The 144,179-nt window shown below is 36.1% G+C and overlaps 4 protein-coding genes, 4 long non-coding RNA genes and 1 pseudogene across 11 annotated transcripts; 7 read left to right on the plus strand and 2 right to left on the minus strand.

Annotated features, from left to right (window-relative positions):
• Nucleotides 1-40: 40 nt before the first annotated feature.
• On the minus strand, nucleotides 41-1,821 carry LOC114305484 (cyclin-dependent kinase inhibitor 5). The gene is made up of 4 exons (XM_028250578.2): nucleotides 1,162-1,821; nucleotides 967-1,019; nucleotides 611-778; nucleotides 41-489 (listed from the first exon to the last, which is right to left on the minus strand). The coding sequence occupies exons 1-4, from the start codon at nucleotides 1,534-1,536 to the stop codon at nucleotides 420-422; spliced, it is 666 nt and encodes a 221-aa protein (XP_028106379.2). The 5' UTR covers nucleotides 1,537-1,821; the 3' UTR covers nucleotides 41-419.
• A 28,935-nt stretch (nucleotides 1,822-30,756) lies between these two features.
• Nucleotides 30,757-33,602, plus strand: LOC145790611 (uncharacterized). Its single transcript, XR_014329471.1, has 3 exons — nucleotides 30,757-30,892; nucleotides 31,552-31,644; nucleotides 33,530-33,602. It is a non-coding gene; the product is annotated as an uncharacterized LOC145790611 (long non-coding RNA).
• A 43,358-nt stretch (nucleotides 33,603-76,960) lies between these two features.
• On the plus strand, nucleotides 76,961-97,436 carry MAP1D (methionine aminopeptidase 1D). Its single transcript, XM_028250579.2, has 10 exons — nucleotides 76,961-77,250; nucleotides 79,693-79,762; nucleotides 80,903-81,131; nucleotides 81,668-81,829; nucleotides 81,928-81,969; nucleotides 82,400-82,471; nucleotides 95,632-95,711; nucleotides 96,135-96,232; nucleotides 96,330-96,377; nucleotides 97,085-97,436. Exons 1-10 carry the CDS (start codon nucleotides 77,130-77,132, stop codon nucleotides 97,228-97,230), a joined length of 1,068 nt encoding a protein of 355 aa, XP_028106380.1. The 5' UTR covers nucleotides 76,961-77,129; the 3' UTR covers nucleotides 97,231-97,436.
• A 447-nt stretch (nucleotides 97,437-97,883) lies between these two features.
• Nucleotides 97,884-117,830, plus strand: LOC114305486 (Ran-binding protein in the microtubule-organising centre protein). 4 transcript variants are annotated; one of them, XM_082895832.1, is made up of 13 exons: nucleotides 97,884-99,783; nucleotides 99,992-100,093; nucleotides 102,093-102,173; nucleotides 112,364-112,473; nucleotides 112,608-112,743; nucleotides 112,867-112,965; nucleotides 113,418-113,523; nucleotides 113,617-114,068; nucleotides 114,160-114,339; nucleotides 114,742-114,939; nucleotides 115,161-115,481; nucleotides 115,636-115,728; nucleotides 117,475-117,830. In XM_082895832.1, the coding sequence occupies exons 1-12, from the start codon at nucleotides 99,502-99,504 to the stop codon at nucleotides 115,726-115,728; spliced, it is 2,160 nt and encodes a 719-aa protein (XP_082751958.1). In that variant the 5' UTR covers nucleotides 97,884-99,501; the 3' UTR covers nucleotides 117,475-117,830. The 4 variants fall into 4 exon arrangements, with proteins under 4 accessions (XP_082751958.1, XP_082751961.1, XP_082751957.1 ...); XM_082895835.1 differs by lacking the exon at nucleotides 117,475-117,830 and adding an exon at nucleotides 115,802-115,878; XM_082895831.1 differs by lacking the exon at nucleotides 117,475-117,830 and having other exon boundaries at nucleotides 115,636-115,878.
• On the plus strand, nucleotides 105,777-106,217 carry LOC145802944 (uncharacterized). The gene is made up of 2 exons (XR_014344784.1): nucleotides 105,777-105,872; nucleotides 105,908-106,217. It is a non-coding gene; the product is annotated as an uncharacterized LOC145802944 (long non-coding RNA).
• On the plus strand, nucleotides 108,133-110,236 carry LOC114305487 (uncharacterized). Its single transcript, XM_082869773.1, has 3 exons — nucleotides 108,133-108,541; nucleotides 109,430-109,937; nucleotides 110,060-110,236. The coding sequence occupies exons 1-3, from the start codon at nucleotides 108,133-108,135 to the stop codon at nucleotides 110,091-110,093; spliced, it is 951 nt and encodes a 316-aa protein (XP_082725899.1). The 3' UTR covers nucleotides 110,094-110,236.
• Nucleotides 117,831-123,428: 5,598 nt separating the features above from the next.
• On the minus strand, nucleotides 123,429-134,021 carry LOC114305492 (patatin-like protein 3; annotated as a pseudogene).
• A 2,340-nt stretch (nucleotides 134,022-136,361) lies between these two features.
• On the plus strand, nucleotides 136,362-136,714 carry LOC145802946 (uncharacterized). The gene is made up of 2 exons (XR_014344786.1): nucleotides 136,362-136,487; nucleotides 136,577-136,714. It is a non-coding gene; the product is annotated as an uncharacterized LOC145802946 (long non-coding RNA).
• Nucleotides 136,715-138,282: 1,568 nt separating this feature from the next.
• On the plus strand, nucleotides 138,283-140,637 carry LOC114305477 (uncharacterized). Its single transcript, XR_014344788.1, has 6 exons — nucleotides 138,283-138,399; nucleotides 138,529-138,610; nucleotides 138,792-138,851; nucleotides 138,931-138,983; nucleotides 140,157-140,249; nucleotides 140,343-140,637. It is a non-coding gene; the product is annotated as an uncharacterized LOC114305477 (long non-coding RNA).
• The last annotated feature ends 3,542 nt before the right edge of the window (nucleotides 140,638-144,179 follow it).

Raw genomic sequence — 144,179 nt, forward strand, 5'->3', positions numbered from 1 at the left:
CAAAAAAACGCTTTTCGCTGATAAAAATTGTCATAAAAACTTGAAGAATAGAGAAGAATTAATTGCGGAAGAAAAAGCTAAAATAGCTGATGACTCTGATATTTACATCGTATTCGTACCAGGAAAGAGCAGAGAAGAAGCAGCTGACATGAATTTTAGGGCTAAAAACTAACTACGAGCTTTTATTCAGGAGGAGATGGATTTTGCAGAAGCTTCTCCGTATATATATATATATATCTTACTCCAGTACCATAACAAACAGAGAGCTTCTTCATTCAAGAGAGAGAGCTGTACATCAACCACAGAACAAAAGACCGAGGAACACATCTGGGAAATTAAATTAGTGGAAAAATTTAATATAATTTTTTAAAAGAAGGCCTTTGTGGTCTTCTTTCTTTCTTGGCCTTGCGTTCTCTACCTCATGGCTTTAGCCGAACCCAATCATAACGACCTTCCAATGGCACATCCTTCACAATGTCATAGTTATACCTGCAAAAACGAATTTCGACTCAGAGCTGTACATATTTTTACAGTAGGAGCTGAATTAGGGTTAGAAGAAGCAGTAAGCAGCTCTAGAGGAGCAACGGACAAGATGCGATGCGAGACTCACTTCTCTGTAAATCGTTTATGAATGTCCTTTTCTGCAGCAGCAAAGAATTCTTCGAGTTCGGTTTCAGATGGCATCTTCTCTGCCGACGATCTGCGGCGAGAATTAGCCTCCGATGGCCTCGCTGTTGACTCCAGGTCTCCTGATTCAGCTTGCAGCTCGCTCGAAGGCCTAAAAAAATTATGGAAAAAAGATATGTGAATTGGGATATATATAGTGGCGAGGAATAGCGAATGAGAACTGAAGGGAAGGAATTTAATGGCGGACCGTTTTTGGTCACTGCTTTTAAATTTCGAAATTGAAGAGCCGAGAAGAAAGGAAGCACATTAATATGAAATTAAATAGAGTGTGTGAAATACCTTTCTCTACAGTCGAAATCACACGTCGATGTTTCAATTTGAACACTGTCATTCTGCAAAAAAAAAAAAAAAAAAAATCGAATTTTAAAATTCAAAAAACAAATTACGACACGAGAACCGAAACTTCATTCAAGAGTGAAAAAGAGAAACCAAAATCCATGAGAGATAGGGAGAATTATGTAACTTCCCGCATACCTCCAGATCTACAATTTCGAAGCTCTCTTCACCGTGATCGCTCGATGCGTTACTCGAGCAACAAGACGACGGAAGTGTATCAGAGCTAGGGCTCGAGCACCGATCGTTCAAAGCCGACCGTCGTTCGGAATTCTCCGACGTCGCCGGAGAAACTGAATTCTCCGGCGTCACCAACACACGTCGGCGACTTCTGAGATGAACTAGAGACGACGAGAACCTCAATTCTCCACCGCTGACCTTCCTCTTCTTCGCCGTTCCGGAGCTAGCCGCAGCCGCCATAGACAGAGCTCGGGCTCTCGTCCTCACACCGACATGAGCCACCTCCATAACTGCAATCTCTACAATTCCTTTACAGTTCCTCATATACTTCCCCATCTCTCTACACCATCTCGAATTCTTCAATCGAAGCTCCGAGAGATTTTCTTCTGTCTTCTTCTTCTTCTGCCCTCTCTCTCTTTGTCTTCAAGTACGTGCACTTAGAATATCTTCTTATCCTGCGTTATTTACTGTTCTTATTAGTTTGAGAGAGAGAGAGAGAGAGAGAGAGAGAGAAATGGAGAAGATGGTTATGATGACGACGCGGATGGCAGGGATGCCGTTGAACGGTTCGGATTGGGTTCTTATTGGCTCAGTAGTTACTGCGCCTGTGGTCCCCAACACGCAAGTCCTTCGCCAGTGACGGGTCTTATTGTGGCCGTAACGGGAAATTTGACGGCGCCGTTACGCAGATCTCGTCTGCAGATGGTTGTACGCTGAGCGACTGCGGAATAGAATTACGCCACGTGTTCCTTTCAAGTTTTTACTTTGATCTCATAATTTTTTTATTAAGACTAAGTTTGGAATAACCTAAATAATACAAAAAGTCAAAAAGTCACTATCCTATTTAAGTCACATCATCTTATTTAAAACACATCACCTCTCTAACACATCACATCAAACCCAACCCAAACCCAACCCATATAAGCCAATAAGTCAAAAAGTGTACTTTTTTAGAACATCCCAAACCAACCCTAAATATGAAAAATAACAGTTATTAAAGAGATTTTTTTTTATTCTTTAATTGTTTAACAAAAGTTTATTAATATTTTCATTAATAGGATTTTTTGGTAAATAATTGATTTAAATTATCACGTGAAAAATAGAAAATGTTATGAGATTATTAATGAATAATTGTTCATTTAACGGAGTTGATAAAAATTAGATTATTAGAGTATTTTTAATGGTCTGGTAAAATTTTTACCAAATTTGAATAAAAAAATATTGATATTCTTGATTTGATACGCGTAGCTTCAATGGTTATAGTTACTGTAGTGTATATCAAAAAAGGAAAGGGACATCTGGTCGACTGGTTCAAATTTTTTTGAACCGTTTGAACCAGTAATTTGAAACGTTTGAATCAGTTCGCAGGCCAATTTTTTCATGAGTCGGTCGACCGGTTGGTCAACCGGGTGGTCGACCTCGTAGTGTAAAATTTTCACAAATTTCTGCTTTAACGGCTATGCACAGTGAATTGGTGAAATGAGCAAATCGTCATCAGTTTGGTGAAACGTTTGATATTTTCTCAATTTGATACTGTTTTGGTGCAACCGTTGGAGCACAAAAAATTACTTTTTTTTTTATCAAATTTGAATTTAATGTTGAATTTGGTGAACGGGTGGAGATGGCCTTACAGTTAAATTGAATTTAATGTTTGATGGAAAGCTGGTTTTAAGCATGATAATTGTGTATATAGTGAAATTACAAGTTGGTCAAGCATATTTAAGTTTCTTGCCACTGCAACATTTGTTAGCTAAATTTTAATTATGAAATTTTGTACCTTGTTTCCATTCCAGGCTTACATTTTGTTGCAAAAAGAGAGTTGCTCCTACCAGACATATCAAATGATGAGGATAACACTATCTGAAGAGTTGCTGGGATAGTCTGCCCATAATCAATAATAATTGGATAATGATATTTTATTTATCATTTTATTGTGAATATTGTATTAATTTAAAAGGTCTCATCATTCATATTTTTTAATAGTATTATATTTATAAATAAAATATGATAAAAATATATATAATTATTATAATATTATTAGAACCTAATAAATACAAAATTGCGATTGGTGTAAAATTAGTTACATGGAGATGTAAGAGTGCTGAATAACTTTCTAGGAAGAAGAGTTTAATCACCTTATGCACTACTCCACAAGGTGGGAAATTAACGGGTTGTTTGGAGTGTCTTAAATAAGTGTATTTTTACTTTTTTAAATTAAAAAATTGAGAAAAAAAAGATGAATGTTTTGATTAATTTTATCTTTTTATGAAAAAATATATAATAAAAAATTATATAAATAAAATGTATTGGGGAAGAAAGTGGAGTGGTTGCACGGCTGCCGTGCTGCCCTCGCATGTCTTGCCAAGAAAATAATTGCCTCTTTTGAGGCAAAGTGTTTGGACAATGATGGTCAGTTCGTGGGGCTTACCATGGGTTCCATTTTAATAATCTAAACCGTTTAATATATACAACTCATCGAGTATTATATGTATGTAAAAAATCACGTTGATCGGATATCGATAGCTATATGATCGGATTATTTTTTTAACAGTTAACTATCACACCATCCGTTTTGTTTATACAAAATTGATTTGATCATATAATTAACGATATTCGATCAATGTGATTTTTTACAAGCATATATTACTCGATGAGTTTTACATATTGAACGGTTTGGATTATCAAAACGGAACCCTTAGTGGGCCCCCAGAGGCCCAACATTACCATCAAACTTTGTGGCTTTACATATGTAAAAAAAAAAAAAATTGGCCCAAAAAGTGTATAATGGCCTTCCTGCTTCACAAGTACGGCTGACAATATTCATCAAACTTTGGTATTATAAAAATATATATAATATTTTTTAAATATTTTTTATTTGTGAATAGTAATAATTATTTTACTTTTTGTGTAACTTTTTAACTTTTTAAATTATTTTGAACTTGTCAAACCAGCCTTAAAGGTCAATTTGGTGACTCTAAAACTATTGGCCTTCTATTTCTATAGTATTTTTGGAGGAATGAATGGCATGATTCTCAACTATTTCACTTACACATATTACATAATTATACAATGAATAAATAAATTTAAAAGATACTTTAATAAATTATACACTAAAATCCAAATTATATAACTCATTTTTTTTTATGAAATTATTAAACTAAGTATTTAGAGATAATTAATATAGATTTATTTATGGGGGATTTTTTTAAGGTCCCTGATATTAAGAATTTATAGCATAAAGGACACTCAATATTTTCATAATGTCTAAGGTCCTTCAACATCAATCCAGAGAAAATTCGGTCCAGAGAAAATTAATATAGATTTATTCGATCCAGACATCCAGAGAAATTCTCTTTATCCAGAGAAAATTCAGATAGTCCAGAAAAAATTTAGACATCCAGAGAAAATTCAGATAGTTCAGAGAAAATTCACAAAATCCAAGAAACTCTGCGTCATCATGCATTTTATATGTTCTCTTACAAATATCTTTTCATGACGAGTTGCTATCAAAATTCTGTTTGCTAATCCTAGTGCTCTTTGTAGATCAAGTCCAACAAGATGAGGTGGTTGACAGTAAAATCTTGCAATACCCTAGCATAGACAAGAAAGAAAAGAAGTCATTCCCTAGACTTCCAGAGAAAATTCAACTTCAAAGAGAAAATTAGTCCAGAGAAATTCTGGGAAGAATTTCTCTGGACTTTCCAATTTCTCTAACATTCCCTAGATTCCCACTATAAATTTCTCTGGCCTTCCATTCTCTCTAGAGAAATTTCCATTCTCTCCAGAGAAATTGTAATGTGCTTCATCTTGTTTGAATATGCTATATTGTTGATATTGATTCAGAAATTCTACAATTGTTTGGGAAATTCCTATCATTTTCTTTGAATGAATTTAATAAATTTTTGTTGTACTTATCTACAAATTTTCCAGGGTATATCTATCCTTACCTAATTCCAAATTTCTCTGGACTTCTTTTCAAATTTATCTGGACTTCCCACTGTCCAGAGAAATTCTTGCCAAATTTCTCTGGATTTCCCACTGTAATTTCTTTGGACAAAGTAAGTTCAAGTCTCATCTTACCCTAAACTCTCTCTCACTCTCTAATATTTTTTCTTTGGATATATGGTTGTAGAAGAAGCTTCTGATTCTCCAAATTTCTCATAGCCATTATTGGTCATTCAAAATCAAAGAATTTCTCTAGTTACCTACCAGGAAATATTTCTTGGTTATCTAAACTTCTTTATTATTGGTCATTCAAAATCAAACCAAACCAGAGAAATTTGGGCTACCTAGAAACAAAAAAAAAAAATCATAATTTTCTCTGTGTTTTGAACAAATTAGAGAAAATTGTAATTGTTTTTCTCTATGATTATTTTTCTAAGAAACATTTTATCAAACAAGTTAGCTTCAAAGCTCATAGCTATATGTTTTACAGTTCTAAAAAGAGTTTTGTCAAACCAAATCTCAATCGAAAGAGTCCATAGCTTGTTTCTCTGCAAATCAGCTCCATGGCATCAAGAGAGGAGGATACACGAACATGATTACAGAGAGCTGTACACGGGCTCTCTCTCTCGGCTTAGAGAGAGAAAGGAGAGAGTACACAGCAAGGAGAGACCCACACACCTAGACCATGCATGAGGGACGGGATGGAGAGGGCAACACAAAGAACGACCAGCTTCTCTCTCTGTAATGGAGACATGCATACGGCAGACCAGCTTGTTGCTCGGACTCAGGACAACGTGGATGGAGAGGGGATGGGGTGAGGGACCTTAGACTACAAAAGAACAGATTGTGGACTTAATCCATTACTAAAAGTTTGATAGGGACCTTAGACCGATTTTCCCTTTATTTATTTATTTCATATTGCTTGTGTAAGAAATTTAGCATTTGTCAAAAGCTAACTTCTGTTTTTGGCCACATTTTATCCTTGATGGGAAGAACTTAAGTATTTTTGGAATGCACTCTATGCATGAGGATGGATGGGAGTGTCTACAGGGTGTAAGCAGTTTGGTTTGATTAAAGCAGAGGGAAAAAAAAAATTAACCGAATTGAGATTTTTGATTCTGTTAATTGAGAAATTAAAATTAAATCAATTTTTTAAAATTTTTTCCGTCTAGTGTAGAGAAGGAATTCACATAAGGTTTTTAAGGCTATTAGATCTCACATGAGAAATAAATAAAGAAAACGGGTAAAAGTTGTTCTATAAATATTTACTTTTTAACTTTAATTATAAATATGTATTATTAGTCACTTATCCTTCAATGCTTAAACAGTTAGGCCATGTTTGTTTGGGCGGACTGGATTAGCATTCCCATGATTAATAGTCCTAGGATTACGAATCCGTTGGATTATGTATCCTATCTTAACTAATAGCCAAGTTTAAAATAATTAGACCGTACTTCAATTGTTTAACCAAACATCGGATTAATAATTTTATTGAACTATTAGTCCAATCCCAAGCTCATGTCCACCCAAACAAACATGGCCTTATTTTAGTAAGTTCAATTTGAATAGATAAAAAAATTATAAAATCAAATTAAGTTGTACGTTATTAAAAAATATATATATACATATATATATATATATACAATGAAAACCGACATTTTACAAGATCTTAAGTGATCGACTGATTTCTATTAAATTTTTGTACACCCCTAAAAGATGGAGGACAAAATGGTATATGAATGGGGTAATGCTATAGAGGGGAAGAGGGTGGACATGGCACACATGGTGTCATTTAATTTAGCACCATATCAGCACAAACCGTTAGGTAAGTAGTAACTAGTAATGGGTTCAATGCATCCAAACAAAAATGCTATAGTTTTTTTTTTTTTAATTTTTATTTTAATTTAAGCCTGGTTTGACATGTTGCAAATAATTTAAAAAGTCAAAAAATTACTGAAAAATTTTAAAATTACCACTATTCACTAAAAAAAATAATAATAATTTTATACAAAAATTATTGCAACACAGTCTGTCGTCCACAGATTTTTGAAATGAACCTTATGGAAAAATTGCATAGGATCAGTTCACAAATAGCAAGGTCCTGTTCGGCCCGTGGGGCCTCATCATGGGTCCCGTTTTGATAATCTGAACTGTTCAATGTGTAGAACTTGTCGAGTACTATATATCTATAAAAAATTAAGTAGATCGGATTTCGCTAACTACATGATCAAATCAGTTTTGTATAAAAAAAAAATGAATGGTGTTATAGTTAACGGTTGAAAAAAAACTAATCCGATCTGATAGCTATCAATATCTAATCAATGTGATTTTTTACAAGCATATAGTACTGGATGAGTTCTACACATTAAGCGATTCAGATTATCAAAATGGGACCCGTGATGGCCCCCACGGGCCGAATAGTACCGTCTAATGCAATGCCCGAAAAGTAGACAACCATTTCTTATGTCAAACTTCTCTGCCAGATAGGTCAGCCGTACTGCTACTCTCCTAAACTTCTCCTATACACTTTCTTATACAATTTTTTGATATACATTTTTTCGTAAAAAGTCAAAAAGTTAACTCAAACATCTATATTTTTTTCCTCAACTTTTTAATCCAAAAAGACAAAAAGTGCACTTATTTAGGGCAGTCCAAACAACCCCTTAAGCGTGTAATAACAAAACATTAAAGTTTGAAATTGACCCATTGAAATACAAGATTCAGATTGATTATTAATGTTTTTTTTTTTTTGAAAAAAATACTATCAAAATTGACTTGAACAGTAAAATTTTACTCTGTTTCACAATAAAATATTATTCTGATTCACAGTAAAATTTTACTGTCATACCAAAGGCGAAATCGCGACGTCATTCAAAATAAAATTTACTGTCGCTAAGCAGATCACCAATCAAAGTTTATTATCGTTAACCATAATAATTTTTTAATGTTATAAAAAATAGAGTACATACTAAATGATAAACTAGAGTCGAATTTTACTTTGAGATATATGAACAAATAAACAAAAAATTCTTAATTTTTTTATTATTATATCTCGATCCCTCATTCTTTTCACAAATCTGAGTTCATTGATCTCAAATATGAGTTCGTAATCTAAGTTGGTGGTGATTGACGGTAAAAATAGTGGTCACTGGCCGACGGTAAGGATGAACGACGCTAGCTACGATGGAGATGGTAGAGGCGATGAACAATTGTAGACACTCTATTTTGACCACCCTAAGACTTGAGTGCTTCATGTTGAACACTCGATGATGAATTATTAAGCTATGCAAATCGTGCAATTTCTTTAGCAAAAGGCTTCGGTTTTCAAGTTTCATAGCCTAAATCTTGCACCCCCTTTGGACCAAAACTTTTTTTTTTTTTCTATCCTGACTATTTAGAGACCTGCTGGCCAACAAGTGGCCGACAAACCATTTTTGGTTGGTCGGCCGTCCCTCTCCATGGCCAGTCGGCCATGTTTAGCAATAACAGATATTTTGAGACAGCCAGCTGTCCCCATGACCATGCCTTGCACCAATGTAACAACCCTCATACTGTTTACCGATTAATGACTGCTTGATTACCGATAACCATCGATTACCGTTAAACTGAATTGATTACGACTGATAATTGGACTGGTTAAAGTACTGAACTGACTGACTGAAAACTGGAACTGAATTGACTGAGTATGTACGTTTGAATTGCATTCTATCTGTTGATTGTTTATTTGATCTGTTCGTATTTTAGTGTTTAAACTGCTAATTGAAGGCCTTATCGGCGGCCGAATCCGGAATTGATTAATGTTTTATGATTGTCATAATTAATGTGATTTTATGGTATAATTATCTGAAAACTGATTAGGTGTGAGTAAATTAGATTAAATATTGATCAATTGCTTAAGTTGGCCTTATTTACCAAACTACCCCTAGTGGCCACTATCTCAATATAACATGTGAGCCTTGTATACACTTGAAACAAACATTTCCTCAGCCCTTTTTCCTTGCTCTAGCCGACCAAGAGAGGGAGAGAGTGAGAGAACTTGAAGTCCATCTTGAATTTTGCTTGTTAATTGAAGAACTTGAAGGTTGATTGTATATTTGAGCTCCTAGTCTTCTAATTCAAAGAACCTAGGTATGAATTTCATCTTTTGATTTTGTCTTTAAGTTGATTCATGCATGGTTCATGCCTAATTGTAGAGCTAAGTCATGTTTTAGTTCATACATGTTGATATAGAGCTCATTTCATGCTTGCATGTTTGAATTGTTAAGTTGTGAGTTGATTTCATGGTAAAATGGTGCATGCATGTCCATAACCTTGTAATGGTCCATGTTTTCAACTTGTTTTTGGATCAATGGGCTCACTAGAGCATGTTTTGAAGCTTTGAATCGATTTGAATTCATGCATGTTTGCATGTTCATATTGTTCATGAAATTGGGTTTGAATTAAACACCCTTGGGCTTTGATTTCTCAAATTGAGCTTTGAACCATGTTATTCTATGTGTTTATAAATGTTTTCCAGAAAATGGGCCCAAGAGGATTGGTTTTGATGCATTTAAACTTGGTTTTGGCTTGGAGGTGCAATCTGGGTTTTCCAGATTTTGCACTTCCGCTCGAGCGGGGAAAGTGACGCTCGAGCGTGAAATCCGAGCATCCAGCATCTCTCTGCACTGTTTTACAGTCCGCTCGAGCGGAGGATTGGGCGCTCGAGCGGAGTCATGTCTCAAGCTCGAGCGGGCATCGAGCGGAGATCTCACCCATCCAGTACTTTTACAGTACGCTCGAGCGGGAAAGTTTACGCTCGAGCGTGTACCTTTGTTGCATGTCTGCTCGAGCGGGGAAACATGCGCTCGAGCGGGACTCTGTTTTTCTGAAAATCTTGAAACAGTCTTCTGATCACATCTTTGCATCCTCATTCCATTCTAGGCATTCTTAGGCCTAGTTTAAGACATCTTGTTGAGGATAGATGTAGAGCACACCGAGGCATTAGGGGTTAAAGTATGTTATCTCCCAACTGTGTAGCTTAGTGTGTGTTCAACCTGTGAACTGTGTAGGGTTGGCGACTGGGGAGACACACTCTAGCATACTGTAGCCCAAACTCTGTGAGTAACAATTGTGTAAAGATTTGTTCAAATGATTATCTTCTAAATACTGAACTGAACTGTTTACTGAACTGATATTGTTTACTGAATGAATGTATGTCCTATCTTCTGAACTGTATTGTGGCATCCTTAGCACCTACTGTTTACTGTTACTGTTACAGAGATCTCTGTCGGTTCCCTCGTGGGACCACTACTGTTTACTGATTGATGGCCATCATTACTGTTCGGTCTTTGAGACCTACTGTTTACTGCTATGCTAATAGATGTACCACATATAACTGAATAACTGTTCTGACTGAAAGACTGAAGTATTGTTTAATGAACTGATTTCAATACTGTAAGGACATTTCATTCTTAACCCCTTTACGCATTATGTTATTCACTGGGCTTTAGCTCACTGTTTATATATATATATATATATGTAGGTGCTCAGCCACCAGATCGGAGCTAGGAGCGTGGGTTAGACTCCAGTTTTGTTAAGCCAGCCTTTGTGCCTCACTGCGAGGTTCCGAGTTTCCATGCTATGGCTTTGGGGTGTCTTGTTTTTTCCCCGTCTGTCTCCATACTGTTTGGATCACTGTATAGACTGTTAACTGCTAACCGTACTGTTATCAAGGGATTAGGTCCCTGTACTGTGTGACTGTAAATTTTGTATAGACTGTACTGTTTGTATATGTGAATGCATGAAAAATCTTTTTGGCATACAGACTGACACAGCTCAATGGACATTATTTATTTACTGTTTTGGCTTCCGCCAGGCCCTGTACTCTGTTTTACTACTCTACTGTTCTGCGGGCCTTCGGTAATCTCGGATTACTGGCCGGTTACGGTGCTAAACCCATAGGGCCGGGTTTGGGTCGTGACAACCAACTATCTCATTATAGATATTTCCAATGTGAGAAGGCTTTTTTCTATAAATACATGACCTCCTTTCATAGTTTGGGGTTAGAAAATTTCTCCAAGAACCAAAACTTGTCCAACACACTACCTTTCTCTCTTGTAATATGCATACACTTCCTAAGCCTAAAATTGAGGCCTCTTGCTGAGATTCTTGAACACAAATTTCAGCTCTTGAGAGTGTTCAACTTGTGGTTTATGAACTAGAAGATTATTATTTCTTTAAAGAGGTATACTTTGAGCTATTATACCATCTTTTCTATCTCTTTTTTTTTTACTTTTTCATACTATTTTTCAGAGTTTATTTTAGCTCAAAAATGTGATTTTAAGTCACAAAAAAAAAAAAGGAGGGGCTAGCCACTTTTACTTAGGCTTGTTAATTGTTTGAAACCTCTTTGTTTTAGCCTATTTTTCCTCACTTTTTCCACCTCAAAAACCTGATTTTCAGCACTGTTTTAGTGTTGTTTTGTGTGTTAATTATGCTTTACATATTGTAGATGTGTTGTTGTAAGACCCCATAGATATAGTTTTCAATCCATTTGAGTTGATAGTCTTTTCTTTAACTTTTTTAATAACTTTTATACATGCTCATACTATTGTAATCACCTCTGCAATCTCCCTATTTTCTTTGTTTGTTTTGATAAAGAGTTGAATCAAACAAAAGATTGATGTTCAAGGCATAAGAAAGTGACTTTCCATACTTAATGGTTTAGTGTCTTTGAAGGTTCATTACTAAGGCATTACACCTCTCTCATGCTAAGCACAATCTCTTATTTGACATTCCTCTTTATCGCCGGTGCATTTACTTCTAAGCGACTAACTTTCTAGTTAGACCTTTGGAAATCATCAAGGAAAGTGTCATTATAGCTTATTATCAAGATTGGATTTAGAGTCATTATCGCTCATTTTGGGTTTGATTAGTCATTATAGCTCTTTTTGAGTTTGACTAATCATTATCGCTCATTTTGAATTTGACTTAGAATTCATTAGCGCTTGTAAATGAGTTTGACTCTTCCTTTGTAATTTTTCCTGTAGAAAAAGGCTCGTAAAGCTCATTTCTCGGGTTTAGTCAATGCTTGCCATTCTTTATTACTTTTGGATTTAGTGGACGCAATTATCACTTTTGGACAAAAATGAATAAAAGATAAGAAATAGAAAAGTAATGAAAAAGGGCTAATAAAATTGGAGTAAAAAAAGGTAATAAAATTGAGTTGAGTTCAATCAGACGTTATATTGAACCTATTGCGTCTTGACTCATTGCATACTCTTTAGTAATGTTTAATGATTCAATAAGCAATGTCTATCCCTTTTCATGAGGTAACTACATGATAAACAGGAGATGTTGTTAGTCTTTCATTTTCTTTTATTGAGTTTTTATCCTATCAGTTCTAAGATTATAACGCAATTGCGACAATTGATGATTTGTGAATCGAATCTACTCCTCCCTTGATCATCTTCATGATAGGGAAAGGCAGCGAGGATAAACATCTTTTAGAAACACTCTATTTTTGCTCTGTTTCAAATCTATGGCAGCAGGACATTTCTCAAAAAACAATAGCCAGCCGGCCACCATTCTATACGGCCGACCACTTTCCATGGCCGGCTGGCCACCTATTTTGTACAAGCAGTGGCATTTTTGTGACAGAACAGAGCAGAACCTGAGGCCAAAACAAAATAATTTTCTGACTACAAACAGAGCAGATTTTGGCAGCAAAACAGAGAGGTTTCCAGGAAGGATGTTCTCAGTTGTGCACATGTGGCTTATCACTTCCCATTCCATTAAATTAGTGGTTTAATATTAGTATGTTGTAATCAATTAATTGGCTTCATTTGAATTTGTAATAGCTAGTTAATCTAGTTAATTCGATTTTGTTATAATAATTAGTTTAATTAGGGTATTCATTCGGACCCTCTTGTGCGAGGGCAAATTTGTAATACTTGTAATATTTTGTATGTCTTCTAATCCTCATTTCATTCTCTCTTTTATTTATATGCTTATCATGATAACATCGTATTTTTGGTTTTATATCATTACCATGTGTTGTATCCATTTTTGCATGCATTGGGTTCCGCTTATCACTCTACCATTGTTGTCATTTCCTACTTACTTGAATACGTGTGCTACCGCATGCTTTGAGTTGATTCATATAACACGTTAAAAACAGAACCTAGTAGTTGCATTTGGTATGTGCTACATTAGTCACTTCTATTAGGAACATGCATTTTTCTAATTATTTTCATTCTCTTTGGCTTGCATCGGTTGAGTACTAGGTGAGCGTGAGCATTTTCACTTTAGCATATTGCATGTGTATTCGTATTGCCATATCAAGCTTGTTATCATAATGCTAAGTGCCTATTTGGAATAACTATTTGAATTCTGGTAGATGAAGATTATTTTACTTGTATTGGGGATGATTTTGATCAAATATATATACGAGCTCATTACTTTCCTTTTGAGCTGTGTACACTTAAAAACCTTTCAAAAAATCATATAAAATCAAGTCATTTTCAAAACAAGAGAAATAGTCTATACTTATATGCCTCACATAGTAAGTTAGCATAATAATCGAAACAAGAGCATATAATATACATAAAAATCACATCATGATAAGTAGAGGCTGATCTTTGATCGGGTGAGGGAGGGGGGTGCTCAATTCATGACATTCCGCTCTCATACCTAAGTTTCCGAGCCAAGACACTTTGGTTATGACAGACAAGTGGCCTTTAACATGAGTCACGGGTTTCCCAAATTTTTTAAAAATATTTAGATGACGACTCTGAAATCTGACAATACAGTCCATTTCTAGCATCTCCAATGATAAATAAATTTTCTAAGATTTGCCGGATTTGGACTCTAATTTATGTTTTTCTATTTCATATTGCACTTGTGAAACCAAATTTAGAACTACGAGAGTCTAAACTGTAGGGCTATCGTGTCCAAGGAGACTAAACCCCTCTAAGGAGCACAAAAAGCAAGCTATAACAACCATCAGTGGTGGAGTTGGTAGAGAGAGAGAGAAAGAGAGCGCTGTAAAAGAAAAAGATAAAGAGAGGATATAATGGTCAGATAAAATATTTATATAACAAATTTTATCCTTTATACAAGGATTTTATAATTATGAGCGAGTTTTAAAAGTACTATAGACACCCCATTTTGACCAGCTCTAAGACTTGGCGCTTTCTTTTGATTACCCAATGATGAAAATAAAAATGTGTTTCTCACAAAATTCTCAGTAAAAAAATATGGAATTTGAGCTTTACTATCTACCCTAAGCCTATTTTGGCCAAGTGTTTAAGACTCGTTGGGCACCGTAGCGAAGCTGGATTGAACCGGAGCAAAATGACCAACTTGTTCTCTGGCCGGCTGATCACCCGAGGACAATGCAGCCCAGATTTTTTGTTCAATTCGTGTGGGCATTCCATTAACCCATTTTCTGATATATTCATGCACCAAGTGCATATATATTCATCCTTCATTGCCTAGTGCTTGCTTCATTGAAGAAAATGCTCCATTTTAGTGCTCCATTAACTCCATTATCTTCATTAATGCACCATTAATCTTCCACTCTGTCTTCCACCATTTCTTTACTTGCATTGCCTATATGAACATATCAGATTGTTGGGGACTAGGGGATGGACTAAAGACTAGGGAGAGAAGATGAATTTGAAAGAAGAAGTGTAGAGAGAATGTTGAGTTTGAGAAAGAAAAGTAAGCTTTGAACAAAAAAGAGTGTTGTCTTGCCAAAATAGTGAAATTGTCCTTAGCCTCCGTATATCTCATCTTCCCTTGCATAACACCATTCAAGAAATTCATTGAAACCAAGTCCTAAAGTTTTGATCAAAGAAAGATAGCATTTTTGCCAAGTTGAAAAAAAGATTAAAGAACAGTCATACACTTGTTCAAAACTATCATTCTAGCTCAAATTTCAATTTTTTGAATTGAGGCTTAAGAACATAATTCACAACCTTGAGGGTGATTAAAAGCAAGTTTGGAAATCAAGAAGTTCATTCTTTCTTTGGAAAGTGACTTTTCAATTCTTTCATTTTTTTTACATTTTCTATCTCAAACTCATTTTCTTACTTTTGTTTCATATTATTTTGTTGTAATCTAACCAGAAGCGCACTTTCTATCTTATAGTCGTTTTCTTACTTTAGTTTCATATTAGATTTGTTATAATCTAACCGTAAGTGGTTAGTTGAGTCACCAACATATTCCTTGTTTTTTTTTTTTTTTTCTCGGTGTTGCAACAAGATAGGTTTGGCTAGACCTAGTTGGCTGGTTGGCTTACTTGGCTGTCCGGTTAACTTCTTTTCGATGGAATGAAGTAGTCTTCTGGAGTTAAGCATAGCAATTTCTGGTGGTCTCTAAGGCGTAAGAAGCTTTTATTTTCCTTTCATTTGAGAGTTTTATGAGTTTTTATTTTTTTATTTTGTTGTAATATTTTCCTCCTCCATCTCCCATTTGGTTTGTTATTATTTATTCAAAGTGTTGTAATAATTCTTCGCCTCGCTTCTTTCTATCCAATTCTTTTACTTGTTTTCCTAAATTATAGCATCATATTTACTTTTCATCATATCCATACTCTACATCTATGTTTTATCATCTTGATTCGGTTAAGTTTGCATTTATGGATTTATTCAATTCCTATGTGTGATTATGTGCGCTACTTCATATTCTTGATATGATTCACGTGTCATATATTAGAAGCTGAATTTTTAATTGCATCTCATGAGTGAATTATATTTGGATTCTGTATATAAGATCATGCATATTTTGTAAACGTTGTTTTGTAGCAATTCGCAAGATGTCGATAAATATGTAAGGTTTTATATTTTAGCAACCCACTTATGTGTATTTTTCTTACTATGTTTAAGCATCCTACCGTGTAGCTACTTACTTATTTGATATAGCTGTATGAATGCCGGTAGATGAAGGTTGTATCGCTTAATTTGAAATAATATTGATTTTCATGTTTGTAAACTCAATTTCTTTGAGTTATACATCTTCAAAACTCTTTCGAAATATATGAAATCAAAATTGTTACAAAATGAATGGCATAGTCTATACTTATATGCTTCACATAGTAATTTTTAGAATTTATTAAATAATTGGAATATAAACATATAAAGTAAATAAAACTCATATCATGGTTTAGTAGAGGCCGATCTTTGATCAGGTGAGCGGGAGTCCTCAATTAAAGACTTTTTTCTCTATACCTAAGGTTCCGAGCTAAGCATCTTTAGTTACGACGAACAGTGGCTTTGGCACGAGTCATAGGTTTCTTAATTTTTTCAAAATATTAGATGGCGACTCTAAGATCTGGTAATGCAGTCCATTTTTGGTAAGGGCTTTGCAATAAAAGGATTTTTTTTATTTATAAAAGTTGGCAAATCTAAATTCTCATCTATGTTTCACATTATACTCGTAAGACTATATCAAAGAGATCAAGGGTCTGAATTGTTTAACACGCACGGGTATCCCCAGGTGATGTTACAAGTACTTCTTCTTTTTTTTCTTTTTTTGTTCTTTTAACAAGAAAAGAAAGTTGTGAGGGGTTTACAGCAAAATTTTTCTGTTTTTACGTTGTGTTTGGTTAGAAGATTTATGAAAGAATTTAAAAAGATAAAGACAAAATATAAGTGTAATATGAATAAAATATATCTATACTTCACTTAATTTCACATATATATATTTTTTACTTTTTCAAATCTTTTCCAAAATTCCCTAATTAAATACAGTGTACAAAAAAAAATTATTCACATTTTTCTTATATATATATATTTTTAAATATTTCCTAAATCTTTCGATCAAAACACAGTGTTAATGATGCGCGCGGGCGAAGGACTTACGGGATAGGCTGCAATCCGTGGGCCACCAGCCATCAAAGTCTCGAAATTGTTGCATTGGATCAAAACCGTTAGTCATGGATCTCGTGCAAACAGTACCGTTCGTCATGGATCTCGTGCAAACAGTACATTGATTCTCGGCCGTTGAATCGAACTGTGTAGAGCCATTTCGTCCTTACTTAAAAATTTTATTTTAATGTAACACTAATTTCACGTTATCGTATCTCTAAAGTGTTATTATTATTAATTATTTTAATTTTTTAATTTTTTTAGTTTTTATTTATAAATTATAAAATTTTTAATTTTTTTTTTCTCTCTCTAAATAATATCAAAATTATCTTTGTAAAATATTCTATTGATTCAAATACACACTCCTACACTCCAAAAAATCTCTCTCAAAATCTTAACAAAACTCACGACGATGAAACCTCCTAAAATTAGTGAAAAAAATTTGTGTGACTAAGAAATTTTTTCTCTACTTCATTACATGGTTTGTCAATCTATTTGATTTTTTATTTTTTATTACCTCTTTTCACGCACACAACACAATTCACTTTTATACTTCTCTAATTGATTTTCTGTCATTTATCCATGGCCTCACTGTACTTCTATACTCTCTGTGTGAAAAAAACTAAGTAAGATTTCACCCCCTGGTTGACCGATTAGTCGACCACCTAAGGGTGGTCCAACCTCTTTTATTTGTCTATTTTTATTGCTACTTCAGTTATCTGTTTCCAAACAAATAAGAAACATTCGATTACCTTTCCCTAAATAAATAAATAATGTTCGAGCCTGTGTTTCCTAATTTTGGTCATATGTTCAGGAGGTTAATCCCGAAAAAATGACGAACTGTTTTTATTATTTTTTGTCATTTTTCTCAAGAAACTTATTTTTACAAAGCTAATCTCCTCTGAGTTAAAACATAAATGATACAGACTCCTTTTTTTTTTTTAACCCTTACAACCCTCACAGACACATGTCAGCCAGAGATTGGAAAAAAAAAAATTAAAAATAAAAAGTTGGCCAATCACAATACATTGGAGGTGGTGGGGATCTCCAAAAAGGGGTCCTAACATTTTTCCGAGCTAAAAATACCATCAAAACTATGAACCTCTTTTAAACTTTTATTGTTATATTCCTCTTATCTTATAAAGTTGTAGTTATCGGAAAAACTCTTACTAATTGTCATCATCAGAGAAGTGTATGTAATCAAATGGCTGCCACCATTGCTGCCAAAAGGTTTTCAAGGTTTTGAGGATGGGTAGATTTTGAAAGTGGGAATTGAGGAAGATTGATGGGCGGTGATGAGGTGGATGCTCTCATAAACCCTACCTCATAATGTAGCGGGTATGTAGTCTTAATTGTGTGATGAGATGTTCCAAAATTATTAATGTCATTTTTAGTAATTTTACTTGAGGTATTATTGTAATAAAAAAATGCTAAAAAAATAAGGGGTCTAAAATACTTGATGGGATATTAATAGCACCACTCTGGTCTGATTTGGCAACTTTCAATTTCAGTTAAAAAGTCATTATAAATTGTCACACTACTCTCTCTATTTTTCTACACATCTTTTCATAAAAAATTAAAAAGTTAGTAAAATAACTTATTCCAAAACGAAACCTATCTCTATTCATTTTTTTAAAAAAAAACCATTTAACCATTAGTTGTGGACATGCATAATATTTAAGAAAAATTGCACTTCAGTATAAATTTTCAAAAAAAAATTACAAATAAGTATCAATTTTAATAATTGAAATTATATATTTTTTTAATAAATTTATAAATATTTTATACAAATATCATATATTTTCAATATTTGCATCTCACAAAGTAATTGATCATTGCTTTTATAATTCACAGTTTCGGAGGTAATAATTGATCATTGCCTTTTTGCCGAATCATAGTATTAGTTTGAATAATTTTCCCACTTTGTTTGGGTAGATGCCATTACATACAATTCCATGCACTGCTTTATCATGTTTCTTCTTGTTAATTGCGAAAGGAAACTACAAGAATCCTATCTCATGATTCTGGTAATGATTTTATTGTGATTTTTATCTCAAAAAATTAAGTCAATAAATATATAATTTAACAGTTCGATTTAAAGTTAAAGTAAAATGATATTTTGGGGGGACAAATGTTGGGTACTTGTTAATATTGAAAATATGAAGAAGCAAAAAGTGTTTCAAAAATACGAAAAAAAATTAAAAATTATTTTGAAATTTATAAAAAGTGTATTGAACTTAGTAAAAAATGTCTTGAGATTTACATTTATATTATTATTATTATTATTTTATGTCCTAAAAGCACTTGTTATAAATTGTACATCTTAAAATGATATCATTTTGTATCAAATTTAAATATTGACAATTAAATTCCATGACAGAGAGTCCTAATCACAATAACAATGTTAACTAGAAAATGTGTACAAATAAATCAAGTCCTAGTGGCCATTCATGACTCTCCACCTTTTGGATACTACGATAATCTTAGTTTTCAAAGGTCCATAGATTATTTTTATGTGAATGGTATCATCCTCCCCCAGTACAATGATATCTATAGTTTATTTTGATGATTTTCAGGCACAGTAATCATTGTAGATCTGAAAACTTAGAAGAAAAAAAAAATCACTGATGTGGACAAGCACTGAGATTTATTTCTCAGAAAGCTTATCTTGAGAGCTCGTGAGATTGCTACATTTCATTTCTTCACCTAACTATATGAAACAAATAAGAGTAACGTAATAAATTATAATACCTCTAGGTGAAATATATCAGAGTTCATGTCATGTATAGTTTACACCTGAAAATCTTGGTTATGTTTGGTGCAGCACTCAAATCATAATTTTATTCTTTCTTTTGAAATTTTTGTTTGAATGAATTGTTCAAAAATTAATTCCACCACACATTTTAAAACACACTTCTGTTTCATGTTTGGTAGAACTCTTTTCAAACAAAACTCTCACTTTTTCATACATACTTTCTATTTTGTACATGTTTGGTAAAGCACAATTTTTGAATTTTTAGTCTACCTGATTGTCTGAACGGACATCGATGTCCGACCACTTGACCAGAATAGTAACTTTTTTTTTTTTTACAATTGTCAATCGCCACCTGTTATTTGAGAAAAAAAAAATTATATTTGTTTTTTATATTTTTTAAATATAAAAATTATTTTTTTAGATCAAAATGACAAATTATTTTTTTGAATTGAATTTTAAAAAGAGTTAGGTTATGAGTTTTGAATAAAATTTTCAATAAAATTTTGAGCTATGTGTTTAGTTATGAATTATAAGTTTTTCAATTAAATATTAAATTTTTTTTTCAAAACGCATAACTAAACAAATTTTCTCTTTTCATGTGTCACATCAAAAATTCAAAATTCAATTCAAAACTCTTCCTAAAACTTATAACCAAATAAATTTTCTATTTTCAAATCATAATTCTAAAACTCACAAACTCAAAATATAACTCTATTATCAAATCATAATTTTAAAACTTTACCAAACAAAACATATAATTTTTTCATGTTTATATGTGTATATATATATATATTTGCTCATATATGTGCATATATGTGGGGTGGGGGTTGGATTTCTTTTCGCAGAAAAAGAAGACTCATGCATGCATGTCACGGATGTCAAAATTAAAGCACTCACTCACTTTTAGGTTCACGACTTTGATTCTGTTGGTCAGCTTGTTTTTTTTTTTTTTGAAAATAGTCATCTCATATAATACAATGATTTTACCTCCAAAAACAACAATAATATAGTTCTCATATAATACAATGATTTTACCTCCAAAAACAATAATAATATAGTTAAATTACACTAAAGGTCTGCATTATTTTCAGTTTTTTTAATTTTATTAAAAGAGAAGTTGATATAATTATGTCATTAGATTTAATTTAATCTATTTTTTAAAATATCAAAGGAGGTCAGTGTAATTTACCTTAATAATACTATGTACCCTATAATTAATTTGGATGTAATATTCACCGCACCCAAAATAAAATTGAGCCATATATTGAATTTTTTTTTTTTTTTTGGGAGCACAATACTAATTTCATTTTTTCTTTCACATGGTATTACTCCCCATAAAAAGTAACACTTATCCTAAAATGAGAGATAGAAAAAAGAAATTCAAACTATCAATCCAACAACGAGTTTTTTTTAGATAAAAAATATATATATTTATTACAAAATCGATAAAAGATTGGATCAAGTTAGTGTAGCGGTATCACAAAATCTCAAAAAGAAATAAAACCTTCACAGAAGGAAGGATCTAACAACCAGCTTGGAATCAAATTATGAACATTTTATTGAGTCCTATGTGCAATCACATAGCTATCCTTGTAAAATTCATTATCATACATATATTACATGAAATAATTTAAAATTTAGTTTAAAATTTGCTTCCTATGTTAATCACAAATAATGTAGATTGTTAAACAACTCAATGGAAATAAATAAAAACGAAATTGTGAATTGTTGCGAGACGGAAAGACTAAGGCTCTGTTTGGTAAGAGTTTCGAATTATAGTTCTACCCATTGATTTGAGTGTTTTGTTTGTTTTGAGCTTCCAAATCATAATTGTACACCCATTTCTCAAAACTCAATTCAAAACATAATCATTACTTTTCAAAACTCATAACCAAACATATAATTCAAAACTATTTTCAAAACTCAATTCAATCAATATTTTAATTTTGTAAATATTTTAAATATTTAAATATTTTTAAAATATTTTAATTTTGTTAAGATTTTAAATATTTAAATATTTAAATATGTTACAATTTTTTTAATTTTTTAATTTTTTGAATATTTTTAAATATTTTAATTTCAAAATATTACGATTTTAATTTTTTAAAATTTAAAATATTTTATAAAAATAAATTCAAATTCTATTTTATAAAAATATTTTTAAATATTTTAATTTTGTTGTTATGCATTTGGTTACAATTTGAATATAGAGTTGTGAAAGTAGTATGGAGTTTCGAGTTATGTGTTTGGTTATGAGTTTTAAAAATAATTTCTTAATTAAATTTTGTTTTATGTGTTTAGTTACGATTTGAGTGTAGATTTGTTTTTAAATTTAAAATATTAACATTTTAAATTATTTAAATTTTTTGAATATTTATTTTAATTTTTTACTTATTAAATTTTTTAGATTATTTAAATTATTTAAATATTTATGATTTAAATTTTTTGAATATTTATTTTGAAAAAAAATTATTTCCTTTGTACTATTTTCAATTAAAAAATTGATTAATGTTATTTTCTGTTAATAATAATTTTTTTTAATTAAATTTTAAAAAGAGTTTGGTTATGAGTGTTGATCAGAATTTTCAATAGTGTGAAAATAGTGTGTTTTGTTATGAGTTATAACAATTTGAATTAAGTTTCGAAAACTTTTTCCAAAACTCATAACTAAACAAATTTTCTTACTTCACATGTCAAATCAAACTTTCAAAATTTAATTCTATTCTTAATTCAAAACTCAATTTAAAAATCATAACCAAACAAATTTTCTATACTGAAATCATAATTTCACAACTCATAAACTCAAAATACAACTCATACTCTCAAATCAAATTTATAAAATTCTACTAAATGCAAACTAAATCCTTTAAATTAGTAAAGGGTCATGCTCCGGAGCTCTAATTAGAGCTGCAAAAGGACAGCTCTAATGAGCTGTCAACCAATAAAAAAAAAAAAAAAAATAGTGAAGTAAAAGACAAAAAAGAGGGAAGAAAAAGACAAATTAATACTCTATTAGAGCTCTTCTTTTAGAATTCGGATCCTTGGCCGCCCTACCCGGCAGCCCCCCAAAACGACGTCGTTTTGGGGGGGTTTTTTTTTTTTTTCCTTTTCTTCTTCTTCGTTTTTTCCGACGAGCTGCCATAACCAGAGGGGAGGGGAGAGGGAGAAGAGGGAGAAAGGAGAAGGGAGGAGGCTGCGACCTCACCATCGCAGCTCGTCGCCTCGTCGCCTCGCCGCCGGCCGTCGCAGCCGTCCGATCAACGCCCGATCCAGATCGTCGCCTCCAGTACTGCACCGCCGTCGCCTCCGCCTCCGGCCCCACCTCCTCCTCCTCCCCCACTGGTTATGGCCCCCTCCAGTTTGGCCCTTCCCTTCCTCCTCCTCCTCCTCCCTCCTCCTTCCTCCCTCTCTCTTCCTCTCCTTCCTCCCTCTCTTCCTCTGCGTTTTTTTTTTTTTGAAAATTTACCCCCAAAACGACGTCGTTTTGGGGGCTGCCGGGTAGGGCTGCCGAGTAGGACGGCCGAGAATCCAGACTCCTTCTTTTAGAGGTCTAAATCATTTTTGAATTAGTAAACGTAAAACTCTGACCAATCTCATGAGAAAAAGTGGGGGAAAGAGAGAGAGAAAAGAAAAAAAGCGGAGTAGCAACAATAAACTATAAATGTATATTATGCTTTCGAGTACCCAAAAAGTATAGATTTTGTTTTCCTTTATTTTTGTGGAAGAGAGAGGGAAAGAGGGCACCATTTGATTTCAAAAACTAATGATGAGCTCCTAGAAGATATATAAAAGCACCATTTTTGATATTCTAAAACAAAAATCATATTAGAAAGCTGGACCTAACACAATCATTTTATGCTCAACAAATTCTTTTAACTCAATGGAACATGATATGATGAAATGTAGTCAATTGGAAGAAATTTAAAAACAAAACAAAACAAAATTACCTCAATTTACAAGAATTAGTAACAAGAATAGTTTAGTGAAGCTTAACATATAAGATGATTACGAAAACTACATGACACATAGTAATTATAACAATGATAATAAAAGAATGTGCCTTTGTGATAGAATTACCCCTTGGAGCACAACGGTGGTCATAAAGAGTCTATTTGACATAATTTTTTAAAATTAAAAATTGATAATAAAAAAATTAAAAAAATACTTCTCGATTTTTAAAGAGTTAATTACTAAAAAGTCATATTTACATATTTGGTGGTAGCTTAGGTCCTGTCAAAAAGTTTTTGAACTAATAAGTTCCATTTATAGATAAAAAGACGTTTTGCCTTTTAATCCCAAAACTGAGAATGTTCTCAATTTCAAAACTGAGAATATTCTTAATTTTCAAACAGAGAATGATTTCGGTATATAATTATCAAAATTAAAAAAATTTTGTTTGGCTTCTGAGAAAAGTATGGGATTGAAAAGAAAGATAATTCTGCGAATATTCTAAGAAATTTATAATTATCAATTTTGAGAAATTTCTCAATTTTTTCATGATTAAAATTGTGAATATTATAAACTGAGAAGTTCTCAATTTTAAAAAACTCTCTCTCTCTCTCTCTATGCAATCTTTACTTGCAGGGCAGTTTCAAAAACAAAACATGCTTCATGTTCACCATTATCCCATGAAGTCTTGCCCAACACAGCTGCCTTTCTCATTTTTGCACCTTTTCTCCTAGCTGATATCAGTGGTTCCTCAATTTAAAATTGACTTAGAGAGTTGCAACATTTTTAGAGCATTTTTGAGTCACATATCAATTCATGTTGTCTTCCGTCCCCCTTTACAAGTAGAGACCTGAAACAGAGAATGAAATATCTCCACTTCCCCTCAGCAAAGTCTAACTTCCATACTACGTCCTCGGGAACAACCTAGTCCTTCTATGCCAGATAAAACTCATGAGACCACAAATTGGGTATAAAATAGATCAAAATTGATTGCTTTTTCGATTAGTTTTGGGGGGTTTTAGGGATTTTGATGATCTGGGCATTGAAGAAGAGAGGCGAGACGGAGGAGATCGATGTTCTTGGGGAGAGCGACGGGGCCTTGGGGATGAGGGTACTTGACAAGCTGGGTACAAGCAGGGTAGCAAATGGTGTGAGGGAAGGGTTGGGAGAGGAGTTTGAGGCAGGTCTGGCAAGCGGAGTGGCCGCAGGCGAGGACGAGAGGGGTTGTGGAATTGCCGTCGTCGGGTTACAGACACACCGGGCACTCTGGCGACTCCGGCAGCTCCATGTTCGGCGTCTACTTTTGTTTGGTGTTGACTTTTTGCATTGGAGAAGAGTGTCTGGTGAGGAGGTCTTGGAAGGATAAATTGGCCTATTAAAAATTAATAAGACTTGGATGAGCAAATAATTTTATTTAGGACTTAATGGAGTATAAGTTCACAAAATGGGACTTGTATGTAAATGCCCCATTTTAAAATAATTAATTCTTTTTAATTCAATTAATTTATTTTTATTTCATAAAATATAAGTGAAAATTACACTAAGGGGTTGTTTGGGATGACCTAAATAAGTGCACTTTTTGTCTTTTTATGAAAAGATGTATAAAAAAATAGAAATATGATGTGATAATAAAAAGATAAAAAGATAAATTATTTGTAACTTTCCAAACTTGGCCTAAACAAAAGTTAGGAATGATAAGAAAAGGATAGGTACCAAATACAAAGGATAAACACGTTAGGGGAAGGTTTGGAATTTGCTTTCAAATTAAAGGGTGCCGTATCAATCAATGATAGATAGGAAAAATATGTTTACCAAAAAAAAAGATAGATAGGAAAAATATAGTAAAGATTCCTCCGAGCTATGACATACTGACTTTTCTCCGATTGGAAAATCAATTGAAGGTATTGTTTGGCCTTTGTGAGTCTGTTTTAGAGTTTACATTAATAATTTAAATTGTTTAATGTGTATGATTTATTGAATATTTATTTTTAAAAAAAATTAAATTAATCAGATATTAATATTTAATTAATCAAATCATATTTATATTTAAAACTATAATTATTATTAACTTAAATATAATCTAATTAAATAATTATTAATATCTAATTAAAATAATTTTTTATAAAAGTTAAATATTAAATAAATTTTATATATTAAGGTTAAGTTTTGCATCTCTTAAAAAAGTCAAAAAGTTAAAAAGTCACTATCCTATTTATATTATATCATCTTATTTAAATCGCATCACATCTCTACCATATCATTTCAAATTCAACTTATATTTTATAAAAAATCAAAAAATATACTTATTCATAACATTCCAAACAACCATTAAATAACTTAAATTACCAATATATATTCTATAATAAATTCATGAATCCAACAACACCATCGACACCGTCCAATGTGACGTGAAAAACCTCTCCTTGAGAAACCGCTCACCCTTTACATGCATTCATAATTAAAAGGGGACAAGGACAGGAGCACATGGACCTTTGTGAGGTGGTGGGCACGGAAAACTACATCTAATTTTTTTTTTTCCATTAAAAATTGGTGCGGCAGAAGGAGTCTCTCTCCTCTCCTGATATGGTTAAATAAAAAAAAAAAAAAAGAGGGGTTATCCTTAACTTTAAAATTGAACCTATGACTATCTATAAAGGTGAATAAATTATTAGTCCGCTAAGTAATCCTTACTTCATGTTATTAGTCTCTCCCATTCTTAATCCTTAAATAAATTTTAATTTATGTCAAGCATATAATTAAATTATTAAAATATTTTTAAATATAAAAATTATTATCTATTTTGATATTATATTAAATTATTAATTACTAATCGATTTAAAAGATTAAACTATTAAAAAGATAAATAATTATTATTTGTATTATATTCTTACCACGCATCAATTCATAAATAAATTGTTATATCAAAATTGAAATTCTATTATAAAATTAAATAAAATAAAAAAGAAAGAGTCACAATGGAAGAGGGAATAAATGATCACAAATATAATACATAATTTTTTTATATCTATATTACCATGCAAACCACCTATTTATAAGTGATAAAACCTTCACTATTCACCACTATTCATTACACTATGTAGTTTATCACATGGCATACCACACTTCCCACATGGTAAAACTTTTTCTTATTTTCACTTTGGCCTAAAACTTATTAGAATTTCAATTGCATCTTTTTTTATGGTTATCCAAATATTTCAACTTCTCTTTGGATAACCATATACTAAGAACCTTGTCAAAACCTTACCAAGGAAAATCCAGTGAGAAAAAACCTTTGGTGAAGGAAAATAGTACAATATTTTTATATGTGATTTGTTTAGATTGCCTCATTAAAACCTAACTAAGGAAAACCCAGTAAAAAAAACCCTTAAACGAAGGAAAAAGAGTACAATCTACAAATCTATTAAAATTGATGATTCCCTTTCAATGCTGCATAATAGGTCATTATGTCGATGCATCTTAATATTATGCATCAGCTTCTTGAATATTGCAGTCGGTAATGCTTTAGTAAATAGATCTAACAGATTATTACTTGAGCATATCTGTTGAACATCAATATTACCATACTTCTGGAGCTCATGTGTATAGATGAATTTTGGTGAAATTTATTTAGTCTTGTCATCTTTGATATATCCTCCTTTGATCTGTGTGATACACGCAACATTATTTTCATATAATATGGTTGGACTATCTTTTGTTGAAGACAATCCACATCTTTCTTGAATATGATGGATCATGGATATGAGCTAAACACATTCTCAACTTGTTTCATGAATTGCAAATATCTCTGAGTGATTTGGAGAAGTAGCAGTTAATGTTTGTTTTACTAATCGTCAAAATATAGCACTATGCCCATAGATAAAAACACATCCTGTTTGTGATTTGGTTTTATGTAGATCAGAAAGATATCTAGCATCTACATATCCGATTAACCACGACTTAGATTTATTTGAATAAAATAAACCCATATCAGTTGTTCCACGAAGATAAAGTAAATATTTTCTTTACTCCATTCTAATGCCTTTGAGTTGGTGCGAAACTATATTTTGCTAATAAATTGACAACGAATGTACTATCAGGCCTGGTACAATTTACAAGATACATGAGAGCACCAATTGCATTAAGATATAGTACTTCAGGACCAAGGAGTTTTTTATTATCTTCTCAAGGTCGAAAAAGATCATTTTTCGCATCAAGAGATCGAACAACCGTAGGAGTATTCAAATGATGAACTTTATCCATATAAAAGTTCTTCAAAGACTTTTTCTGTATATGTTGATTGATGTACAAGAATCTCATTTGGAAAATGTTCAATCTGCAGACTGAGACAAAATTTTGTTTTGCTAAGATCTTTCATTTCAAATTCATTCTTTAAATATTTTGTAGTTTTTGTAATCTTTTCTAGAGTTTCCACAAGATTCAAATCATCAACATATACTGCAACAGTTGCAAATTCGGATTCTGATTTCTTAATAAAAATGCATGGACAAATTGAATCATTCATATATCCTTCTTTCAACCCGTATAGAGATCTTTGTAGCTTGATTGAATGAACACTTATGGATTTTGAATTAGATGCTTTTGGCATTTTAAATCCGTCAAGGAGTTTCATATATATATATATATATATATATATCACGATCTAGTGATTCATATAAATATGCTGTAACTACATCCATTAGACGCATATCTAAATTTTCTATGATTACCAAGCTAATCAAAAATTTGAATGTAATTGCATCAATTACGGGTGAATATGTTTTCTCATAATCAATACCAGGTGTCTGCGAGAAACCTTACGCAACTAGTCGTGCTTTATATCTTACAATTTCATTTTGTTCATTGCGTTTTTGAACAAACACCCATTTCTGTCCCACAGGCTGTATCCCTTCAAGGGCTTCGACTATAGGTCCAAATATTTCACATTTTATAAGCGAGTTTAACTCTGTTTGTATTATTTCTTTTCACATTGGCCAATCATTTCTTTGTCGACTTTCATCGACAGTTTATGGTTCATTGTCATCATCACTTTTGATAATGTTTTACTTTGAACCAATGTTTTGAAACCCGGACCGGTGAGTGAACCGGAAAAGTGACCGGGTGGACAGGTCACTGGTTCAATCGTCGGATCAAACCGGTCGAACCGTGACGTCATAATTATGTCATAAATATATTAAATATATATATATATATATTAAAATATAAATGAAAAATAACATAAAAAATTTAAATTCAACAAAATAATAGGATTTTAAAATATCACTCAAATCTCAAGAGTTGTGTAATTTACCCTTTTATATTTGTATAATACTGTTACTACATAGTATATACTTCTAGATGATGATGAAAAGGTTCGAGACAGAAATACTGGTCCTTTGATTGCCAAACATTATAAAAGTCAAAAGCTAAAGTGACCATATGCATGCACCTAAAGTCCTTGTCTCTGCTTGAATCAAAAAAGAAGACTTGAATAAAATAAAATAAAAAAGTCCTTATCTCTGCACTCTCTATCTCTCTAGCTACCACGGTGAAGGTAGAGGAAGAGAAATTAGGTCCTGTGGAATGGACAGAGGATTATGCAAAGACAGAGGAAGAGAAAGATGCTGTGAATGGAAGAGAGGATTACACACAAGATGGGACTGTGGATCTCAAGGGTAGACCAGTCCTCAGATCAAAAACTGGGAGATGGACTGCCTGTTCCTTCATTGTTGGTAAAGTACCCCTGTTTATGCACACCACTTGCCAACCCACCCTTTGTGCTCACCTCACTGCCGGATTTGTTTCCTCCATAACTTCCGTTCACCACCAGAATTCTGTGGAGAGAAAGTGAGATTTCAGGCCAACAAACCTGCCCGGTTCCTCGTTAACCCGTCCGGGTCATCGGGTTTGCCGGTTGAACCAGTGGGCCATCCGGTTCTCTCATTTAAGAACGGTTTTGAGCCTCCTCCGGGTTTACAGTAGGGCTGTTCAAAAATCCGTTTAAACCGGTAATCCGGACCAAACCAGATCGAATCGTATGGGTTGGTTCGGTTCTATTAAGAACCGGTTCGATTTCGATTCTAAAAATATTGAAAACCGTAAAAACGGTTCGGTTAACAGATTTTATGAAAAAACCACGGTTCGAACCGAACTGAATTGAATTTTAAAATATATATAAATATATATATGATATTTAATAAACATCAGTTCATAAATTCAACTCGCTCACGCCATTCTTCAGAGAGAACTCGAAGGGTCTCGACCGTTTCTTGGCCTTCAGTTCAGATTCGTCTCCTCGATTCCATCTTCGTCTCCTCGATTCCATCTTCATCTTTTCGTTTCTCTTACTAGGGGTGCAACTTGGGCGGGCTCAACTCGAGCAACCCGAGCCCAACCCGAATTTTTTTAGGGCTTGGATAAAATATTTTTAAATTCGGTACGAGCTCGGGCAAAAATTTAGAAGCCCGAATTAAATTTGGGCAGGCTTGGGCAAAGACGTCGAACAACCCGAGCAACCCGAAGCCCAAATTATACATATATAGATATATAAAAATATTAAATATACATATAAATTATTAGCCATTACATGATATTAAAGTAATTTACATTATTAAATCATATTGAATATATATTATATATACAAATAACATAAAATCTTACTTTTTTTCTTTTTATTTTCACTCATAAATTGTAAGCATTACTATTGTGGCATCTCTCTTACATTATATAAATTATTTGTTCTGATGGTATTAATGATTTTCTATTAAAAAAATTCTAAATAGAGTCAAATTTGAATAATTTAATAATGTAGCTGCAAAAAAAAAAATTAAATTCATTTACAATTCAGGCAATTCGGGTTTAACTCGGGTCGGGCTTAGGCAGACAACCTCGGGTTACAATTCGGGCTTGGGCAGGTCTCAGCACAACTTGGATTGGGCTTGGACAACCTCCCAACCCGACCGAACCCGCCCGAGTTGCACCCCTATCTCTTACACTCTCCTTTTATTTGAATACTACATACCAGTCATGCAATCAACCATCTCTTTCTCTCTCAATCTCATCACAACACTACCTTCCACCATTGTTACTGTTAGGACCTCCAAATTTGGCAACTATCTCCTTTAGTATATGATCTTGCCACCAACAGCTTTCCAATACCATCGGCTATTCACTCTTGCATAATCGCAGTACGAAATCAGTGAGTAATTTTTTTATTTTTGTGTGAGGTTTTTTTTTTTAAATATATAAATATATTTTGCTTTCCTGTTCTGATTCAAAAAATAATCCACACCCTTTTTCTGATATCTATTTATACAATATCTTCTCTTCTAACTACTATTCTTGCCCATATTGGTAACTAACATCCAAAACAGAGTAATTAATATTCAAAACATAACTTGACTGCTAGCTAATCTAACCAACTTAGCTTGCTAACTTAACTGCTAGAAATTAATTTTCAAAACATAACTTGCTAATTGGCAGCTTCTCTTCTATTATTAGAGACTCTTCTATTGCTAATTTTCAAAACATAACTTGACTACTAGATGATTCATATGATACAATATATATATATATATATATCAATGATTGCATCAATGGGAAACAATAAAGCGAATAAAGACATTTTCAAAAAATTTGTGACAAACATGATTATTGTCATGATTTAGGTATTTTTTTATGCACTTTATGTTTATGATTTTATCAATGGATTTTTTATTTTAGAGATTTTTCAAGCTAAGGAATTTCTGATTTTTTATAGATTTTTTAAGTTTAGGGATTTTGCTGAGTTAGGAATTTTTTGGGGATTATAATACATTCTGTCATTTGATATATTTGTGTATTTGTGTTTCTTATTAGATGTCAAGTGTTGAAGAGATTGCAAATCCTGGTAACAATAGCACCCCTGTGGAGCATAAACTTGATGCTTCTATGTCTTCCTCTAAGACAAAGGTACGTCATCCTAAAGAAAAGAGTAGGAAAGGTTCAGAGGTTTGGCTTCATTTCACAAAAATTTATAAGGAAGGGTGCAAGAAACCTGTTGGGGCTAAATGTAATTACTGTCATAACAGATGCATGGTTAAGTGAGAATGGGACTAGTACTTTGAGAAAACATGTTGCTAATTGCTCGAAGTGTCCTTATAATCATGAGATAAAGAAACAAAAAACTTTGTCATTTCAGTAAGTTAAAGAAGAAGGTTTTGAAAATAGTCTTGGACTGTGGAAATTTGAACAAGATGCATGTAGAGATGCACTTGCTCAAATGATAGTCAAAGATGAGTTACCTTTTAGGTTTGTTGAACGTGAAGGTTTTCGTCACTTTTGTAGTGTGATGCAACCTAATTTCAGAAAACTTTCACGCATTACAGTGGCAAGGAATTGTGTGACATTGTTTAGTAATGAGACAAAGAAATTGAGGAATTTGTTCATGAAATCAAATCAAAGAATTTGTCTCACTACTGATTCATGGACTTCCCTACAAAATGTTTCTTACATGTGCCTCACAGCACATTTCATCGATAAGGATTGGAAATTACACAAAAAAATTTTAAGCTTTTGTGTAATATCTAGCCACAAAGGTGAGGCAATTGGGAGGGCAGTAGAGGCATGCTTGATTGATTGGGGTATAGAGAAATTGTGCACACTAACTGTTGATAATGCAAGTGCTAATGATGTTGCACTTGCATATTTGAAGAGAAAGTTCTCTAAAAAAAGTGATGCCTTTATTTTAAAAGGTGAGCTTTTTCACATGAGGTGTTGTGCCCATATCATTAATTTAATTATGAAAGATGGCTTGAATGAAATCAAAGGATCGGTAACTCGAATTCATGATGCTGTGAAGTATGTTAGAAGTTTTCCTCAAAAAGAGCAACGTTTCAAGTCATGTGTAGAGAATGAGAGGATTAATCATAAGAGTTCTTTGTGTTTAGATGTTCAAACATGATGAAACTCTACTTTTCTCATGTTAAATACTGCACTCAAGTTTCAAAAAGCTTTTGAAAGATTAGAAGATGAAGATCCACATTTTTGCTTAGAACGTAATGATATTCCTCCTACCACCAAAGATTGGGATGATGCTAGGCATTTTACTTCATTTTTGGAAAAATTCTATGATGCCACTGTTCATTTGTCTGGTTCTTTGTACGTTACTTCTACTATGTATTTTACTGAAGTTTGTGCAATTGAAGGTTTCTTGTCTGAATATGCAAAGAGTTTGAATCCTTCTTTAAGTGTAATGGCTATGAAAATGAAGAGCAAGTTTGATAAGTACTGGAGAAAAATTGAAAAAGTGAACATGTTATTGTTGATTTCTGTTGTGTTGGATCTCCGTTGTAAGTTGAGATATGTCAATTTTTGTTACTCTGAACTTCATGAAGCTACCACTGTGATTGAGCTTACAAAAAAGGTAAGAGAGACATTGAATCAAATTTATGATGAGTATCAAAAGCTTGAATTTGGAATGTGTTCTTCTTCTAACCAAACTTGTGTTGAAGTTGATCAACCAATTAGTGGAGCAAGTAAACAGTTAATGTCTCTTAAATCAAAGTTTCAAAAACATTTGGCACAAGAAGAATGTGATGGTGGAAAGTCAGAAGTGGATAAATATTTGGAAGATGCTTGTGAAAAGGAAGGCCCAAACTCACATTTTGAAATTTTGAATTGGTGGAATGTGAATTCCTCTAGATATAAAATTCTTTCTCAAGTTGCCCCGGATATTTTGGCCATTCCCATATCCACTGTTGCCTCAGAGGCTGCCTTTAGTACAGGAGGTCGTGTCATTGACCAATTTCGTAGTTCTCTCACTCCCAATCTTATAGAATGCTTGATTTGTTTATAGGATTGGTTGCGTGCTTCACCATTCCCACTTGAAGTAGAAGAAAATATTGCGGACTTTGAAGAACTCGAACAAGGTAATATTGATTTGGTATTTTGTTATGAAATTTATTTTGATATATTGTGCACTTCATTTTAAATTAATGTTATCATTTTTTGCAATTTCAGCTCTAAATGTTGTGTCTCTGAATGTGATTTCTGACTAATGGAAGATGATTTGGCTCTTGGAAATTTGGAAAAGAGCACTGTTGCTGTGTTGCTGGGCTGCTAATGTTGCTGGTTGCTATTAATGTTTCCATTTTGTTGCTGCTGGAAACTTGGAATGCTCTCTTTTGTTGCTGTTAAGAGTCTTTTGGCTGTTGTATTTGCATCCATATTGTTTAACTTGTCTTATGTTTTTGTTGTTTTTTATTTGAAAAAGTTTCTATTGACTGTTTAGAATGTTTTTCAATGCTTTTGGATGATTAGATGATTTCAAATTTCAATGGTATGTAATGGTTATTATCATATCAAGTTTTATTTTTATTAATTGGTTTTTTATAATTTTAATGATATTAGGATTTTATCATGGGTTAAATGTAATCAGTTTGAGTAATTATTTTGCTAATATTAACAATTTATTTTTATACATAGAAAATTTTGGAACCATGAACCAAACCACAACCGAACCGTTATTTCGGTATGGTTCTGGTCCAGTTTTACAAGTGTAACGATTTGGTCTGGTTCTCAAAATTCCAAAACCGTTAGAATCGGTTTGGTTCTTGGATTTTCTCAGAATCGAACCAATCCGGACTGTGTACACCCCTAGTTTACAGGGTTGGCCGGATCGGAACCAGGCCCGGTTCCCGATTCGACCGGCCGGTCTGGTCCGGGTTTGAAAACCTTGCTTTAAACAAAAATATGTTATCAACTACAATTTTATTTCTATCCCAAACTTCTTCTGTACTAATATAATGTATTGAGATCTTATTATTTTTAAGTATCTTTTCCACTTCAAGGAATATCTCATCAGGAGGATCTTCTTTTGAAGGTTCATAAATAGGAGATTTAGATAGACTTAGTATAGCATGTTTTATGGTTCTAACCTTCGCTTTCATTTATGGGTATGATCTCTCCAAGAGATTCATTTATGATTTCTTCTAGAGTACAAATTGTTTGTTCTCGAGCTTTACTTTTTCGAGGAATTTTGTCTTTTGCACCGATGGGTCTCCCACGCTTTTGGCATGCCTTAGACTCATTTGATACTATATCCATTGATTATCCGGCAGGAATATCAATTCTTGCTAGGGTATTAGTTGCCTATATGTAAGATTTTGTCACTTTTTTTTTTTGTGTCAGTGAATGTATCCAGTAACTGATTTGCAATACTTTGCAAATGAATGATCTTTTGAACTTTTAGTTCACATTGATTAGTACGAGAATCAAGATGAGATAACGTCGAAGTATTCCAAGTGATTTCCTATCAAGCTTCAGGCTGAAACTTGTTTCTCCTTAATGATGGAAAAATTGCTTTATCAAAATGACAATCATCAATCGTGCCTGAAACACATCACCAGTCAAAGGTTCTAGGTATCTAATGATTGATGGAGAATCAAAACCAATATAATTCCAAGCCTATGTTGTGGACCCATCTTAGTGCGTTGTGAAGGTGCAATAGGAACACAAACCGCGTAACCAAACACGATAAGGTGACTAACATTTGGTGGTTGACCAAATACACGTTATAATGACGAGTGATCATTATATGTAATTGATCTGACACGAATCAAAGATACTGCATGCAATATAACATGATCCCATGTTGAAACAGGTAATTTGTTTTTCATAAGCAAAGGCTGAGCAATCAACTAAAATCTCTTAATGAAAGATTCAATTAAACCATTTTGGGTATAAGTGTGTGCAACAGGGTGTTTAATATCAATGCCAATGGACATGCAATAATTATCAAATGCTCGGGATGTAAATTCACTGTCATTATCAAGATGAATTGTCTTAATATGATGGTATGAAATATGTGCTCACAATCTAATTATTTGATTAAGGAGTCTGGCAAATGCAAAATTACATGTAGAAAGTAAACAAACATGTGACCATCTGGTCGATGCATTTATTAAAACCATAAAATAATGAAATGGTCCACAAGAAGGGTGTATGGATCCACATATATCCCCTTGAATTCTTTGCAAAAAGGATAGAGATTCAACAAGTACTTTTGTGGGTGATGGTCTAGTAATTAGTTTCCCTTATAAACAGAAAGAACATGGATAATTACTTGGTAAAAGAATCTTTTGGTTCTTTAATGGATGTCCATGTGAATTTTTAATTATTCGACGCATCATTATATATCTTGGATGCCCGAGTCAGTCATGCCATAGCATAAATGTTTTTGGGTTAGAGCACTTGTGGTGCATAACAATATGTGAATTAATCATTTTTATTATTGTATAATATAATCCAAATGAAAATACAGGAAGTTTTTCTAATACTAGCTTTTGGCTAGAATTAGCTGAAGTGATCAATAAATACTTCTCCTGATCTTTATTTATAGTTTCAATTTGATTACCATTACGACATATATCTTTGAAACTTAACAGATTTGTTCTAGATTTGGTAGAATACAAAGTTTCATTAATACAAATTTTTGTTCCATTTGATAACATAATATTGGCTCTTTCGGAGCCCTCATGAGGTTTGCAGAACTTAAAATTGTATTGACATTAGTTTTTCCCATGACCAATTGTATAAAATATTTTACATCACATAAGATTGTGTGTGTGGTTGCACTGTCCACTAAACAGATATCATCACCAATCATTTTGGAGTTAGTCAATGCATCAATGAAAGCCATGCCTATAAAAAATTGAAATTCATTATTCTCAAAACTTAAAGCAAGAAAATACAAACCATTAAACCCAAAAATATAAACTTCAAAATCATGATATCTAGAAAATCTAATTAATTAGTGTGAACATTTTCATCACCAATTAAATGATCAATTTTTCCTTTAGAATCTTCAAAGAAATCAGAAACATCAAGATGATTAATATCAATGGGTTCATAATGATCTGTAAAATGCATCTTAATTCCTTTTCTTTCTTCTTTTATCGAGGCTTGATAAAGATCCACTAAATGTTTAAGTGTACGACAGGTACGCGACCAATGCCCTGTCATGTCACATCTGTAACAAGCATTTTTATGACTCTAGGGAGGTTTATTCTGTAAACTTTTTCCTTTTCTTGTGATGTTCCAGAATTATTCCACTTTCTGGTGGAATGGCATGGTATTTTTCTTAACATATCCCCCGTGAATTCGATAATTCTTTCTTCGTCGACCACGTCCAAAACCATGACCTCTCACTCGTTCACAGCCATGAAATGCAACCTTGTTCACTTCAGGGAATGGAGCAGAATCGGTTAGACGAGATAGATGATTTCTCAATAACAATTGATTAGTTTGTTTAGTCACAAGAATGCATGAAATTAGTTCAGAGTACTTTGAAAAACGACGCTCTTTATATTGCTGCTGCAAGAGCACATTATCAGCGTAAAATATGGAGTATATTTTTTCAAGCATACCTTCTTCAATAATTTTTTCGCCACATAATTTTAATCGAGAGATTATTTTAAATAAAGCAAAGTTGTACTCACTAACTGATTTATAATCTTGCAACCTCAGGTGTAACCAATCATAATGGGCTCTTGGGAAGATTACGGTCTTCTGATTACGGTCTTCTGGTACTCGTATCTCTCTTTCAAATTATTCAACAGAATTAGCGGATCTTTTACCGTAAAGTACTCATTTTTTAATTCTTCTTGGAGATGATGGCGAATGAATATCATTATCTTTGCGCAATCTTGCAAGGATGCTTCATTTTCATGTTTAATGATATCTCCAAGATTTATTGCTTCAAGGTGAGTCTCAACATCAAGAATCTAAGATATATAATTTTTTCCAGAAATGTCAATAGTTGAGAATTTCAATTTTGAAATATTTGACATGTTTACTAAATTTAACAAAAACAATATATTTAATATCACATAAATATGTTAAGGAAATATAAAATTAGCTTTAGAATTTATTGTACTTTTTTTTTTATCGGCAAATGTTAGTTGTTAGTTGTTAGATTAGCACTTATGGGAGAAGATCTCCCTACCCTTGGCAAAGCACCTAAAGTGCTTGTACTCCTTTAATTCAACTCCCCTAAGGAGAATTGAACCCATGACCTCCTTAAAACTAAACCCTAAGGAAAGCATGGTGGCCAACTAGGCTAGGCCTAGTTGGTTTAGAATTTATTATACTTACTACAACCACCCAGTAGTTATGTTTTCTTAACTAGCTAGAATCTCATACTGATAACGTATTATAAAACTAAAGAAAATAAAGAATGAATAGCGAGAGTCACAATGGAAGAGAAAATAAAATATCACACATGTAATACACAATTTTTCTAGATCTTTATTACCATGCAAACTCACTTATTTATAAGTGATAAAACATTCACTATTCACCACTATTCATCACAGCATGTGTTTTACCACATGGCATACCACACTTCCCACATAGTAAAACTTTTTTTTATTTTCACTTTGACCCAAAACTCATTAGAATTCTAATTGCATTTATTTTGATGAATCCAAATATTTCATAACAAATTCATATTATTATATACATTATTAATATTATAATGTTTTACATTATTAATACCTATAAATATAATGCAATTTATATTATTATTTATGTAAATCAAGCCAAGTTTATTTTAGTTGTAGTTTAATTTCTTCATTAATAAAACTCAAATTTAAGATTGAGTTTAGCCCATATAAGATTACAAACACGATCGAACAAGTTGTAAATAAGTGCATTTTGATTTGTGTCTAAGCAATTTAATTCGTTTGTAGTCATTTCTAAGATTAAATCCATGAGCAATTGGAAAGATGGGTGAATTGTTAAGGTAGCCAGCTCCTACTTTGTGTTAAATACTCTCATATTGTATTTGGTTAATGGATTCAAAAAATTAAAAAGAAAAATAAAAAATATGTATAAAATATAATTATATTTCACCCATATTTTACTTAACTTTTTACTTTTTTTTTTTAAAATCTTTTTTCAAATTCATAAATTAAACACAACCTCACTCACTATCTTTTTATTTTTGATTAGTTCTATCTCACTCTGCATTAGTTGTATTTTAAAATTGTATTAGTTTGTGTTTAAAGATAGTGGGTAATGACGTGGTAAATTGTAGTTACATGTTGAAGATGTTACCCATGTCAGGGAATATTCCCAACCAACAGCATATTTGTTTAATCATCTCCGGCATATATATGTTTAGTGCCCTAATGATGTTGTTATTTGTTTAATCACCCTCCAACCATGTACCTTGCTTTACCAACCGTACTCCTTGGTTAAATCCCCCTTGTTTTTATTATATCAGGCTTAATTAATTATAGGGCCGGCCATTAGCAATGTTAATTACTAGCAGATTTGGAACAAGTTGTTCCAGCCATGGGAGGGTTTTAAACTTATCTTTGTAAGCAAAAATTGGCCTATTGTATGATGTGCGTCTTTACTATTGAGATTTTAAATTCGAATATTACTTGTTACATCATATAATTTTTCGTTCAACTCTTACAAATTGTTAATAAATAAAGACTGACTCATATATATATATATATATATAAATTATTACATAATTCAAAAATATCATGTAACATTATTTATATAATGCTCTTGATAATTACTTGCAATTTAATTAAATGGCCGACCTAATTAGCAATTTTAATTACTTGCAGTTTTGGAACAAGTCCTGCCATGGAAGGGTTTTATTACATGCCTTTTTCTTTCTCTTTTTTTTTTCCTATTTTTTTAATAGCAAAGGTTGGTTGAATGGATGAGCTAATGGATGAGATTTTTTTTTATCAGTCTAATGTCTGGATTTTTTTTATCATGTGGTGTTGTTTACCTATTACTCTTCACAAATAAGAAATCATAAAATATACTAAATAAATTATTATGTATTTTTCAATAACTAACATAAATAGATTAACATTGTCTCATTTGTTTTTTTTTTTTTTTCTTTTTTTTGCTAAATTATTAATTGAGAGCAAGTACTGCATAATATTTTAAGACTAATTAATAATTACGCTGTTGTAAGACCCACAATTTGACGTGCATTGCGGTCTGCAATTTTTATCGATAGTGCAATACAATCATGACAATTTTTTATTTTTTATTTTTAGAACTAGAAGAACTTCATTCAAAATCATGACAATATTATACAAAACCAACATGGTGACTGATGGCCATAAATTCTACGTGACCCATTGTAGAATTAGAAGAGTTATAATGACCCACTTTTCCTCTCAAAAGAGAGAGAGAGGGAAAGAGAGAGAGGGTTCAACAGCACGAGATGGTGGTGGATCCAAGAGTGAGAGAGAGAGAGAGAGAGGAAAGGGATATGCAAAGGCCACAAATTTCTATACTTTAAGAGACCATGGTTACAAGTCATATAGGGAGGGAGGGGCCAAAGAGGACTTAAGGTTTTTTATCATCTCTTTATGGGGGACTTTAACAGTAGACAGATGGGACTCCAAAGAAAGAGCAAGGCTAAGAGAGAAAAAGAGAAAAAGGCAAAAAGAAAAGTGAGGGAAAAATAATAATTAAAAAGCAAATGTGGACTCTAATAAAGATAGAGATGAATAGAGAGAGAGAGAGAACTGAGTTAGGCAGACAGACAGGTATGAATTCACACATATATGAAATGGATGCCATGAGATTAGATGATGAGAACTTTTCTTTCAAGAGTTGATTCCATTCATGTCCAGGACAGTACATGTTTTTTCTCTCTCTCTCTCTCTGATAGTGCTCAAATGGTCCTCTCTCTCGCTCTCTCTCTAAAATTTCAAAAGCATTTCCTTTTTTCTTTGTAACAGAGTCAGGCCTTTGGCCTTTGGGGTAGCCATTTTTGGACGGACCCTCTTGTTCTGCAAACAAAAGTATGACTTTGCCGCTTTCTTCTTTTCCTTCTTTGTAAAGCAGTTGTATAGTAAATTTAACTCTACAAATAATTGTACACAATTGGACATAAATTTTAGCTTGTCTTTCCTTCTTTCAAAAGCATTGGATATGAAAATTTGAGCAAATCTAAGTGCAAAGAAGATTGTAATAAACTGAGACATATGTGAGATAAATGAGTGATTTCGTATATAATGAATCTCATAGGAAGACCTATCATTTATCTTACATCTCCATTCTATTATATGGAAATCTATATAGGATTCATGCCCATTATATGAATTCTATGTATCTATGGTGTGCGTGTCAATTTCCGACCACATTGCCAACTTAGTATTCAGTTGGAGAGCACTGGCAGAACAGATGGCGCCTGAATGACCTGTAACAGAAAGAGAAGATTCCGGCGGTGGTTCGTCCACCCGGGGACGCTCCGACGATCAAGTCAGTTATCTCAAAGATAATCAATAGTGCTTATTTCACTATTTAGAATATAAATTGCGTACCTTAGACCCATGGGGATACCTCTCTTTTATAGCCATCACTTACCTAATCCCAATAGAAGCCTAGCTTCAATTGACTTAGGATTACTGCTAATCTTGGACTCTCAGTAGGATTGAGATAAAACTCTCTAAGAGTCTTATCTTTATCCAAACTGAAGTCCTCTCCCATTCTTGGACTTTTGTCCCTTATCCGCTTATCTCGGATTCCGATATCTTCGGAAGTAACCTCGGCCTAGCCGAGATAACCTCGGCATCACGACCAGGACACGTGGCACCTCGGCTGACACGTCGACGTCACCTTGGCCACGTGTTAGTATCTCAGAAAATATATCCTCACAACTGCCCCCTAGGTTCTATTACCTCGGCATTCTGAGGTGATGGAACTTATATCAGAACTTCCTTCCAGTACGTCGGTTTAAAATTTCTTTAGCCGAGATCATCATACAGGCCGATATGTTTTTTTTTTTAAAGAACACGAATTCCAAGAGCTCCTTCATGCGTATGAGCTGTCATGCATAATAACTCAACCGTTTTAGCCACGCGTCTGCCTTTTACTAGATCGTACTTGAAACGCGCCTGTAAGTCGTTTCGCGCCTGCGTGCGCTGTCTGACGCATACGTCGTTTTAGGCGCATTAATTGTCTTTTTGCTGCCGTTTCGAGTTTTTGACAAAACTTCTTTCTTCTTTCGTCTTTTCACTTTACATCGTTTGTTTTTTGAGGCTTTCTCTCTCTCTCTCTAGTTTTTTCTTCCAAATCCTCTATTGTTCAAGCTTTCCCAGCTCTGCAATTTTGCTGTATTCGTCTTCTCTGGCGTGATTTTCATTACTTTATCGCTTCTACAACCGTTTGTCTGACTTCGGCAATCCTTACACCGGCTTCACTTTTTCTGGGAAGCCACTGTTCCTCCGGATTTTATTTCTTGTTGCTCTTCAAGAAGTTTCGCTTTATTACTTGTTGCCATTGCTGTTTTGCTCAAGTATTCAATTTATAAATCATGTATCTGAGTGTGTTTATTGCATGACTTTGCTTTTGCCCATGTCTTGAATACACACACTGCTCACAATCTTCTTGCACTTTTGCCATTGTTCTTGGCCTTATACCCTTGCACTAATTTTGGCACAATGTTCTTGATAGTTCATCACTGTTCTTGATTCTGAAACACATTCTTGCTTTTCTGTTTTCTGTGATTTTTCCAGATTCGTGCCTTCAATCTTCGTTTCCATAGATCTAGGTTTGAGATTTGTTTGTAGAACCCACGGATCTTAGGAAAAACTGAAACGATTTCCCATAGATTCTGTGTATTTTTGGGCTTTAGCCGAGGTCCGTAAAACCCTCCAAAACACTCTCATCTGAAATCCAACTCCTCTAGTTAAGTCGATATCATGGGTTTGTGGAAACATAGAGTAGACACCCCGACCAAGTTAGAGCACTTTAGGCGAGAGTTTGACATCCCGACCGACGTTCATCTGAGGTTGGCTGGGGAGGATGACTCTATCATGCCCACAGCTGATTCTATGCCTTTCCCTGTTGTGGCCTTTATTGAGTGTGGTCTTAGGCTCCCACTCAACATCCTTTTTTGAGAAGTCCTCCATTACTATAAGTTGAACCCGATGCAGCTCGCCATCAATTCCTACCGAGTCATCGATGGCATAATAGCCTTAACCCGACAAGAGAATGTTAGGGATACTTTAGCCGACATCCAATACTGTTATACTATGTGCGACCTTTCACTGAAAGAGAAAGGTTATATCTATTATCTCAATCCGCGGTCCACAGAGTATAAAATCGTGGCCGACTTCGCAGACTCCAAAAAGGGAGCTGGAGATGATTATTTCATTGCCTCGGGGAATTGGGAGTTCGCTCCAAACGAGGACCTCCACCTCCACCCTCTTCCTCGAACAGTTTTTGTAGAGGGTAATGGTAAGAGCCCAGTGTTTATACTTACTTGTTTTTTTTTAAAGTCTCCAATACTTTGATCTAATGTCTGCGCTATTCTTTTTTGCTGTTCTTCCTCAGCCGCCAAAGGGCTTCCGCCAGTCTTTCTTTCCCAGTAAAGGCTTGAAGAAACTATTGGATCTGCCAGTCCACAAGAGAAGAGCCCCTTTGGTACTCAATTTCATTCCTACGTACAAGTCTGTTCTTCCCAACGTTCCAAAGAAGAAGAAGAAGAATCTGTCTCCTCCTTCTGCCACAACTTCTCAAGCTGCCCCCACATCTCGGCCAGATTAAGGATCAACTTCTGATCCAGCATAGCAGCCGTCAATTTCGGCTCCATATCTGATCCCAATATCCCATCGCCAATGCCGGCGACGTACTATTTTTGCTGTCGAGATGGGCCGCCAGAAAGCAGTTCCTAAAGATCTTCTAGCCAACATTCCCTCTACTGTAGACGCCCAACCTGAGCCATCTCAGCCAAAGCCAAAAAAAATGATAAAGAAAGCTCAGCCAAAGGCAACGGTAACTCAGATTAACACTGAGGATACCTTGCCAATTTCGAAATTGGTTTCGAGCGAGAAAACCACCTCTGTCCCCAAGAAGAGGTCTGCCGAAGCCAAACTATCTCAATCAACTCGGTCTAAGAGGCCGACGTCAGAGTCTTCCACAGCGTCGGGCTCTATGCAGGCTGGTGCCCCTTGGGCTCCACCTATTACTTTGGAGAACAGGCCAGTCTGTGTTGAGGATAGTGCCGACGACTTAAACGTTGGCGTTGCCCTTTCTACAGCCTTACTCCTCTCTGGGGATCTCGACCGTAACGCTGAGATGACTGAGCATGAGAACTTCGCCTTGATGCTCTAGCGTTCTGTTCAAGTAAGTCTTCACACTTGGTATCTTTCTTTCTTTTTTGTACTTAGAAAGTTTTTTAATAACTTTTGCTCTGTTCACTTTCAGGCCATCCAGCATGCTCATTCTTTCTCAATACAAGCCTTTGAGAACCGGAAGGAGCTGGCCAACAAGAGGAGGGAGGTCTCCAGTCTGCAGAAGACCAATAAAAGCTTACAATAAAAAATGAAGACTTTGGCAGACCAAGCCGAGGATGCTGTTAAAGCCAAAGATGATGCCGAGGAGAAGGCAGATTCTGCAGAGACCATCAAGAAGGTTCTTGAGGCTGAAAAGAAAGAGGCTGAGGAAAAGATGGCCCAGGCCTAGAAAGAATTGCAAGACACCTTGGCCACGAAAGAGGCCGAAATAAAAGCCGCAGATGAAAAGGCATATTCTGAGGGGGTGGCCGATGTCACGGTGGACTACGAAAAATAGGTGAAGCAGGCATGCAACAAGGGTTTTACCCTTGGTTGGATGGCTCTTCTGAAAAAACTTGAAATTCCCGAGGACTCCCCCCTCAGGAACATCGACGTCCTTCCCCTACCATTCCCTCCTACTCTGAGCCAATCCGACGACGATTCTGAGTCTGAGGAGGAGGCTTTGGTGAGGAAGTCAAAGGAGGCCATTGGGACCAAGTCTCCTACTCAAAATGAGCAAGTCCTAGACTTGACTCAAGATGAGGAGGTTCCCAAGGAGGTTACTCCTGAGAAGGCATCATCCGACGTGCTTCTTGCCGATAAGAGCCTCGATCAAACCCTTAATGAAATAGATGCCGAGCTCGCAGCTGAGAAGGTTGCCCATATGTCTTCCCAGCAGTCTTCTGAACTTCGAACCCAACCTCCTCAAGACGCAGAAGGGTCTTAGTTTGGATGTTTTTCTTTTGCTTCTGTACTTTGCACTTTGGTTTTCCTTTAAAACAATGTAAGATCTTCAGATGGCCGATGTGCCTTCTTATAAATACAACCTCTTTGTTTTGTTTGCATATTTGTCTTCCCTTTAATACTCTTGTATGATTCCATACTTAGAATATTTTGTATATCTTCAATACACATTTTATCTGTGTAATTTTCTCGGGGTGAAACACTTCGGCTATACCCAATAACGGTTTACATCGACAAATACATAAGTACTCAGTTCACTACAACCTTGGCCGTAATTTGTAAATTTTTCACAAATTTCAACAAATGTTGGACATAGCCTCAATTTAACTTTAACTTGTAAATTTTTCACAAATTTCAACAAGTGTTAAACATGATCTCGACCTATCTTCAACTTGTAAATTTTTTACAAATTTCAACAAGTGTTAGACATAACCTCAGTTTAACTTCAATTTGTAAATTTTTCACAAATTTCAACAAGTGTTAAACATGATCTCGGCCTAACTTCAACTTGTAAATTTTTCACAAATTTCAACAAGTGTTAGACATAACCTCAGTTTAACTTCAACTTGTAAATTTTTCACAAATTTCAACAAGTGTTAAACATGATCTCGGCCTAATTTCAACTTGCAATTTTTTTACAAATTTCAACAAGTGTTAGACATAACCTCAGTTTAACTTCAACTTGTAAATTTTTCACAAATTTCAATAAGTGTTAAACATGATCTCAGCCTAACTTCAACTTGTAAATTTTTCATAAATTTCAACAAGTGTTAGACATAACCTCAATTTAACTTTAACTTGTAAATTTTTCACAAATTTCAACAAGTGTTAAATATGATCTCGACCTAACTTCAACTTGTAAATTTTTCACAAATTTCAACAAGTGTTAGACTAATTTTAGCTTGTATATTCTATCTTTCCAGGAACCATTTTTCAACTCTTTGCCCCCTAATGTGAACTTAAGTTCCACTTGGGTTCTCATTATGCATGCATTCCAGGAACATCGGCAAGTATCGTATAATTGTAAGAAGTCAAGCTAAAACTTTATTTATTTACTTCGGCAAATAACAAAGAACAAAAAAGTCTAATGATAGAAAAATTTTAAATTGCAAGTATTTCAAGGTCTTAGCAACTCTTTGCCTTCATTATCTTCAAGCCGATATGCCCCATTGCCCAATACCGAAGTGATTCTATAGGGTCCCTCCTAATTTGGGCCAAGCTTACCCTTTCTGGGATCCTTTTTGTTGCTGACAACTTTTCTTAAGACCAGGTCGCTGACTTGGAACTCCCTTGGGTTAATCTTCTTATTATAAGCCCTGGCAAGCTGCTGCTGGTATGCTGCCAACTGAATTGCAGCTCTCTCTCTTCTTTCTTCTAGTGGATCCAGATCTCGGGCTAATAATACATCATTGGTCCCATTCTCTACTCCTTGGGTTCTGATCCCTGGGATGCCGACCTCTAGAGGAATGACTGCTTCTGTGCCATAAGCCATGGCAAATGGAGATTCCCCAGTTGATCTTCTCGGCGTAGTCCGATATGTCCAGAGTACACTTGGCAGTTCATCCACCCACTTTCCTTTCGCTGTCTGCAGCCTCTTTTTTATCCCATCCAAGATAACTTTGTTGGATGCTTTTGCTTGTCCATTGCTTTGAGGAAAGCTTGGAGTTGAAAAATAATTCTTGATCTTAAATTTTGCACAGAAGCTCTTGATTAGCTTAATGTCAAATTGTGTTCCATTGTCGGCAACTATTCCTCTTGGGATCCCAAATCTTGTGATTATGTTCTTCCATATGAAGTTTTTTACATCCACATCTCGGATCTTGGCTAGGGGCTTAGTTTCTATCCATTTGGTGAAGTAATCTGTTTCTACCAGCAGGTACTTCCTTTGCCCAGTTGCTTGGGGCAGTTTTCCAACAAGGTCCATGCTCCATTGGGCAAACGGCCAAGGACTGGATACTGGGTTCAGATCTGCTGCTGGTTGGTGTATTAGTGGCGCAAACCTTTGGCACTTTTCACACTTCTTGACATAGGCCTCTGCATCCTTCTGCATGTAGAGCCACCAATACCCCTAGGTGATGGCCCTCTGAGCTAGTGATCTGCCCCCAGCGTGGCTTCCACAAATTCCTTCATGTATTTCGTATAAAAAATCTTCAACTTGCGAAAGGTGTACACACCTCAAAAAGGGTCCAATGAAGGATCTTCTATAGAGATGTCCTCCTACTGTCAGACTGAATCTTGCCGACTTCAATCTGATCTTGTGTGCCTCTTTGTGATCATCTGGCAATTTTTCTTCTTTCAGGAATGCTACTATTGCATCCATCCAGCTTGGTCCCATGTCCACACATATTGCTTCACGCTCTGTGGTTAGTGGTTCGATGCTCGGGCCCGACAAGTAGTCCACCATTATCGTCCTTGCTTTTTTAGGTTGTATTGCACTAGCCAAGTTGGCTAGTGCATCGGCGTGACTGTTATCATCTTGGCTAACCTGATGTAGTCGGCAATTCTGAAACAAGGCCACCAACCTATTGACCTCTTTTGCATAGGCCGACATTCTCTCATCTCTAGCTGCAAACTCACCTGTCGTCTGGTTGACTATGAGCTGGGAGTCGTAGAAGACTATTACCTCATCTGCTTCTGATGCTACTGCTAGTTTCAATCCTGCAATCAATACTTCATACTCTACTTCATTGTTTGAGGCCTTGAACCCTAGATGAATGGGCTGTTCCAAATCTGTCCATCTGGAGATACCAGTACTACTCATGCCCTCTCTCCTTGTTGGTTTGAACTCCTATCGACAAACAGTCGGAAGGATTCGCCGTTGTAGATGCTGCAGGGTCTGAGTTTTTCTTCTTTCCTTTGTTCCGTCGCCTTCAGCTGCGCTCCTCTATGACATCGTTCACCTCGGCTCAGCGGAGCCCGATGTATGATGGATTCTGGTGTGAACTCGGCCACGAAATCGGACAAAACTTGGCCTTTGATTACTGTTCTGGGTCTGAACTCCAGGTCATACTAGCCCAAGGCCACTGCCCATCTGGCTATTCTCCTTGTCAGGTCTCCCTGCTGTAACAGGGACTTCAATGGATGTTCAGTGAGCACCACAATTTTATGGGCTTAAAAGTAATGGTTTAGCTTCTTTGAAGCCATTACTAAGGCCAGCGCCAACTTCTCTAGAGGTAAATACCTAGTCTCTACATCAGCCAGGGTTTTGCTTACATGGTAAACAACCCTTTGTTCTCTTTTTTCTTCTCGGATTACCACTGCACTTACCGCATGTTCTGAAACTGCCAAGTACAGGAACAGCACCTCTCCAGGTTCTGAATTTGAAAGAACTGAAGCTGTGGTCAGATACTTCTTCAAGTCGGCCAAGGCGGCTTCGCACTCCTCGGTCCATAAGAAGTCTGTGGCTTTCTTCACTAAGTTGAAAAAAGGTTTGCACTTATCTGAGCTTCTGCTTATGAACCTATTCAGGGCTGCGGCCCTTCCAGTCAGCATTTGTACCTGTTTTGCCGACGTCGGGCTCTTCAACTCTAGGATGGCCTTGATCCGATCTGGGCTGGTCTCAATACCCCTTCTGGTCACCAAGTATCCTAAGAACTTACCAAATCCAACTCCAAATGCACACTTCGATGCATTGAGTCGGAGCCGATATGTCTTAAGGATTTCAAATACTGCTTTTAGGTCGGCCAAATGACCTTCAGGTTCCTTGGTCTTCACGACCATGTCGTCGATGTAAACTTCCACCGTTCAGCCAATCAGGTATCTGAACATCTTGGTTACCAATCTTTGATAAGTTGCTCCTGCGTTTTTTAACCCAAAAGGCATCCCTTTGTAGCAATACAGCCATTTTGGGGTGATAAACGCAGTCTTCTCTTCATCTGGGGGTACATGGCTATCTGGTGGTACCCCCTGTAGGCATCCAGGAAGCTCATCCTTCCATGCCCTAAAGTGACATCTACCAGCTGGTCAATCTTGGGTAGAGAAAAACTGTCTTTGGGACAGGCTTTGTTTAGGCTGGTAAAATTCACGCAGACCCTCTATTTACCATTCTTTTTTTTGACCACTACTGTGTTCGATAGCCATGTCGAGTAGTTTACCACTCGAATGGCCCCGGCCTCCAGAAGTTTGCCTACTTCTTCCTCCACTGCTTCGACGTGCATCAATGTCGGTCTTCTTGCTCGTTGGATTACAGGTTTGGTCGACCTGTCAACGTTCAGTTTATGGCAAGTGACCTCGGGGTCAATGCCAGGCATTTCGTAAGGCATCCAGGAAAACATTTCAATGTTTGCTCTCAGGAAAGCCTCCAACTCTTTTTCCTCTTCTTCGGCTAAGCCCGAGCCGAGAAGGAAGAAGCATTCTTCATCCCCTTCCTGGACGAGGATTTTCTTCAGTGCTTCTTCACTTTTCTTGGCTGGCTCCTTACCGACGTCCTCTAGGACTTCCACATCTTCGTCTTCGATTTCTGCCCTCTCTGGTTCTCGTATGCTGCAGGTAGATTTCATTGCTGCCATGGAGCAATTCTTTGCCTGTAGCTGATCTCTTCTAACTTTTTCTATCCCATGCTCTGCTGGGAACTGCAATAGTTGATGCAATGTTGAGGGAACATCCCTCATTGCATGCAACCATGACTTTCCCAGGATAGCATTGTAAGAGGAGGGCGTGTCGATTACGGTGAACTCTGTCTTTATCTTCCTGCTGCCAGCCTGCACCTCCAAGCTCGTTGTTCCCAGTGGCCACGTCGGCGTTCCATTGAACCCGACCATTGGGCCATTGGATTGCTCCATATCGTTTGGGTGAAGGCCAAACTCCTTGTAACACCTGACGTACATGATGTCACAAGAGCTGCCTTGGTCGATTAAGATGCGCTTCACTTGGCATTCACCGACCTGGAGAGATACTACCAAGGCATCATTGTGGGGATGTTGGACCATCTCAAGGTCGGCTTCAGTAAAGGACACTGCTGGTCCTTTGTACCCTTCGGCCCGATGTCATTTTTTCCCGACCTGGTACACGTGCTGCAAGTGTTTTACTCTCTGGGTCTCCCCCCTTATTTTGTTTTCGTTGACCTTCGAGTGAATTACATTAATTACCCGAGGTCCTCCTGCATGTGGTTGTTGTGCTGGGAGAGGCGGAGCTGCTGGTGCCTGAGGCAGTCTTGCTTGTTCTTCCATTGTCCTGGCCTCATCTACAAGGTCCCTCAAATGGCCTTGCCTTACCAGATCTTCTAAGTGTGCTTTCAGGGCTCTACAACCCTGAGTCATATGCCCATCTACGTTATGGTAAGCACAATGTTTACCAAGGCTTCTTCCCATAAATTCTCCTGGCACTCTAGCTGGTGCTCTAAAATAGGGCTGGGATCGGATTTTGTCCAGGACTTTGTGGATTGGGATCCGGAACACAGTTGTGATTGCCTGTGCAGCCCTCAGTCCCACCTCTTGCTTGTTGGACTCGTTGTTACATCGGCGTTACCTTTTTCTAGCTTTGTCTCCTTAGCTCTTGACGTGTCTTCCTCGGCTCTGGCATACTTCTCAATTATGGCCATGAGCTCTTCCATGCTTTTTGGCAATATCTTTGCCAAAGAATTTCGTAGTGGGCAGTCATCTTTTAAGCCGTTTTTGAAAGATACGACCGCCACCTCTTGGTTGCACTCGGGTATTCGATTGAACACCTCATAGTACCTTTTTGCATAGGCCCTGAGGCCTTCATCTTTACTGATTCTCAGAGCCATCAATGCGTCCACCCTTAATGGTTGCAGCTTGTTTGTTACGAACCTGGCTACAAACATTTCGGCCAGGCCTTCCCAGGTCTTCACGCTTCCCTTTGGTAGTTTGTGAAACCAATCTGATGCAATCTCCCCGAAGGATGAGAGGAACACCTTGCAGAGCAGTGGCTCGTTCCCACTATATAATGCCATTGAGTTCAGGTATAATCCAACGTAAAAGTTGGGGTTTGACTTACCATCGTATATTTGGAATCTCGGCATACTAAATCTCTTTGGAGCCTCAAACTTGTCCAATTCCACCGAGAATGGTGTTCTAGGCTTAACATGAGAAGTTACCTCGGCATCGGCATTCTATTGTTTCCTCTTGACGTAATCTCTCAAGTCTTCTTTGCTCCGCCCAGGAGCTCAGCTATCTCTCGACTTCAGTCTTTTCGGCATACTACTCTCAGCTTCGTTGTGGGCCCTTTTCGACCTTTCTCCATGAGTTGTGTCGAAGCACAGCTCCTGTCTTTGAACATGTCAATGTTCTCTGGGGTCTGCTTCTTTAGTGCAATGTGTCCTTCGTGACTCTTTTCTCCTCGCCCGACCTCCTTGGAAGGCCGGTGAGAGTGTTTTTCACTTCTGGTGTGCTGAGAGGCTATTGGGATTGGTTTCTGCCCTCCCTTCTGGGCATTGGTCGCTGGAATCGGCGTGTCCTGTAGCGGGAATGGTGGCTGCATGACGTTATTTTGCATTATGAAATTGACGATCGATTGCAGGTCTGCCAATTTGTTCACCATCTCTTTCACTTCCTCGTCCCTCCGTAGGCATCTATCCTTCCACACCTGGAGATTGTCTTCGTTGTAATACCCGCTTCGATCTGGTTTCTTTGGCATGTCGCCATCCTGGCCGACGTTTTTTTTGCTGTGATTCTGGTTCTGAGTCTCCTCGTTGCAATCATCTTCTTCCACGTTTGGGTCAACGTGTTTACCGTTCCCAGCAGGGATTTCGTCCCCAACCTTATCCTTCTGCCCGTCACTGGCCATCTATTCTCCTTTCTTTCCCACAAACGGCGCCAAATTGTGTGTGTCAATTTTCGACCACACTGCCAACTTAGTATTCAACTGGAGAGCACTGGCAGAACAGATGGCGCCTGAATGACCTGCAACAGAAAGAGAAGATTCCGGCGGCGGTTCGTCCACCCGGGGGCACTCCGACGATCAAGTCAGTTATCTCAAAGATAATCAATAGTGCTTAATTCACTATTTAAAATATAAATTGCGTACCTTAGACCCATGGGGGTGCCTCTCTTTTATAACCATCATTTACCTAATCCCAATAGAAGCCTAGTTTCAATTGACTTAGGATTACTGCTAGTCATGGACTCTCAGTAGAATTGGGATAAAACTCTGTAAGAGTCTTATCTTTATCCAAACTGAAATCCTCTCCCATTCTAGGACTCTTGTCCTTTATCCGCTTATCTTGGATTCCGATATCTTCGGAGGTAACCTGGGCCTAGCCGAGATAATCTCGGCATCACGACCAGGACACGTGGTACCTCGGTTCACACGTCGGCGTCACCTTGACCACGTGTTAGTATCTCAGAAAATATATCCCTACATATGGGTATATTTTCAATTTATTATGTGACCTCTAGATTAATCTAATCCTCTAAATCATACCCATTAAATTTTATTTTTATAATTCAATTCGTAAGCTTTTTAAATACATAGATCATCTTTGGAAAGTCAAAATAATTCAATAATCGTAATCACACATTATCATTGATAGTCTAAGCACATAAATCTAAACAATAACAATGAAATTGAATTCTGGATATTTTTGGACAGTTTGAGAGATGCTTCTCCCTAAGCCACATGATTATTTGATCTCCAATTTGGTTTTTTCCCTAAAATTGTTGTCCACCCATTATCCCTTCCAGGGATGTATTGATTTGGTACGATCGGTATTTAAATAAAAAATTATACTAAATCGATAATGTCAGTTTTATTATTTTGAATATCGATACAAACTACTTCTCCCATCACACCACACCGAACTGAACGGATTGAAATTGTTCGGTTTGGTACGGTTTAATCGGTTTAAGATTTTTCAAACTTGAACCATTTTTAAATATAATCATTAATCTATATAAAAATATTAAATTAGTTATTTGTCTACTATTTCAAACATATCCAATCTATCTATTTAATACATACTTTTCAATTCCTAAATTAACAAAATAAAAACAAAAAAAGTTTAAAATATTAAGATTTCAAGAATAATGTATTAGAATTAAAATTATATATAATAAGAGTTTACAAACTTAAATCATACAGATGATAAGGTTAATAATTGATTATACTTATTAATAATATTATATTATTAGATTTTTTTCAGTTTAGATCGATGTACAAAGTGCTTAAATCGATACCGAATCAAAAATTGAAAAAAATCAAATTTAAAAACCGCAAAGACCAATTCTTGTTAAAAACATATCAAATATAACTAGTTTAGTCCAATTCAATTGATTTGGTCAATTTTTTTAATTTTTCTTATCTCTCTAATTCCTCCCGTAGTCCTCAGCAGTACCGTGCATGCGTGATTGCATCCCCACAGTAAAACAAGAAGGTGACTATTGTTGACATAAATTACTTGGGTGATCATTCATGGGAATTAAAAAAAAACATCATGTCTTTTCTCGTCATATTTTTTTTGGGTACAATTTCTGTTGCTAGATTAATTGTTTTTCATAATCACAGTACCACAAAAAATATTACATATTTTCCAACCGAAAGAGTAAGGGTTGAGGCCTTGGCTAAGTTAAATAAGGCACATGGCCCAGCTATATACACAAGGGTTTAGATCAAAGTGGTCCATTCACCAAAGCTCAAATTAAAGATCAAAAAACAAAAAAAAGACTGCGACAGAAGATGGAACACACTGTAGAAGAAGAAGAGGTGCCCCTCATTATTAGGACCATGTGCCCTTGTGCCTAAGGCTTTACGTTGTTTTTTTAGGTCTGCGAAAACAAAAAATAAAAATAAAAAATTCAGTGGTCCATTTTCTATTAGAACAAAACCAAGTACCGTGGGTTGTGGGGGATATACCTTTGTCCTTTGTCCTTTGTCCAACCAAATGCCTAACCAATGTTCGTTTACTTGTGAAAAATATTATTTATCATAAATTTTTATTTAAAAAATTATTTTAAATATAAAGTGTATGATATAGATTTAAAGATTGGGAGATCAAAAATGAATGAGACCACTAAAAAGAGGAGCACTAATAGCTCTAAAGTTGTGTGCGTCCCACATGATGGGATGTTTTGCTCGTGCTTTTTTTTTTTTTTTTGAATTTCCATCTCATTAGTAGTCCATTAATGCTTTCAAATTAATGAGATGAATCATTGTTGTTGTGAGATATGGGTCACACTCTAATAATTTTGGTTCATATATGTATACTTATCTGTGTTGTTTTTGAATAACTTTTTAAATATACATGTTAGCCTATTTATTATAAGTTAAAAACTAAAAATAACCAATAGAGAGAAGTAATTGGCAACAAAAAAAAAAAAAAAAAAATGAAGGGAAGTAAAAGTACCAATCTTTCAGCTTCCAAATAATACCAATTGTTGCATAATTTTCTCCTTGTCAATATCTGATTAGAGTAATTTTTATATACAAATAGGCCATGTTTGTTTGGGTGGACATGAGTTTAGAATTGGACTAATAGTCCAATAAAATTGTTAATTCAATATTTTGTTAAATAATTGAAGTACGGACTAACAATCTATTCGGATATAGTATCCCACATATGATGGACTATTCAATCCAATAGAGGGGGGTAAGATATAAATTGGAGGATTAAGTCAAAGTCTAGATTATTAGTTCATCCTTATTAGTCATAGGAATACTAATCCAACGTAATTTAGTCTACCCAAACAAACAAGACATAGGGTATATGTCATGTGGTATTTTTTATTATTGTGATTAGTTTTGACAATAAGATCTACTACATTTATATTTAGTGTTTGAAGAACAATAGAAAATATATACATTTGTGATTAATAAAAAATAATACCACGTGAGACCTTATCAAAATACAAAAATTGCTCCAGATTGCAAGTACTCTTGTATGTTTGTTGCTCAAGTCACTCATCTTTTGTCCAGTTGTAATTACTGCAGTAGTTGCAGTGGTTTTCCCTGCAATTTTGTCACCACTAGGTAAATTTCTTGTATAGTGTAAAATAACACACTTCAAAGCTTCACTTCTCTTCAACTTTATTGTATGGATAAGAAAATTTAGATTATATTTGAGTGACAACAATTGAAAGAAAGAAAGGAAAAAAAAAAACCTTCTTGTTAGCTTTGACTATAAATTTTTTATTGGGAGTTTTTGTTTTTTTTACTCTTAAATTGGTCACATGTAAGACTATCATGGAGAGATGTGAAGACTGAAATTACTATACTCAGTTTGGGAAAATAATTTCAATTTGAGTAGATAAACAAAAATCACATTCCAATTCTAATCAATTCCCAATATTAAAAGCATAAAAATCAAGAAATGTTTTATTTTTTCCCTCAAGATTAAACAGTTCCCTATTTGTCTATCATCTAAAGATTGTTAAAAACAATTTATATTTCGATAAATAAAATAGTACCAATTATCAAATAAAACAACTGTGACAACTACACGCATATGAATTAGAAAACAGTTGCAGAGGACACAATTGTTCTTGTAGCCAATGGACAAGGAATTGGGAAACTATGCTCATCGATGGTGGTGTGTTTTTTGTTGCATTGTGCAGTGGTATTGAATGCAGACACATCTCATCTTCAAAATCTCAAGTACAAAATGCTAATTATCATGATATGCATCAGTTTTTATTTTATTTTATTTTTTTGAAATTTGATCCCCCCTCCCTCTCTGGCACCAACTTTTTGGGGTCTCTAGTCTAAATTTTCTTAAAAATTGAATCAATCCGCTTTTTAGTGAACTTTCTTTGAAATTTGATTATTTTTTCTCTTTTTTTGATTTAAAGACTTGGAGTCTAACACCCAAAGGGTCAAATTGAAGACTCTACCATGTCTCTCTCAAGATAAATTATTATTTGGTGCTTTAATACAAACACAAATGAACTTAAATTTATTAATTTAGGATTCCATCGTCCATATGGAGCAATTCTCTAAAAATAAGTCATAATTATTGATCTTTCGCGCAACTAATCAGAGGGTATAGTAATAGTATTCTTATTAGTTATAGCAAAAAAATTTATAATTGAAATCATTTTTTTATCAATTAGTAAGAGATTATTACAAAATAAAGATAATTACACTTGGACAATCATAATCTAACAATTAATTAGCCCAAGAGGCTTATAATAAAAAATAAATAAACTATACAACAAATAGGTTCATAATAAAAAATAAAATTATCAATGATTGCTTTCAGTCAGAAGTAACCCCTAACGTCTTAAATAGAAGTGTATAAGAAAACAACTGAGTTAGCCATATTGGTTGGATAGGAGACACCAAAATTATTCAATAATTTTGGGTTAATAAGTAGATAGAGGAGAGAGGGGCGTGCCCAAATCATTTATAAACTAGTACAAAATAACAATGGTTCAGTTAGACATTTTAACGTGCGGTTTGTGATCAATCGTTATCGGAGGACAGTGGGGACTCGAATGTAGTACAACAACACCAGCAAAAACAACTTTCACACTCTTCTCTGAAAAATTATTTTGTGGTTTAAGGGCACCACATAACCATATGTTTGATTAATCACAGTTTTATATACTTATTATTCTCGAATCACTCAATATAAAATTACAAATCTCATATTTGTACTTATCAAAATACACTTGGGGCACCACCTAACTATACGCCAAGACCCCCAAATAAAATAATACTAATGACTCCAAATATATTTTTACAAAAGGTCGGTGTGGGCATTTCCCCCAAATAATTTCTTTTCTCCACCTTCCACAGGACACGTACGATTCCACTATCTAAGAGTGAGTGCAATTTTTTTTCCAGATCAGTGGGCCTGATAGCTTGTGGGCCACCAATAGGCCCAATATCAAAGACGGAAGAGTCTTCTTTCGGACTGACCCAAAGTGTGTTTTGTTTTTCCATGTAGACTGCCTAAGCATAGGATTCCATAATTTGTCCTGATTCTGGTGGGTGGACCTGGGCTAGAGATCTTGGAAAACGACGGGTCTTTGTGGCCCGGGCGCTTGGGCCCGTTGGATGTACGCGAATTTTTGTGCCGGCAGGCCTTGATGAGCCTTTTTCTCTTACGTCACCGTTCACCTACCAAAAATTACAAATAAATAGAAGAGTGGAGAAATTTATAGTTGTGTTTGGCAGGAAGTTTTAAATATGATTCCACACTCGTATTTGAGCGTGGTGTTTGGATATAATTTTTAAGAATTAATTACACACTTATTAGTAAAAATATGTTTATTCGGTCATTCTCCCGGACGTTCCTCCGAATATTCGGCCGGTTGACCGGAATAGTGTTTGTTTGTTTTTGTTTTTTTTTTTTTGACACCTGTTATTTTTATATTTTAAATAAAAAATATTTTTTTAATTTTTTATGAGCTTTGAAAACTCATAACTAAATAAATTTTTTACACTCAAATCATAATTTCAAAACTCACAAACTTAAAATACAACTTTATTCTCAAATCATGGGCAAATTACAAACACCCCCTCAAGGTTTGATAAAAATACAGATTTCCCCTGAGGTTTGAGAAATTATAAATTACCCCCTGAGGGTCAAATTTTTATAACAAATTAGAAAAAATTAGGGGAGAATCTGTATGAAAATAAAAACCTCAGGGGGCAATTTGTTATGAAAATATAAACCTCATGAGGCGAGATGTAATTTCTCAAACCTCAGGGAAAAATCTATATTTTCACCAAACCTCAAAGGGAGTGTTTGTAATTTGCCCTTTAAAATTCTACCAAACACTACCTATTGTATTATAGATGAAAAATTTTTGTAATAGAGTTTTGACATATGCATAGTGGATTTGCACAATGTACAGGGTAAAATTGCACCACTATAAAATTGTAAATAATCCTTCATTATCCTACTAATTTTCAATTTTTTGTGTTTTTCCTTTCACTTTGTTGTTGCGAGTCACCACACGAGATCTACTATCTTTAAAAAATACAATTACAGTCACGTAGTTTAACTTTTAATTTTAAAAAAAATTAAATTGTGTTGAATGATAAGACAAGAAATAAATAATTTTCTTGGATGAAGATTCTGACTAACTCTATTGTCACAATCAAATATTTTTTCCCAATAAATTCCTTTATACTTTTGTCTCCAAACACCGAGTAATTAGACTTTATGAGAAACTTGAGGCAATTACTATGATTGATTTGGAGTTTAAACTATCTGATTATAAAACTGTGTTTGCCTAAATCATGGGACTATAACACACGTAGCAATTCATGCAGCAGCAAGCATTTTCTAGTGGGCCCAATTAAAAACCAAGCCTAGTCCATGCTCCACCCACTCCAAAGAAGGTCTATTGAGCACCTACCTAAGGTTGAAAATAACAATATTTGTTACCTAGAATTTTCATAATCTAAAAGTTTGACTGTATCAAAATGAAATTTTAAAAATAAAATGGCGTCGTTTAAAATAACGTCGTTTTAATATATTCAAGTCATTCAGATCATACAAATTTGAATTATCAAATATTTTTGTTATTCAAAATATAAAATCATTAACCCTTTCTTTTAGTGGCTTGAGTTTATATAATGTCAATGTTAAAGCTGTGAACTTTGTTTAAAAAATATATAAAAAATAAAACTTAAAAATTGATTTATTCTCTGCATAACCAAAAAAACTATTTAAAAAGCTTTAAGAATTTAAAATATATGAATTTGATTCACGGTATGTCAAATTTAAATTTATTATCAATTATTTTTAGTTAGAAAGAAAAGATACTTCTTTCTTTAATATGTCTTTTACCACCCTGCCTCTAATATTTTTTTCTATTTTCTCCAACTCGTCTCCTCATCAAATGGTCATTTAAAATTAACTACAAGTTAATATAAGTTTTAATTTAGGTTCATAATATTTTTACGAGAATTTACTTTTTGAAAACCAGTGTTAGGATCCTTTAGACCCATTCCAAGATTACAAACTTGAGATATATGCGACAATCAACTAGTCTTATATATGGAGATATTAGGACATGAACTAGTCTCAGTTTGGAAATTTGAAATTTTAGTCAAAATTATTACATCATTCTTTTTATTTTTTCTGCACATTTTTTTATAAAAAATTTAAAAATTATTTAAATAATCTGTTAGCATTATCGTAATGGCTTCTAATTCAAGTTAACCATCGTGAGTAAAATATTTCTATAAGATTTGATGTGTTCAAAGGCCCAAAAAAATTAATTTGTTGGACAAAAACCTCTCCCACAAACATTTGAAATGAATTTTGATAGAAATAATATGGACAAACGAGAGTACAAGAAGTATTGTACGTAGGTTAACAGTAAGGGCTGGTTTGGCAAGTTTTAAAAAAGTTAACAAGTCAAAAAATCACTATCATAGTTAAGTCATATTAACTTATTTAAGTCATATCACCTCTCTAACACATCACTTCAAACTCAACCCAAATCCAACTCATATTTCATAAAAAGTAAAAAAATGTACTTATTTAGATCATCCCAAATAATCTCAATAAATTTATTTAGAATTGTATTATGTGATTGAGATTTATCTAATCTATCATATTTTAGGCTATGGCGGAGTCACATGGTGATCAGGAGTTATGAGCCCCTTGGATTTTTTATTTTATTTTTATATATGTATATAAATAAAATTTTAAACAAAAATAATATTTAGAATATAATGTCAATATAACATTTTTTAATTTATGAGAACAATAATGATTGTTTTATTAAAAATGAAGTGATTATAACAAATTATATTTTTATGTATTAAAATTTTGTGAAAAAATCTCAATATAAAAGTAATATCTATCATTATTGATATGCAAATATAATTAATCTCACTATGTATCTGTAAAAATTACTAGAGTGTTAGTTATAACTTATATTTGCATATGTTACTGTTGTGCCCTTTGTGGGAGGTCGTCCAAAGTGTTTTTCAATGATCCGAACCGTTCAAATTGTAGGATTCGTCAAGAATATTATTTACCTAAAAATTCAAGTTAATCGGATATTTATAACCCCATGATTAGGTTCTAATTGTTTTTAAAAAATTATGAAAGTTATGTTAACCGTTAATTTTTATAAAAACAAATGTGCTTTGGTTATAGGGTTACAGATATCCAATCAATTTGATTTTTTGTATGGATGATCTACTTAACGAACCCTACAATATGAACGGTTTAGATAACCGAAAAACAATCAGGATAACCACCCACAAAGGCCACAACAGTTAGGCACAGCAGTATCACCTTCTCCGTCATTGATGACGTGATATAACTATTATATGAAATTTTTATTCAAATTTTGTAAAAAATTAATTTATCCTACCATTCTATAATTTATTTTAAGACTTAAATATATGAATTTTTTACATTGTCCACGATACACTAATTACACGTAATACTTTCTTTTCGATTTTACTAGAAATTAATTATAAAATTTTATATGAAATATTTTTATAATAATTTATTTAATTTTTTGTACTTAATATTAATTAAAAAATTATTATTATCTTTTTATTGTTAGTTATGGGAAAAAAAATTAAAATTATAATTGATAAGTGTCTTTTTTAATTTAATTTTTTGACTCCGTCACTAATTGTGGGATCAATGTCTTAAATTGTGGGATCAATGTCTTAAATGAATATGAACTATAGAATAAATTATATATATTCTAAATTTTGAGTAAAATTTATGAGTGTTGTTCTTAGAGTAATATTATGGATACCAAATTTTCAACTAAATAAATGACTAAATGTCTTATATGGGTGTAGGATCTGCAATTTTGTAGACCCCACTTCCATGTGAGATATTTGATCATTTATTTAGTAGAAAATTTGAAACTTATAACATTTTTTATTGTTCTTAGGTGCATCTGATCTTATGGACTTGTCAAAATTAATGCTTTAAGAAATATTGTTGAACATAGGGGTGTTTTAAAAAGGTAGTTAAAAGTTAATTTTTTAATTTTATTTAAAAAAAAATATGTAAAAAATATAAAAAATGATATAATCTAAAATAAGTTAAAAATTAAGTTTTGGCTTTTAACTATATTGCGAAATTGACCTACAGTAACGCATGTTATGCTATCTCTTACTACATGCTAGGGGTGAGCAGCGGATATATCGATCCGCCAAAATCGACCGAACTGAACCGATCCGTCGCATTTTGGATCTGCCGCATTTTGGACGGATGCGTGATGATGAGCGGACAGTTGCAGATTGATTTTCTCCAATCCGCCAATCTGGTGGACAGATGGCGGATTTGAGATTCCTTTGACCACAACTGAACCGCCAAACTGCGAGCACCCTAGTAATTTATAAGACTTTGTATTTTTAGTTTATTTAAATATTCTGTTTGTGTTTTCAATTAAAAAAGAGTTTAAATATTCTGTTGAAAAAAAGTTTTCAACTTGAATATCTTTTTTGAATTGAAAAAAATAAACGTATTATTTATCTATATTTTTTGGTTTTTAAATCTATCTCTAAAAATAATAAATAGAAAATATGATATATGCTGGTTGATTTTTGTTTTCAAAAACAGATATAGATGTAACAATACAAAGACATATAATCTCTACTACTGCTCTGTTCATGATTTTGATGGTTTGAATTGTTTTTATATTTTAAAAACCACAGATTGTAATACTTTATGTGGATGAGGCATGCTGTGATTGTAGTATGTGGATAATGCATGCAGTGTTTGTGATATTCTAAAGTTTTAAACTTTCTTGCTTTGGATGAGGCATGCAGTGATTGTAATATTTTTTTAAGTCATTGACTGTAATATTTTTTTTTTTTGAGGTAGTGCACAAGTTGAATTATGTTGAAAATTTATAAAATTTTAAACCGCCAAACCGATTCACATCCATCCGCCAAACTACTCAATCCACATCCGTCGGATTTGAGGACGGATGCGGATTGATTTTCTCCAATCCGCCAATCTGGCGGACAGATGACAGATTAGAGGTTCCGTGGCCGCAACCGACCCGCGCCCACCCCTACTACATGCGCATATACCTAAATATTATTGGATGTCCGACTTATTTGACAACCAATCATACTATTATACTTTTAAACATAAAATAAACATATTTTTTAATAGTTAAAACACACATCATAAGAGCATCTTCAACGGTATATATATTTTTATTATTAAATTTGAATAAAACTTTAATTTGATATCAAGTGTTTCAATAGAGATTTTTAAAGTTTCATCAGAATATCAGTCGATCGGTCGATTGGACGGATGTTCGACCAACCGACTAACCAGTGTAATTTTTTCACAAATTTTTGTCTTAAAATGGCCATCTAGGAGACGTTCGGTGGTAAAAATCAACGGCTATGAATAGTGATTTCATAAAAGACCAATCTGTCCTCAATCTGATGAAGGATTTGAAAAATTCTAAATTTGATAAAAGATTTGGTGCTAAATTAGAGTAACAAAAAAATAAAATTTTTCATCAAATTTAAATTTAATAAACATTTATTAGTGAGCAATTAGAGATGCTCTAATATAGACTGAACCTAATTCAGATTTCTTGTAGAAATGGCTTTAAATTGGCTAGAGCAAACTGAAGTCATTTGAAATGGACCTGAAATTGTGCTTTACTTGTTTTCCCTTGAACATTTTGCCTTTATTTGATTAGCAGAATTAATAGTCGGGAGATTAAAAGTTCATAAAATTAGTGAAAGATCAGCTATCAAGTTAGATTAACAATATAAATATCGTTCTCTTGTCTACGTTTTATTTGCAATGGATATTAAAATATATGATCCTAATTAGATGTTTATTTTGCATTATCAAGTATATGATTAAAAAATTCTTCAAATTTTATTGGATATAATATCTATCTGAACCTAATCAAAATAACAAAATAAAGAAAGAAAATTTAGCCAAAACCCTTTCATTGGACCATTGTTTGGTAAAAATGACAATTCAATTTATTTTGCTTCATAAACCCCTTAAGAAAGAGACACATAATTGAGTAAGGACAAAGTAAAATATCATTTTTTTTGAGACAATATTATTAGAATAACATGTTACTGTGAACCAGAGTAATATATTATTATTTACATCAATTTCAATGGTAATAATAACTTTTTAAAAAAAAAATCATAGTCAATATGGATCTTATTTGATAGATTTTGATAAAAGAATTCTAAAAATACTATTTTTATTAAATATTTAGATCAAAAGTTATATTATTTTAAAATTTAATATTTTGGTAATAATGATATGTACTAGACTTTTCAAGAAAAACTTTTTGTATTTGTCTTTAATGCATTAAAATTTTATTATGAGGAGGTTATGACCAAATCCCTCAACAATAAAATGTGAATATCATAAAATAATAATTTTAATTAAGGTAAATTACAAATATGCCACCGAGGTTTGATTAAAATAAATCACCTTGTGGTTCTGAAAATTACATTTCACATTTGAGATTTATAATTTCATAACAAATTGTCCCTTTTCTTAATAAATCATCAAGTCAATTAACTGTTTTTAATGATGTTAGAAATACGTTTCAATTAATAATTTAGGTAATTTTATTATTGTATACAAGAACAATTATGAATTTTATTTTTTTAGTTAATTCTGATAAATAAAAAATTCTAACAAAGAGATATTTGTAATTTTTTAAATTACAGGGAGCAATCTGTATTTTAAACAAATTTCAATATTTATAATTTATCCCTAATCAAATAGTTTGTTTCAAAAAATCTATTCGGGATTATTGTTTGGACTATTTCAGGTTATTGTAGTAACTTTTTGTTTAAAACAATAAAATGTGAATATCATAAAATAATAATTTAAATTGTTTGTTATAGTTGACCTAATCAAATAGTTCCTTGTATGGGAACATATTTTTTTAGTAATTTTTTAATTAAAATATGATGTAAAATAATTAGTATGTTTGTGATGTTTTTTGATTTTTTATTAAAATATATATAAAAAGTAGAGAGAAAATGAAGAATCTTTGACTTTTTGATATAAATTATTGACTTTATAATTTTTTTAATGACTTTTTAACTTTTAGGTTAAAAAGTGATTTTGCCAAATGAGATCTCAGTTTGGGGTTATTTTTTGCACTATTTCAAGCTATTGTAATAACTTTTTGTTTCAAACAAGCTATTTTAGTTTTTTTTTTACTTTTTTAATTAAAATATGAGGTGAAAACTACTATATTTGGAATCATTTTCTAGTTTTTTATTAAAAAAAAAATGTGTAAAAAATAAAGAAAAAACAAAAATTAATTTTTTTTTTGTATAATTTATTAATTATTTTTTTAATGACTTTTGAATTTTTAAACTAAAATTCGACACGAGGCCTAAAGTCTTATCTGAACGGGTTCACCGAACTTCTTGGGCTTTCTTCTTTGTCCGTAGAAGTAACGGACTTGGGCCATATGAGTTAGGCTGACCAAAATCAGCCTTATCCACTTTAAATATTTTGAACGTAGCACATAGCTAACAAAGAACAACAATGATTCATCCCACTAAAAACATCACCACTAATAGCACTAATGCATTAAAAAAGTAAAAAAAAAAAAAAAAAATACAACTCCAAGACCAAAACATCACATCATTAATGACGGGACCCACTGCCACCTAATTAGTGGGAGCACTAATTAGTGCTCCCAAGCATTTTTCAACAAAGAATATCACGCAAATATTGATGACAATATTGAATAATCCTATAGAAACTAATATTTTGATTGATTTAACTCACTTTTCAGAAAATTAATTTTATTTATTTATTATTTATATATTTTTTGTTTTTATTGATTTTTTAAAATATTATATGCACTTTTTTTTATTATTTTTTAGATATACTTAAAAAGAATGATATTTATGAAAAAATTTAAAAAATTCACCAAGTAAAAAAGATAAAAAAATATTAAAATTTTGTATTTTATTGTATTCAATAAATTTTGTAAAGATTGTTATACAAATTTTATACTTTTTAAGTAAATCAAGATTAAGTGGTTTTAAAAAGTCAAAAAATAATTAAAATATTTTAAAAATCATTAAAAACACAAAAATACAAATTAAAAAGTTGTTTTTGAATAAGGAAAAAAATTTAATTTTAGTATCATTTTTAATGCATGTAACAGCTCTATAATGTAACATCATGTGTTTGATTTTTATTTTTACGTCTAATATTTGATAGTTTATAAGTTAATTTATGTTTTAATTGAGTTTGCAGAAAGGATTTGGGGGAGGTGTTGTTTACGAAAGACACTAAAAATTAGAAGTTATTTGCTCCCTGAATGGATGGACTTTTTAACTTCGTTCTTTATCTGAATAGATGGCTCTCTATCTTTGGCGCCCCCCCAAAAAAAAAAAAAAAAAAATAGAAGTTAATTTTTATTATTACATTCCCCCCCCCCCCTTCTTATTTTGCTTTGCAAACACAATTTGACGATGTGTTTAGTTAAGAGATTTAAAAAAAAAAATTGAAAAGGAAAAAGAAAAAAGTATGTAAAATTAGATAAAATATATATACATTTTATTTATATTTTACCTATTTTTTATTTTTTCCTTTTTCAAATTACTTTTTAAATTTTTCAACCAAATATAGGGCTAGTGTTTTTTAAAAATAAATTTAAATTAGAGATGCTCCAAGTTGCTAAATGGTCTCAGTTCGAGGGGGGAGGGGAGGGGGGTGCGTATGTCCAGTTCACAACTCCTGTTCACAACCCCAAGAACTATTTCCAACGCTTATTCAAATATTTTATTAAACTTGAATTTGATAAAAATATATTAACTTTTTTTTAATTATAATCATTTCATCAAACTCATATTAAATGAAAACAAGGGTATATTTTTTTTTTTTATCAAATTAAGGAAGTTTTTGTCATTTTATCAAATTTCATAAGTGATCGTTAATAAACTTTTGATTGGACGGTTGAATTTTAACCGGACAACCTATTTGTTAACAAAAAAATTTATCTTAAACCGGACGACCGATTGGATCTCACCATTAAAGTCTATCATATCGAATCAAATCAAAATTTTTATTAAAATTTAACTTAAATTTAATAAAAATTTTGAGTAGGGTTTGGAGATGTTCTAAGGGCAAGAAGTGGAGTGGAAGAAGCAATTACTCCAATTAAAGACAAAATAATAGCTTTTTTAAGGCTATTTTCAGAAGATGGTTATAATCAATTTTTTAGTTAAAAGCTACTTATAAGCAGTTTTTTTGTTAGAGAGAAAGTGAGTTATAATTGTTAATCATATTATTTAATTTTGATGATGTCTAAAATATATTAGTTAATATACATATTATTTGACACAAATTATTATCTTTTTAAAATATATATGTTAAATATTATTTTAAATATTTTCAAAAACTTTACTATTCTCTTTTTGAAAAATAGGGTTAATTACTATTCATCTTTTGACAAATCGATTAATTATATTATTTTGACAAAAATGATTATTTTAAATATTTTCAAAAACTTTACTATTCACTTTTTGAAAAATAGGGTTAATTACTATTCATCTTTTGACAAATCGATTAATTATATTATTTTGACAAAAATGATTGATTGGTTGTATTATTTTGACAAATTTGATATTTATGGGTTGTCTTATTTTGACAAAATTAATATGGAGTGGTAAAATATATTTAGTGTAAATCTTTACAACATATACAATATTTTAAAGAGGACATATATTTTCAGATCCATCATAAATATTATTTATAGAGATTTTTCTGTATGCAAAATTTTGATCAGAACTTATATAACATTATATGCAGAATACATCACGTGCACTATTAAATTTTTTACACTACAAGATGGAGTTATGTATATATGTATATATATATATATATATATATATTATAAACTAGATGGAGAAAATTATTTGTTTGTTTGAAAGTTGTGAACTTTGTATTAAATTGTCTAAAAAAACGGTGGCTCCATGTTTGAAAAAAACAAGAAGAAAAAATCAATCTTATTTTTATATTTTTAATTCTTATCATTTGCTGACTATTTAAATTTAAGGAGTGTGCTTATGTAAGCAATGACATCAAGAGCCTGCTTATGTAAGCGATGACATCAGGAGCGTGCTTATGTAAGCCATGACGTCAGGAGCGTGCTTATGTAAGCCATGACGTCAGCAAGGAGTGTCTAACGGGTATATTTTTGTGTATAAATAGAGGTGTTGGATGTGGAGAAGAAATCAAGAACTTGAAGAGAAAATATTTCTGTGAGCTCCAAAATTCTGAGTATTCTGCTCTTTCACTTTCAGATCTAAGTCTAGTTTTTGTTCTTACACTTTCATATCTACTCTTTGTGAGAGAATTATTGTAAAAGTGGGTTCAATTACCACTTATTCTTATTCCTTATTTTTGTGAGAGATTTTGTAAGGGTAAGGCATTTATTGTTGAGTGAGGCTCAATAGATAAGAGTAAGCCCTGTGCCAAATCCACAAGCTTGGTGGTGTATTTATTCAATTGATAGTAAAGAAATTCTCAAGGAGGTTCCTTGGGGAGTGGACGTAGGCCTGGCGTGCCGAACCACTATAAATTGCAGTGTTTGATTTTCTCTCTCTATCTCTTCTACTTTTATATTGATAATTATTATTCTGTTTGTTTTTATTTATTCAAATTCTGAATATTGTGTTATATTTAATATTGTGAAATTTTTAATAACCCAATTCACCCCCCTCTTGGGTTGCCTAACTGGGATAACAATTGGTATCAGAGCCTAGACTCTAGTTTTTGTGACTTAACCGTCTCAGAGTAGATCATGGCAACCCCTAGTTATTCCTTACCCGAGGGACAAGCATCTAATAGGCCACCTCTATTTAGCGGCACAAATTTTAGCTATTGGAAAACTAGGATGACCATACATATTCAATCTAATGATTATGAATGTTGGAAAATTATTTGTAATGGTCCAAAGATTCCTACCAAAACTATAGATGGACTTAGGGTACCAAAACCTGAAGATGAGTGGGATGAATCAGATACTAGAATGGCCCAAATTAATGTCAAAGCTACAAACATGTTGTACTGTGCTTTAGATGCCAACGAGTTCAATAGAATTTCCACATGTAAAACCGCTAAAGAAATTTGGGACAAGCTTATAGTGACTCATGAGGGAACCGAACAAGTTAAAGAATCTAGAGTCAGTTTGCTAGTCCATAATTATGAACTTTTTAAAATGAAGCCTGATGAAACTATTCCTCAAATGTTTACTCGTTTTACTGATATTATTAATGGTTTAACTTCTCTTGGCAAAATATATACTAATGCTGAAATTGTAAGAAAAGTGCTTAGGTCATTGCCAAAAAGTTGGGAGACAAAAGTCATTGCCATTACCGAAGCCAAGGATTTATCAAAGCTAAGTCTAGATGAGTTAATGGGATCTCTCTTAACTCATGAGCTCATAATGCAAGAAGGAAAGGAAGAGGAGGACAACAACAAGAAGAAAGGAATAGCTTTCAAATCCACCTCGAAACATCAAGAGGATAAGGAAGATGATTCAGATGAGGATGAGGAAATGGCATTCATCACTAGAAAGTTCCAAAGGTTTGTGAGAAAGAAACAAGGTGTACGAAATTTTTTCAGAAAAGACTTCAACAACAGGGATTTTCAAAGAGGAGAAAATCACAAAAAATCTGAAGTAACCTGCTATGAATGCAACAAACCTGGACACTACAAATCAGAATGTCCAGAACTTAAGAAAAAATTCAAGAAGGACAAAAAGAAAGCTATGATTGCAGCATGGGGAGAAGATAGTGATGAAAGCGATACAGAAACCGAAGTTTGCAAAAACGAGGTTGCTAACCTATGTTTAATGGCACTTGGAAATGAAAATGAGGTAAATGACGAATCCTTTACATTTGATGAATTACAATTAGCTTTTGATGAATTACATGCAGAATTTAAGAAACTTAGTTTGAAAAATAATTGTCAAAAGAAAGTAATTTCAAGTTTATCAAAAGAAAATGAATCATTGACTTCCAAGATAAATGTTTTAGAAAATGAAGCCATGAAAATGAAAAAGGAAAATGAGATTTTAACTCAAAAAGAGTCTTCAATTTCTGAAAAACATTTAGTTGTATTGCAAAAAGAAAACGAGTCTTTAAAAAATGAGCAAATTATCTTAAAAGAAAATATTGAAGACTTGAAAACTACTCTTTCAAAGTTCACTCAAGGTAGAGAGACTTTAGATAAAATTCTTAAAAATCAAAACCGTACTTTTGGTAGAGCCGGAATTGGATATAAACCTTTTTCAAAAGTAAAAACTGCCAAAAATGGTTTTGTATATGCATCTTCTAATCACTCTCATCTCACATGTCATTTTTGTGGAACAAAAGGTCATATTTCACCTTCATGTCCTATTAAAAGAAATACTTTTGCTAAAATAAAAAAGATGTGGGTTCCTAAGGATATCTCAAGGATATCAAATTCTAACTTTTATGGACCCAAGAAAAAATGGGTACCAATAGATAAATCAAATTTTTGTAGGTATGTTTCAAGACAAAATCCAGTAACGATAGATGGTATCTCGACAGTGCATGTTCGAGGCACATGACTGGAAATAAAGCTATGTTCGCCACACTCCAACCAAAGGATGGCGGATATGTGACTTTTGGCGACAATAGCAAGGGTAAAATCATTGGTGTAGGAAGTATTGGTAAAAATCCCTCTCCTATTATTGAAAATGTTTTATTTGTTGAAGGTTTAAAACATAACTTGCTTAGTATTAGTCAATTATGTGATAAAGGTTATAGAGTTATTTTTGAGAAAACTCATTGCACTATTGAAAATACCTTAGAAAACAAAACTTTATTTGTAGGTTATAGACATGAGAATGTATATGTGTTTGATTTACATGATTTATCTTCTCATTTTAACATTAAATGTTTATCTGCTATAAATGATAATGGTTGGCTTTGGCATAGAAGATTAGGACATGCTCATTTTGATTTAATTTCCAAACTTTCAAAAAATGAGTTAGTCATAGGTTTACCAAAAATTGTTTTTGAAAAAGATAAACTTTGTGATGCATGTCAATTTGGAAAACAAACTAGAATTTCTTTTAAATCCAAAAATATCGTTTCAACTACTAAACCGCTTCAACTCTTGCATATTGATCTATTCGGACCATCTAGAACATTAAGTTTAGGAGGAAAATCTTATGCCCTTGTTTGTGTTGATGATTACACTAGATATACATGGGTATTATTTTTAGCACACAAAAATGAAGCTTTTTATAATTTCTCAAAACTTTGTAAAAGAATTCAAAATGAGAAAAATCTTAATATTTGTAGTATTAGAAGTGACCATGGTAGAGAATTTGAAAATGATGATTTTATTAAGTTTTGTGATGACTTAGGAATAGATCATAATTTCTCAGCCCCTAGGACTCCTCAACAAAACGGTGTGGTTGAAAGAAAAAATAGAACTCTTGAAGAAATGGCTCGTACTATGCTTTGTGAAAATAATTTGCCTAAATATTTTTGGGCGGAAGCTGTAAACACTGCATGCTATGTTATAAACCGTGCCATGATTAGACCTATTCTTAAGAAAACTCCTTACGAACTTTGGAAAGGTAGAAAACCTAATATTAGTCACTTGCGTGCTTTTGGTTGTAAATGCTTTGTATTAAATAACAATAAAGATAATTTAGGAAAATTTGATGCTAAATCAGATGAAGCTATATTTCTTGGTTATTCTATGTCTAGTAAAGCTTATAGAGTATTTAATAAAAGAACTCTACTTGTTGAAGAATCTGTGCATGTTGTTTTTGATGAATCTAACGATATTATTTCCAAGAATCCTTTAAGTAATGATATTGTAGAAAATCAACCAAGCATGGAGAGCATTTATAAAAAGGAAAATGAAGAAAATCCATTACGCGAACATGATGAAGAAATGACAATGGAGAAACTTCAAGAAATATATACTCTTCCAGAAAATGACTCAAATCTACCAAAAGAATGGAAGTATGCTCATGGCCACCCCAAAGACCTCATCATAGGTGATGCGGCGGAAGGTATAAAAACCCGTTCCTCTGTTAGAAATATTTGTGGTAACTTGGCATTTGTTTCACAAATTGAACCAAAATCATTTTTAGAAGCTGAAAATGATGAAAACTGGATTTTAGCAATGCAAGAAGAATTAAATCAATTTGAAAGAAATGAAGTTTGGTTTTTGACCCCTCGACCTAAGGATCATCCCGTTATTGGTACAAAATGGGTTTTTCGAAATAAAATGGACGAATCTGGAGTTGTTACTAGAAATAAAGCTAGATTAGTAGCTCAAGGCTATAATCAAGAAGAGGGAATTGATTTTGATGAAACTTTTGCACCAGTTGCTAGACTTGAAGCTATTAGAATGTTACTTGCTTTTGCGTGTTTTAAAGATTTTAAATTATATCAAATGGATGTTAAAAGTGCTTTTTTAAATGGGTACATTTCGGAGGAAGTCTATGTTGAACAACCTCCCGGTTTTGAAAATCATAAATACCCGGATCATGTTTTCAAACTTTCAAAAGCCTTATATGGCTTGAAACAAGCTCCTAGAGCATGGTATGAAAGATTGAGTAATTTTCTACTTGACAAAGGTTTTTGTGGAGGAAAAATTGATACAACACTTTTTATAAAAATTAAAAAGGAAGATATGCTAATCGTTCAAATTTATGTTGATGATATCATTTTTGGTGCTACTAATGAAAATTTGTGCAAAGAGTTTGCTAAAGACATGCAGGGTGAGTTTGAAATGAGTATGATGGGGGAATTAAATTACTTCCTTGGTCTACAAATTAAACAAACTAATGATGGAATCCATTTAAATCAAACGAAATATATCAAAGATCTACTCAAAAGGTTTGAAATGGAATCATCAAAGCCTGCAGCAACTCCAATGAGCACATCGATAAAAATCGACAAAGATGAGCAAGGTAAACCCGTAGATGAGAAGAAATATCGAGGTATGATTGGTTCTTTACTTTATCTTACTGCAAGTAGGCCCGACATAATGTTTAGTGTTTGTATGTGTGCACGTTTTCAATCCGCACCGAAAGAGTCACACATCATCGCAGTCAAACGCATTTTCAGATATCTTGTCGGCACTCAAAATTTGGGATTATGGTATCCTAAGGGAACCACCTTTGAACTTTTTGGTTACTCAGATGCCGACTTTGCGGGATGTAGACTTGACCGAAAAAGCACTAGTGGCACTTGTCATTTTCTTGGACATTCACTCACCTCTTGGTTTTGCAAAAAACAAAACTCAGTGGCTTTGTCAACTGCTGAAGCAGAATACATTGCCGCCGCTGGGTGTTGTGCACAATTGCTTTGGATGAAACAACAACTTCAAGATTTTGGACTTCACTATGATCATATTCCTATAAAATGTGACAACACAAGTGCCATTAACCTTTCAAAAAATCCTATTCAGCACTCACGCACTAAACACATTGAAATAAGGCATCATTTTCTGAGAGATCATGTACTCAAAGGTGACATTGAACTCGAATTTGTGCCTACAAATTGTCAATTAGCTGACATATTTACCAAGCCTCTAAATGAAGAACAATTTTGTTATATTAGAACAGAACTTGGTATGTTGAATACTCCAATATAATGTTTATATTAAAAATAATTTTTTAATAATTAAATAAAATAAATATTGTAATAATAATTATTATTATAAAAAATAATAACCATAATAATATACATATATTTATATATATAATTTTTCTCTCTCTCTCTTCCGTTCCGTCTCTATCTCTTACCCACTCTCTCCCTTACTCTCTCTTTTTCTCCTTCTCTTGCTGTCTCGCTCTCCCCTTCTTCCTCTACCCTTAGCCGACTCCATCTCCACCCTCACCATAGCCTACAACCAACTCCACCATCTACAAAATCATCGATCACTTTCATCACTATCACCATCCATCCAAATCCTTCACTAATCTTCCAAACTCCATCACTTCTCCACCCGAAATCTGCATCACCATCTTCACCGATTCATCAAGTTCCATCACCGATCCATCAAGATTCGTGACTGATCCATCAAGATCCATTGCCGATCTACAAAAATTCGTCACCGATCTACCCAATCGTCTCAATTTCTTCCGTTCATCAAGGTTATCACCGATCAACATGTTAAAATTTTTGTTGCACTGTGTTGTATTTTTTTACTTGTTATATGTGCTCCAAATTCTCTTGGATTTAATATTGGTTGCTTCTACCTTGATTGAAGTATTTGTTTTTATTTTTATTTTCTCCTTTTTTGCTAGTGCACTTGGTGTAGTTGTTTATGGCCAGATCTTAAGGGCCTTTGGTGTCATAGATTGGTAATTTATTTCTTCAATTTTATGAAATTTCTAGTGCATTAACTCAGGGGGAGACTCATATTTTGAGATTAACAATCATTATAAAAATATATATATATATAAAAAAAAAAAAAAAGCATGTGTATATTCTGTGCATAATTTTAGGGGGAGTATATATATACATTTTTTTTCTGCCATACTCCTTATCTGCACCAACAAACAATTTTTTTTGCAAAGTCAAAATTTAAAAAATAATAATAATAATAAATAAATAAATAAAGGAAGAAATGCTCACAATTTTATTTCAGAAAAAGAAAATATTACTCGATTACAGGTAAATTTTCAGAAGGTTTCACAGATTTTTTCTTTTTCACTTCTCTCAACAATTTTTCATGAGCCTCTGTTACATGCCTCTCTCTATTTTCGATTTCTGTGAGTCTTGGCATTATCACCGTTGCATAATACTGCACTGCATTCTCCAACTGTGCATTTTTTCTTTTTAGCTCTTTCTTCTCCTTACACATATTCACTACTTGTTGTTTTAACAAGCACACCTCATCTCTCCATTGCTGATTTTCTTGTACTCTTGCTTGTAATCGCCGCGCCATATTGGAAACTGCAGTCATGGCCTGTGTACTAAGAGCCATAGTGTGATTAATAGCATCGAAATCATTTCGATTGCCAATACCACTAGAACCCTCATTTACAGGCATAGCATGTGCCTGCGTCACTGGTACTCTCTCATTTGCCTGCATTACAGGCACCTCATGCAGGTCCGACTCATTGATAGACAAGGTAAGGAATGACATGATTACAAAATGAGCTAAAACAAATTTTTCTCTCAAACACTTGATGATTTCGTCTCTTTGCTTCTGATCTGTGTCACTTTTTATACACTCTATTGCTCCATTCCTCGATGTATATCTGCTATATCTGCTCAAATCTTTTGTTTGTCCATACTTCCTGCGCTCGAGATGCTACAAAATCCCCACAATGATTCCGACAAGACAGCCGGCCCCTTATTTTATTTTTGGCCCCCCAGATTATTGTATCCACTGTGTTTGTTTCTTATCTTCATCTTTATTTTGATGATGTCAAAGGGGGAGAATATATGATTTTGAAAATTATATGTCGCAGGGTTGTCAAATATTTTGTCAAATTTATTTTGTGTCAAATCCATACAAATATTGCCATCATCAAAAAGGGGGAGATTGTTAATCATATTATTTAATTTTGATGATGTCTAAAATATATTAGTTAATATACATATTATTTGACACAAATTATTATCTTTTTAAAATATATATGTTAAATATTATTTTAAATATTTTCAAAAACTTTACTATTCTCTTTTTGAAAAATAGGGTTAATTACTATTCATCTTTTGACAAATCGATTAATTATATTATTTTGACAAAAATGATTATTTTAAATATTTTCAAAAACTTTACTATTCACTTTTTGAAAAATAGGGTTAATTACTATTCATCTTTTGACAAATCGATTAATTATATTATTTTGACAAAAATGATTGATTGGTTGTATTATTTTGACAAATTTGATATTTATGGGTTGTCTTATTTTGACAAAATTAATATGGAGTGGTAAAATATATTTAGTGTAAATCTTTACAACATATACAATATTTTAAAGAGGACATATATTTTCAGATCCATCATAAATATTATTTATAGAGATTTTTCTGTATGCAAAATTTTGATCAGAACTTATATAACATTATATGCAGAATACATCACGTGCACTATTAAATTTTTTACACTACAAGATGGAGTTATGTATATATGTATATATATATATATATATTATAAACTAGATGGAGAAAATTATTTGTTTGTTTGAAAGTTGTGAACTTTGTATTAAATTGTCTAAAAAAACGGTGGCTCCATGTTTGAAAAAAACAAGAAGAAAAAATCAATCTTATTTTTATATTTTTAATTCTTATCATTTGCTGACTATTTAAATTTAAGGAGTGTGCTTATGTAAGCAATGACATCAAGAGCCTGCTTATGTAAGCGATGACATCAGGAGCGTGCTTATGTAAGCCATGACGTCAGGAGCGTGCTTATGTAAGCCATGACGTCAGCAAGGAGTGTCTAACGGGTATATTTTTGTGTATAAATAGAGGTGTTGGATGTGGAGAAGAAATCAAGAACTTGAAGAGAAAATATTTCTGTGAGCTCCAAAATTCTGAGTATTCTGCTCTTTCACTTTCAGATCTAAGTCTAGTTTTTGTTCTTACACTTTCATATCTACTCTTTGTGAGAGAATTATTGTAAAAGTGGGTTCAATTACCACTTATTCTTATTCCTTATTTTTGTGAGAGATTTTGTAAGGGTAAGGCATTTATTGTTGAGTGAGGCTCAATAGATAAGAGTAAGCCCTGTGCCAAATCCACAAGCTTGGTGGTGTATTTATTCAATTGATAGTAAAGAAATTCTCAAGGAGGTTCCTTGGGGAGTGGACGTAGGCCTGGTGTGCCGAACCACTATAAATTGCAGTGTTTGATTTTCTCTCTCTATCTCTTCTACTTTTATATTGATAATTATTATTCTGTTTGTTTTTATTTATTCAAATTCTGAATATTGTGTTATATTTAATATTGTGAAATTTTTAATAACCCAATTCACCCCCCTCTTGGGTTGCCTAACTGGGATAACAATAATCTTGAAAGTGGATTATAACCCACTTTCCAAAAGGGGCCTTAATTTATAATTTTGAAAATACTATCAAATTCTTATCAAATGTCTCACCTAAAACTCATATGAAATCTATCTAACATGTGTCTGATGAGTCCAGATCCTCTATTTGCTCTATCTCTTCGTCTCCGTAGTTGCATTCGTCGAAATGCACCATAGAATAATTCAACGGTCCAAATCATACTAGTTTTAAAAAAATACTATATTTTTTTTTATAAAAATAATCAAATTTGGATTGTTACATGTGGGTGTTTGTTTCAGATTTTCAAAGTTAACTTATGGCTTTTAGCTTTGAAAAAATTATTTTTGACTATTTGATTAAACTTATTTCAAACAGCTTCTGATTCTAACAGTTTATTTTAACTCAAAAAAACTGATTCTGAGAAGCTGCTCACCCCCAGGGGCGGCTCTGGCCTAAGGCCAGTAAGACCTGGGCCTTAGGCCCCAAAATTTTGGCCTCGAAATAGGGCCCCAAAATTTGGTAAAATATTATAGGCTCAATGTTTTTTTTTTTGGTTTTAGGATCAATTTAAAGGGCCCCAAAATATTTATCGGGTCCATGTATAGTTTACCCATACTTATTTATAAGTGTAGTTTTTTTGTTTATATTTATTAAAATGAAAATATATATATAAAAAAAAAGTTTGGCCCCAAGAAAAATAATACATACAATATATGGACTATATATATATATATATTTTTTTTTTTTTTAACCTTCTTTATCTATTAGATTTTAGTAGAATAAATAATTTTGTCCAAATTTTTTTACCTAAGTCTTTATCAGTTTTAATTGAACAATTTTTTCCTAATCTTTTTACCCTAATTTTGTTTCATTAAATTGTTTTGTTTATAATTTTAATGATTATATGTGCAAACAAATTTTTTTGTGGCTACAAATAAATAAAAAAGTTATAACTTATCGTTTATTCATAAATTTTTTTTTTCAATGTAAGAGGAGCCCCCATTTTCAAAGTTCGCTTTAGCCCCCTCAACCTCAGGGCCAGCCCTGCTCATCCCTTACTTCTGATTATCAACTCTACTATGGATATATTAATTTATGGTTATACTCTTAGATTTTTTTATTTTTTAAAAAATAGAAAAAGACCCAAATGAATTATAGATTATTATTATTATTATTATTTATGAGAAATATAGACAAATAAAAAATAAAAATTAATTAAAAAAATTATTTCATAATTTATTTAACAAACACCGCTCCACAACTTAAATTTATAATTACGAAATATATTAACAACTTCCGAATGAATTCATAATCTATAATTTATTAACCTATTAACCTATAATCTATAGGCTTAACGGGGCCATTATTTTAGATGCAAGGAGGAGAGAGCCAGTAGAGGATCCTAATTCGTGTCTGACACCCATATAAATTTTTTATTAGGCTCTACGGATAACGGGGGAGAGGTAGAATTTACGCAGAGAGTGCTTCGTCAGTATTCATGGTAAGAATGGTAGGAGCTTCGTCTATTCAGCCTCGAATCCTCTGTTCGTTTGTAGGAGGAGACTATAGCTTCATTCAATCGACCCGTCCTCTTCATCCTCTCTTCCGCTATAACCCAGGTAGCTCTCTCTCTCTCTCTCTCTCTCTCTCTTCTTCCTCTGCTTTCTTTATTTCTTTCTTCATTTCAATATGCATCTATACATACATATATACCTCTATATAAGCAATAATGCGATTATATTTCGGCAATATATTATCTGCCTGCTTTCACTTTCTTAACCCTTGGCACCTAAGAAAACTTTTTTTTGCAAGATAAGACTAACAAGATTTTTAGGGTTTATTAGTGTTTGTTGGTGAGAGGTTTGATGAGAAAACAAGAGAGAAATGGAAAGAGATAAATACTCTCATCAGTTGTTTCGACGATTGAGGAGATGAGAATCGGAGAGAAAAAGATTTCTCTTAAAACTTATGTTTTGTTTCTCACCAAAATTGTTGAAATTTGGTGAGCAAGTATAATTTATTTATTTATTTTCAAATTCCCACCTAAATGCAAAATATTTAATATAAAATGACACACATGTCTTGTTTTATTTATTGCTCATCCACACACAATCACCTAACTGAAAATCTATTCTTATCATTGTTTCCTTACTTAGTTTGCCAAACAGACTGTTACGCTGTGTTTGATTCATCTATTTGGATGGGGATTTGGAAATGGAAAGGGAAAGGGAAATAGAAAATTTTTAAACTTATATTTCATTCACATTTCCCTTACCCTTTTCAAATCACTGCCTAAATTCAACCTATGGGTTTTGCTAGATAGTGTCCCTAAGGCACTTTTTTTTTTGGCTGCTATTAAAATACTTACTTCCTTTTGTGTGTGTGTGTGTATTTCATTTGAAATGTGATGTCAAACTGTCTTCTAAAGAGCTGTGAATGATTATATACTTAGTTCAGTTCAGACTTGTAAAGAGCCGGGAGTTATTTTATGATTTAGCTAACTTAAAAGGGTTCGGAATATAGCTATGGCTTTCGATCTATACCTCTGGGTGGGTATGAAGTACATCTCTTATGTGAAGGCAAGTAGTAACCTAAGCTTTAAGAGCATGTTCATAAGAGGGCTTCAATGGTAGGATCTACGTGTGTGATATGATTAGGAATCGTAGCATCACTGGAGGTTGAATTCCAGCAACGTATGAGATAGGGGTTGTAGTATTGAAAAAAATAATGTGTTTAAGCAAGAGTGTGGATGTTTGAAATCCCTTAATCTATCAAGCAATGCATGTCACCCTATTAGTTGCAGCATAACATGACAATTTATAATTGTTCGTAACTGAGATCTGAATATGTACATGATGATTTATCTAGTCTAATTCTTGGATGGATGATTGTTGAGCGTGCTTCCTTCGTCGTGGCAAGATTAGTTCAAGCTTTTGTATACTATGACCGATTTGTTGATGGATTGAGACAGTGTCACTTGCTATATAAGCTGATACTTGGTTGAGATAGAGAAAGCTATAACTTGTTGTGATGGATTTAAGTTTAATTTCAATTGGCCAAAGATGGAATGAAATTAGAAGTGATCTTGTGTCCAAATAATGCAAACTTCATGTGAGAAAGGGCCACATAAGCATAAGGTTTTGTGCCCATTCTCCTTTTGTACTTGAGCTACTTTCAAACCAAACTAAGAGTCTAGAACCCTGTTCACTGTGTTATATGCTAGTCCTTAGCACAAGCATAAGGCTGAATTTTGCCCATGTATTATTATCACTCATTTTTAAATGGATGTGCCTTATCCTGTACTACTCACCACTCAACAGATATTTTAATCTTAAATTGAAAAGTTTAAAATGTTTGTGCAGTAACTTGAAATTTGTAAGAGTTTTAAATTTTGTGCAATAAATTGAAATTTGTGAGACTATTCTCTCATATTTTAGCTTAGATAGACATACAAGCAAATTAAGGTGGAGTTAAGATTTTGAGTAGCCATCTCTCAATTAGGTAGGGTAATAAGGAGTTAATGAATTAGTTGAGCCAGGAAAAATACTAGTATTATATATATATATATATTTTTTTTTGGGGGGGGGGGGGGGTGGGGGTGGGGGTGGGGTAGTGCATCACTAGTGTTTTTTATTTATTTTTTGAGCTGTGACACGATGCAAATTTACCATGTAGCATAACAAAGCTAGTGGATGGATGGCCTTACTAATGAGATTGTTATCTTCTCACCGTATAGAAATTTCCGCACAGGAACTTGGTAATAGCTCACTGATCACACTATGAGAACTGGGACAAATCTCATTATTAGCTTCACCACTTTGGGATTATACGAATACTAACTTCTTACATGATTCTGATCCACTGCTTGGTTAGAAGATTATGAAAATAGGAGGAATTCATCCTTGGACCAATAGCACATACGTGGCATCATATTGCCAAGGCTTATTATCCATTGTAAAAGAGATGACCTCACTTTTTTTTTTTTTTAAATTTTAAGATTCAGCCTTTAGGTATGCAAGATACATTGATAACCGTATTCATACTTCCGTTTTTGCGCACAGGAAGCAAACATGTGTTTATGCAATTGTCGAGAACATTTTCTGGCTTAACCAATCTCCTATTCAATAGAAGGTTTGTATTCAAGTTTTATTGTGTGTTTTGATATATTACTCTTTTGGTGTCATCAGTTGTGAGATTATGTTTTCTGAAATCATCTTTATTTTGTTGTTTATAACAATCTCATAACATTGCTTCTCTGTTGAATGATCTAAAATTTTCCAAAATTTAGGAAAATGGCCACATTCCCAAAAAAAGTAATTTGGAATTTTGGATGGAGGGCAGAAAATATGTATGGTGATTTATAAACCATGGGCATGGGTATGCCAATATGAAGAAAACAAAGAAGATACGGGTATGGCCCGGTTATGTTCATAAAAATATATTTTGTATAATTTGTAGTAGCGCATGATATAAAACAATTAAAAAAATAAATGCAAAAAGTAGTTAAAGTAAGGTACAAACTAGAGTTGAATGCCAAAATTAGTCAACAATTAAACCTAAAAACTAGAGTTCATTACTAAAAGTATGGTCCTTTTAGTTGGTTTAATGTCATTACATTAGAGAAGCTCCCACCAAAGTTTAATTCTAAAAGCAAGCTAAGTATAAAAGAAATTCCTATGAAGCTAAGAATCTTCACTTTCATCAACTTCATGTTAGAATATCATAGCTTAGAAATTTGCAGATATGCCCTTCATTTTGTTTTATTTAAAAATAGACACAATATGTTTATTCTAGTATCCTTATATTTTTAAGAAAATCGCATTTAAGCCTCTCTGTACCCGAGCCGTACCCAACAATAATTTTTTTTAGAAGTGAATATGTATTTCTCTTACCTTGTATACATGCAGTTGTACCCAATCCGTACATGTACCAAATATGTACCTAATATGAGTATAGCTTCATTTTTGGAGTATCCATGCTTCATATATGGTGATAGAATTGTATATTGTAATAATTCATCTATATATAATATATCTATATTTTGGACAACATATCTGTTTGAAACTGAATTTCACCAAGATTTTGCGAGTATTGCCCAAAATTTTGCCACCATGAACCTATGACAGATTATATGGATGGTGAATACTTCTTGGTTGATTTTTCTCAGCATATTTCTGGGACTTTATAGACTTTGATTTTCAGCCCATTGCATTATCAACTTTGAGCTTATTGCTTATGTATCAGCGGCTGATTTTCAATTGAAATTAGCAGAAATCTTGATGAATTGCCAGGCAGCAAGCGTAGAAGTCTGAGGCCAGGAAAAGTGTCTCCTCATCGACCTGTTCCAGATGACATACCACAGCCTCCTTATGTCAAATCTCGAAAACCACCTGGAATTGCTAGTGGACCTGAAGTGCACAATCAGAAGGGGATAGATTGCATGAGAGCTTCTGGAAGGCTTGCTGCACAAGTTCTTGAATATGCTGGGACTTTAGTCAAGGTGACATTTTAATCTTTTTCCCTAGTTACTCCTGTTAAAGATTTTTTCCCCTCCCCTGGTTGTTTGCTTCCACTTCAATTAAGGATCATGAGGTGGCCATGGCTTGGAGCAGTGTTAAAAAGTTCCACTTTATGGAATAAGGTCAAAGGTTAGGTTTGTCTCTTGTCATGGGTGACTTTTAAGGTGGCCATTCTACTAGTCTTTGCATTAATGTAAACTTTTGCAGTAAAATATCCATTGTTAATTTGGCCTACTTTTCTTTTTATTATTTTTTGCACGGATCAGCCTACATTTTGGGTTCTGAAATTTGAATGAACTATACTTTGACTGGCCTTCTTGGCTATCCTTCTTGGCCATTGGATAACTGGTTAAGTATTCATTAGTTGGCAAGCTACTTGTATGATACTATTAAGCTGCTGCAGTCTAGCAACAAGTTGCGTGTGAAAGAACAAGAAATAGATTGTATATTTGTATGCATCAGCAGGAGCCCGGTAGTTTTTTTATCCAAAGATATTAACTGTTGCTTCTATTGGCAGCCAGGCATAACTACAGACGAAATTGATCAAGCAGTTCACCAAATGATTATTGACAATGGAGCATATCCTTCGCCTCTTGGCTATGGTGGGTTTCCAAAGAGTGTCTGCACATCAGTGAATGAATGCATTTGCCATGGAATACCAGATTCCCGCGCACTTGAGGTTTGTCTTATTGAAGTACTCCAATTACTTTATCCTATTATACCAAGTTATCAAATTTTTGTATCAAAAAGCTCATTTATATATGTTGACATTTGCAGGATGGTGATATTATCAATATTGATGTCACCGTTTATTTAAATGTAAGCAGTTCTATTCCTTTTGCCTTGTATTCATTTACACTCCCTGCCTTTTTCCCTTTGCCTTTAAATGTAAGCAGTTCTATTCCTTTAGCCTGGGCTATGGTGGGTCCTATTATACCAAGTGAATAACCCTAGTAACTTGTAATGTTTTATACATGTTGAATCACGAATGACACTTCTGAACTATAGATTTTTCTTTGTGCGAAGTGAAATTATCCTAAAACAGTTGCTGGCATTTTCACTTTCCATTATACATGGGGAATGTAGTGGTGTTTAATACTGAGACTCATTGCTTTAGTTGTTTTCATGTTTATTATATATTTATCTTTTTTTTTTTGGCTATATTAACTAATGCTGTTTAATAAATATTCTGTGTCTTGCTATGTCTAAGATTTAGTGTCCATTCATGGATCCTGTATGTAATTCACAGGGTTATCATGGTGACACATCTGCAACTTTCTTTTGTGGAGATGTTGATGACGAAGCCAAAAACTTGGTACAGGTATAGTTTTCTGGAATCATAAGCTAAGTATAGGTTTATATATCACAATTTTATCCTTCCTAGTCAATGACTCTTTTCATACGATTTTCTTCCTTTATTGGTTTATGGCGGGACTAGTTTTTTTCCATGATTTGTTAAATGTTAGTGTACGGGGAGCAAATATTCCGGCGTGCCCGTATTCCTTTCTTCCGAGTTCCGTCGATATCCGATCACCTGCGAGCAAATAACGGTGAGCTACCCGGCGGTGTGTGGCCGGAAACACCCTCCGACGGTCAAATTAGCACACACCTTAGAGGGAATAGAGAGAAGGGAGAGTGTTTTAGTGTAAGAAATTTCTTACAGAGATGTTCGTCTGTCGCGTATGGGGGGCGCAGACATGCTTATATACCTTCTGAGCCCCATATCCACTCCCTGTCATCTCCTGACACGTGGCTCTGCTATCCCATCTGTCAGCATAAACCATGCCATTCATCACCTGCTCTCAACTGCCTGTCAGCACAGCTGGAGCTCGGCAGCTGAGCTGCCCTACCTCGGTCGTACCATGCTTCATACCTTAAGCGCCTAACCGGATAAACAAACGGAGGACCGGGCTAAGCGGCATCCCGGCCGAGCCTAGCCCGGATACTTACTTTGATCGGCCTTCCTGCCGACCATACAGTCTCCTCGGCCGACCACGCCTTTCCGGGCACCGGCCACTCAACTTCCTCGGTTGTCCATGCCTTCCTGGCCGCCGGCCACTCGGTCAATCCGGCTTTGGCCATATTCGGACCGGGCCTGGTCCGACCGAGCACTGCCTTACCGAGCAGTTTCTGTCCGGTCCGGGGTGACACTCAGCCCGTACTCTGCCCGGCCCAAATTCTGGTAGCCCATCTCTAGGTGAACAGTCGATCATCTCGGCCCAATGCACTGCTGGGCTCTCAACTTGCTCGGTCGATACCTCGGCCCACCACCGGATCATAAATCACCCTCTCAATTGCCCCTTAATCCCGTCCGCGAAAGCGTGACTGGGATTACTCACTTCGACCGAGATAACATTTCTCCGGTCGTCAAGTCGCCAAGCCTTCTCCGAGCTAATCTGCTATACTTCCCCGGTCATGTTCCTCGGCTTACAGCCTTTTCGTCGAAAGTAGCTCGGCTGGCTCTTCGTCTCTTCATCCCGTCGCTTCAATCCTGACGTAGCCATAAATGGGGCCACGTGGCGAGCTCCCATTGGTCATCGAGAAGCCAACCCGCCGTTCTTGTCAGATTTTGAATTTGGGCGGTCTCTTTCGCCTATACAAACTTGCCCCCCATCGTTCCATTTTTTCCTACCGCTGCCTCCATCTCTGACGATTCTGAAGCTCAAGCCCGACTGTCATTCTGCCATTCTTCGTGTTTAGGAAGAACAACTTCAGCCCTTCACAGGTAAGATACTCAATCCCTCTTACGTTGCTATTTTCTCCTATTTTGCACACATTAGGGTACAAAAAGCGTAGAATTTAGGGTAAGGGCCATAGAATCCGTCCCAAACCTCCCACTGTTCTTGGTGTTCTTCGTCTTCCTGAAGAACATTGGGGAACTGGGGCGAACCGGGCTATGGGCCTTCTTTTGATCCAAAAAACTAACCAAACCGGGCAAACAGCATGTTTGTTTCAGCCCCGGCGAAAACCGAGATAACAAATGGGCTTGGCCGTTCAACCGGGCTAACATCTGGTCCGCTTGGGCGACCGGGCTCCTTAGATAGGATAGACAACCGAGGTAGTTTGGCACCCTTAATGACCGAGCTAAAATCCAGCTCCTTTCGCGCGACCGCGCTAACACTTAACACTTGCCATCCTTTTCCTGCAGAGTCCAAAGGGACCACTGTCATTCCTGAGGCTCGCAGGACCGGGCAACATCCAATACCCAGAGCCAAACCCCTCAGCCGGGATACACTAGGCCGACCAAAAATGGGGAAATTCCGCTTCCTAGTGGATACTCCGGCTGCGCTGGCTACATTCAGGGAGGAGTACGGCGTCCCGGCCGATGTCCACCTGCAGCTCGCAGAAGAGGAGACCACACCTTGGGGTAGGGATGAGTGCCCCTTCACCGTGCTATCCATCGTTGAAGGGGGTCTTCGTTTCCCGCTCAACCCTCTTATAACCGAGTTCCTCCGCCGCACCGGGCTGGCACCCACTCAGGTGTCCACCAACACTTATAGAATAATCAACGGCGTTCATGAATTAAACAATCGGCTAGGCATCAACTTAGGTCTAGCCGAGATACTGAGGCAATACACGATGGGCCACACCGGCGACGGTCTTGCCTATTACCTCAAGATTAGACCGGGCAGAGAGAAAATCGTGACCGGCACACCAGACAAGGATCTCCATGACGATGACTTCTTCTGGGTGTCTGGTAACTACGAGACAGCCGAGGTACCGGGCTGGATGATTAGCAAAAATTTTGGGAGCACATGTAAGCCGTGCATATTATCTCGGTTTTTACACTTGACGTTTCTGTAGACTAATGATTCTCTTGTTTCTTTTGCAGCCATCCAAGCCTTGCAAGCCAACTACAACTTCCCCAACGTCGAGGCGATCAGGGCCGCGCTTCGCTACCGCGACCGAGATTGTAACCAACTCCTCGGCTACAGTCCCACATATAGATACTCTGCTCCCCGCCGGAGTAGGGTCACCGACTTCCTCCGAGCTCTAACTCCTCCACCGGATCCTACTCTGCCCCCTCGTTCGCCTGACCGAAGAACAAGAGATGGCCAAGCGCAGCAGAATCAACAACTTACTCACCGCCACGTCCGCCGAGCTGCCGAGCGTTTCAACTCGCTCACCCGTCGCCGGTCAATCCAGTGGCGCTGTGGTCGCCCTTGCCTCTCAACCGACCGGCCAATCCAGCCGAGAACCTTCTGCACGGCGGGCCGGGAAAAGGGCTCGGGCAGACCCATCTGCCGAGTTAGTCGCCGAGCTAACTACCGAGCATCCGACTGACGCCCCCGCCCCAGTACCGGCCTGGCGTCCTCAGTTGAAACACCGGGGTCAGGACATCCCGGCAACTGCTTCGATCAAGGCTGACAAAGAGCATCTGCTTGCCTTTGATCTGTCCAAAGCATTCCTATTACCGAGCGACGTGGTCGGCAGTGACCACGTCCCTGACACTCGGTTGGTCAAGTCATCCGTGAAGTCCATGGCCAGGGTAAGTCGGCGTTCTTTTGAAAATTTCACAAAGTGTTTGCCCGGTAATTTTTCTTCTCGGTCTCCTTTCTAATCTACTTCGCTTTTGTGCAGGCCATTCAAAAACAACATCTTGTCTTGGAGCGCATCAACCGGCTTAGGCAAAAGGCAAACGATACAGCCAGCCAGGTAGAGAGCCTTCAAGCCGAGCTCGGCCGGGCTAAAGCTTCTCTCGAGATGGCCAACAATGATAATAACAGGCTGCTCGGTCAACTGAATGCAGCCGAGAAAAAACAAAGCGAGCTCCAGGCCGAGGTTGACACTCTGAAGAAGGCGAAGAGGAAGGCTTGCCGGGCTGCCAACAACGCGGGTTTCAACGAGGCCGAGAAGAATTACCAGAAGCAAGTCTTTGCAACACAAGACATATACTTCAAGGCTGGCTGGAAATCCGCTTGCGAACAGCTCGGCCAGGGCTCTGACACCGACGTTTTTGCCAATCCTCCCAAAGCTTCACTACCGGTCTACTTCGTGCCATATGCCAACGATGTTTTCAGCGCTTTACAGACTGAGGCCGAGGAGGGACTTGAAGATGGGGACGGGGAGACAAATTCCGAGGAAGAAGAGGCCGAGGTGCAAGAGCAGCCCGGCAATGAGGAGCCCGGTGAACAAGATACCGGTCCAACCGTTGACCTTGAAGTCGGCGAGGACGAATTCACTCATCTATCCCCTCTAGTTTAATTTTCTTCTCTTTTGTATTTTTTGCTTTCAACACTGCTGATGTAACCGGGCTTGGTCCCCACTTTTTGTAATGAATTTCTTATCAATGAAAATTCAAATTTTTGCAAGTGTATGCACGGTTGTAATCAGCTCTGTCTTCAGCAAAACATCTCGGTATAACTCATCGAACCGGAATACATAACACGGTCTAAGTACTTCAGCAGAACAAGACCAATTCATGAACCGAAATAGCCATCTCGGCTGTAACTAAGTTGAACAAATCAACACTTCCAACCGGAGTACATCATCTCGGTTGGGAATCCAAAGTTGGACAAGACACCAACTCTTCCAACCGGAATAAACCATCTCGGTTGGGGATCCTAAGTTGGACAAAACACCAACTCTTCCAACCGGAGTATACCATCTCGGTTGGGGATCCTAAGTTGGACAAAACACCAACTCTTCCAACCGGAGTACACCATCTCGGTTGGGAATCCTAAGTTGGACAAAACACCAACTCTTCCAACCAGAGTACACCATCTCGGTTGGGGATCCTAAGTTGGACAAAACACCAACTCTTCCAACCGGAGTACACCATCTCGGTTGGGAATCCTAAGTTGGACAAAACACCAACTCTTCCAACCGGAGTACACCATCTCGGTTGGGGATCCTAAGTTGGACAAAACACCAACTCTTCCAACCGGAGTACACCATCTTGGTTGGGAATCCTAAGTTGGACAAAACACCAACTCTTCCAACCGGAGTACACCATCTCGGTTGGGAATCCTAAGTTGGACAAAACACCAACTCTTCCAACCGGAGTACACCATCTCGGTCCGTAACACTAAAACAATAATCCAAGTGCTAAAGCAAAATGACTTCTATAATTTGACAAAAAGAATTACATTCTGCTTTGCAAGCCAAAAAATTGCTTTACAAAAAGAGGAAAGTAAAAAGCTTAAAAATAATACAATTTCAAGTTGGCCGCATTCCATGGCCGGGGTATGGCTCTTCCCTCTAGATCTTCCAAGTGGTAAGCCCCCTTGCCAGCCAGACCAGTGATCTTGTAGGGTCCTTCCCAATTTGCCCCTAGTTTGCCTTCTCCTGGCACCAGGGTGTTGCCCATAATCTTCCTCAAAACCCAATCCCCAACTTCGAACGGTCTGGGGTGCACTGTCTTGTTATACTTCTTGGAGAGCTCTTGTTGGTAGGCGGCCACATGGATGAGGGCTTTCTCCCGGCGCTCTTCCGCTAGGTCCAACTCCAAGGCAATAGCCTCGGCATTTAGTTCGGGCTCAAAACTCTCAGTTCTGAGGGTGGGCATTTCAACTTCCAAGGGTATGACCGCCTCCATGCCATAAGCCAAAGCAAATGGAGTTTCCCCGGTCGAACGTCGCGGGGTTGTTCGGTATGCCCAAAGGACGCTCGGTAATTCTTCAGCCCACTTGCCCTTAGCCTTTTCCAACCGTTTCTTCAACCCATCCAGTATAGTCTTGTTTGATGCTTCGGCTTGACCATTGGACTGCGGGTAGGCCGGGGTGGAGTTGTAGAATTCTATCTTCAGATCTTCACAAAATCCTCTGAATAGGCGACCGTCAAACCGGGTGCCGTTGTCAGAGATCAAAATCTTGGGGACACCAAACCGCGTGACAACGTTCTGCCAGACAAATCGCTTCACGTCTTTCTCTTTGATGGTTGCCAAGGGCTCAGCTTCAACCCACTTTGTGAAGTAATCTGTGGCCGCGATGAAGAATTTCCGGTTGCCCGGTGCTGTTGGCAACGGTCCCACTATATCTAGCCCCCACATGGCGAAAGGCCAAGGACTGGTGAGGGGAAGAAGTTCCCTGGCAGGCTGGTGGATCTGATGGGCGAATTTCTGGCATTTCTCGCACTTGCGGACATATTTTTGGGCGTCGGCCTGCATGCACGGCCACCAGTATCCCTGCGAAATAGCTCGGTAGGCTAAGGACCTGCCCCCGATGTGGCTGCCACAAATGCCTTCATGAATTTCAAACAAGAAGGCCTCCACACTATTCGGGTGCACGCATTTGAGATAAGGACCGGTGAAGGACTTCTTATACAACGCGCCAGATGGAGAGAGCCAAAACCGCTCTGACTTCACCCGGATTTTGTGCGCTTCTTTCTTATCTGTTGGAAGAGTCCGGTCTCTGAGGAACGAGATCAAGGGGTCCATCCATGAAGGGCCTAGCTCGGCGCAGAGTACATCCGTCTGCCCGGCGTTTTCAATGCTCGGCCGCGGAAGGAAGTCAATCAACAATGGGTTTGGAGACGTACTATTGACCATGGAAGCGAGGCCGGCGAGTTCATCAGCCCGGCTGTTTTCTTCCCGGCCAATCCGTTGCACTCTGATTGCCTCAAACTGCTTGATATGGTCCCTGACCAGAGCTTGGTACTTCGCCATCCTATCGTCCTTCGCTTCATAAATCCCTGAAACTTGGTTAACCACAAGCTGGGAATCACTGTATACCAGGAGCTCGGCAGCCTTCATTTGAATCGCGCTCTTGAGCCCGGCGAGAAGCGCCTCGTACTCAGCCTCGTTGTTAGACGCCGGGAAGCCAAGTGTAATGGAATGCTCAATGGTTAGGCCGTCCGGGGATATAAGAACAATACCTAGGCCGGCACCATGGCGGTTGGACGCTCCATCAACAAAAAGCTTCCACATGTCCCCCACAAAAAGCTTCCAGCAGTCAGATGGGTCTTGAGAGTTGCGAAGGGCAATGGGATCACAACTGCTCGGCTGTGCGGTGTCAAGTTTGGTGTTGACCGGTTCAAATTCAGTGCCCCTTGGTGATTCGACACCGGACTCAGCAAGTTTGTCTGAAATACTCAAGTCCGTAGGCGAATCACCAGGTTGCGGTGTGAAGCCGGCCGCAAGTTCTGAGCTACCAGGTTGCGGTGTGAAGCCGGCCACAAGTTCTGAGCTGCCTGGAACCATTCCTCCCCCCCTTGAGGATTCGGCACCGGACTCAGCAAGTTGGTTCAGAATGCCCAAGTCCGTAGGCGAATCATCAAGTTCTGAGCTGTGTGGAACCATTCCTTCCCCCCTTGGTGATGCGGTACCGGACAGAGTGGATGGGTTGGTGATACACAACTCCGTCATCGCAGCACCGGGAGGTATTACCGTGCAAACTGAGGGAATTTCGATGGTGCGCGCTAACTCCGCGGCGCGACCTTCTGCAGCTGGAAGTTCCTCGGTTGGCATTGTGGGCGTCTCATCATCTGCCCCGGCAATGTCGACCGGGCATACCGGATGAGTGCCAGGTGAGAACTCGGCAACAAAATCGGCCAAGGTTTGGGCTTTGATTGCGGTGCGCGGCTGGAACTTCACATCGAACTGTCCCAACTCGACCGCCCATTTTAATATTCGGCTTGAAAAGTCTGCGCGCTCAAACAAGGCCTTGAGGGGGAACTCGGTTAGTACGACGATGGTATGGGCGTGAAAATAATGTGCCAATTTCCTCGAAGCCATCATCAGTGCCAACGCAAGCTTTTCCAGCGGCAAGTACCTCGTCTCAGCCGGCAGAAGGGTCTTACTTACGTAAAAAATTGGGAGGTGCTTAATTCCTTCAGCCCGGACTAACACCGCACTTACTGCGTGCTGGGAGACGGCAAGGTAAAGGTAGAGTTCCTCACCGGGCTCTGGTGTAACCAACAGCGGCGGAGAAGACAAATAATCTTTGAGCTCGGCCAAAACTCGGTCACACTCGTCATCCCATGAGAACTTTGACTTCAATGCTTGAAAGAAAGGGCGGCAGCGATCTGATGACCGGCTTATAAATCGATTAAGCGCGGCGGCCATCCCGGCCAGATGCTGCACGTCCTTAGCCGAGCTGGGTTGTTTCAATTCTTGCACGGCTCTGATCTGAGTAGGGTCTGCTTCGATGCCTCGGTTCGTAACTAAGAATCCCAAAAATTTCCCGGATCCCACGCCAAAGGCACACTTTGATGCGTTCAAGCGCAGCTTGTGCTTCTTCAGAATGGCGAACATCTCGGCTAAGTCGGACAAATGGTGTGCCTCATGTCGGCTCTTTACCACCATATCATCGATGTAAGCCTCCATTGTCCGGCCGAGCAAAGGAGCGAACATTTTGGTCACCATCCTCTGAAAGGTTGCCCCGGCGTTTTTCAAACCAAAGGGCATAACTCGATAGCAGAAGAGTCCCCTTGGAGTCGTGAAAGAGGTGATCTCTTGGTCAGGCCCATGCATGGCAATCTGGTGATAGCCACGGTACGCATCCAAGAAACTGAGCCGATTGTGTCCAGCCGTCAAATCCACTAGCTGGTCAATGCGCGGCAAAGGGAAGCTGTCTTTTGGACAAGCTCGGTTGACTGTCTTGTAGTCGACACAAACTCGCCACTTTCCATTTTTCTTGGGCACCACTACCGTGTTGGAAATCCACCGAGGGTAGTGCACTTCCTGTATTGCTCGTGCCTCAAGCAAGTTCTTTACCTCCTCTGCTACTACCTCGGCGTGATGCAGCGCCGATCTCCTTGTTCGCTGGATGACTGGCTTTGCTCCAGGGAAGACATTGAGGTGATGGCAGATAAAGCTTGGGTCAAGACCAGGCATGTCATAGGGCGACCATGCAAAGACTTCGATGTTCGCCATTAAAAACTCAATCATCTCGGTTCTCTCCATGGCCGAGAGACTTGAACCGAGCAAGAAGAATCTGTCCGGCTGCTCGGCATCAATCCGCACCTCAACCAATTCTTCAACTGCCTTGTCTTCTGCTTTGGTGCCAACATCATCCAAGACACTCTGGTCCTCCGGTCCCTCGATCATTTGAACGAATCCTTTGGCAGCCCGGCTCCCGTTGACCGCCACAAAGCATTGCTTGGACATGACCTGGTCTCCCCAAATCTCCTCGATTGCCCCCATAGCCGAGGGGAATCTCATCACCTGGTGGTAAGTCGATGCTACGGCTTGCATGGCGTGAAGCCATCCTCTTCCAAGGATAAGGTTGTACGTTGAAGGCACTTGTAGCACCCAAAACTCCACTTGCTTGACCACGGATCCTGCTTTGACCGGCAAGATAATCTTTCCCAATGGCCACTCCGGCTGCGAGTTAAATCCAACCAGTGGCGAAGTGGCCGGAGCCAAATCTGTCTCACGGAGTTTGAGCTGTTTGAACGCATCATAATACATGATCTCGACCGAGCTTCCCTGGTCGATCAAGATCCGTCTAACATCAAATTCTTTGACGCGCAGTGTTACTACAAGAGCATCGTTGTGCGGCGTCTGGATACGCTCTAAATCCCTTGAGGTGAAACTAATCACGTCTTTCTCCTCTGTCTTCCCCCTTTTGATGGCAGGCTGTACTGACAAAACTTCCCTCATATGCTCTGCCTTCTTGATCATGCCCCGGAGTTCGCAAACGCGCTCCGGTTCCACGATGCCGTGGATGACATTAATAACTCCTTGTGATGGTGCATCTCGGTCATCCTGTCCCCTGGGATCGACCGGAGCCTGATTTGGTTTCACGCCGCCATCAATGTAAAGGTCCAGATGCCCGGCCGCAACCAGTTCTTCCAAATGTTGTCGCAGAGGCAAACAATCCTCAGTCCGGTGGCCCCTCTCCCGGTGAAACGTACAACGATACCGCGGATTGTAGCCCTTTTGTCCATCGCCCAACTTAGCAGGAAACCGGACATACTCCTCGTCTCGGATTTCACTAAGTATGCGATAGATTGGAATCTTGAAGACCGTGGTTATGCCAGTCCTTGCCTTCATTCTTCTGTTTGCGTCCTCTACGTCATCTCGGGGGTAATCATCCCGGTCATTCCGACGTCCTCTACCCCGGTTTTTTCGATTTGAACCTCGGTCTGATTCCTCTGCTCGGTCATTTGAGCGGTTGGACTCTTGCCCAACTGCGTGCACCTTGCCTGCTGTCTTCTTGTCTGTTCCGACCGGAGTGGCCTTCACGGTGGAAGCCGACCCATCATCCTCTACTCGGATGTGCTCATTGATGCGCTGCATGAGCTGGCCCATGGAGGTCGGTTGGTGCATGGTAAGCGAGTCCCGCAGTCTATGTCCGACCGGGAGACCACGCTTATATTGCGTGATTGCAAGGTTGACCGGGCAATCTAGGATCTCGTTGAAGGTTTCCCAATACCTTGAATTCTATGCCTTCAGTGTGTCGCACGGTTCCATCTTGACACTCAGCAAGTGATCGACTTCCTTTGGTGTTTTTGTGTTGGTTTTGAAGCGCGTAACGAACGCTTCGGCCAACTGATGCCACCGTTGTATGCTCCCTTCCGGCAACCTCTCAAACCACTTTAAGCCCAGCTCACCTAAACTGGACGGGAAGATTAGGCACATAAGTCCGTCATTTCGCCTATGTCCGGCCATGACCTGTCGGAAATGGCTCACATGCATATAAGGATCGGTTTTGCCGTCATAGAGCGTGAACTTAGGCTGGTGGAAACCTGCCAGAAGCGGCGTTGTTTCTATTTCCAGGGAAAAAGGAGTGGCACTCAGCCTTGCCAAGTCTGTATCTTCGAATATTGGCATTGCTTGGCGGGGTGGAGGCATTCCGACCTCCTCGCTGCCGTGAACCCCGTAGGAGAGCCGCTGGAAAGCAGGTATTCTCTGAGCTTCGCGCCGGCGGGCCCGCTCCCTTAACACTGCCCGTAGGTCCTCTGACTGAGCAGAATAAGAGTACCTCGACGTCGTCGCCGGACGTGAGGGTTTGTAAGTGCTGTCTTGCGCGCTAGACTTTTCTGCACGCATGTCGGAATCACCAACCTGGTAACTCCTGGTGATGGAAATGGACTGAGTACGTCGCTGACTCTGATCGCCTGACCGGCGGGACGGGGTGCGCTCACTGTGGTCTCCCACTCCAGCTACACCTTTCCCTTTGACATGCCGCTTAAGATCCTCCATCTCCGCCGCCATCCGCCTGATGACAGCGTCTTGGTCCTTTAACTTGCTTTCCAGTCGCCTGGCGTGTGAGTCTCTCCGCCGGTGACTGTCTGGACTGCGTGAACGCCCATGACTCCTTCCGCGCTTATCCCGCGCGTCTCCTGACTGTCCTCCAGTGGGCGTCCCCAAGTCAGCCATTGGATGGACGGCAGGAGGTCCCTCTCTCCTTCGGGTATACTCCGGGGTGGCTCCATCGATGGCGGACAACGGGAACTCGTCGTTGTTCGCCATGGACGGCGATCAGGTGAACCTGGAAGACAAGGTTTTGTCTGTCAAGTTTCCCATAGACGGCGCCAATTGTACGGGGAGCAAATATTCCGGCGTGCCCGTATTCCTTTCTTCCGAGTTCCGTCGATATCCGATCACCTGCGAGCAAATAACGGTGAGCTACCTGGCGGTGTGTGGTCGGAAACACCCTCCGACGGTCAAATTAGCACACACCTTAGAGGGAATAGAGAGAAGGGAGAGTGTTTTAGTGTAAGAAATTTCTTACAGAGATGTTCGTCTGTCGCGTATGGGGGGCGCAGACATGCTTATATACCTTCTGAGCCCCATATCCACTCCCTGTCATCTCCTGACACGTGGCTCTGCTATCCCATCTGTCAGCATAAACCATGCCATTCATCACCTGCTCTCAACTGCCTGTCAGCACAGCTGGAGCTCGGCAGCCGAGCTGCCCTACCTCGGTCGTACCATGCTTCATACCTTAAGCGCCTAACCGGATAAACAAACGGAGGACCGGGCTAAGCGGCATCCCGGCCAAGCCTAGCCCGGATACTTACTTTGATCGGCCTTCCTGCCGACCATACAGTCTCCTCGGCCGACCACGCCTTTCCGGGCACCGGCCACTCAACTTCCTCGGTTGTCCATGCCTTCCTGGCCGCCGGTCACTCGGTCAATCCGGCTTTGGCCATATTCGGACCGGGCACCCTGGTCCGACCGAGCACTGCCTTACCGAGCAGTTTCTGTCCGGTCCGGGGTGACACTCAGCCCGTACTCTGCCCGGCCCAAATTCTGGTAGCCCATCTCTAGGTGAACAGTCGATCATCTCGGCCCAATGCACTGCTGGGCTCTCAACTTGCTCGGTCGATACCTCGGCCCACCACCGGATCATAAATCACCCTCTCAGTTAGTAAGCTTCCATTGGTTCTAAATGATCAAAATTATATCATTGACGACTTATTTAATGAAATAAAAATTGCCTAACCTGTTAAATAAAAAGATGGTTGTTATTTTATTACCTTTAAAGATTTAATGAGCTGGGGGTGGTTTTTAATGTGCTTGGGAATCCACGTGGGCATGGGCTTTACTTGACAACCTTGACGTGCTAAATTGGGGCTTAGTTTAGGCTCTTTATTGTAATTTTTTATTTATTAGGAACTTTATAGAGGACCTAATTAAGAATAAAAAAAAATCATTTCAGTGTGTTATTTTGGTTGGCATGGAAATGAAAATATTGGTGAAATCGTAAAGTTAGTAGGAATGAAAAAAAGAATTAGAGATACATGGAACTTAGAACCTATCTATACGTGTAAAAGCTGAATAATTAAATAATTGGACGCATTTTAGGTTTATCCATTCATGCACATAATGGACAAGTGTAGAATAGTAAGGAATGTGTTGATGTGAACCAAAATTTGGCAAGTACTGTCAACTAAATCAATGTTCAAATGCAAGTTTATATGATTTTAAAGGTGTGGAATATCCCAAGAAAGTTGCCAAAAATTATAATAAAACGACAACAATAACTAAATTAAACATGAGTGCACCCAGTACCTGTCCTTGAATGATATCAAAGATGCTGCTTCAGCTGCTGTCCTTGAATGACATCCAAGATATTGCTAGAGCAGCTTGAGCTACTAAAAGAAGTAGATGCCCCAAAATTTGTTTGAGATACTTCTTTTAAGAAGCTGGTTTACTGTCTCAATGTAATTAGTATTACTTTCATCTTATTAATGAGGTTTCCATTTGGGATCTTAAAAAGAAATGCCAAAGGAAGAAAACAACTTAGATTTGAATGGAATGCTACACAAATTTTCAATTAAAGACAATCCATGATTGAAGAGGACTCAAAAAGCCTGTTTCAAAGGATTATTTAAATTGTACTTGTTTTGCAGAGCTAATTGCATAACTAGTAACAACATAACTTAGTTTGCTTGGATATTGATGCTGTAGCATTACTTAAAATGCTAAAATCTCAGATAGGGAATTGGACTGTTGGTTTGTCAATCTTTTAAGTGTCCCAGTAATTGTTGTTGCCATTTGCTTCTATTATTCATTACCTTTCATGTAATCTCCCTTGTGAAAAGCTTAATTATGCTTCATGGTAATTATCTTTTGCATTCTTGCTTTAGGTTACAAAAGAATGTCTAGACAAGGCAATATCAATATGTGCACCGGGAGTGGAGTACAAGAAAATTGGCAAAATAATACAGTAAGGCACCTGCTATATTCTTTAGTTCCTGTTTGTTTCCCTTGATTGAAAGACTATGCAAGCACATCAATAATTCTGTATTTGATGTTTTGAGACTAATACAAGTTCTTTCTGGTAATTTTTGGTATCCAGTGCCATTGGGTTACTTTGCGAGCTAGTTTCTAGAGCTATTAAAGTTTAATCTTTTTAGACCTGAGACTGCTAATACATTCATATGCAGCTGTCTCAAACGTTATCTGCTGGATATTGACTATATCTGGGTTTTACTGCAGGCTACTTGAAAGTTCTTCTGATTGTTTTTTTTTGATATTGAAAAGATTACGTTTCTATTGGTTGATGGAGGCATCAAGGAATTTTAGTTTAATGAAAATCTGATCTCTTAAGTCCTGATTTATAATGACTAATTATTGCTTTCTTTTGAAGGGATCATGCAGATAGACATCGCTATGGTGTTGTGCAACAGTTTGTTGGTCATGGAGTGGGGCGTGTTTTCCATGCTGATCCAGTTATTCTTCACTACAGTAATTCTTTTTAGCTACCTGATTTTTACATGAATTGCATGCACACTTCCTTAAAGTTGAACTGCTTATATTTGACATAACATTTTTCTTCTACCAGGGAACAATGAACATGGACGGATGATGTTGAATCAGACCTTCACAATTGGTAAAAAGAATTATCACTGCATTTTAACATTGGCCTTTTTTCTTTTTTGCCAACATATAGCAAATTGAAGCAAGTAAAGAAAGCCTAATAGAAATTATTTTGGGAAGTGTGGTATGTGCAGAACAAAAAACATTGGTTTGCAAGCGCTCATTGCCCCAGTAATGTGAAGGGTCAAAGAATTTATTACATGAATTGTTTTCTTCTTTGTGTGTGTTTGTTTTCTTTTTCTTGTGGAAAGATGAAAAAAAAAATATTTATTATCCGAAGAATATACGAGCTTGAACATCCTTCTCATGAAACATTTCAAGAAAGACTTTGGAGTTGTTTTCTCTTCATTTCCTTTAAATGTTAAACCATTGAAAAGATTGCTGAACTTGAATAAAATATTATGAATTTATATGTATGATTGCCAACACATATAGAGAAACAATACCTTATTATTCTACATGATTGCTAGCATCTTCCAAAATAGCAATATCTTGCTTTGGTGATTGAATTTATCTATTATCGTTTTCGACAGGAAGTTAATTTGTGCAATTAGCTTATTGCATCTATTAATGGCCTCTGATTGTAATAGTTGGATGATGCCTATCTCTGTTTTGTTTCTTATTCTGTTCTTGCATTTATCATCAATATTCACGACTGAACCGAACCATCTTTGTGTAATCAACTACTGATTTGTTTTTTTTTATGTTGTATTTGTGCAGAACCAATGCTGACAATAGGTAGCATAAATCCCATAATTTGGGATGATAATTGGACAGTTGTCACAGAGGATGGAAGTCTATCAGCGCAGTTTGAGCATACCATTTTAATAACTCCAGATGGTGCTGAGATACTAACCCAGTGTTAAACATGGCAGATTCTTCCCGATCCTTCCTTACACCCCCACAAAAAAATTATTTTATTTGTTTTTGTGTGTACATTTTTGTTTAGTGTGGTGTGCTGGGTGGAAGGAGGGTTAGACATGATTGGATGTTCCTCTCCCAAATATAACTCTTGAATTTGGATGAGGTGTTGTAAATTTTTTTTATTAATAATACGTTTGCTTCTTGCAAATCAGCGTGTTTGGTTTGAGTTTTTTGAATTTAGTTTTTTAAAAATTGAATTTTTTTATTTTTTGTGTTTTTTTGTTTTTAGTGAATATTTTTAAATTTTTTAAATTTTAAATATTTTTTTTTTATCTTTTTAGATGTATCTAAAAAGTAAAAAATTTGTGATAAAATATTTTAAAAAATTAATAAATACATAAAAATATAAAAAATATATTGAATTTTCGTTCTTTTTTTTTTTTTTTGTATTTTTGGTATTTAGTGAATTTTTAAAAAGTTTTTTTCATAATTTTTTTAATTTTTAAGTATATTTATGTTAGGTATATCTAAAAATTAAAAAAATTGTTTAAAATATTAAAAAAAAAATTCAATAAAAACAAAAAAGCACGAAAAATAAAAAATATAATTTTTTGAAAATTATTTTGAGAAAAATAAAATCAAACAAGCTGATTGATTTTTTTTTGAGAAAAAGTTATAATTGCTTTTATAAAGTAAATATCATTAAAAAAAATAAAAAGGCCCCAAATAATATTGATTCATGTTGTTTTGTCACACGCCTGCCTTTCCTTGCATGGTTAGTTTCCCTTGTCCAAAGTCACATCATTGTGATGCAAACAAAATACACTATATAAATACTATACTCATGTACATAAAAATTTAGCGAGCCAAATTTATTTGGGCTTTACTCCGGTCAGTAATCTGACTGTTGGGCCTGTGATAGTTTATTATGGGTCTCGTTTTGATAATTTGAATTATTTAATATGTAGAATTTGTCTAATACTATATGTTTGTAAAAAATAACGTTGATCGGATATTGATAGTTATCTCATCATATCAGATTTTTGTCAATCGTTTATTTTTTTACCGTTAATTTTTTTTATACAAAACTAATTTAATTATGTAATTATCGATATCCGATTAACGTGATTTTTTTATAGGCATATAGTATTCGACGAGTTCTACACATTAACGGTTTAGATTATCGAAACAGGATCTGTGATGACCCCCATAGGCTCAACAATACCTTCCAATCGAATCACCGACGGGAGAGAAGTAAGCCGCTTATAAAAAATAATAAAGGCAAAATTTATATAAAAATTAATTTAAGTTTTGCAAAGTTATTTTTTTGTCAAATTTTCTTACAATAATTTACATTTTTCACAAATCAGAACTCTTATTTAGAATTTTTAAAATTACAGAAAATTTTAGATAATTGCACCAATAATAAGAATTTATCTATTTAAAAAAAAACAGTGAAAAAAATGATATTCATCTAGATACATTCGAGCAAGTAGAAATTAATTGGTGATAAAGTAACAAATTTTTATTTTTATTTTCGGTTCTGATTGGTAGCTCGAATAACAAGGCTCGAAATCTGGCGAGTTTTTTTTTTTTTTTTTTTTTGGTTGCAGGATGAAGAAGAAGAAGAAGAAGGGAAAAGAAAAGAAGGGAGAGGGAGGAAGAGGAGGAGGAGGGGAGGGGGCCATAAAAATCGGTTGGAGGAGGAGGGGAGGCTGGGCAGACGACCGGGGCTGGCAGATGACGGTGGTGCTGCAACGTCGGCGGGGCTAGGCAGACGACCGGGGCTGGGCGAGGCGACGGTCTGCTGCGACGATCGGCGGCGGTAGTGGCGGTGGCAGTGGCGATGGCGAGGCTCTGCTTCTCCTCTGCTTCTTCCCTTCCTCCTCTCTTCTCTCCCTCTTTCTCCTCTGTTTCCTCTGTTTCCTCTCTTCTCTCACTCTTTCTCCATTTTGAGCCGTTTCAAGCCTCTAAAAATCGAGTTACGAGACATTTTCCTTTTATTTTTTAGCTCTTAATGATGTTTATGGCTTCTATACACATCTAGTTAAACCTAATGGACACGTGGCAGTCATGTGACCGTCCAATCTAACTTAACCAGCGGTAGCCGTCTTTCTTGCACTCACCGAATCCTGTCCCCCATAAATCAACCACGCCATCCCTTCCCTTCCCTTTCCCTTCCCCCTTTTGTTTTCTCTTTCCACTTATTTTCCAAATCCAAACCAAACTCGCGAACGATTAAAAAGAAAGAAGGAAGATTTTCTCAAGAAAATATGGAATCGATGCCTGTGAATTGGGAAGCTCTCGACGCTCTAGTCATTGATTTCGCCAAATCTGAGAACTTAATCGAAGACTCTGCAGTTTCTTCATCATCACCATCATCGTCGTCTCCATCTTCTTCACCTTCGTCTTTCTCTTACCATTCGCGATTGCTCATTCGCCAGATCAGACGGTCATTAGAGGTCGGTGACATTGACGTCGCCATAGATCTTCTGCGAGTTCACGCACCGTTAATCCTTGACGATCACCGACTTCTCTTCCGATTACAGAAGCAGGTAACTCTAATTCTTCGTTTTGTTTGGTGAGAAAGAAAGGAGAAGAAAATGAAATCCCTAGACTTGTGCCTTTTTTGACGTTTCTCTTAGAATACCTAACTTGGAAGCTTAAACAATGGATTAAGGCTCAGTTAAATGATTTCTAATTTTATGTTCTTGATATTTTGTAAGATTTGATTTGTTAATTAAACTGAACTTGTTTGCAAAGAAATTTATTGAGCTATTGAGGAGAGGAACTGCGGAGGATCGTGATTCTGCAATCAATTGCTTGCGGACAGCACTTGCACCTTGTGCCCTTGATGCCTATCCGGTATGCTCGAATTTGTTTCTTTTCCACATTCCTGGACTTGCTTGCCTTACTTCCGTCTTCTTAGTATGCCCGTTGTTACTGATTCAATGAACAATACGCATATTCACCATAAGTTTTTCTTATATAAGCCCAAGGGCTTCGCCTGCTGGATGAGGCTTGGGACCTGGGGTTTGCTTCCTCCAAGGTCTTAGGTTCAACTCCTCTTGCCAGCAGAAACTCTTGGAACCACGGATCACAGGACTTAAAACCTTGTTTTGAAAGCCTTGTTCAGGCTGGAGGGACTTAGTATGGTGCGTGAAAGTTGGCCCAAAATGTCTTACATAACAAACAAAAAAAAATTCTTATATAAATTATTTTTATGATATAAATACTTGATTTTGAATGGGCACCTTATGGTATGCTGACCCAGCAGTAAAACGAAAGAAGGCTACATATCTTTGTAGTAGATTGGAAGTTCTCGAATCCACGAGAGGAAGCCTTGAATCCACAAGAAGTATAAAACTATGTAATATTATTAAACTGAGATACTCCAATGAGGGTTTACATCCCTATAGATAACAGTAATCCTATTTCTAACAAGACAAAATAATAAAGAAAAATGAAAAAGTTATTAAAAATTTTGAGTTAAGCTCAAATTTGAGAAAATATAAAGTTTTAGAAATATATTGAAACAAACTACATCAGAAACAAAACTTCTAAATAAAATTATAACTATATTAAGACTTTATAAAATATGCAAAAACGCAACCTTGTCCCAAAAATGACTTAGATCACAGCGTAGCTATGAGTTTTGATCATTGCGCCATTTTTAATTGAACATGGGTGTTTTTCCTGAATCCAACAAGTCCTATGCCATACGCTTCCCATTGTTTGGATAATTTAGGGGAGAAAAGAGACGGGGAAAAGAGTGTAATGCTTCCCTTTTGTTTGGGAAATATAGAGGAGAGAAGAAAAGTGATTGACGTTTTATTATGTTATTAATAGGGGTATAAAAAGAACTTTCTGCAAAAAAAAATTGGACAATAACTAGTAGTTACTAACTCCCATTCTCTTCCACTAATAGAGGGATTAAAAAAGTGGGCTTCAAGAGATCATGGTTTCTCTTGATTTCTTTTCATGTTTCTCTGTTTCTCTCAAGCTACACAAACAAAGCAAGTGATTAGGGAGAAGCAAGTCCGTTTTCTTTTCTTTTAAAGCACCCATTTTAAATGGATTGTAGTAAGAAGTGTTATTTGACGTGCAATTCAAAAACTTAAAAACATGAGTATAAGGTAAGTGATTTTCAAGTATTTTGGTATTGCTTAAGAATATATGTTTTTTTGTTTTTTTTTGTGTGGATAATTAATCAAACTTTATTGAAAAAGTATCAACATGATGCAAATAATACAAAAAAACGGCCTCAAAAGCGCAACCAAACTAGCAAATCAAATCCTCTACAAAATCTACAAAGGCCAACACATCCAGATCTACTAAACCTGTCACCCAACTATACAATACTATAAGAAGCCTCCTCTTTAACCAAGGGATGGAGTGAGCCACCCCTTGAAACACCTGCCTATTGCACTCCAGCCAAATCAACCACATCAAACAGTGCGAAGCAAGCATCCAAGCCTAGTATGACTCAAAACGATCCCATGCATAGTCTTGGACTGTCTTTGTGAAACTTAGTTAGGTATAAATTTTATAACCCTTATGCCCTTTGAATATTCCCTTCTAGGTGAATATTGATATTTTAAGTTACTTATGTGCTATATATGGTGTTCCGAAAGAAGATTCCTGGGAGCTGTAAATGTGAGGTTTTCACATGGTATCTTGATTTTTTGATTGCCCTCCTATTTCATTAAAAATCCACAAAATGTTGTTGGAAGTTCAATAAATTTTGGTCTTCTTTTGTTATTCTGGTACAATGTATTTTATTTATTGATTGATTTGTGTTAATAATTGTATATCTTTCTCTTTGTCCTGATGTGGGTTTTGACATTTTTGTGTTTGTTTCAAGGAAGCATATGAGGAGTTTAAGCATGTTCTTCTTGCCTTTATCTTTGACAAGGATGACCAGAACTCTCCAGTGGCAAATGAGGTGGGCTTCAATTTATGAGAGTGCTTACAAGCCAAGTTGATGTCAATTCATGATACCTTAGGAAATTCAAAATTTCTTTTGCAGGAATTTGTATACTGGTTTTTCTTTTTTGTTAAGTAAATGTAACTATTTCATTAATGGTGCTAACAATACAACAAAAACAAAATCTATGACTAAGTTAGCTTTCTTGTGAAGTGGTTATAGAGATTCCCAAAGGACATAGAAAAGACATAATGCTCATATTTGGCTGCTAAGTACCTCTCTTAAATATACTGCATTTAGAAAGCTATTATTTGATATAGAGACTTTCCAGCAAAATTTGCCCATGTATAACTTGATTAACTAAAATATGGTTTCCTTTTTGCTCCACATCTTTCACTTATATTGATATGATTCTAGAAAAGAGTTATATAATGTTCTTCTATTTGCTAAATTCATGGTTGGACGATGAATCTACCTATAAGAGTTTAGTATTTCATTTGGCGGAGGTGGATTTGGGTTTTCCCACCCAATTGAGAATATATTATGCATTGGTTTTACAAGATTTGGTTCAAATGATAAGGTTCAGGCTCTTTGGAGATGTGCGTTGTATGTGCCCCTTTTTTTTGGATCTTATGGCTAGAAAAGAATGCTATCACTCTGTTTGGTTGCAACTCATTTTTTGTTTTTTAATGAAAAATATGAAAAACTTGTTTGACAAATTGTTTCCAAAAACTGTTTTTGGGAATTTTTTTTCCAAAAAACAACTCACTTTTGTTTCCCAAAACACGAAAACATAGACAAAAACAAAAATAAAAAATGAAACAATTTTTTGGTATTTTCCACAAATCAAAAGACGAAAGCACTACCAAAGTGTATGATTTTTCTAGGAGAAAAGTGTTGAGAGCATATGGTGGGAAATTTGTTATTTGGCTTTTTTTTGGGATTTAGGGCCCCCCTACTTTTATAGGGATCACATTATTCTAGAGATTGGAGAGCTATTTGATGGCCTTTTTGTCCCTTCTCCTTGTAGTTGCTCACTATTTTGTTTTAATAAATTTCTTTTGTTGCCGATCCAAAAAAAAAAAAGGAGATAATATTACTTCTGAATTCATAGGTCACAATTGTTCTTCAGTATAATTATAAAGTGGTTTCTTACCAGTTGTCCAATGTTAGCCTTGAGATTTTTTTTGGATAATTAACAGTATGTACGTATATTAATCAAAAGGCACTTATATATCTACATGGAAATATAAATCCTCCAAAAATCTGTAACAGTTAAAAGGAAAAAGGAGACCCCAAAAATACGAGGATACTAACAATGCTCTTTTCAAGCAATGAACATGACACTCATCCCTTCAAATGACCTCATGTATCTCTCACATCAGGCGTAACGGAGTGGTCTCTCATGCATCCTTATCACCACCCCTCGGACAATCCCTGTTCTAGGAGGCAAGTTGGCCTCGTACTGACCTTAGCCTGTACTCCAAAGATTACCATACCTCAAACTTTTGTAACAATTGCCAATGCAAAAGAAGATGATTGAGACTTTCTTTTTTTGCACAACCAACACCAGTTCAACATGACTTTCCCACTCTTTCTCAAATTAGCAATCATCAAGATAGCTGGAGAAAGTTGCTTGAATTAGGAGTTGACAATTATGGTAGTTTTTGCACAGGAGTCCTGCATATTAGTTAATTGAGGATTGTGAAGCATCTACTGTTTAAAGGAAGCTTAAGGAGGATTTGTTTTAGGCTGAGATAGTTTGACCACATATCAATATAAAATCAGAAAGAAAATAATTGTTTTTTTCTGAGAATATCAGATCTGCATACTATTAGTTAGAATCCTGAGTAGTAAACTATTTTGCCAGGAAAAACAACTAGCTATAACTTTTGTTTTGTTAAGAAGACAACGGTCTTTTTGACTTCCAGGTAGTTGGAGTGTTTGTAACATTCCTATATCAAACCTATGTTATATCATGGCCATCAAAATAAGGTTTTGATTTTGATAGAAGAGGATTATTACTCTTATCTTATGTGACTGGAAAGTTAGTTATACTTTGGTGGCATGCATACTGGCAAAAAGCTTTCTAAATTGTCTTGCAATTGTTGTGTTGTTTGAAATTGATGATGCTATATGTTCTTTTATGATATCCGTGGGCTTAATGTAATTTATTAACTTTAACTTAGTTTACTAAAAGTTTTGAGACGCAGAGAACGTTATTGTCTTTTTCATTTGATTGACATTAGCATCAGTGCATAACTTTAATTCGTTAAAGGGTCTTAATACATCACCTGGGTCAATACCTAGTTCTGTTTTACTATTCCATTTATACCTAATATGGCTGATTTTCATTGCTGAATCAAGTACTATCATGATAATGCTTTTACGGAGAATTTTTAATGAATTACTAAGATAAATATTTGAAGCAAGACCATTTGGGGAAATTTGGTGGCAAAAGAATCTGCTTAGACTCTTTTTAAATACTCGGAAATCCCTTTTCTTCTTTCCTGAACTGCAGCATAAGAAAATACAATTATTTTTTGCCTACTAAAATGAGAAAGTAACCTTTTCTGTGTGAGCATTTTTTTGATCTCTGGGTTCATGTTATATTTCTTATTTCAGCTGTTGGCTCAAATCAAGTTTCTCATTGCTTTCGGATTGATGTCCTGTGAAAATTATCTATTGCCCATATTTCATTGTTGATTTCTTCCAACTGTGTTATTGTTTTTTTCTTTTTGGTTTTCCTCGATTTATTAAATAACATGGTGACCTCTTTTTGCGGTTCACTTAAAAGTGCAGTTGGTTTGTGATGCGGAATATAAACAGCTCAAAGAAGAGTAAATTTAAAGAAAGCTGTGATATTTGGAAATTGGAATGGTTTCAAATAGAAATCGATAGGAATAATACATAATCATGTTTCTAATATTATTAGAATTTTATTTTATGATTATTTTTGTGTTTCTAGGATTTTTAGGCGAGGGGTATTTTGGTAATTTTATATTTGCCTACATGGGCTATAGGAGTCGCCTATGGGTCGTCTTGTGGGACAAGTTATTTAATTGAGTTTTATTTATGTTTCTTAGTTGGTCTTAAATTAGTTTTGGAAGTCTAAGATATTATAGTAGTTTTTTATTTTTTTATTTTAGTTGGTTTAGGAAATTTCTAAAGTCTATATAAAGCCATGTAATGCCTCTAATTCAATAGAGTTGATATTTTTATAAAAAATTAAAGAGCTTTGAAGCTTTTTTATGAATTGTGTGATGCAATCAAACCCTAGGTGCGATGCTTATGAAATCTAGGTGTGATGCTCAGACCTATCTTCTTCTTTTTCTTTCTTCTTCTTTTATGTTCAATTTGCTATTCTCGGATTACTATTTACAGCCCTCTAAAAGTGCATTTTTCAGCCTCAAAACGCCATCTAATCATCCTCAAATCAACTCTAATCCCTTCCCCTACCTATTAGCCTTCAGTTTACTCTTGAAGCCATAATTTACTCACTGTTTAGGCCATCAAATAACCTCTGTTTTGAAATTCCAGCGCTGTCCCTATTTGTCTTGCATCGATTTGGTATCAGAGCTTAAGGTTTCGCCATGATGTTTTCACATTGTGGGAGATGTTAAAATTGATGTATTATTGATTGATTTATGTTATATTACAATGATTCCTATATATAGAAGAGAGGATGTGGGAAGAGAATAGGTGAGTGTGTAGTAGGTATGGAGTAGGTGAGTGTAGTAGGTATGGAGTAGGTGAGGAGTAGGTGGAGAGTAGGTGAAGTAGGTGAGTGTGTAGTAGGTGGTAGTGGTAGGTGTGTAGTAGGTGAATTTTAACAGCCCCCCGCAAACTCAAGGGGGATAGGAACTAACCAACTTGAGTTTGGAGAGAGTAACAAAACAAGAAAATACATAAAAATAAAAGAGGATAGGAGACACTGTATGGTCGTGTCAGACCATTGGTGAAGACACTGGATGGTGGTGTCATAACGTTGTAGAGGACACTGTATGGGGGTGTCATAACGTTGTAGAGGACACTGTATGGTGGTGTCATAACGGTGTAGAGGACACTGGATGGCGGTGTCAGACCAATGTAGAAGACAGTTTATGGGGTCATGTCGGACCGTTGTAGCAGACAATGTTCTGACAGTTGTTGTGACAGTTTACAGAGTCTTGTCGGACTCATAAAGGAGCTAACCGGAATCAATGTCGGGACAGTTTACAGAGTCTTGTCGGACCCATGAAGGAGCTGACCGGAATTAATGTCGGGACAGTTTACAGAGTCTTGTCGGACCCATAAAGGAGCTAACCGGAATCAATGTCGGGACAGTTTACAGAGTCTTGTCGGACCCCTAAAAAGTCGCACCCTCAAAAGGTGTGCCCAATCTTTCAAAAGGCGTGCCATCAAAAGGCGTGCCCAATCCATAAAAAGGCGTGCCAGATATGATGGCGAGGCACGTGAGTGCCTTGGCTGGCGCGCCCGTTTGTCGTCTGGCGTCAAGTGGCGCGCGATACGCGTGGCTGCCTCGGCTATTTAACCAAGACGGAGGCTGAGGCTGAGGTAGAAGCTGAGACAGAAAAACTGAGAGAAACCTCTGAAAAATTCTTCGTTTTGCTGAGAAAGATACTCTGTAACACTCTGTTACCCAGAAAAATGGCTTCGTCTTCTCGCGGTCTGCTCACTCTCTTTCCCGACCTCAACGAGTCAACAAGAGAGATAACTGGTGCGGTGGCACTGGAACCTCAACCAAGTGCCCCGGAGTTTGCTCCGTTGAACTTTCCTATGCGGTCTGTGGAGCAAAGAATGGCAGTGCAGTCGGATGTGGAGGCCAATCAGTATACATTGAAGTCATGTGCGGAAACCATGACTGCGGTTACAAATTTGTCGAACCGGCTGCAGAGTAGGACAAATGAGGTGCAGCAGTTAAACGCCCAGCTGGCTCTGCTCCAACGCATGTATAAGGATGCGCGAGCAGAGATAAGTGTGCTAAAGGCAGAAAATAAGGAGCTGAAGCGGAAGGCCACCGTGATGTTTCGATTTGGAGGGCCGCCATATGCTGCAGTGGAGGAGCAGGGAGGAGGCAACTTGCTTAGCGGATTGGAAAATACGGAGGCAGCACCGTCAAGGGCCGCCCAGGACGGAGGCAAGAAGAAAAGGCCGGCGGCATAGGCGAAGAAGTGATGGCCGACTGCAGAAAAGAAAACAAAGCTGTTGGTGTTGTTTTTTTTTTTTTTTTTTTTTTTTTTTTTTTTTTGTAAGTGTAAAATTGTGATCGGGGTGGAACCCTGAGATGAATAAAATATGGTTTGGTGTGCAAAGCGATATGGTATGAATGGAATTGGAAAAAGATTAAAAATAATGTGAAAGAAAAATAAAGAAAAAATAAGAAAAATATATTTGAAATAAAAAATGAAAGATGGGGGAAATAAGGAAAGTGATTTGGAGAAAATAAATAAAAATAATGGAGTTGGAAATCAAACGGATTTTTTTTTTTTTAATATAATATAATAAAAAGATATATATATATATATATATATATATATAATAAAAAAAGTGGGGAACAACATGATGTCTTCGGGGATCGTGTTGAATGATGGTGTGCATTGGGTGACCTTTCACAGTGGGTGGGTCACATGGAGAGAGAAGAACAACACACATATGCATGTGCTCTCTCTTGCTGTCTGTCATCTCCTTCTATGTATGATAGGAGAGAGAGAGAGAGAGTCCAAGACCAAGAAGAGAGAGATTAAGAAGAGTGAGCAAATGTTGAAGTTGGCGAACTGGTCGGGCGACGGCATGAGCAAGCGACGGCTCGGGTCGCGGTGTTGGTGTGTCCGGAGCTGACGAAGCCAACGAACAAAGGCGCAGTGAAGGTTAGTAGATCAGGTTGCGGCGGCTGCTGTGGACTGGTATACTGTTCCGGCAAAGGGATCTGTATGTACTCCTCGAGGGTCTACGAAGGTTGACCTTAGAGAAGGAGATGACTGCATTATGGAGATATTGGCGACACTTCAACCTTGTGGATGCCATCCCCAACCCATCTAAAGAACAACTAATGGATGTTGTCCAGAGGCATTTTATGTCACAGCAATTGGATGAGTTTGCCAAACATAAAACCAGCAAGAGAGAGGAGAGCAGTGATTCTGAATCAAAGTCAAACCCAAAACCAGAGCTGTACAATTGGTTGACGAATTTCCACAGGGATTTGATTGCAGGAGCGTTGATGGGAGGCGTGGTGCACACGATTACGGCCCCAATCGAGAGAACGAAGGTTATATTGCAGACCCAAGAGTTGCAGACCCAAGAGAGCAACATCAACATAGTCGCAGAGCCTCATCGGAAGTTCAAGGGCATGGTCGATTGCATAGTCCGTATGGTCAGAGAAGAAGGTGATTGCTGAGTACATATGGATTGGTGGTGCTGGCATGGACCTCAGAAGCAAAGCAAGGACTCTTGCTGGACCTGTGAGTGACCCCAAGAAGCTTCCAAAGTGGAATTATGACGGATCTAGCACAGGACAAGCTCACACCTGGTGGTGAGCCAAGTCCAACAAACAAGAGGTTCAACTGTGAGAGGAGGGGCAGTGGTGGTGGACTCAAATATATTTCAAGGTATGTGTAGAAAATTCTGGCGGATTAGGTTGAGGTCCGGCGGACGGCCAAGGTGAGGTTGCCGCCCGCCGGTGAAGCGAAAATACTAGGTTCTAAACCTGCTCTGATACCATGTTAAAATTGATGTATTATTGATTGATTTATGTTATATTACAATGATTCCTATATATAGAAGAGAGGATGTGGGAAGAGAATAGGTGAGTGTGTAGTAGGTATGGAGTAGGTGAGTGTAGTAGGTATGGAGTAGGTGAGGAGTAGGTGGAGAGTAGGTGAAGTAGGTGAGTGTGTAGTAGGTGGTAGTGGTAGGTGTGTAGTAGGTGAATTTTAACAGGAGATCCAACACAAGTGAATTGACTTGGGAAGAAGGTAAAGCGCTTCTTAGAGAACATATTCGTCTGGGAGATCTTCAAGATGATTTTCTTGATCAATTGTATGCTCTTAAGTAAGGTGATATGTGTGTGATTGAATATGCAAGAAAATACAAGAAATTATTTATCAAATTTGGAGTGGTAGAAAGTGAGCGGATGACTATTGCTCGTTTCAAAAGTGGATTGAGATTTGGAATTAAAACAGAGATGTCTCATGCATATTTAGAAGATCTCGAAGATGCTATTGAAACGGCTATATAGTTTAAATTTTTTGTAAAATTTAAGGAGAAATCTACAGTTTTGCAGCGTGTGCATGATGGAAAGACTGTCCAACAAGAGAAATCAATAAAAACTCTTAAACCAAGGGCTAAAGTGCCACAAGAAGATGCAGCAAAACCAAATATTGTTTTTAGGGATGGAAATCGTACACAATTGAAGTTGCAAACCAATGAATATGTTCAGAATTTTCCTAAGATGACAGATGACCAAATTTTGAAGGATAACGAGGTACTTATTGATGATCCAAAAGCATCTCAAGAAGATCTAGTTATTACTCAAGTAAAGGCTAGAGTCGAAAACGAGGAATTGGTTGCTATGGAAGCTGTAGGGACTGAAGAATCAAAGCAACCAGCTGCCAGTGTTATGCAAAATATGCCTTTAATGGATGTCAAGGTTGAATTGCATGGCACCATTTTGATTGAGGAAAAGGCTGAGCATATGGAATCCATGATTATTGATACTAGAAAAAGCATTCAAATTGATTGCAAGCAGTACATTGCAACGCCAAAAGAGAAGGGAATGGATGGGTAGAATTTTGCAACTCTACACTTGAATCAATTTAAGGGTTCATCTTCTACTTCAATTGATTTTGTCATTCCAGAAAAATTTAGTTTTAGAGCTGAAAATATCTTGTTGCTTTCATTGCTAGCTCCAATGAAGAAGAAACGATGCTGCCAACTTGAAGGTTTTAACATAAAGCCGTTGATGCAATTCCGATGCTTGTGGATGCTTATACTTCAATACTACAAAACTCGAGGTTGAGTTTTTTTCCAACCAAGGAAGAATGATGCGAAATATAAACAGCTCAAAGAAGAGTAAATTTAAAGAAAAATTTGTATGGTTTCAAAGGGAAATCGATAGGAACCATATATAATCATGTTTCTAATATTATTATAATTTTATTTTATGATTATTTTTATGTTTCTAGGATTTTTAGGTGAGGGGTATTTTGGTAATTTTATATTTGCTTACATGACCTGTAGGAGTCACCCATGGGTCGTCTTGCGGGTCAAGTTATTTAATTGAGTTTTATTTATATTTCTTAGTTGGTCTTAAATTAGTTTTGGAAGTCTAAGATATTATAATAGTTTCCCTTTTTCGATTCTAGTTGGTTTAGGAAATTTCTAAAATCTATATAGAGCCATGTAATGCCTCTAATTCAATAGAGTTGATATTTTTATAAAAAGTTAAAGAGTTTTGAAGCTTCTTTATGGATTGTGTGATGCAATCAAACCCTAGGTGTGATACCTATGGAATCTAGGTGTGATGCCTAGACCTATCTTCTTTTTCTCCTTTCTTCTTCGTTCTCTTCCAAATCATCAGTATTAAGCTTTCCAATTTCATTTAAAAACTCATCTGCCTCAGCAACCTCTGGTGGTTCCTCTATTTCAGCATCAAGAAGTAAATTTGTTTTAGGGCATTGCCATGCCATGTGACCCTTTATACCACACTTAAAACAACCATCCTTGTTGTCCTTCCGATCATCACTTAAGGAAACTCTATTCTTGAAATCTGCAGCAGTATTGCCCTTAAATCTTGTGCAGGCACTGGTCTAACAGATCTGCCATGATCACTCAGTTTACGAAGGGCTGCCTCCCCAGCTTGATAAGTAAATTTCCTATTGAGGGATTGTTTCATATTCTTCTCAATTTTAAATGCCAACTGAAACGCATCATCAACGGTAAAGATTTAATAAGTCACCATGGCGTTGCAAATTTCATCTCTTAAACCCGATTTGAACCAAGAAAGTTGACATGGATCTTCAACACCCCTACATCGAATCTTTAGCTCCTAAAATTTATTCATGTACTCGACCACTGTCAAGTTTCCTTGTCTGAGATTAGTAAGCCGATCAAAGAGTTCATCTTGATAGTCATATGACAAGTACTTTTGTTTCATTCGCTATTTCATCTCCTCCCAATTAATAATGGGTCCTGCAATCCGGAGTTCATGTTCCAACCCAGACCACCAAATTTGGGCTTGACCTATAAGCTTCATTACAGCAAATCGAACTTTCCGATCATCTGACATATCAAACCAGTCAAAGTACATCTCCAATGCAGTAAGCCAATCCGAAAAAACTTGAGGGTCAATCCTACCATCAAAATCTAGAATGTCAACACGCACTTTCTTTGTTATATCTCCAGCGGTATCATATGGATCTTGCTTCGCATACCTTCCAAGCTCAACAACTTCATTGGCTATATCCAAAAGAGAAGCATGTAGCCTCTCTAAGGGACGCAATGCATTAGGGTTAGTCAGATCCTGTGGCACCAGAATCGTCTATTTCAGTTTCTTCCTCAACACCCTTTCCATGTGTTTTGCCCTATTGGCTAAAGAAGATTCAGAACAATTTGCAGCACTTTTACTTTTCTGAGGATTGGAGGCTTCACTCTCAAATATTTTTGCTTCCAATGCATCAACCCTTTCCATGATCATGTGTAGAAAATCATCTCGCTGTTTATCTGTGAGTTTGCCCCTAAAACTTCGACCGCTTCTAGTTGCCACAGGATCAATTTGCTATGAAGCTTCTTTATGGATTGTGTGATGCAATCAAACCTTAGGTGTGATGCTTATGGAATTTAAGTGTGATGCCTAGACCTCTCTTCTTCTTCTCCTTTCTTCTTCTTTTATGTTCAATTTGCTATTCTCGGATTACTATTTACAGCCCTCTAAAAGTGCATTTTTCAACCTCAAAACTCCATCTAATTACCCTCAAATCAACCCTAATCCCTTCCCCTACCTATTAGCCTTCAATTTACTCTTGAAGCCATAATTTACTCACTGTTTAGGCCATCAAATAACCTCTGTTTTGAAATTCCAGCGCTGTCCCTATTTGTCCTGCATCAGTTTGGCTCTAACCATGTCTTCTTTATAACGTGCATGTTCAGTTGTTGGACTTTATGTAGTGTACTTGTTGGAAGTATAATATGCTTGGCTATATTTATTTCAGTGGTCTGAAAGGAGGAGGTTTGACATTGCTGGGTTGATGTCCTCTGTTTTAAGAGCTCATTTGCAGGCATATGATCCGATCCTTTCAATGACATTGAGATATTTGATAAGGTTAATCATCAGCTTCTCATTCATCCACTTTCAATGAACATTGATTCTCTGTCTCTCTCTCTCTGTGTGTCTCTCTCTCTCTCAAAAGTCAGAATTATTGTATCATTCTCTGATGTTCTCCCTAAAATGTGCAGCATACATAAAGGATTTTGCTTGCGTCAGGGAATTTCATCACCCATTTCAGATCTTACTGAGAGGTTGCTCCTTGAGGAACGTGACCCCCCTGCAACACCACAGGAAAGTTTGTATGAGGCACCTCCATTTGATGAGGTGAGTCATTTAAAAAAAATCCCATTTCCCGTAGTTGTCACTAAGCAGAACACCACAAGTATTAGCATCTGTGTGGATTGTATTGTAAATTAGTTTAAATTTGTGAGTTTCTTCTGATTTCAGGTGGACATACAAGCCCTTGCACATGCTGTTGAGCTGACAAGACAAGGGGCTGTTGATAGCCTGAGATTTGCTAAGGGGGATTTATCTCAAGCATTTCAGGTTGCCATACTTTTTCAATGTATTATGTTTGTTCTTATATTCTTGGTAATATTTTGGTTGCTCGAAAAAATCTCATCATTTTTCTTTGTAAGGCTCCTTCCTTGTCCATGTCCTATTTTTATTTATTTTATTTTTTAGTTGTTGAAAGTTTCCATGTCAGCATTCCCATATGATAGCATTTTCATATCTGTTCTTCTTAGGCTCACCAAATAGTGGGGTTGTCAACAGGATTCTTAGAATCTCATGACATTTGTTATTTAGGGACGAGCCTATAACCCACTTTTTGATGTAAACATTGTTCAAAGTGGGATGTACAAGTTCGCAGTCCATTTGAGTTATGGACTTGTATGCCTTTGTCTGATATGCTTTCTTTTGTAGAAGTGTTATTGACATCTAGTAAGATTGCTGGCTTTGTACTATAGTTCATGTCATCTTGTACTTGTATGTTACAGAATGAATTATGCCGGATGAGATTGGATGTTTCCATGCTTGATGATCTTGTTCGTGAGTATTGTGTTTATAGGGGTATTGTGGACTCTGTTCTTGCATCCCCTTCTGGTGAACACTTGAACTCTTTCATATTTGAATTCAAGGTTTTTCATAATTTTTATCTATTGATATTTCTTACCAACACAATTTTGATATCTACAGAATCAGGAATCCAAATTATGTCTGGTCCTTTGAAAGTTAATCAACCAGAGCCTGGATATTGTTCATCAAGAAACTGTTCCCTTGAAGTTGAGTGTGCAACCAGTAAACATTCAGATGGTGAAACTTCCATTAGTAATGCTCACATGGATGGTTCTCCTGAAATTAATGGTGATGTGGTGAGCATGGAAGGTATGGACACTGAAGAGCGATACCCTTGTGAGACAAGAAACAATCATGATGACTGTAGCACCAGTGGAACTCAGCATTCTCTAAGTTCAAAGGTGTTGCAAAGAAACAGAAGTCATGGACTTGGGGAAAGGAGCAAACGCAAGCGCTGGAGGGGGAGGCAGGAGAAGCCAAGTCTCATTCCTGAAGTCCTCAGTGGAAGCAGTATGCAAGAGGTTATCACTAGTACCTCACTTGCCAGCACAAGTCTGTTAAAGGAACAACAGGTATCTAGCTGTTGTAATTTGTTAATTTATTTTACCTCTTTATATTATTACCTTGTGATGGATTCTTGTTTAAAAAATTGTTGTTCTGTAGGTTTCTGAATCACATAACGATGTGGATATGGTTAGCAAGGGTGAGGACAAGTATGAGATTGTGCTGGGGTTGAAGGAACTAGCTAGTAGAGGAATGGCTGTGGAGGTTGTGGAAGGAGTAAATGCCATGGACTCAGATTTTTTTGCACAAAATCCTCTTTTGCTATTCCAACTTAAGCAGGTAAATGTGAGCTATAGTATTAGGGGTTGTTTGGGGTGTCCTAAATAAGTATACTTTTTGTCTTTTTGGACTAAAAAATTGAGGAAAAAAATATGGATGTTTTGGGTTAACTTTTTGACTTTTTATGAAAAAATATGTATTAAAAAATTGTAAAAATTGGTTTGTAGGGGAAAATTAAGATTGGGAATTGTGCAGCCGTAATTGTTGACTTTTGGTGAATAGTGTTAACTTTTTAACTTTTTGAGTAACTTTTTGACATTTTGGCTTTTTCTTATCTTCCCAAACTTGGCCTTAGTATGCATCGCATGGCAGAAAGACATTGAGGGGAATGAGTTTTTTTTTCTTCCTTTTTCCTAGAGTTTTGGAGAAACATGCACATTCTGACCTTTTTGCTGGCCACAGGTTGAATTTCTGAAACTGGTCAGCTCTGGTGATCATTCTAGTGCACTAAGGGTTGCCTGTTCTCATTTAGGTCCTTTGGCAGCTAGTGATCCAGCTTTGCTGAAGCCCTTGAAGGAGACTTTGTTTGCTTTATTGAGACCTAATGAAGATGCACTTGGGGGAGGCTTGCCCTTGCATGCTCTTGCAACTTCACTCCAGGTATGGCATTTCCTGCTGATTTCACAAGATTAATGTGTACAGCTGTAAGCTATACTGTTCACATGATCACATCTTCAACATAGTGAATTGGATGATAGTTGCTTCTAAATATTCAGCCTATGAACGTGGGTATTTTGACAAACATGGTGTACCCATACCGGGTACTGGTACTTTGCATGGTTACTTCTGTGGAACATAAACACATGTTTGGTCATGCACAGGTTGCGATTGGTAGGAGGCTTGGTATTGAAGAACCCCAGCTTATGAAGATAATGAGAGCAACCCTTTACACACATAACGAGTGGTTTAAACTCCAAATGTGTAAAGATCGGTTTGAAGGAATTTTAAGGATTGACTCCTTGAAAGAAGTTAGTAGTCCTTTTCTTTCCGATGCTGCTATGAAGTCAAATGCAGATACCTGCACCCATGGATCTTCCCAAATTGCAGTATCTTCAAGCAGTAGGATGCAAGAGGATGGTAACAGTCCCACCCAAGTGTCATCCAGAGAAATCTGTGATGAAAATGCAATACTTAAAGTAATGGTGAGTTCTGCACACGTTTTTTAAAGTTAAAATAGTTTTTTCCTCATGCAACCTCAATGGAACTATGGTATGCTTTCTTTTTATTTTTTAATGTGGCAAGGATATTATATGATTAGTTATTTACCTCGGTTACTTATATCTTGGATTGGTGCAGGAATTCCTTGCTTTGCCGAGGGCGGATGCTATCCATCTTCTTGCACAGTACAATGGAAATGCCGAGACCGTCATCCAGCAGATATTTGCATAGGTTAGTAACGTACACTGTAGCCAAACTGTTTTTATTTATTCATTTTATTCTAATGTTATCCATTTGTGTATAGGTTTTCAATTTAGATATACAAACAATTGTCGGGGAAAATCTGTGATTAAATTATTGGATTGATTTTTATAGTTGTCAGTGCGGATCGATCATCTTTCATGTATTAGTTCTTTGACAATAATCACTGGAAATTAAAAGTAGATTGGGTCTGTATGCGTCCAAGAGCAATTATCACTGTCTAAGGGCCCGTTTGTTTTTAGAGGTAAAATGGAAGGGATTCGTAGTGAGAGAATTGATAGTGAGGGGATTAAGTAAAATTATGTTTGTTTTGATGATAGTTGTTGGTGTAGGAATTGTTAAATTATTTTTATATAAAATAATAAAACAAATAAAAAATACAAAAACATAAACATTAATGTTCAGAAATAAAATAAAATTGCCCAACATGTAAAAAAATAAAAAATAAAATAAAAAAAATAAAATAATGATTTTTACTTAACAAAAAATATAAAAAATTAAACATTAATGTTAAAAAAAAAAAGCCCAACATTTAAAAAATAAAAAAAATACTTCGGCCAACTATTTTCTAATACCAAGTCTCAAGCCTTTTCATAATCCCTTCTCTATCTCTCAAAACAAACATAACATTTATTTTTATTTCACTTCCATATCAATCTCAATCCTCCTTTTATCTCCCAAAACAAAAGGGGCTTGAATGTTAGTTTTGGTGTGCTCCTATTATTAGCAAGCATATGGCTTGTGTAGTGCTATTTTCATATTTAAAACTTTTTTTGTGTGAATATTCATATTTAAAACCTATGTCACCAAAAAATGCTAATAACCTAGCGAATTACATATTAGTATGCATGTTTCGAAACATAGTACACTTCTGTTTCAAAATAGTAAATTCTTTGATCTAAAATGATCTCAAATGTTTTTTTTTTTTTTTTTTTCAATGTATTTCCTTAAATGTTACTTTAAGGAAAAAAAAAATCAAATATGTGAACTAAAATTTAAGGTGAGTTAAGTTTTGATAAGATAAAAAATAAAAAATGAGTCATAATTTTTGTAGAAGTAATTTGCTTCATGAATAAATATATATATATATGTTATTGGATACTTAATAGTTAAAAAAAAATTACTCTAGAAGTAACTTAAATTATATAAGTTCACTTCTATTATATAAGTAACTTAAATTATATATTATTGGATACTTATTAAGTTCACTTCTATTTTAGAGAATGTGTGTACCACCACGTTTCTATCCCTGTTCCATGTACCATAACAATCCACGTCAGGGGTAACACTTTAAAACTAGAGACATGAAGATCTTATAACAGCATGAAACATGGCACTGCAAGTGCTTTGCCAGCCATACGTTGTATTAATCTCGTATGCCATAGAGATGGCAGCATTGATCAAAGACCACCTTTTTTTTTTGTTGGAACCTTTAAAAAAGACTAACCGCTGAGATTGAACTCATTAAACTCGATCAAGGCGAATCAGGTGCTAGGCCAAGGGTATTAATAGGTCTGTGAAAAGGGGAAAAAGTTTTGATTGTCCAAACATGCCATGAAACCTTGTACTTGACCTTGTTTTGAAAGAGAAAATCTGAAGTTTGAATTAATCAAATCAAAACAAGTCCTCTAAGTGGGAAGCGTTATTAGATGTGTATTATAAGAACTGGTTCATTCTACTTTTGATAAATGAGTTACGTATTTTTCTCCAATACAGTTGTGACAAACAGGTTATCATTGTAAAGAACACAGCAACAACATTATGAAATCTGAAGTAGAAGACATTGGGCAAATTATTAATACCTAAAAGCGCCAGTTATATTAAAGTAATTATTATGTTGGAGTTGAGTCCTATAGTTTCTCATTTGTCATGATCTGGACCTTATGTGATAGATATTGGTGCGTTGACTCCCTTCTTCTATATCTTTGGAGATAGATAATTGATATATGACCTATTTGATGTGGAAGATGCCTAATTATTTTAGTATAGGAGGAATATTAGTTGCCTTTGTAATTTGGTTTTTATGTGAATTTGGTTCTTATAATTCTAATTGTATTAATTTTGTTATTTAATTTTTCATATTATGTCAATTTAATTCAATTTGTTAGTATATTGTATATTCATATTGTATATTAATAGTGTTAGTCATCATTGTAGTCCATTATTATGTTTATGCTTTCATAATTGTTGTTCCCTCTCTCTCTTTATGCTTTCGGTGCAACGGCACCCAATGTCCCTCTTCCTCTCTATAAAAGAGAGGTGTAAATCTCCTTGTAATTACACAGATATACAACAACTGAACAATTCAGTATTTCTCTCTCTATTCTCTATCACTCTCTCAAATTATTGTTTCATGGTATCAGAGCCCAGTGTTGCATTTCTGGCAATTTTCAATTTTGGTGTTTAGTCCCGTACACAGTGGCATACATCAAACCGCTCGGAATTTCCTCACGATTCCAACGGCACCAATCCCGTCCTCAGAACACGCTCCACGCGCCCTCACGCGCCACCTTTGTCTTCGGCGCGTCACCACCTCCGTCACCACTCTCACACGCGCCCGCACGCGCCATCTGTTGCACCTTGCTTCCGCCACGCGCCTCCACGCGCCCACACAACCGCGGCTGACGTCAGCCCTACCACTCCCGTACGCCGCGCCTGCTACTGTGCGCCTTTCGTGCGCCGCTTCACTAAAGTGCACCCGTGTGTGCCAAAACGGCTACCGTGCGCCGCGCCTGCGCCTGTCCGCTATCGTGCGCTGCCGCTTCCTGCTAACGTGCTCCTTCTTGCAGCCTGCTAACGTGCGCCGCTGACATCATTGCTGACATCATCTCTGTCCAGCATACCTTTCCTGGCTATTTTCGACCTTCCGGACTCACTGGTACACTCTGTTTTACCTAATTTTGCTCCTACAGGTCTATTCCTCTTGCTTTAAATCCTACTCAACTCGTATTATGGATCGTCCTGATGCCTCCCATCCCATTTCCGTTATTTTGAATGGTTCCAACTATGTTCTGTGGGCCCAAGCCATGTCTTCCTTCCTCAAAGGCAAGAAGCTCTGGCGAATTGTCACCGGGGATGTGACTAAACCGGTTAAAGACAGTGTCACTACTGAAACTACTGCTCATACTGCTACATATGAAGACCAACTTGAGGAATGGGACAGTAAAAATTACCAAATCATTACCTGGTTTCGTAATACATCTATTACCTCTATCAGTCTTCAGTTTGGTCGCTTTCAGCTTGACTCTGTAAATACTCCTGCAAAGGACATATGGAATTTTTTGAAAGAACGATACCAGACTACTGGTCTTGCCCATCAATATCAACTTCAGAACCAACTTCATCGCATGCGCCAAGAATCCACTCAGTCCATTAATGACTTCCTTTCTCAAATGTACTCTGTTTGGGATCAGCTTGCTCTTTCGGAACCAACTTGGCATAACCACGAAGATGCTGTTTTATTTACTATCTATCGCAACCAGCAAAGATTGGTGCACTTTCTCATGGCTCTTACTTCCTCCTTTGAGCCCGTACGTGCCTCTCTGCTTCATCGCCATCCATTGCCCACTCTTGAACAAGCAATTTCTGAGTTGCTCTCAGAGGAGACTCGTCTTGGTACACTTCAAACTCATCATGTGGACTCTGTTCTTGCCACTCCTCCGTCCCGGCCATCATTTACCCAGCGACCCACTGCTTGCCTCTATTGTCAGAATCGGGGCCTTTCTTCAACCCATCTCCTGGTCAACTGCCCCGTCAGATCCTGCCGCTACTGCAACAAACTTGGTCCTGGTCATCTACAACAGGATTGTTATCGCAATCCTTCCCGATCATCCTCCAACAGCCACTCCTCTCGCGGTGGCTCTTCCCGGGGAAACTTTCATCGTTTCGGGAATCAGTCTCATCACACCGCTGCTGCTGCTTCCGGGAATCAGTCTCATCACACTGATGCTTCTGCCTCTGCGGAGTTCTCTGAGTCACCTGCTCCGTCTACATCTCGCTTTTCTCCGACAGATGTAGAGGCCATGCTCAAACAACTTCTCTCCTCATCTGGTACACCTCCTCCTACTGCTTTGTCTGTAATCCCAGGTAACTCTTCTTGGTATTTTGACTCTGCCTGTTGTAATCATATGACCTCCAGTTCTACTATCTTTTCTTCCTCCTCCTCATCTCCTCCTTTTCCCTCCATTCATACTGCTGATGGTTCCCTCATGTCTGTCCGTCATGTTGGTACTGTTTCCACCTCTTCTTTATCTCTACCTCAAGTTTATCATATCCCTGCTCTCACTTTAAATCTTATTTCCATTGGTCAATTATGTGAACTTGGTCTAACTGTCACATTTTCTGCTACTGATTGTTTGGTACAGGACCCTCAGACGGGGCAGACTATTGGGATCGGCCGTAAGCATGGACGTCTCTATGAACTCATTCACCTTCATGTTCCTACCTCTCCTCAGATCGCTGCTCCTACCTCTACTTCCTCATTATCTCCCTTTCATCTTTGGCATTGTCGCTTAGGGCATATTTCTGTTAATCGCTTAAAGTCTTTGGTTTCTAGTGGACAGTTGGGTCATGTAATTCCCGATCATTTCGATTGTATACCCTGTCAACTTGCTAAACAACCTGCTTTATCATTTAATAAAAGTACTTCTGTTTCCCTTGCACCTTTTGATCTTATACATTCGGATATTTGGGGACCCTCCCCTACTCCTACTATGGGGGGATCTCGTTATTTTGTTGTCTTTATTGATGATTTTTCCCGATTTACTTGGCTTTTTCTCATGAAACATCGGTCTGAACTTAAACACATTTATTATCGCTTTGCCCAAATGGTCCACACCCAATTCTCTAAAGTCATCAAAATTTTTCGCTCTGACAATGCCATGGAATATCGGGATTCAGATTTCCTTTCCTTTCTTCAGCATCATGGTACACTGCCTCATCGTTCTTGTGCTGGCACGTCCCAGCAAAATGGCCGCGCTGAACGGAAACATAGGCATATCCTTGACACTACTCGTGCTCTCCTTCTGTCTTCTTCCTGTCCTGAAAACTTTTGGGGGGAAGCTGCCCTCACTGCTGTTTACACTATCAACTGTGCTCCTACCCCTGTCATCCTTAATCAAACTCCCTTTGAACGTCTGCATGGCACTCCTCCTCCTTACGCCAATCTCCGGGTTTTTGGCTCTGCCTGCTTTGTTCTTCTTCAATCTCATGAACACACCAAACTTGAACCTCGTTCTCGTCTTTGTTGCTTTCTTGGATATGGAATTGAACATAAAGGCTTTCGCTGTTGGGATCCTATCTCTAAACGTCTTCGTATCTCTCGCCATGTCGTTTTCTGGGAACACCAAATGTTTTCCTCGCTCTCCTCATTTCACCTACCCACACTTTCCACTTCTGTACTGTTTACTAATCCTTCCATCGATCTTTTCTCTGCTGATTTTGATACAGGGTCTTCATTCATCGAGACACCCTTGCTGACTCCTGATTCTGTCCAGCCTGCTCCCTCTGAAGGTCTACCTCTTATTGCCACACCTCCTTCTCCACCGGTTCTTCCTCCCACCGATCCTCCTACGGGTCGACCACGCCGGGTAACTCAACCTCCTCTCCATCTTCGTGATTATATTGTTGGATCTGCTGCCTTCTCTACTTATGAACCTACCTCCTATCGTGAGGCTTGTACTAATCCTCTTTGGCAGCAAGCTATGACTGATGAACTCCAGGCCTTGGACAAAGCTCATACTTGGGATCTTGTTGATCTTCCTCCTGGCAAGACTGCAATTGGCTGCAAATGGGTTTACAAAATCAAAACACATTCTGATGGCTCTATTGAACGCTACAAAGCTCGTCTTGTTGCCAAGGGTTTCAACCAGGAATATGGTATTGATTATGAGGAGACATTCTCTCCTGTTGCTCGACTTACCTCTGTTCGCAGTTTACTTGCCGTTGCTGCTGCTCGCCACTGGGGGCTCTTTCAGATGGATGTCAAAAATGCTTTCCTCAATGGTCATCTTCTTGAGGAGGTCTACATGCAACCTCCACCTGGGTCCACTTTTCAACCTCATCAGGTCTGCAAACTACAGCGTGCTCTCTATGGCCTCAAGCAGGCGCCTCGTGCTTGGTTTGCTACGTTCAGTTCTACCATTCATGACTTCGGGTTCACCTCTAGCTCCTATGACTCAGCTCTTTTTATACGATCTACTTCTCATGGTACCACTCTTCTTCTTCTATATGTGGATGATATGATTATCACTGGTAATGATGAAGCTGGTATTCTCCACCTCAAACAGTTTCTCCACCGACAGTTTGAAATGAAGGACCTTGGTACTCTTAACTACTTCTTAGGCCTTGAAGTCTCTCATGACTCTACTGGTTCCTATTTGTCCCAGGCCAAATATACATCCGATCTTCTGGCTCGTGCTGGTCTTACTGATTGCAAAACTACCTCTACTCCAGTTGATCCTCAGATTCGTCTCACTCCTCTCGATGGGACTCTTCTCTCTGATGCTACTCTTTATCGCCAGCTCGTCGGCAGTCTTGTCTACCTCACAGTCACTCGTCCTGACATTGCCTATGCTGTTCACATTGTCAGTCAGTACATGTCGGCTCCCCGCACTCCCCACTATACTGCTCTACTCCGCATCCTTCGCTACCTCAAAGGCACTCTGTTCCATGGCCTTCACTTCTCTGTTTCCTCCTCTCTTGAACTGCGTGCCTTTTCCGATGCTGATTGGGCTGGGGATCCTACGGATCGACGCTCTACCACCGGTTTTTGCTTCTTCTTAGGGGATTCTCTTCTTGCTTGGCGTAGCAAAAAACAATCCCTCACTGCCCGCTCTAGTACCGAAGCTGAATACCGAGCTCTTGCTGATACTACTCAGGAACTTCTCTGGCTTCGCTGGCTCCTTACTGATATGGGTGTTTCTTCCTCTGGTCCTACCCCTCTCTATTGTGACAATCAGAGTGCCATTCAGATTGCTCACAATGATGTTTTTCATGATCGCACCAAACATATTGAGATTGATTGTCACTTCATTCGCCAGCATGTTACCTGTGGTACTGTTCATCTTTTTCCTATTGCTTCAGTCGATCAACCCGCTGATATCTTCACTAAAGCTCATCCTCCTGGCCGCTTTCATGATCTTGTTTCCAAACTCAACTTGGTTGATGCTTTCCCTCCTTGAGTTTGCGGGGGGATGTTAGTATATTGTATATTCATATTGTATATTAATAGTGTTAGTCATCATTGTAGTCCATTATTATGTTTATGCTTTCATAATTGTTGTTCCCTCTCTCTCTTTATGCTTTCGGTGCAACGGCACCCAATGTCCCTCTTCCTCTCTATAAAAGAGAGGTGTAAATCTCCTTGTAATTACACAGATATACAACAACTGAACAATTCAGTATTTCTCTCTCTATTCTCTATCACTCTCTCAAATTATTGTTTCACAATTGATAGCATTGGTTGAGGAATTGGGCAAAAATCACTGGCAAAATAATTGTTTTAAAGGAGCATTATTAACTTGATACAATGTATAAACTTTACATGTAAAATATACAAATAGAACTATAATGAGAAACTAGGAGGATGATGAAAGTGCAATTATATAGTGTGGAAATAGAAAGTTGCGCCATGGTAAGCTCATCATCATCACGATGTTACTCGGATCGGGTCATGTCGGTGTATTTGACTCTCGGAATTTCTTCTCATCTGAAAGCAATTTTGCGAACCTGTAATTATCAAAACAATTATCAATTTTGCTTTGTAATTATCTAAGATTTGAGATTAATAATGACTTTAATCTTTTATATATATAAAAGAGATGTGAGGGAAAATACTTTTTGAGAGCTTCCTCGTTGGTGCCACCATTTACAACAGGTTCATAGCGTCCGGTGTCCATATTTATTCGCGAAACTGGTTTCTTCAACAAATTTTCACCAACTTGTACGAGGTTTTTCATATCGATTGCTTCCCACTTAATGTATCATCCTGAATTCATATACAAGAGGGTGAATTACACTAACGGTCCCTATAGTTTGGGGTTTTTGTTATTTTGGTTCTTGACTTTTCAATTATGATGCATTTGATTCTGAATTTTGAATCTTATTTCAAATAAGGACAATTGAATATACTATTGAATTTTTCAAGAGCAAAATCATAAATTTAATAAAATATAAATTAATTTGACAAAAATAAATGTTAAAAAATTATTTTTAAAATTTTAAAAATTATTTCTACCTGCTAAAGATAAAATTATATAAAATTGATAAGTTTTTTAGACATTTATTTTTTTTTTACCCAATTAATTTTCATTATGTAGGTGGATGATGATCATGTAAAATTAATTTTTAAAAATTAATTATGTAATTTTTATTAATTTTTATCAATTTTACATAATTTTATTTTTGGTGGATAGAAATAATTTTTTAAAATTTTAAAATATATTTTTTGACATTTATTTTTGTGAAATTAGTTTATATTTTATTGAATTGACGATTTTATCCTTGAAATTAAGTAATGGTATGTTAATTGTCCTCATTTGGAACAAGATTATATGGATTGTTAGTGTAATTTGCCCTATACAACATATGATAAAAATATCAAGGCATACATCAGATGATTATTGTAAATAATTTTTATATAGAAAATTAATATGAAACGATAGTGATATTTTTACAATTGTGATTCAAAATTATGGCTTATTGATTTTTTATAGGTTATTTTTATATAAAAATTCAAATTACCCAGCTAAAAAACTATAAAACCTGAAATAGTAAACTGCTATTCTCCTCATATGGCGCGATTGATTTTCAACTACCCCTTAAATATTTCCAAAAATAAAGCATCTCTTATTTTTGTAACGTGGTTTCATTTAAACATAAATATTAAATTAGTAGTATAGGGGTGTGATTATTTAACTATTTAAATTTTAAAACCAACGGAAGTGGGTTGACTTTTTTGTTTTTTGGTTTTTTTGGCTATTTTAGCCTGGGCTTAAAAGTTTGGTTTGGGAAGGGCTTTTTAGCTTTTTGGCTTTTTTGAGTTTTTTTGTGAGAGAAGAATGTAATGATTTTGGGTTGGATGTGATATTTTGTTTGTTATGGCTAAAATAGCCTATTTTGTTTTTTGTGGCTAAAATAGCCAAAAAAGCCTGCAAACCTACTTGCCAAACACAGGCAAAATGGGTTTTCTAAATAATTAAAAAAAAAAAAACCCACTCAAGCATGCTCATGAATATTATTCATAAAATTAAGGGTTAATTACACTAATAGTCCCTATAGTTTGGGACTTATGTCACTTTGGTCCCTCACTTTTTAATTGTGACACATTTGATCCAAAATTTTGAATGTTGTTCCAAATAAGGACAATTGAAAATATCATTAGATTTTTTAAGGGTAAAATCGTCAATTTGATAAAATATAAACTAATTTGACAAAAATAAATGTCAAAAAAATATTTTTTAATTTTTAAAAAATTATTTTTATCCACCAATGATAAAATTATGTAAAATTAATAAAAATTACATGATTAATTTTTTAAAATTAATTTTACATGATCATCATCTAAATACATAATAAAAATTAATTTGGTAAAAATTGTAAATAAATGTCTAAAAGATTTATCAATTTTACATAATTTTATTTTTAGTGGGTGGAAATAATTTTTAAAAAATCAAAAATATTTGTTTGACATTTATTTTTGTCAAATTAATTTATTTTATATTAAATTGACAATTTTATCCTTATTTGGAACAAGATTCAAAATTCAGGATCAAATGTGTGACAATTGAAAAATCAAGGACCAAAGTGATACAAGCCCCAAACTATAGGGACTATTTATGTAATTTGCCCTAAAATTAAACTGTGTTAGTCTTTACGTAATTTTCTTTACGTAATTTTGAACAAACAATACAGTTATTTTAAAATGAAATGTTATAGTGTATTTCAAATATTTTATCAAACATTTTACCAAACTTTTCACATGAAGTGGGATTTTCACAAATTCACATGTGTGTGAGTCCACATCTAAGTGAGAGATTTGATAAAATATTTAATAGAATATTTAAGATCCCTAATAATCTGGAGAGGACAATGGGATCCATAATTTTTAATTATCTCTAAGTATGATTACTTTTAAAAAAACACCTATATCAATAAAAAGACGTGAGTAATGAACGCTTACTTGGATACGAAGGTAGTTGTAGACGTCCCCGAACGCCCCAGGAGGAACGAGTCCCCCGTTCCGTTCGATATTGGGCTCACTACAGTTCGGACTCTCAATTTGTCACGGTTCTAAATCTGAACCAAAGAGTCCAAATCCGGCAAATCGTTTTGAGAAAACAGATTTTTGAAAGAAGTGCCAAACATGGACTGCTTTGCCAGATACAGAGTCGCCACCTAAATGTTTTATTTTGGGGAAATTTAGGAAACCCTGACTCGTTTGCCTAAGGCCACGTGTCCGTCATCACCAAAGTTGCCTCGGCTCGGGAACTTGGGTACGATTGGGGAAGGTCACTTCGTGAGCACCCCCGCTCGCCCGATCAAAGATCAGCCTCTACTAACCATGATATTTATTTTTGAAAACATTATGTGTTCTTATTCCGGTTATTAGCCTAAATTTACTATGTGATGCGCACAGCATACAAGTATAGACTGGATCGCCTGAATTGGAACAAAACATTTCATGTTTGTTTGTTTGAAAATGGTTTGATGGTGCTACTCGCAAGTAGGCTAAGACGTGGATTTGCCACCCTCGGGTGGGCTTAGAAAAACATAATTTTGCCACTATCTAGTGGGCTTTAAAACACACATTTGATGAATTGTTCTAATTCAAATAACCCAACCGTCACCCACAAGCATTCAGGCAGTTATATCACATAAGCATATAGCCTCATGGTAAGCATGCTATTCATGGCAGTCACTCACACGCATGCAAGGATGCTAAAGTATAAAACTTACCGAGTACTCCAAGCCAAAACAGAAGCTAATTAGAAATCCATGCATGATCCTAATTATACGGAAATGCCTAATGCAACACATGCAAAAATGCAACTATAGCAGGCTCGGCTATTCTAAACATGGCATATGAAATGCTACAGCTAACATGTATTCAACTTGAAATTGAAAATACGATGCAGTTAGTATGATGTGCCGAGCCCGGTGCATGCAAAACAGATGAATGAATGCAAACATGCTATCATACTGTATGATAATTAAAACATGCCCTAATCTAACCATCATAAGCGGGTAAATAAAAGGGAGAAAAACGTGGGGTTGGAAGACATGCATCACACACACGTACGCTTATTACAATTATGCCCTCGCACAGAGGGTCCGAATAAAATAATATACAGTCCCAAATAAATAGTACAGTCCAAATAAATAATACAGTCCGAATATGTACAGAATCCAAATTAAATAACAAATTTAACTAGGAAAGCGGTAAACTAGCGTGTAAGCTAGGGACTACCTCGACTCTGTTCCGAATGATGGATGATGCATGCTCGGGTTGCTTGGCACGGAAATCCACTACGATACCCCAATGAGCCTCTGTTTGCGATTGATGCCGGAATGCTGTGCAAGGCCTTTGAAAGGCTACCGATTCTTGATTTGCTGCAACAGAGAGCAGGAAAAGGGCATGGCAACGTATTTTCACAAATGTATGCATGTCTCGATCCTCGTGCCACCAATCACGCATATCGATGCATGATGGCCGAGGAGTCGAATTGCACGACTCAATATGGAATGAATGCACATATAAACACAACAAAATCTAAACTCTATCATGGACAATCCGGAGTGTCGGTGACTGGGAATTGAGACACGTTCCGTCACTCGAAGTACGAAACGTCCCTCGTTTCCCGTGCTCGGGCTAACTCCTATCCCAAGCACAATGCAATATGCATGAATGCAACTAATATACAACCTAGCCTGCACAGTGCTATGAGATGGCATACACGATGCATGAGGTAACATGGCATACACAATGCTCTAACATACAACCTAGCATGCGCAATGCTATGAAATGAAATGGCATACACAATGCATAATGGACTTACACCAACATGAGTGGACCTCAGCCACACTCACATAAGAGGCCATGAGATGAAAATGAGACACTCGAAATGCGTGCACACATGCACGCAAACCGAGGACCGAACATAAAGCACGAATGCCACTCTACCAAAGCATGGCAAGGCATGGAACATGGTATGCAAACATGCAAATTTCAGCGCTAAAATATGACACAAAACAGCCCCGAATCATGGAAACATGGCACCCAATGCATGAAATGAATCCCAAAACATGAAATGAGGTACATGGAATGACCTATGGCTATGCAAAGCATGCATTATTTGAACATGAAGTATGAATACAGAATCAAGAAAGTCACAAAACAAGCATATTTATAGTTTTAAGCAAGGCCAGAATGTGAACACAAATAGGGCTAAGTTAGCATGCAAAAATGGCCCCGAAAGAGAGATAATGAAGCAAGTAGCAGCTGCTGGCCCTAAACAATGAAGAGCCCTTCAATAAAGTTGAAGAGGGGCTCAAAATAAGGTATTTTACAGTTTATGGCCGAGCCCAAAACAGTGCACAAGTAAGCTTAAAATACTATGCAAGAAATAGGCCTAAAAGAAGGTTTAAACACAAAGTATAAAAAGGGAGCCTCAAATAGCAAAAAACCCTTGATCAAACATGAAGAGGGGGTCAAAATAAGGCTATTTACAGTTCAGACCAGAGCCCAAAAATACAAGCACAAGGGGCTAACAAAACATGCAAAAATAAGGCCAAAAGAGGGATAAAGAGGTAAGTGACAAAAGGAAGCATCAAACAGTGAAGATCCCTTCAACAATGTTGAAGAAGGGCTCAAAATAAGCCACATTTCAGTTTATAACCAAGCTCGAAACAATTTACAAATAAGCCTAAAATACTGTGCAAGAAAGAGGCATACAAGAGGGGTAAAGAAGCAAGTGTAAAAAGGAAGCCTCAAACAGGGCAAGGCCCTTAAAAAAACATGAAAAGGAGCTCAAAATAATGCTATTTTCAGTTGGGGTCGGAGCCCAAAAATGGAATCAAGTATGGCTTAGAATGCATGCGAAAGAAGCTCAAAAAAAGGGAAAGTATTGCTCACCCTTGTAGACCAAACTTCAACAGCCTCTTGGCTTGAGAAAAGATGCTCCTTGCCTCTGGAAAACCAGCTCCAAGTGTTGGAATGGATGGTGGTGGTATGGTGCTAGGTGGTGGTGTAGAAATGGTGTAGGGTTTGGGAGGTTTTGAGGGTTGGAGTGTAGGGAGAGAGAGATACAATATAGGAGGCTTAGAGTAAATTTTGTAACCCCTAAAGCTGCTGGAATGGCCTGGATAAATAGGCAAAAGAGAGGAGAAAAGGGGGGAAAAATGGGGGGGGAAATGAATTCAAGTTTCCCCCCAAAAGTGCAGAACCCTCGGACATGGGTGAAGTGCAAAACAGAATACATGGCTGGAATGCACTTGGGACAAGGATCATGGCCGGCTGGTTATCTAAGCTGCAGGTGGCCGGCCGACCCTCCTCATGGCCGGTCAGCGAAGGGTCAAAAGGGTCAAGAGGTATTAGTGGCCGACCATGCCAAAAAGAGGGCCTCCCATGTGTACACAACACAACCATGTGGTCAAAAAACTGGAGAAAGCAAACCAGGAGAGAGAAAAGCCCACTTTTAGGAGGGGTTCAAAAGGGTCACACACAATTACTGGCCGGCCATGTAATATTGATGGCCTCCCAGGTGTGTACAACACGAATATGTGGTTTAGGGCTGGAAAAAGTGGCTTTAGGGTGGTCAACATTGGCTTTCGAGTGAGGAAAAAACGGCGACGGAGGGCGATGGAGAAATAAAACTGGTTGTCAGAATAATTACTGGCCTCCCAGCCTTCTACGACCTTCCTAATAATGAAACAGAGGTCCTTGCCAAAAATGAACCCAAACCGATGCAAAATGAAGGTTCGGGGGCCGAAACGCCCAACCCGAGGCCCCGAAAACTGACTGTTAGGCACCGGAAGTGGTGTTCGACCACGAAGTTGGTTTTTCGGACCGCAGTGTCCCTCAAAAGGGAGAAAATAAGATGCATGCCAAAAATCGGAGCAAACAGAGGTGGTTAAGCGGTCCTGAACCGAGGCACACGGCCAACGGCTCCGAAAAAAACCAAAAATCGGAAACCGGACTCCAAACGGGCAAAATGGCCTATGACCACGAAACGTAACCTACGGCCACTGAGAGATGATCTACGAGACCTCTCTTTCCTTTCGGGAAGAGAAAATAGAGAAAACAGAGCCTGATTCGCAAACCGAGACAAAGCATGAAAGAGTGTGGAAGTCCGGAGGCAAGGCTCGCAGCCGAGACTCTGAAACTTCTGAACGAGCACAATATGCACCATCACCGAGCGCTCAATCGGTGACGTCTGAGTCTTAAGGTCGGTCAAAAATGGGGTGTGTACAGTAGTTATTTTCAGAATGGAGAGCTTGAAAGACAACAGAGAGGTGGTAATCAACCATATCTGCACTTGCTCGGCTGACAATTTCTTGGATTGGAAAAGAACCATTGTTAAACAACCAGCCCATAACCCCCCATTTGGCAGCCATTTTACCATTGTACTTGTGGGCATCCTTCGCCCACCCTGCCCCTACCGAGATTACCAGAAAACGGCCATAATCCATGGGCTCCATCGGAAAGAAATCTGGGTTTTGCTTCAACACTAGTTTCGTCACCTCACTAATCGCAACCAACGCCAACAAATATTATGGCACAATATTTAGTATTTACATCCACAGCCAACAAGTTCCAATTAGTTTTTAAGACCTTATTCTGATCCTTGACAAATGCTCTTTTTTTTTTCTTTTTTAATTAAATAAAGTTATTGTTAAAAAAAGGTTGATTTTTATTATTAGAAAAGTTTAGGCAGGGTTTGAATTTTTGTTAGCTAAATTAGTTGTAATGAAACAACTAAAATATTTTTGGCTTAAATAGCAAACAAAATTGGCAATTGAAGTTGAAACCAACAAATGTTGGTTGTTTTTTATTTACAAAAATGTTATGTACGTACCCAAGAAAATAATTGACAAGGAAATTTTGATAATCTTTATATTATTTCATAAGATTGTTAAGTTTTCAAAATTCAAAATCAATGATATATAACTATCACATTATACTGGGTTATCGGTAGCGATACCACCGTCAATTAGGTTAAATTCTCTCTCATTCCCCTTGTTCGTCATGGTTTTTAAAATAATAGGGAGAGAAATAAGTAGGTACTGCGGAGGTGGTAATGCATATATCTGATAGTAGGGCATTAATGATTGGTTTGCTTGTCACCTATGCAAGGAAAAAAATATATTGTTAGGGTTGGTCATTAACAAATTGAATTGTCATAATGGGTTGTGTATTCTTTGTTTTCTTGTCACAATACTTTTTTAATCATTAGTTCATGTAAAAATTAAATATATGTGAATTGTTGATTCGATAGTTACAAGAGCATTGGGACAAAAAATAAAGAAATTTGTAAACAAAAGATCCTAACCATCAAAATGTAGCCAAACAACCAACCAACTCCGGTTAGGGTTGAGATTCTCTATTAAAAAAAAAGTGATTAAAATAGTAAGAAACTTATAAAAAAAAATTAAAAATTTCTCATCATTTGTTCTACTTTTTGTATGTTTTTCTATAAAAAATAAAAGAGTCATTCCCAAACAAATCAATTTTTTTTTACCTCATATTTTAACTCAAAAAAAAAAAAAATCATTAAAAAAAGTCACTTCACAAACAAATCCTTAGACAAATTCTATTGTCACAGTGGAACCCAAACAATCAACTGACCAGCCTTTATTAACTCTTGTTAGGGTTAGGATTTTCCTTCTAGATATATATATATATATATATATATATATATATATATATATATATATATATATATATTTTGTGTAGCTCCTTGTTCCATCGTTTACAAGTTACAACCAAATAATTTGTTTATATTTTTTACATAAAAAATTAATCAAGTCAAATTGAGCTATTGTGACAAGAAAAATTGTCAAAAAAGTATAAAATTTGTCACTAAAAATTAGAAAAAAAAATCGCAACTAAAAATGTGTTTTAACCTAATCTCGCATTTTAGTGACACGTTGAAGTTGTCACTAAAAATTCATTTAGGTTTGTTTGAATTTAGAATTTGACATTGGAAAAAATTAGGATTTGGGATCAGGATTTGTTAAAAAAAAAAAAATGTTATAAAAATAGAACAAAAATTTAGCTTATGTTTAATTTACATTTCTCTCACATTTTATTTTCTCTCCATAAGTTCTTACTCAAATTTTCGATCCAAACACAATCTTAGTAACCAAATTTGTCCACATATAGAAATACATACATAAATACCTGTAATAAGGAAATACATACAGAGATACATACATACATTCATGTACGTATGTATTGCCTCCCTAGGGCTAATGCATGCACACTCACATTTGAGAGAGAGAGAGAGAAAACAACAACCTGATATGAGCTATAAAGATAGTAGGCTCGAGATTCTTGATGTCAAAAGTTGGAATGACAATATTTGTTAGGGTTTGGTGCAACCATGTTTCCCCTAATGTATCCCTAAACAGTTTATGGAGATACTTCCCATCATACTTGGTTTTCTCAGGGCTTTAAACATATTCACCACCCAAGCAAAAGGTCCTCAAGTGTTTTTTCAAGATCCATCAATGAAGAAAACAAAAAACCGAAACACATATATATTAGTTTCAATTATATGAGAGAGGGGATACTAAGGCTCTATTTGTTTCGACGTATGCATTTTTTGGTATTTGATTGAATAAAAAGTAATATTTTCCATCATAATTTTAAAAATGACTTACCATTGGAAATCCCGTAAGTCAATTTTGAGGAAACTCTCAACACACTCGTCTCTTTGACTCTTTAGATTTTACTTTTTTAATCATCAAGCTCACAAACTGTTTAATATAGCATAATGGAGACGATGGAAATTTTTTGTTTTGTCAACCAATGGCCGGATAATAAAGAGATTTTATTTTTTGTGCAATTTTAATTTATATGAAAAATATTTTTAATATAAAATATTATGTTATGTGGAAACAAACAAAGCCTAAGTATTATAGAAAGTCAATAGGTAGCATTACAGAAAGAAATGGAAAGTCCGATCACTTTTGCAACTTTTTTTTTTTTTTTTTTATCAGCAAAAGAATAAATTTTTATTGATGTAAAATTAGTACAAGGTACAAAATAAATTACACCAATAAAGAAAGCATCACAATGAGCTAATTAAATGATCCCGGCTAGGATGCACTTTTGCAACTTAAAATGCTCAATTCTACATATCCTTGATTGCTTAAAAGAAAATATTGTACAAACTATCAGATTTTATAAATCTGTGTCATGCAATAAAGAAATTTTGAATTTAAAACAAGACCTATTTTAGAGTGAGTTTGGGATCTACAAAATTCATATATTTTTTGTGAATTTTATTTTAAAATTGTGTCAAAAAATTTATTTTTCATATCTGTTTAGTGTAAAAGTATCTAAAAAAAAATTTAAAAAATATCCAATGAAAACTTACTAAAGATGAAAAAAAGTACACCAAAAAAAAAAAAAAACTCACTAAAAAAATACACCCTTAATAATTAGGTAAATGTCAGTCATGTCAATGACTTCATAAAATTTGTCAAATTAGTAACAACGAATATAGGAAGGAACAATTGAAGTCAAATCAAACATTAGACTAATAAAGTGAATACTTCATTCATCAGACTACAAGCGTATGTTCAAGTTTAATGTTGTTTCTTACTTTGTTTGGGGGAAATTTTTTGGAGAGGTGTCAAGAGAAAAAGACACTAAATCTTTTGCAGCAAATAAAGGTCGGTGATCATTGTTTCGTGCAGATAGCAAGGCTGTTGAAAGACTGGCGCAGCTTGTTCCTGCAATTACATCAAAATAATCCGCGAGCCTTGCTTCCATGCCATCTAGTTCCTAATATCATTATCACCGAAAATTATGAAAAACAATCAAATTACAAACACATATTGATGCTATAATGAGGTTATACATATTGATGCTATAATGAGGTTACAAATACCTGAAGTTGTGATTCTAGGTTTGTGAGAATAACTCCGGATATTAATCCTTTAACTCCTCCTCCATCAATGCTAAGAATTGTAATGAGATTTCCATAAGTGGGTGGTCGACGATTTTTACAGTATGATGTTGTTGTTGTTCCCTCCATTTAATTGTTTGTGATTTTATTGAATTTGATGGAAAAAAAGCAAAACAAGGATGCGATGATTGAAGAAACTTTTATCGGCATTTTATCGGCTATGGTATGCCGGTGGAGAGAAAAACTTTATATATAATGTTTCAAGAATACCAAGTTAATTTTTTATAATAGTTAAGTTCATCAACACATGTAAAACGTAATGGTTTTTATTTTTTTATGTGTACGTGTTAAGTTTCCACAGTTTCAATTGTTTTGATTTTGATATTTAATTTTGATTTTTGTATTAACTTGATACAATCGATAAAGTCTATTAAGATTTTTGTCCGAAAATGATCATTCAATTGGTTATTACTCACTTGAGTAAATTTATACTTTTATTTTTAATAAAAGCATGATATAGATGCCCTTCGTGTGATTATCATTTTTTATTTAAAAATGCTAATGATCGTAATTAATCAGATTAAATTAAGATAAAATTATAAATTTATAGTCAAAATCAAATTAATTCAAATTATAAAAACTAAAATGACATAACGACCGAAGTATAGCAGTGTACCGGTGTAATTTTGCCCTAAAAAAAATATTTTTCAAAACTATATATGTTCTTCATTTAATTATTAGATTTATTGGGTACACGCAATTTTGCAAAACACACTAATTAATTAATGAGCCAAACCATCTTTACACTTTTCCAAACCCAATATATATTATTATCTCCCAAAGCCAGCAAACAACACATGTACTTGGATTTACTCCCAAGCATTCTCCAACTGCCATATTAACCATTTCCAGGTTCGGAGGAAGGGGTCATTCTAACAATTGTTGTTATGAAATAATTAATAATATTTTATTATATTTAATGAGTTTTAGAGTTTTTTAAATATTAAATAATTATTATTATTTTTATGCATGATAATATAAAAGCATTATTAATTACAAAGTAGTTATATTCAAATTCAAGTCAGTGAAACAGGTAATAATAAATACATTCAATTTAATGAGTAATTAAAATAAAAAATTATCAAGACGAATTAATACAACATTAAATTCACTTTATTAGTGCTCAAGGGACACTTGTTAGCATTTCCCATGTATCTATAATCTCAATTTTCTTTTTTATATCTCATGTAATGATCCCCAAAGCCGATTATGCACTTTTAAATTTTTTTGAAATCCCATTTTGTATGAGTCACAAATAAGTTGAAAAACACCATTTACACGTTTCCAAATCAATGTGTTCTCTCCCAAAGGCAGCAACAACGCATGTACTTGTATATATTCCCAAGCAATCTGATCACTGCCACATTACCATTTCCAGGGGCGGAGGGAGGGCACTAGGGCTCCCTCCAAAATTTTCCTAAATGTTACTAATTTATATATATATATATATATACACACTATATATGTAGGGTTGGTTTGGGGTTAGCCTTTTTTTTTTTTTTTTATAGTCACTACAAGAAATATCTATTTTGGTGGCGTATGTTTAATGGCGTTTTTTAAAACGTCACTGTTTGTAATATTTAATGGCGTTTGAAAAACGTCGCATTTTTCTCTAATCAAAACGGTGCCGTTTCAGGAACAGAAGATGTTTATAAACGCCTTGAAATGGGTTCTGTCACGCACGCTCCCCTCTCCCTGTTTCACCTTTATTTTGAATCTGACTCTCGCTCTCACTCTCTCAAAATCTTACATCGGTGATTCATCAGAGCCATTTCGAAGATCTTACATCGGTGATTCATCAGAGCCATTTCGAAGTCCTCTCTCAAAATCGATTCAGATCGGTGAGCTACTGTCTCTCTCTCTCTCTCTGTTGTCTAAACCCTAATTATCTTAGAGATTCAGCTTGGTCTCAGCGAACAGATCGGTGATTTATCAGAGCCATTTCAAAGTTCCCTCTCGAAATCGAAATCGAAATCGAAATCGAAATTGAAGTTCATCTCAGCGATTCAGATCGGTGAGCTCCATTGTTTTTGTCTCTATCCGTGTCTCTCTCTCTCTCTCAAGCTGAACTGATATTTGAATGACATCTCGTTGATTTCGATTTTGATTTGAAAGCTCTCTCTGTCTCTTGATTTCGAAGGTCTCTCTCTCTCTCTCTATTGCGAAGGTCTATCTTTTGATTTGGTTGTTGATTTTCGTTTGTGCAAATCAAGGCATTGCATATGCGGAGATCAAGGCATTGAGAGAAGGCAGAAAGGTTCGGATCTACCCCCTTCTATCTCTCTCTCTCTCTATATATATATATGACTATCGTAAATCTGATTTGGTTGTTGATTTTCGTTTGTTTGTGTTGGTTGTTGATTCTGTTTTGTTAATGATTCTGTTGATTTTCGTTTGTTTTTGTTGGCTTTCAATTCTAGGTGTGTCGATCAGCAGGAAACAGCGAGTGGTGCATCCTCCTGAGCCAAAAGGAGCCTCTTTGGCTATCAAATGGGAATGTATTTAATATTTTCATTAATGGAAAATTGGATAAAGGTGTGATTAATCAATTTTCATAGCATTTTCTAGTTGCCTGTTGCATAAAATTTGAAATGGAGTTCACTTAGTAGCTAGTTGTTCCTCAGTTATTTCAATAGCATTGCACTTTTCATGCAAACTGGAGTCACTTCACCAGTAACATGAAGATTCTTTATGTTCTGTTGTTAACTATTGGTGGGGAATATGAATGAGGTAATGATGTAAAACTACTTGTTTTAGTTGTATTTCTAATTTATTTTTCCCAATTTATTTCCTTTTCTTAATATATATATATATATATATATAAATTTGTTCCCCCAATTTATTCAATTGCTCCAGCTCTCTCTCTCTCGCTCTCGCATGCCCTACCTCTCTCTCACGCTCGCCACCATGGTTCACAAGTATGGATCTCTCTGTTTAGGTTTCTCATTCTCTCTCTCGGTCTCTTAATCTCTCTCTTGATCTCTCAATCTTGAAGACCGAAGATTTATATATGTGTTTTTTTTTTTTCTCTATAGCGAATTGGCATTGAAGCTTAGAGCAATTGCAGAGGTTATCTATATTTCTCAATTCTTTTGCTAATTCCCGTATGTGTTCAAATTCATTCGTTCATTTCTGTCTCTATATGTACTATGGATATATATATATATATATATATATATATGTATAATTCCATATGTATTCATGTTCCCTCATATTTTAGAAAGTATACTATTGATATCTTGAAGTAGTGGTATATTCATGAACAGGCCAAAAGTACTTGAGGTCACTCCAACTAGCCCTATCTTAACTGAAGGAAAAAACTTGAGGAAAAAAGACTTTAGTTGTTGAGCATGAGTTAGTCAAGTCTGTTTTTAGTATGTATGATTTCAAAATGCATTCTAATCCTTTAATGTTATGTTTGAATATGGTTTGAAAAGGGAAATGATTTGAGGCCTATTTGGTTGTGTTTTTATTTATTTATTTAGTTTAGGAGATAAAAGTGAAACTAACCCAATAAGAAAAGATAAATGTAAGGTTGTGGTATTATATATAATATTAGGGAGGGGGTGAAATTTGGAAGAAAATTTTGGACAAGGAAGTTGTAAAATTTGACAGAAGACAAAATTGAGATGGAATAGGCTGGTCACAGAGCTTAAAATATTTAAGAGATGTGTTAATATTTTATCCTTGGGAACAGTTAATTTGGCATAATCTTACCTGTTTGCTTCATTACACACTTTAATTTGTTTGTATTCCCAGCTTCGGATCATTATAAAACCAAAGCCATGCATTGGAGTTGGCCCTTTATGTGCTGCACAGCAGGTAGATTTTGCATGGTGAAATAATTGCCATGTTTTCTGCTAAAGAGACTCGTAATATTGTGCAAATTATGAGAAAGGTTAGGTTAGGACTCAATTTATCCCTTCCAGACCCATATCCAATGGGGACTAAACTAGTCATACACACAATCATCAGGTGATACGGTGATCATTGCTCATAAATGAGCATCTAGCACTGGATTTGATTTTGCCATGGCCATAATTTTGTCAAACTGTTACATATGATGTCCACTGTTGTTTTGAAGGTGTGAGTAAGCCCTGCTTTGGCAGCAATCAGTGGTTCAACAAGTATAATTGAAATATAAACCACTGATTTTGAGTTCTTTGTTGCTGGTAAATACTAAATAGTAAATATAGTCACTCTTTAATAGTTTGTGTTTTTGCATGTGCATGTGTTTGCTAGCATTTAAATTAGAGTTTTTCCCATTTGTTTTGCAGAATAAAACATAGTACATAATTTTCTTTTATTGAGCAATATATATATTTGATTTTGATATATTTTGCCTTGATAATTTTAGGTCACCAACAATTATTTCCATTCCAAAGTCATCTGACAGTGTCTCCTCTAGTTCATCACGGAGCAAGACTCGGGGGAGGTTAACTCGCAAGTTAGTATATGTTCTTGAAGTTGTTAAGTTGTGTCATGTGTGGATGTATCTTCGTCATCATTTCTAGTTTGATTGATTAAGTTGGCTGATTTAGTGGACTAAATACTTGATTTTTGTCTTTTTCTCAAGAGATTTGCGGTTGCACAAGTTGGTATTTCAGGATGATGCACTACCTGATGGAACTGAACTAGCTTATTTTGTTCATGGGCAGGTTGTTAAGACGAGCACATACATATTATTATTTTGGTTTAAGGAAATGTTTATGTTGCTTTTTATAAAGATCAAATGTATTAAACAATTAACATATTTTTTTTATTCGTGGAAGCAACCCTTTCCCAGTGAAGCACCTTGTTGTGATATGTATTTGTTTTCTGATTACTTGTCATCTACAGAAATGCACAGAAGATTATAAGAAGGGTTTTGGAATATTTTGCTTTTGCTGCCAAAGTGAGGTACTTTTTTTTTGCTGCTTGAGTTGCATCTTTATTTGATTCTCATTGAGGTGTTTACTATTTCAACATTTGTGAGCAGGTCAGCCCTTCTCAGTTTGAAGCACATGCGGGTTGGGCTTCTCGTCGCAAGCCGTGAGTGTTCTTTTGATATTTTTGGGAGGTGTAGTGAACACGTGGTTTCTGTGACCATTTATACATCATTAGATAACCTTTTTTCCCCTAATGCAGTTACCTACACATCTTCTTCTTTTTACTTGGCATAAGTGTGGTTATGCATTAGAGGAGCAAACTCCCAGCTTAATCTTGGACTGAACTTTTATGGTCAATTAGTCTTTTAGTTTATCATTTGATCATTTGATTGATATTCATGTAGTCAATGCTTATCTGGTTGGGTAAACTAGTGAACGCATTTAATCACGGAAACAACATAATTCATTTATGTTTTTGCAACAGTTGATCACTCCAGTTGTTATAATGATTACTTTGTTCATTGCAAACTCACATGGGAAACCTTTGTGTATTTAAAGTAGACCTTACGGGTTAAGTACTATCATCAATTTACTCATATACACAGAGCCCCTTGGAAATAATCTTTCTCTACAGTGGTAACATCCTGCTGTCAGTGTGTGAGAAAGGAATGACATATGCAACTAATAGAATCAATTCCAACTTTGTCAATTAGGATGATCAGCTGAGTTTATATAGAAAAACCATAGTTTGAACAGTAGTAGTTGTGGTTAGCAATATCTCAATGTCTTGGTTTAGATAGTGTTTAGTTATTCTAGTAAGCATGTCTTGGTTCCTTTGGGCAGCATCATGCTATTGGTGGTGTTGTGTAATTGTGATATGTAATATCACCAAGTCCTGGAGGCAATGGTTTCAGATGTGATTGTGATATTTAATGCCAGTAACCAATACAATTTTGTCCATTTATGAGGTAACATAAACAACAAAGTGTATGTTGAAAATTATATATTGAATTTACTTGGAACTCTCTGAATTTGAATTCTGTGAGATCTGAGATTCTTTGTTACTTGTCAAAACTTAGCACTTCAAACATATATATATACACCTTACCTTGTTTTATAGATAGATGTAAAATATCAACGTTCTCTAGAGCTTGAAAAGTTCTAATTATTGAAATAGGGAAATGGTAAGGATCTTGGTTCTGTTATTTTAGTCAGTAAAAGTGGCTGAACTTTTAGAACCTTAATTTTAATTAATAAAGGGTCTTACCTTGCTGAATCTCTATCACCTGCTCTATAATCGTTCTCACTTTGCATTTTGTTTTTGTGGATTCTACAGCAGTTCAGCACTGAAGTTTTACGCATGCAACAAGAAATTGCAAGGCTCAGGGAGAACACTGCACATTTTCAGGCTACGGTTGAGACGAAACTCGTAAGTCCTCTGTAAATTATATTGGTTCTCATTTCTTTTTTTTTCCCCCTCCATCATAGGCAAAGCTTTAACATTTTTGGTGCGCTATGGTAGGAGACACTTCGCTGTGAACTTTTAAAGTAAGGGCCTGGATTGGGTTTCAAGTGGTGGACAGAGTCATGGAAGTACCTAGTTTATATTTGGTTCTATCAAAACATGTTACAGGTTTCTGTTTGCTTTGTGTTTTAGAAACTGTGTTTGAATTCTAATCTCTATTTGGTTGTGTATGAGTCTGTTTAATGGTGTTCCCACATATGTATGTTGAGTGTAGTGTTGTAAGATGATTAGGATATATACTGTATGTTTGATTGGTCAAATATATAAATTTACAACTCTGTTCACTGTTTCATTTTGATTTCTTTGTTTATTTTGAAAAGGAAAAAAATAATTTAATTGACCATTATTACTTGTGCCATGGGAGTTAATCTATGAGAGTGTCAAAGCTCCCTCATAATAAGATTTTATTGACTTATACCTGTAAAATTATACTTTATACTAAATTTTGTAGTTACTAAATTTTATTGATTTCTTAATAATAATAATCTTAGATTGTTGTTGGATGATGTGAAACTGTGCATGAGATGGCTGCTTCGTTTTTTGGGATTGAACTTATTGGATTTTTTTCTTGAAGGATGTTGTATTGGGTACTATTATAGACGTGAGGGAATAGTAATCTCACAGAAATATATGTCTATACAAAGTTTTATTCATTATTGCTATTTTACAGGTATATTTTTAAAATTAAATCTCACAAAATTAGTAGTTTAAAAAAAAATAATCTATTGCGGCGTTTTTCAAAACGCCACTATAGTTATATTTTTAAAATAATAAAAAAGCTATTATGACGTTTTTGAAGCGTCGCTGAATGCCTGTGTGACATCATGTTACCGTTGGCTGCCACATTTAGCGGCGCTGCCTATACTAATTTTACGACGTTTTTAAAACGTCATGAACTTACAGCGACGGCCGCGTCCTCGGCGTTTGGTGGTAAGTGTCACTAAATAAATTAGCGGCGTTTTCCAGACATATAGCGGCGTTTCGTTTTTAAAAACGCTGCTAAAAGTCATTTTTCCAGCAGTGAGTTTTTTTAGAAGTTAAAAAAAAATTAATGTATATGAGAAATTGTTTAAAAAGTTATTAGTTTTAAGTAAAAAATTAATATAAGATTTTACTTTTTTAATTGATGACAAACAATTTAATTAAAAAATAACTTTTTTTTGTTAGGTTACCGAACGGGCTGATAATTTTATTTTGTTTATGGTCACCCAAATTTGATTCGGCACTTCCAAAAAAATGAAAGTGTGCTTCCTATTTCTTTTTTGGGTCTTCCTCTAGGTGTTAGTCCTAGACTCAAAAATACTTGGGCTCCTGTCGTTAGGAAGTTTAAAGTTAAGCTTGCCAGCTGGAAGAGAAGGCATCTGTCTTTTGGTGGAAGATTATCTTTGATCAAATCGGTGTTGAGCAATCTTCCCGTTTATTTTTTATCTTTGTTCAAGTTACCTGAAGGTGTTGCTAAAGAACTTGATAGAATTCAGGCTTCCTTTTTATAGGGGGGTTCTGATCTTAAGAAAAAGGTTCATATGGTGAAGTGGTCTGAAGTTACTAAAGAATTGAGAGATGATGGTCTTGGTATTAGAAGGATTAGAGATGTGAATTTGTGTCTTCTGGCTAAGTTGTGGTGAAGGTTTGGGTGTGTGGAGAAGGCTTTGTGGAAAGAAATTATTTGCAGCAAATACAAGTATGATCCAAAATCTTGGTTGCCTTCAACTGATTCCCAGATCAGTGGTTCTAGAGTTTGGTCTGACATACTGTCAGTAGTTGTATCTAAGCCTATCTTCTTTGATTTTCTGCACTCTTATATTAGAATTGAAGTAGGAGATGGGAATAGGTGCTTTTTTTGGAATGACTCATGGACTAGTGCCGGTTGTTTAAAGTTGGCTTTCCCCAGACTTTTTATGCTCTCGCAGGATAAAGAGGCATCTGTCTCTGTTATTTTGAGTAGGAGGTCTTCTCCTAATGGGGGGGTGTTTAACTTCAGAAGAAGACTCTATTCCTGGGAATCTGTAGATCTCTCTAATCTTATTCTATTGCTCAATTCTGGTCCAGTGTTAAGATCTGGTGTTGAGGACAAATTGGTGTGGACTTTTGGTGCCTTAGAGGTTTACTCAGTGAAATTAGCTTATGAATGGGTTTCCTGCACTAACAGATCAAGTGTTCTGGTGCCTAGTTTGCTTTGGAAGGGCATCTCTCCACCTAAAATGCAATTCATCTGTTGGTCGGCATGGAGAGGCAAACTCAAAACTTCTGTGTTTCTTCAGAATATTGGAGTTCTTGATCCCAGTGGTCCCTCTCTATGCTGCTTTTGTAACTCCTGTGCTGAAGATATGTGTCATGTTCTTCTTCATTGTCAATTTGCTTGGAGAATCTAGTCTGACATGGTAAAATGGTGGAGTTTGGTGTGGGTTGTGCCTGATAATGTATCTCAGCTTTTGGATTGGTGGAGTGACTTTAAATTTAAGAAAGTGCTTCAGAGTATGTGGGATGCCTTGCCATCTGTGGTTATGTGGTTTGTGTGAAAGGCTAGGAATGAGATCAAATTTGCTGGTTCAGGGGCTAACTGGTGTGAAGTTTGTGAGTCCATCAAGTTACACATTGCCTTTTTGGCGAAGTATCACAATAAAGGGGTGGATTGTTCAATCAATGATCTGCTGTATAATTTGGATTCCATCAGGGGCTTTGAATTGTCGCTCTGCTACTGCTGTTGTGTGGCTCTGCTGGTGGGTGCTGCTGCTGTGTTGGTTTGCTGGGGTGTGTTGGGGTGATCACTTGTGTGCCCATTAGTTGATTGTTGCTTCCTTGCTGTTGTGTTGTTCTGGTGTGTGGCTCGGCTGGTGTGTGGCTCCATAGAGTTGCTCTGCTGCTGCTGATGTGTTGTTCTGGTGCTGCTGGTGAGGGTGAAGCTGATGGCATGTGTGTGGATCTGCTACTGCTGGTGTTGCTGGTGTGTGGATCTGTTTTTGCTATTCTGTGGGGTGATCTATTATGTGCCCTTTAGTTGCTTGTTACTACCTTGCTGTTGTGTTGTTCTGGTGTGTGGCTCTGCTGGTGAGTGGTTCTGTTCTGGTGTGTGTCTTTGCTGGTGTGTGGCTCTGTAGAGTTGCTCTGCTGCTGCTGGTGTGTGCTCTGCTCTGCTGCTGCTAAGCTAATGGCATGTGTTGGGGTGATTATTTGTGTGTCCATTAGTTGCAGTATGCTTCTGCCGTTTTTAGTTACCATAACACTGATGACATGTGTTGGGGTGATTTTTGTGTGTTCATTAGTTGGATCTGCTACTGCTGTTGTGTGATGTTGTGTCTTTCTTTTGCTGGTTGAACTCTTATCAACTAGCCCTAGGCATGTGTTAGCACTCTTTTGGGTGGCTTTCTTGCGCCATCCTTGTTTTTTCTTTATTGATGTAAGATGTAAGGTTTCCTCCTTGGTTCTTATTCAATAAAGTTCTTTTCGCTGATTAAAAAAAAAAAAAAAGAAATAAAAATCTCACTTTGTATAAGAATTGTCCTTCAAATGTCTTATATAATGACTTTTTACATGAGTTTGATATTGGCAATTCTCATAATGAGTTCTTATTATTCTCAATACGAACATCAACTTTGAATCTAAAGACCGACCACAACACAAACACAACTACACAAATTACTTGTCTCAAAAAAATAAAAGTAAATAAATAAATAACCAAAACCACAAACTCTCTAAGTTACTTAGAATCTTTCATGTCAATGTATTTTGACTCCCGGAATTTCTTCTCATCTGAAAGCAACTTTGCAAACCTCACTACAAGAAAAAGCACATTTGGCGACTAAAAACCAAAAGTCCGTTTTTAGTCGCCAAAAG

Source organism: Camellia sinensis, chromosome 1 (assembly GCF_055761805.1).
Source record: "Camellia sinensis isolate YWXY chromosome 1, ASM5576180v1, whole genome shotgun sequence".
Taxonomy (NCBI): domain Eukaryota; kingdom Viridiplantae; phylum Streptophyta; class Magnoliopsida; order Ericales; family Theaceae; genus Camellia; species Camellia sinensis.

Coding starts and splice junctions, on each gene's coding strand:
- LOC114305484 (XM_028250578.2), bottom strand. CDS start 1,536: ATGGGGAAGTATATGAGGAACTGTAAAGGAATTGTAGAGATTGCAGTT. Junction 1,020..1,161: donor TCGAAATTGTAGATCTGGAG/GTATGCGGGAAG, acceptor TTTTTTTTGCAG/AATGACAGTGTTCAAATTGA. Junction 779..966: donor GATTTCGACTGTAGAGAAAG/GTATTTCACACA, acceptor TAATTTTTTTAG/GCCTTCGAGCGAGCTGCAAG.
- MAP1D (XM_028250579.2), top strand. CDS start 77,130: ATGGTAAGAATGGTAGGAGCTTCGTCTATTCAGCCTCGAATCCTCTGT. Junction 81,132..81,667: donor ATGCTGGGACTTTAGTCAAG/GTGACATTTTAA, acceptor TTCTATTGGCAG/CCAGGCATAACTACAGACGA. Junction 96,378..97,084: donor GAATCAGACCTTCACAATTG/GTAAAAAGAATT, acceptor GTATTTGTGCAG/AACCAATGCTGACAATAGGT.
- LOC114305486 (XM_082895832.1), top strand. CDS start 99,502: ATGGAATCGATGCCTGTGAATTGGGAAGCTCTCGACGCTCTAGTCATT. Junction 100,094..102,092: donor GTGCCCTTGATGCCTATCCG/GTATGCTCGAAT, acceptor GTTTGTTTCAAG/GAAGCATATGAGGAGTTTAA. Junction 113,524..113,616: donor TGTTCTTGCATCCCCTTCTG/GTGAACACTTGA, acceptor TGATATCTACAG/AATCAGGAATCCAAATTATG.
- LOC114305487 (XM_082869773.1), top strand. CDS start 108,133: ATGACTGCATTATGGAGATATTGGCGACACTTCAACCTTGTGGATGCC. Junction 108,542..109,429: donor CCGTATGGTCAGAGAAGAAG/GTGATTGCTGAG, acceptor AGAAATCTACAG/TTTTGCAGCGTGTGCATGAT. Junction 109,938..110,059: donor AAAGAGAAGGGAATGGATGG/GTAGAATTTTGC, acceptor TTTCATTGCTAG/CTCCAATGAAGAAGAAACGA.